Source organism: Ranitomeya imitator, chromosome 1 (assembly GCF_032444005.1).
Source record: "Ranitomeya imitator isolate aRanImi1 chromosome 1, aRanImi1.pri, whole genome shotgun sequence".
Taxonomy (NCBI): Eukaryota; Metazoa; Chordata; class Amphibia; order Anura; family Dendrobatidae; genus Ranitomeya; species Ranitomeya imitator.
The window spans coordinates 31,526,756-31,658,232 of NC_091282.1; the positions used below are offsets into that span (position 1 = coordinate 31,526,756).

Genomic DNA, 131,477 nt, shown 5'->3' on the forward strand with positions numbered 1-131,477 from the left:
CCAATAGCTGCAGAGCAGGGAGTATGTGGGGTGCCACCATAGCCAATAGCTGCAGAGCAGGAAGTCTGTGGGGTGCCACCATAGCCAATAGCTGCAGAGCAGGGAGTATGTAGGGTGCCACCATAGCCAATAGCTGCAGAGCAGGGAGTATGTGGGGTGCCACCATAGCCAAAAGCTACAGAGCAGGGAGCATGTGGGGAGCCACTATAGCCAATAGCTGCAGAGCAGGAAGTCTGTGGGGTGCCACCATAGCCAATAGCTGCAGAGCAGGGAGTATGTGGGGAGCCACTATAGCCAATAACTGCAGAGCAGGGAGTATGTGGAGTGCCGCCATAGCCAATAGCTGCAGAGCAGGGAGTATGTGGGGTGCCACCATAGCCAATAGCTGCAGAGCAGGAAGTCTGTGGGGTGCCACCATAGCCAATAGCTGCAGAGCAGGGAGTATGTAGGGTGCCACCATAGCCAATAGCTGCAGAGCAGGGAGTATGTGGGGTGCCACCATAGCCAATAGCTGCAGAGCAGGGAGTATGTGGAGTGCCACCATAGCCAATAGCTGCAGAGCAGGGAGTATGTGGGGTGCCACCATAGTCAATAGCTGCAGAGCAGGGAGCCTGCGGGGTGCCACCATAGCCAATAGCTGCAGAGCAGGGAGTATGTGGGGTGCCACCATAGCCAATAGCTGCAGAGCAGGGAGTGTGTGGGGTGCCACCATAGCCAATAGCTGCAGAGCAGGGAGTATGTGGGGTGCCACCATAGCCAATAGCTGCAGAGCAGGGAGTATGTGGAGTGCCACCATAGCCAATAGCTGCAGAGCAGGGAGTATGTGGAGCGCCACCATAGCCAATAGCTGCAGAGCAGGGAGTATGTGGGGTGCCACCATAGCCAATAGCTGCAGAGCAGGGAGTGTGTGGGGTGCCACCATAGCCAATAGCTGCAGAGCATGGAGTATGTGGAGTGCCAGCATAGCCAATAGCTGCAGAGCAGGGAGTATGTGGAGTGCCACCATAGCCAAAAGCTGCAGAGCAGGGAGTATGTGGGGTGCCACCATAGCCAATAGCTGCAGAGCAGGGAGTATGTGGGGTGCCACAATAGCCAATAGCTGCAGAGCAGGGAGTGTGTGGGGTGCCACCATAGCCCATAGCTGCAGAGCAGGGAGTATGTGGGGCGCCAGCATAGCCAATAGCTGTAGAGCAGGGAGTATGTGGGGTGCCACTATGAAGGAACATATTAAGAAGGATTCTCCATTTTGTGCTTTTCGACTCCATTTTGTTGTTTTGAATATAAATTTTGTTAGTAGGCTAAAATTTACAGCTGTTATGAGACCTTGATGAGACCTTGATTGTTGCAACCTGGGCAGAACATGAGACTGAGGGTGTATTGTTCTACGAGATTTTGACGTACAGACTGTTCCTGCATTGTTATAGGTTAAGAACCGTGAACGTGTTCTTATGCTGATTGGTTGAAGTATAATTTCTATGACTATGAAAAGTCAGACAATAAACGGGGGGGCCCAGAGATCTGCTTGATCCCCCCAAACAGAGACATTCATCTCCGTCTGGTCATTTTCAGTTGCCGGCAACGCCCTGTAGCTTAATTTGGAAATCCCTGAGTTAACCGTGAAGGATCACTTTAGATCCTCCCTCAACAGTTGGCGCCCAACGTGGGGCCCCAAACAGGAACGCCTCTCCCCCCCGGAGGACAACAAGACAAAGGACCCTCGGACCGGACACAGGCACTGGAAAATTGGGACTGATCATCCCCCACAACAACCATGGTAAGTTGGCAGTTATACTGTCCAGACTGACCGTTTGGTGTGGTTTTCCTGTGTTTGTGCTGCAAAGAGGATCTGAGGTTTGTCCCCGATGGTGGGGTGATTTTTGGGTGGAATCATATAGAGGTGTAGTTCCATTGGGGGCCCAGTGCTCGAACCGTACCTCATAAGGGACGGACACCCCGGATTGACCAGTGATGTAATTCTCTTTATAGTCAAAATATCCTGAATTCCTGATCACTGTTAGAATCAGGCGCGGTGAGGTGATCGAAGATGGGTAGGATGCGTAACTCAGGAATATATAGATATATATGTGTATTTCTAGAGGTATCCGGAGGGAAAGTTTGAAACGCCCTCCTCCTTTCGCTGAGTACCTCGTTTTTGGGTTGTCCCAGAGGGGGACAGGTAAACCTAGTGGAACAAACTAAAACAGTCGCTCTGGTATTGTGCACGACTAAGTAAGGATATTTAGCTCTAAAGTAGAATCAGTTTCTGTGGTAGAAAAAGAAGACTTTGAAGTTGTGTGATGAATCTGATATTGCTAGCCCAAAGACGGGGAAAGAACTCTGTCAGGAATGCAGGAAAATATTGAAAATATTCTCAATCATTGGTTTTTCTAAGGTGTTCTGGCATATGAATTGTGTGAAGGTTTTGTAGAAATTAATTAAGTCTGAGAACTGCTGTATTCCGTTACTCTGTGTGGTTTTCCGAGACACCCGATGGGAGGGGTCAAACCGCTGCGCTATTGCTTTCTTTTGTGTTGAGGAATGCTGTGATGTTCTTATCTGTTCCGTGTTTCTGGTATGGAGGGGGCGAGTCGCTGCCTCCTCTCCTTGTGTAGTAAGAATTATTGTAAATTTAAAGTAAAATATGGTGTCTTGTTTTAGAAGGAACTTGTATGATAGTTTGGTTATCAGTGTAATTAAAAGATTGGTAAAAGATTTATCTGCTTCAAGTTGAGTGGTTGATATATAGCAAATTAAGGATTAACAGAGAAAGTGAATTCGGATTTGTTTTTGTTACGTTGAAAAAGGGAAGCTGTCTACTACTATGACAAAGACTGAGAAAGTGGCTGAATGTTTTGTCGTGCAGGAAGGAATTGAGAAAGTGATTGAGGGTAATGTGTTAGAAAGACAAATAATTAAAAAATAATAATCTGAAACAGGGGGGCTCCCTGTTAGATGATATGGTCCCTCCCCAGGAAATCAAGCCTCTCCTCCCAACTGTAAGCTCCGTGCCCCTCAATCCCAAAGCACCAATATATTCTGGGTTGCCAAAACTCAGTGCGTACCCACCCTATGATCCTGCGGGGTGGATTTGTGATGTATGCGGAGTTACTAATTCTCAGTGGAGACAGGTCTGTTACAATTGTGGAGCGTGGAGACTCGGGGTCATAGCCCCCACCTTTCCCTTGCTAAACGCTGACGGCACCTATTATCGGCCACCGCCAGCACCAGCTCCTGTTATGCCTAGTATTGCGAGTGGTTATGAGTATCCGCCCCCACCTACCTTAGTCACTCGGTCAGAGACAGGATATACAGAGGAGATAGAAGATTTCCAGGAAATGTATTCTAATGTTATTCCTGGACCCCACAGCCATGATGTGCTCTTTAGAATAGGGACAGGGGATCTCACAAGACAACATGTTGGGGCCATAGTAAATGCCGCAAACAATCAACTCCACCATGCTGGAGGACTGGCTGCAATGATTTCACAGAAAGGCGGACCCATGATACAGGAAGAATCTAATTCGTATATACAAACTTATGGCCAGGTAGAAACAGGACAGGTCGCAGCAACCAGAGCAGGACAGCTGCCGTGCCAATATGTGATACATGCAGTGGGACCACGATATAATCCTACCAATATCCCAAGATCCCAACAATTACTTACCGAGGCTGTCCAGAATGCAATCCTGTATGCCTCCTCTGTTCCCCCCGGTACGATGCCTCAACGTACAATGGCCATACCATTAATCTCTGCCGGTATCTTTCAATATCCCAGGAAGGATGCCGCTATGGTCATAGTATCAGCAATAGAGCGCTGTATACAGGAAAACCCCATAAAATTGGAGGAGGTCCGATTTGTTCTCGATAGCCACCTAACGGCCCATCAGGCAATACAATTTGTAACTGTAACAGAGCCTCCTGCCCCGCTTCTGCAGCAGATGCCTCTTGTGCCCGTACTACCGCCACCTCCTCCCGCCCCTGAGTCAGTAATATCAGAGTTTGAAGAAGATGATGTGAAACCTACTCCTGACAGGCCAAAGTATACCCCCTTTTCTCCATCCCAGATAAACACCCTTTGTAACCAGTTACCAGACCCAGAAACCTCCCCCATGGCCTTCTGTAGACAAATAGCAGCGAATCGAGAGATTTATTCCACTCCCCGGAGAGATCTGTTACACTTACTCCAGGTGAAGACTGGGGAGGGATATTTTCCAATTATTGAGGGTGGCATAACCTATAATGTGAATTTGGACGGGGGAACCTATGAGAGTGGTGTTGATTTCTGTAATGCTTTAAAAGTTTGGGCACAAGATAGATTAGCGGACCAAGGGGGAGACTGCCGAGAAGTTTTATGGGCGTCTTATGGTAGTGTTTAAAGATTTGGGATTCTCATTGTATAATAAAGTCCATTCACACCTTTTTGCAGTAGCTTTGACGTCCGAGCCTTAAATCTGAATTGAAAGAGGCAATAATGTCAGTTAGACCTGACATTGAGACTTCCACTCCAGATGATGCATTAAAAATAGTAAAGAGTTTTCAAAAGAACTTAGCCCGTTCTGCATCAGCAGGAAAGGCAAAGGTTAAACCAGTAGCCACAGCGATCTCCACTCCAACTCTAGCCCCCACCCCAGGAACAAGGTCGCAGCTGGTTCCTTATCAGTGGCACACACAACAGACTTCAGCTCCAGTCCTCCCACCTTACACAAATCCAGTCCCATACAACAATATCCATTTTAACCCTATGTCCGGGAATCTCACTCTCCAGCCCCGCCCTGCCAATTCTCGCTTGCAGTGTTGGCGCTGTGGCCGGCCCGGTCACTTTCAGAGAGATTGTCATACCCCTGCTGACAGATGTTACCTTCCAGTTCCCCCTTCTACCCGTAATCTGAATACTGGGAACTCTGGGGGATACTCTGGTTACAGACAGTCTCAAAATCCTGATAATTGCCCATACTGACGGGGTGGCAAACCAGGGTCTGCCATCACAATGTCCTCCACCAAGCCTGGGGCATGCTCATCCGTCACGCTTCCTGTCGGGGACACCCTTGTCAAGTTTATGGTAGACACTGGGGCGGCCAATTCCATAATCAAGTCATCAGATGTACCTACGGATATCCCTATTCAATTCTCAGACCAAGAGCTTGTTTTAATTGGAGTAGATGGCAGACCCAATAAACATACTCTCACAAAACCCATCCCCGTGGGACCTTTCCCTGAAGTTACTGCTCAGTTCGTAATCTCTCCCTCATGTCCGGTAAATTTACTGGGGGCAGATTTATTATCACAGTTCCGCTCCAGAATATAATTCCAAGATGATGGTCAGATGGTATTTACTTATATAACCCCTATGCAGATTAACATAATGAGATGTGTATCCTACACGCCCTTTCCCAATCAGTTTGCAAAAAAAAATATGGGCGAGTGTCTTTAACCCTGGCAGTTAGAATATCCCTATGTCACGCTGCTTCAGTATGTGGGTAACCTTTTGTTGTGTGCATGGACAGAGCAGGAAGCCATTGTTGCCACTGTTTGCCTTCTCAAGTATCTGGCAGATCTGAACTGTCGGGTTTCGGCCTCGAAACTTCAGTTCTGCCTTGGTCAAGTGATATTTTTGGGTCACTGTCTCCTTCAGGGTGTCAGACACCTCACAGAAGAAAGAAAAATAGCCGTCAGCTCCCTTCCTTTTCCAAAAGATGAGACTGCACTCCAGCGTTTTCTTGGACTATGTACTTATTGTGTCAGTGGATACCGGACGCATCCCGCATAATGCAGCCTCTCTACAAAGCCCTGAAAGACTGTTCAAAGTATGATGAGTTTGGCAGATTCCACACTGGATACGCTGTTACTACGGAAGACACTGCAGTGTACGGAGCTGCACTCCCTCCCTGTCAGGATAACAAGCAGAACTTCAGGATCTGTCTACTGCATGTGTTCTGGCCAAAGACAGGCGGGCTAATATATACACGGACTCACAGTATGCATTTGGTATTGCTCATGATTTCGGAGCTCTATGGGCCAATCGAGGGTTTATTACTACCGCCGGGACTCCAGTGAAGAATGCTGAAGCTGTTAAAACCCTCATGGACTCAATCAAATTACCTACCCAGGTGGCCATTATCAAAGTTAAGGAGCACGGTCCTAGGAAGAGTCCACAGACTGTTGGTAACGCCTTTGCGGATATGCAAGCAAAAGCCACTGCTCTCCTACCCGTTGAACAGACCATACCAGCTATGGTGACCACACGCTCTCAGCGTAAACAGTTACAAGAAACACTGACTCTACAGGAACCTGATGATCTATGCCAGACTGAGGTTTTCTGTCGGACCCCGCGAGACCGTTTAATGACGATGCAGAGAATGTCCCCAAAGGAAGAAGTGAAGCAGTGGAAGCTGATGGAGCACGTATGGACATGGTCTCTGGAAAACGGACCTTGTGTGTCTCCCTAAGCGGATGTACCCTGCTATTGCCATGTGGGCACATGGGCCCACACATTGAGGAAAAAACAGGCCCTAGCACAAAAATTCTACTGGACTCCAGGTATTTCTACAGTCCTGACAGCACTCAACCGTGCATGTAATATCTGTCTGCAATCCCGGTCAACTTCAACGTGTACCCCCGAAGCACCTTGCTAAGCCCGACTATCCTTTCCAAAGGCTCCAGGTGGATCTCATCACGTTGCCTAAGTCTGGAAGGTATGAATATTGTCTGGTGGTTGTTGATATGTTCTCCAATTGGCCGGAAGCATTCCCCGTTACCAATATGACTGCAAAAGACCACAGTAAAGAAACTGGTGATGGAAGTTATATGCAGATATGGTGTTCCGGAAGTTGTTGAAAGTGACCAAGGCCCGGCTTTCTCTTCTCATGTGTATCAGGAGGTTCTGACAATGCTTGGATCCACTGTAGCCCTCCATACTCCATACCATCCACAATCTAGTGGGAAAGTTGAGAGGCTGAATGGCACACTGAAGGGACAATTGACCAAAATGATGCAGGAGACTACGGCTCCATGGCCAGAGCTCCTACCCATTGTACTGTACCACATTCGTACTACCCCTATTGCAAAACATGGCCTGTCCCCATATGAGATACTGTTTGGTGCTAGGCCCCCAGTAGCAAATTTCCAGCCTCAGCAGTTGTCAGGAGAAACTGACCGTGCTGTTCAATATGTTATTCAGCTTAGTAAAAATGTTGCTAACACCCATGTTTTAGTTTTTTTTCTTCCTTTCCAGATTAAGCAGAAACCGACACTTGTCACAACTTGAAGCCTGGTGGTTTTATGGTCGTGAAAAGCTGTGTCAGAAAACACGGACTAGAACCCTTGTATGACGGTCCCTACCAAGTCCTCCTCATTACTCCTATGTCAGTAAAGCTGGAAGGAAAGCCGACGTGGATCCACGTATCGCACTGCAAGCTGGTCAAACAGACTAGTAGCAAACAAGGGGACATAATGTTTTGGTTTTTCATATTTCCATATGATAATATTGATAACCGAATGGGACAGCCTAAATTCCCCAACATCCTTGAATAATAAGTTTGTACAATATCATGAAAGATTAGTAGTACAGATGGGTATAGCCAATAAAATTGTCAGTTCTATTTTCATTTACCCTATGATTACACAAATGTGGGATAAATTGCTTAGGGCCACAGATTATCTAGATGATCAAATTTGGGGATATATTGGATATACTTAATACTACTGTTGCTGTCCAAAACCAACTTATCATAGTCACTAATCAACATACTGTAGTACTGGATTACTTAACAGCAGCACAGGGTGGTATGTGTCAGGTTATTGGACCCGCTTGCTGTCATTATATAGATCCCAATAGTACTCTAAAGTTAAAGTTAAAGTTAGAAGATATTCAAAGACTCAGAGATTAATATGATAAAGACAATGACCGTAATAAGGACAGTTGGTGGACAGACACCTTCTCCTTTCTTAATCCAACCAATTGGTTTAAGGGACTTGGGGGCTGGATAGCTGGAATCTTGCAAAGTTTGTTACATGTCGCTGCCTTTATCCTTGTTATGTATGTAATACTAAAACTTGTTCTTTGGTGTATTTCTGTATGTATTAGGAAATTCTGCACTAAGACAACTAATGATGAAACCAAAAGCGTTGCCACCCCTGCTCTTCTCTACACCGATTTCACAAAGTTACCTGATGAAGATGTTGAAGCCAAGCGCATGGCTATCTTCAAAAGATCCCAACCACTGTTATCAATAATTGTTATTCGTAAATTCTAGTATACAGGGGGGACGGGTACGCCGCAACAGCCATGGCTGGTAACATGGCACCAGTCATGTGAAGACCAGTATCCCTTGAGCTTATAGCTTGGGATAGTACCTCTGATGCTGGACATTAGTTAACAAAATTTATCTAGGGGGGAATGTGAAGGAACATATTAAGAAGGATTCTCCATTTTGTGCTTTTCGACTCCATTTTGTTGTTTTGAATATAAATTTTGTTAGTAGGCTAAAATTTACAGCTGTTATGAGACCTTGATTGTTGCAACCTGGGCAGAACATGAGACTGAGGGTGTATTATTTTGACGTACAGACTGTTCCTGCATTCTTATAGGTTAAGAACCGTGAACGTGTTCTTATGCTGATTGGTTGAAGTATAATTTCTATGACTATGAAAAGTCAGACAATAAACGGGGGGGCCCAGAGATCTGCTTGATCCCCCCCAAACAGAGACATTCATCTCCGTCTGGTCATTTTCAGTTGCCGGCAACGCCCTGTAGCTTAATTTGGAAATCACTGAGTTAACCGTGAAGGATCACTTTAGATCCTCCCTCAACACCACCATAGCCAATAGCTGCAGAGCAGGGAGTGTGTGGGGTGCCACCATAGCCAATAGCTGCAGAGCAGGGAGTATGTGGAGTGCCACCATAGCCAATAGCTGCAGAGCAGGGAGTGTGTGGGGTGCCACCATAGCCAATAGCTGCAGAGCAGGGAGTATGTGGGGTGCCACCATAGCCAATAGCTGCAGAGCAGGGAGTTTGTGGGGTGCCACCATAGCCAATAGCTGCAGAGCAGGGAGTATGTGGGGTGCCACCATAGCCAATAGCTGCAGAGCAGGGAGTTTGTGGGGTGCCACCATAGCCAATAGCTGCAGAGCAGGGAGCCTGTGGGGTGCCACTATAGCCAATAGCTGCAGAGCAGGGAGTGTGTGGGGTGCCACCATAGCCAATAGCTGTAGAGCAGAGCAGGGAGTATGTGGGGTGCCACCATAGCCAATAGCTGCAGAGCAGGGAGTTTGTGGGGTGCCACCATAACCAATAGCTGCAGAGCAGGGAGTATGTGGGGTGCCACCATAGCCAATAGCTGCAGAGCAGGGAGTGTGTGGGGTGCCACCATAGCCAATAGCTGCAGAGCAGGGAGTATGTGGGGTGCCACCATAGCCAATAGCTGCGGAGCAGGGAGTTTGTGGGGTGCCACCATAGCCAATAGCTGCAGAGCAGGGAGTATGTGGGGTGCCACCATAGCCAATAGCTGCAGAGCAGGGAGTTTGTGGGGTGCCACCATAGCCAATAGCTGCAGAGCAGGGAGCCTGTGGGGTGCCACCATAGCCAATAACTGCAGAGCAGGGAGTGTGTGGGGTGCCACCATAGCCAATAGCTGTAGAGCAGAGCAGGGAGTATGTGGGGTGCCACCATAGCCAATAGCTGCAGAGCAGGGAGTTTGTGGGGTGCCACCATAACCAATAGCTGCAGAGCAGGGAGTATGTGGGGTGCCATCATGGCCAATATCTACAGAGCAGGGAGTCTGTGGGGTGCTACCATAGCCAATAGCTGCAGAGTAGGGAGTATGTGGGGTGCCACCATAGCCAATAGCTGCAGAGCAGGGAGTTTGTGGGGTGCCACCATAGCCAATAGCTGCAGAGCAGGGAGTATGTGGGGTGCCACCATAGCCAATAGCTGCAGAGCAGGGAGTGTGTGGGGTGCCACAATAGCCAATAGCTGCAGAGCAGGGAGTATGTGGGGTGCCACCATAGCCAATAGCTGCAGAGCAGGGAGTATGTGGGGTGCCACCATAGCCAATAGCTGCAGAGCAGGGAGTATGTGGGATGCCACCATAGCCAATAGCTGCAGAGCAGGGAGTGTGTGGGGTGCCACAATAGCCAATAGCTGCAGAGCAGGGAGTATGTGGGGTGCCACCATAGCCAATAGCTGCAGAGCAGGGAGTATGTGGGATGCCACCATAGCCAATAGCTGTAGAGCAGGGAGTATGTGGGGTGCCACCATAGCCAATAGCTGCAGAGCAGGGAGTATGTGGGGTGCCACTATAGCCAATAGCTGCAGAGCAGGGAGTATGTGGGGTGGCACCATAGCCAATAGCTGCAGAGCAGGGAGCCTGTGAGGTGCCACCAGAGCCAATAGCTGCAGAGCAGAGAGTATGTGGGGTGCCACCATAGCCAATAGCTGCAGAACAGGGAGTATGTGGGGTGCCACCATAGCCAATAGCTGCAGAGCAGGGAGTATGTGGGGTGCCACCATAGCCAATAGCTGCAGAGCAGGGAGTATGTGGGGTGCCACCATAGCCAATAGCTGCAGAGCAGGGAGTATGTGGGGTGCCACCATGGCCAATAGCTGCAGAGCAGGGAGTATGTGGGGTGCCACCATAGCCAATAGCTGCAGAGCAGGGAGTATGTGGGGTGCCACCATAGCCAATAGCTGCAGAGCAGGAAGTGAAGTCAGAGAGGAAGGCGTCATTTCCACACCTTGTGCTGTACAGCCCAGTCACCTGCAGCCATAGTTGTCACAACATCTCGGCATCTTGCTCTTGGAGGACCAGAGTGACAGTGAACGACCATGAAAGGCCCATTTGCTCCTATTTAGTCGTTCTGCCCCGTGACACCACATATTCCTCTGCAGCGCTGCCCGCTGATTCGGATAAGTGTTATAGACGTGGTGAATTCATAAACCAAGCAATTGGGGAACAAATTACCATGTCTGATGCAATATGTAAATGAGTGGAGACACCTGTCAGCTGAGGTCCCGAGGGTCTCTGGAGAAGCCGTCACTGACGAGCGAGATCCTGCACCGGAGCTAGAAAGCAAATATTCCACAACGACTGCACGAAATCCATCTCCAGAGCTCAAATAAGAGTCTATAAAATATCCGATTGCTGCAATTAGATGAAATATAAAGTGGCAGAAATGTTGGCCAGAAATCTGCCACGTGTGAATATACGCTGAACAGGTTTCTCCAGCAGAAAAATCAGATTATAAATGAGGCTGAAATGAGACGTTGCGCAGCGTGACTAACGAGGAATGGGGGGCAGCACTCCGTTTGGCGCAGAACCGGGTTTCTATATCTTTTTGCTTCCTTATTAATCACATTTTTCTGAATATAAAGTCATGTTGGGAAATTACAGAATTTCGGCTAACATAAAGTGAAAATTACTGTAGTATTATATTCATAGACCGCGGTGCAGGTAAAGTGATACAGAAATGACCTCTATGGTCCAGCCTTGCACATTCCACCACCAGCTCCATGTTCTCACAAGACTGGGGTTACATTGATTTGTGCGGCTCCGTCCATTTTCCTTGGGTCTTTGCTAACGACATGGAAATGTACCACTCCAGGTAACTGGTTGTTACAGTGGTATTGCCTTCCTTACGGGGAGGGTGATGCCATGCTTGGAAGCGAGGAAGGATCCCTTTAATAGGTATTCAGCACATGCAACACTGTTCTCACTCCAGGCCAGAAGGGGGAGCTCTGAACCCGGTTTCAGGGGAGCTTCCCTAGATATATATATATATATATATATATATATTCTGGCTGGAGGAAGAGTTGAGAGTTCAGTCTGTCCGAGATACAGAGGAGAGAGGAAGCAGACAGAGAGAATCTGAGAGAGGAAAGCTTGGGCCGTGCAGACGAGTAGTGCTGCAGCTCCTGGAAGGAAGAAAGAGAACCAAAGCAGTCTGTTGGATACTGAGAGGGCAAGAGAAGCAAAGGAGAGTGAAGAGCTGGAGACAAGCTACGACTGAGTTTCCTCCACGCTGAAGCGCAGGAATCGGTGGCCGGAAGACCGAGGCTGTGTGAGACTGTACGCTCCATGGCAGAAACCGGTGGACAGCCGATTGCAAGTCGCCTGTCCACCATTAACACCCGAAGGCACAGTAACAGATAGAGCCCGGAGTCATCTGAGAGACCCCTGTAAAAAGGCTCAAGTTACCTACCAACAAGGGGGACAGAGAGAACGTGAGGACCTTGTGTGAGGCCTAAGGCAGCAAGGGACTACAATACAGTGCGTAGTGGAAGGCTTCCAACCCCACCTGGCTAGGGGGATTCTTGAGTCGCTTCCAAGCCGGCTGGACCTCACCTGCACCTGTGATCCATACCCTGGACTGTGGCTGCCTTACACCAGTAAAGAGGCTGCAACTTTGTGTCCTCCTTTTCTTTCTACACCATTCCTATCTACCACACCAGGAGCCCTGGGGACCCAGCTTCACCTGTGGGAATCCATACAATCCCTGCTGCCATAACATCTCCCCAGTGGTCCCTTTTAAGCAGCGTCGGTCATCCGTGACCGAATACCACAGGTGGCGTCACGAACAAACTTTATTCTTTATTCAACTATCCCTTTAAAGACCAGTCCCCATTAACTTGGACGCCCAGGGCCTCAAACCGGGTCACTGGCAAAGTGACACATCCCTTAAACAACCAGCCTGGGTCCAAGAACCCCATGGCCCTGGCGGGCGCTCCAGAAATCTCTGCTTTCTCCATCTATCACTGTGTCCGCGAGGGCTGCGGAGAGCGCCTGATCTCATCGTTCCTCTGTAAATCAGTTAGTAAGGCCATGTATTATTGGAGCGCCCCCAGACAGAGGGCCACAGGTTACTCGGTACCAGTCCTTTCTGTCTCAGTTCTGGGGTTGTCACGGTGGCCGGACCCGGTCCGTGACCCTGCTAACGCGCGTCCAATGAAAGGTGATGCGAGTCTGTCAAGGTTTCGTGACGCCACCTGTGGTGTTCGGTCAGGGCGACCGACGCTGCTTGGGGTCCGCTGGGGTGATGGAATGGCAGCTGGATGGTATACCTTCCCACAGGTGAAGTGTTTCCCCAGGGCTTCCCAGTAAGATGGATGGTGATGGTGTGAGGTGCAGACAATAACGAGGACACAAGGTTGCAGTCTCTTTACCTCTTTACTGAAGACTTCAGGATCCACAATCCAGGGCACGTTTAACAGGGCTATCTGAGACCGGCCGGTCCGATGGCACATCCAGAGTTCCCTTTGCAGGTGGAAATCCTTGCCCACCACTAGCGCCTGTGTGTTGTAGTGCTACCCTGCTGAGCATTCGGAATAGTCCTCACAACTGCTGTTCTCGTTCGTTCGTTCTTTCTAATTCGTTCCAGTTCTTTCTAGTTCTCCGTCCCCCAGGTATGATATGGCTAGGACGCACCCGTTTGACAGGTAGGCTCGGAGCTCTTCCGGGACCCTAGAGATGCCCCTTTCCACGCGTTGCCCCCTATGTCTGCTTAGATGATGTAAGGTAGACAGCCAACCTATAATTAACTGTCCTGCGGAGTTTGAAGTAAGGCCTGAAGTCAGTTACTTCCTCGGTGTTCCAGCCACCGGCTACGCGCCTCAGTAGGATGTTGCCTCGGTCTCACGGCACGACTCTTACTGGCTCTCCTTTGTGCTTGATCTCGTTTCTCACTGTTCCACAATATCCTTCGCTTCGTGTCTCTTTCTTAGGATACCGCCGCACGGTGTGCAGGCGCGGTTCCGTAACGTTCTGTTCTGTTCGCTAGGTACCTGCCAGGTTCCCACGCCCGACAGGACCCCCCTGAATCTTCTCCCTGCAACACCCCCTGCCACGGGATGTTGCCTGAATCCAACCCAGTCAGCTTCTGCCTAACTTCCTATCCAACCCCTAGTTTTACCAGTGTGAGGAGTGGCCCAATAAATAAAGCCTTTTTCTCCCCCTAGTGGCCGGAGTGTGAAGTGTAATGTGTGCTGGTGATACCTGATCAGAAGAATTCCTTCAGTGCCATCAGATGTACCATCACTCCCCTTAGCGGCAGAGTGTCATACTGCAACGACCAGGTCTCTGGGGCGCTGCATTATTACATGGATTTTTCTAATATCCTTATTTCTGCTCATGCCTCCGATTTTCTGGAAAATCTCTTGCTGTGCACCTTAAATAATTGTCAAAGGATGTAATGAAGGAGGTCACTGATCAGGTAAATCCATCATCCATTAGGGGGCTGTTATGACATGCTACCTTTCTGGCTGTTATGACTTGTTGTCCCTCTGGCTGTTATAACATGCTGTCACTCTGGCTGTTATGACATGCTGCCACTCTGACTGTAATGACCTACTGCCACTCTGGCTGTTATGACATGCTGCCACTCTGGCTGTTGGGACTGGCTGTTATGACATGCTGCCACTCTGCTTGTTATGACATGCTGCCACTCTGGCTGTTATGACCTGCTGTCACTCTGCCTGTTATGACATGCTGTCACTCTGGCTGTTAGGACTTGCTGCCACTCTGCCTGATATGACCTGCTGTCACGCTGGCTGTTATGACATGCTGCCACTCTGCTTGTTATGACCTGCTGTCATTCTGGCTGTTATGACATGCTGTCACTCTGGCTGTTAGGACTTGCTGCCACTCTGCCTGTTATGATATGCTATCACTCTGGCTGTCCGGACTTGCTGCCACTCTGGCTGTTATGACATGCTTCCACTCTGCCTGTTATGATATGCTGTCACTCTGCCTGTTATGATATGCTGTCACTCTGGCTGTTTTGACATGTTGCCACTCTGTAATGACCTACTGCCACTCTGGCTGTTATGATATGCTGCCCCTCTGGCTGTTATGACATGCTGCCACTCTGGCTGTTATGATATGCTGTCACTCTGGCTGTTATGATAAGCTGTCACTCTCGCTGTTATGATATGCTGCCACTCTGGCTGTTATGACCTGCTACAAACATTATGCACAGCCCAAAAAACAGTTTCTGGCAATGTTCCTGAGGAATCTTAGCCTATTCCTCATTGGCAATTGTCTCCAGATCACTAATATTTTGAGGTTTTCGCTTCTTCAGATTCCACCAAAGATTTTCCATGGGGTTCAATTTGGGCAACTGTGACGGCCAGTCCAGAGTCTGCAAACAGCAGAAAGTTAATACATTTTGCTAAGAAACTTGATTTGCAATGGTGAATAATTTTGGCTGCATCGGCATGTATGAGATTGCTGCAACTGGTTGGAAACAAGTGTTCTCGTTCATTGACAGCAAGAATAGAAACATAAAATATATGAGAAGGTTGTAGAACTCTTCATGACGCTATCTGGGAACCGCACAGTCCGTTAGCACTGAGTATAGACCTATCCTAGAATACTCCGCTCCTGCGATGTTCCCTCCAGAGTTACAGCATTCGGTGATCAAACACATTATCATCAGGGCAGAATATCACTTACAGTACCGATACATGGAGGACTGGCCGTTGTCACTGAGTGAATAAGCAGAGCTCCGGGTCCTGATTGTCCATGCAGGAAACATAAGAAACATAATATATTACAAGCCGGGAACCATTGTTCTCCCCATGAATACAGAATTGTAATGTCGGCCATTGTGTCCCAACAATACAGTAAATAAAACATCGTCCACGGCCCTGATGGTAAAGACAGCTCTACAAATATGACCGGTGTCTCCTTTCATTGGTCTCCTGCATGGAAGGAAAAATATAAGGTTAAAAATCAGGGGAATATTAAGATTTGGAAATATTGCAGTTCTCACACTGGCCACTAGGGTACACTATGCTTCCTACCATGCTAACTTGTCAGCTTTGCTGTATAAACTAAGTCAGAATGAGCAGAGTCATCTCAAGATCTTTAGAGGGTGGAGGAGGTAATGACAGCACTATTGTACAGCTGGAGACCCAGATAAGGCAGGATAGTAACACTATATACACACAGGTAAGACTCTGTATACAGCTCCCCGGTCTCTAGGGGAGGACATGTGCTCTGTCACTCCCCGGAGACTGTAATAATCTATGGACCTTTCTCTGTTCCATTACTCCCGTTCATTCCAGCTTTTTGGAGCCATGACTCTTTTTGTAGACGTCTTTCAAAACTGTCTAAGGCTAGGGTCACATTGCGTTAGTGCAACCCGTTTAGCGCTAGCGCTAGCGGGTTGCGCTAACGCAATGTTTTTAATGGGGCCGCGTCCTGGGGTCGCGGTAACGTCCCCGCTCTCGCAGATCCCCGATCTGCGAGAGCGGGGAACGGACCGCGGGCGCGCCTCGGACGCTGCGAGCAGCGTCCGCGGCGCGCCAGGAAACACCGGCGCGTCGCTAGCGCGTGCCGAACATGGCACGCGCTAGTGCTGCGCGTTCCCATTGCCGTGAATGGGCGCGCTAACGGACGCATTGCACGGCGTTAATTTTGCCGTGCAACGCTGTCCGTTAAGCGCGTTCCCATAACGCAATGGGAACCCAGCTTTATTAGGTGCAAAAATGTCTATAAGATGTAATACAAGCATACATATGGCACAAGGCAAGCATGCCAGATCAGGTGCAGATCAATCCAAAATTATGGCGCCTTTAATTTAGTAAATCTCCACCGTTATTTATTTTGTTAGAATCTATTTGAGGAGACTAAAATTATATTTATTATAAAAAAAAAGTGCTGTGCAAAAGTTTTAGGCAGCAATTGAAAAAATATTGTAAAAGTCAGGATAGCAGGGTTAATAGTTTAACAAAATAGATTAACAAAATGCAAAGCGAATGAACAAAAGAGAAATATAAATCCCATCAGTATCTGGGCATCGCCCTTTACCTGCACCAATGCCTCTAGGTACCTGTACAAAGGGAACAGGCAGGAGATGATTAACATTATTTTCATAGGTTGAAACACAGTCATTAACTGAAACAGCTGTGAAGGGAGGCTTAAAACTGGGCAAGGCATAGCCAACCTCAGCTGCAAAGGTGAGGTTGTGGAAGATGGTTTCATATCACAAGTCATACACCATGGCAAGATTGAGCACAACAACAAGACACAAGGTAGTTATACTGCATCAGCAAGGTCTCTCCAGATTTCTATTTAGACTGGGGTTGCATTTTGTGTTTTCAATTAGTGACAAAATGTAACGTATTAATGTTTTAATTTAAAACATATTTTAATTTGTTTTTAATGGGATAAAATAGGAAAAAATAATTTTAAAAGTTTTTTCATATTTTCAAAATTTAAACAGTAGGGGGAGCAGCTGATGAAATTTCCCATGAAAACCCAGTGTACAACTAGATCGCATTACGACTGCAGTTTATGTGGTCGGGGTCTACTCACATGGGTGTGACATCGCTCCTGTCAGGGGTGCGACATTGCTCCTCTCATGAGTGGACATCGCTCTTCTCATGGGTGCGACATCGCTCCTCTCATGGGTGCAACATCGCTCCTCTCAAGGGTGCGACATCGCTCCTCTCATGGGTGTGACATCGCTCCTCTCATGGGTGCGACATCCCTCTTCTCATGGGTGCGACATCGTTCCTCTCATGGGTGCGACATCGCTCCTCTCATGGGTGCGACATCGCTCCTCTCATGGGTGTGATATTGCTCCTCTCATGGCTGTGACATAGCTCGTCTCATAGGTACCACATCGCTCCTCTCATGGGTGTGACATCGCTCCTCTCATGGGTGTGACATCACTCCTCTCATGGGCACCACATCGCTTCTCTCATGGGTGCGACATCGCTCCTCTCATGGGTGCGACATCGCTCCTCTCATGGGTGCGACATCGTTCCTCTCATGGATGCGACATCGCTCCTCTCATGGGTACCACATCGCTCCTTTCATGGGTGTGACATCGCTACTCTCATGGGTGCGACATCTCTCCTTTCATGGATGCGACATCGCTCCTCTCATGGGTGCGACATCACTCCTCTCATGGGTGCGACATCGCTCCTCTCATGGATGCGACATCGCTCCTCTCATGGGTGCGACATCGCTCCTCTCATGGGTGAGACATCGCTCCTCTCATGGGTGCGACATCGCTCCTCTCATGGATGCGACATCACTCCTCTCATGGGTACCACATCGCTCCTCTCATGGGTGTGACATCGCTCCTCTCATGGGTGCGACATCTCTCCTCTCATGGATGCGACATCGCTCCTCTCATGGGTGCGACATCGCTCCTCTCATGGGTGCGACATCACTCCTCTCATGGGTGCGACATCACTCCTCTCATGGGTGCGACATTGCTCCTCTCATGGGTGCGACATCGCTCCTATCATGGGTACCACATCGCTCCTTTCACAGGTGTGATATCGCTCCTCTCATGGGTGTGACATCGCTCCTATCATGGGTACCACATCGCTCCTTTCAAGGGTGTGATATCGCTCCTCTCATGGCTGTGACATCGTTCCTCTCATGGGTGTGACATCGCTCCTCTCATGGGTGTGACATTGCTCCTCTCATGGGTACCACATCGCTCCTCTCATGGGTGTGACATCGCTCCTCTCATGGGTGTGACATCACTCCTCTCATGGGCACCACATCGCTTCTCTCATGGGTGCGACATCGCTCCTCTCATGGGTGCGACATCGCTCCTCTCATGGGTGCGACATCCCTCCTCTCATGGGTGCGACATCGTTCCTCTCATGGATGCGACATCGCTCCTCTCATGGGTACCACATCGCTCCTTTCATGGGTGTGACATCGCTACTCTCATGGGTGCGACATCTCTCCTTTCATGGATGCGACATCGCTCCTCTCATGGGTGCGACATCGCTCCTCTCATGGGTGCGACATTGCTCCTCTCATGGGTGCGACATCGCTCCTCTCATGGATGCGACATCGCTCCTCTCATGGGTGCGACATCGCTCCTCTCATGGGTGTGACATCGCTCCTCTCATGGGTACCACATTGCTCCTCTCATGGGTGTGACATCGCTCCTCTCATGGGTGCGACATCGCTCCTCTCATGGATGCGACATCACTCCTCTCATGGGTACCACATCGCTCCTCTCATGGGTGTGACATCGCTCCTCTCATGGGTGCGACATCTCTCCTCTCATGGATGCGACATCGCTCCTCTCATGGGTGTGACATCGCTCCTCTCATGGGTGCGACATCACTCCTCTCATGGGTGCGACATCACTCCTCTCATGGGTGCGACATGGCTCCTCTCATGGGTGCGACATCGCTCCTATCATGGGTACCACATCGCTCCTTTCACAGGTGTGATATCGCTCCTCTCATGGGTGTGACATCGCTCCTATCATGGGTACCACATCGCTCCTTTCAAGGGTGTGATATCGCTCCTCTCATGGCTGTGACATCGCTCCTCTCATGGGTGTGACATTGCTCCTCTCATGGGTGCTACATCGCTCCTCTCATGGGTGCGACATCGCTCCTCTCATGGGTACCACATTGCTCCTTTCATGGGTGCGACATCGCTCCTCTCATGGGTGTGACATTGCTCCTCTCATGGGTGCGACATTGCTCCTCTCATGGGTGCGACATTGCTCCTCTCAGGGGTGCGACATCTCTCCTCTCATGGGTGCGACATCGCTCCTCTCATGGGTGCGACATCGCTCCTCTCATGGGTATCACATCGCTCCTTTCATGGGTGTGATATCGCTCCTCTCATGGGTGTGACATCGCTCCTATCATGGGTACCACATTGCTCCTCTCATGGGTGTGACATTGCTCCTCTCATGGGTGCGACATCGCTCCTCTCATGGGTGCGACATCGCTCCTCTCATGGGTGCGACATTGCTCCTCTCATGGGTGCGACATCGTTCCTCTCATGGGTGCGACATCGCTCCTCTCATGGGTACCACATTGCTCCTTTCATGGGTGCGACATCGCTCCTCTCATGGGTGTGACATTGCTCCTCTCATGGGTGCGACATTGCTCCTCTCAGGGGGGCGACATCTCTCCTCTCATGGGTGCGACATCGCTCCTCTCATGGGTGCGACATCACTCCTCTCATGGGTATCACATCACTCCTTTCATGGGTGTGATATCGCTCCTCTCATGGGTGCGACATCGCTCCTTTCATGGGTGTGATATTGCTCCTCTCATGGCTGTGACATAGCTCGTCTCATAGGTACCACATCGCTCCTCTCATGGGTGTGACATCGCTCCTCTCATGGGTGTGACATCGCTCCTCTCATGGGCACCACATCGCTTCTCTCATGGGTGCGACATCGCTCCTCTCATGGGTGCGACATCGCTCCTTTCATGAGTGTGACATCGCTCCTGTCATGGGTACTACATTACTCCTTTCATGGGTATGATATCGCTCCTCTCATGGCTGTGACATCGCTCCTCTCATGGGTACCACATCGCTCCTCTCATGGGTGTGATATCGCTCCTCTCATGGATGTGAAATCGCTCCTCTCATGGGTGCGACATTGCTCCTCTCATGGGTACCACATCGCTCCTTTCATGGGTGCGACATCGCTCCTCTCACGGGTGTGATATCGCTCCTCTCATGGATGTGAAATCGCTCCTCTCATGGCTGTGACATCGCTCCTCTCATGGGTACCACATCGCTCCTCTCATGGGTGTGATATCGCTCCTCTCATGGATGTGAAATCGCTCCTCTCATGGGTGTGACATTGCTCCTCTCATGGGTACCACATCGCTCCTTTGATGGGTATGATATCGCTCCTCTCATGGCTGTGACATCGCTCCTCTCATGGGTCTGATATCGCTCCTCTCATGGATGTGACACCGCTCCTCTCATGGGTATCACATCGCTCCCCTCATGGGTGCGACATCGCGTTTTTCATGGGTGCAACATCGCTCCTCTAATGGGTGTCACGTCGCTCCTCTCATGGGTACCACATTGCTCCTCTCATGGGTGCGACATCACTCCTCTCATGGGTATCACATCACTCCTTTCATGGGTGTGATATCGCTGCTCTCATGGGTGCGACATCGCTCCTTTCATGGGTGTGATATTGCTCCTCTCATGGCTGTGACATAGCTCATCTCATAAGTACCACATCGCTCCTCTCATGGGTGTGACATCGCTCCTCTCATGGGTGCGATATCGCTCCTCTCATGGGCACCACATCGCTTCTCTCATGGGTGCGACATCGCTCCTCTCATGGGTGCGACATCGCTCCTTTCATGAGTGTGACATCGCTCCTGTGATGGGTACTACATTACTCCTTTCATGGGTATGATATCGCTCCTCTCATGGCTGTGACATCGCTCCTCTCATGGGTACCACATCGCTCCTCTCATGGGTGTGATATCGCTCCTCTCATGGATGTGAAATCGCTCCTCTCATGGGTGCTACATTGCTCCTCTCATGGGTACCACATCGCTCCTTTCATGGGTGCGACATTGCTCCTCTCACGGGTGTGATATCGCTCCTCTCATGAATGTGAAATCGCTCCTCTCATGGCTGTGACATCGCTCCTCTCATGGGTACCACATCGCTCCTCTCATGGGTCTGATATCGCTCCTCTCATGGATGTGACACCGCTCCTCTCATGGGTATCACATCGCTCCCCTAATGGGTGCGACATCGCGTTTTTCATGGGTGCAACATCGCTCCTCTAATGGGTGTCACGTCGCTCCTCTCATGGGTACCACATTGCTCCTTTCTTGGGTGCGACATCACTTTTCTCATGGGTGCGACATCGCTCCTCTAATGGGTGCGACAACGCTCCTCTCATGGGTACCACATCGCTCCTCTCATGGGTGCGACATCGCTCCTCTCATGGGTACGACATCGCTCCTCTCATAGGTGCGACATCGCTCCTCTCATGGGTGTGACATCACTCCTCTCATGGGTGTGACATTGCTCCTCTCATGGGTACCACATCGCTCCTTTCATGGTGCGACATCACTTTTCTAATGGGTGCGACATCGCTCCTCTCATGGGTACGACATCGCTCCTCTCATAGGTGCGACATCGCTCCTCTCATGGGTGTGACATCGTTCCTCTCATGGGTGTGACATCGTTCCTCTCATGGGTGTGACATCACTCCTCTCATGGGTGTGACATCACTCCTCTCATGGGTACCACATCGCTCCTTTCATGGTGCAACATCACTTTTCTAATGGGTGCGACATCGCTCCTCTCATGGGTACGACATCGCTCCTCTCATAGGTGCGACATCGCTCCTCTCATGGGTGTGACATCGTTCCTCTCATGGGTGTGACATCACTCCTCTCATGGGTGTGACATCACTCCTCTCATGGGTACCACATCGCTCCTTTCATGGTGCGACATCACTTTTCTAATGGGTGCGACATCGCTCCTCTCATGGGTGCGACATTGCTCCTCTCATAGGTTCGACATCGCTCCTCTTATGGCTGTGACATCGCTCGTCTCATGGGTACCACATCTCTCCTCTCATGGGTACCACATCGCTCCTCTCATGGGTACCACATCGCTCCTCTCATGGGTACCACATCGCTCCTCTCATGGGTGTGACATCGCTCCTCTCATGGGTACCACATCGCTCCTCTCATGGGTGCGACATCGCTCCTCTCATAAGTGTGACATCGCTCATCTCATGGGTACCACATCGCTCCTTTCATGGGTGCGATATCGCTCCTCTCATGGATGTGACATTGCTCCTCTCATGGGTACCACATCGCTCCTCTCATGGGTGCGACATCGCTCCTCTCATGGGTACCACATCGCTCCTTTCATGGGTGCGATATCGCTCCTCTCATGAATGTGACATTGCTCCTCTCATGGGTGCGACATCGCTCCTCTCATGGGTGCGACATCGCTCCTCTCATGGGTGCGACATCGCTCCTCTCATGAATGTGACATCGCTCCTCTCATGGGTGCGACATCGCTCCTCTCATGGGTGCGACATTGCTCCTCTCATGGGTGCGACATCGCTCCTCTCATGGGTGCGACATCGCTCCTTTCATGAGTGTGACATCGCTCCTGTCATGGGTACTACATTACTCCTTTCATGGGTATGATATCGCTCCTCTCATGGCTGTGACATCGCTCCTCTCATGGGTACCACATCGCTCCTCTCATGGGTGTGATATCGCTCCTCTCATGGATGTGAAATCGCTCTTCTCATGGGTGCTACATTGCTCCTCTCATGGGTACCACATCGCTCCTTTCATGGGTGCGACATCGCTCCTCTCACGGGTGTGATGTCGCTCCTCTCATGGATGTGAAATCGCTCCTCTCATGGCTGTGACATCGCTCCTCTCATGGGTACCACATCGCTCCTCTCATGGGTCTGATATCGCTCCTCTCATGGATGTGACACCGCTCCTCTCATGGGTATCACATCGCTCCCCTCATGGGTGCGACATCGCGTTTTTCATGGGTGCAACATCGCTCCTCTAATGGGTGTCACGTGGCTCCTCTCATGGGTACCACATTGCTCCTTTCTTGGGTGCGACATCACTTTTCTCATGGGTGCGACATCGCTCCTCTAATGGGTGCAACAACGCTCCTCTCATGGGTACCACATCGCTCCTCTCATGGGTGCGACATCGCTCCTCTCATGGGTACGACATCGCTCCTCTCATAGGTGCGACATCGCTCCTCTCATGGGTGTGACATCACTCCTCTCATGGGTGTGACATTGCTCCTCTCATGGGTACCACATCGCTCCTTTCATGGTGCGACATCACTTTTCTAATGGGTGCGACATCGCTCCTCTCATGGGTACGACATCGCTCCTCTCATAGGTGCGACATCGCTCCTCTCATGGGTGTGACATCACTCCTCTCATGGGTACCACATCGCTCCTCTCATGGGTACCACATCGCTCCTTTCATGGGTGCGATATCGCTCCTCTCATGGATGTGACATTGCTCCTCTCATGGGTACCACATCGCTCCTCTCATGGGTGCGACATCGCTCCTCTCATGGGTACCACATCGCTCCTTTCATGGGTGCGATATCGCTCCTCTCATGAATGTGACATTGCTCCTCTCATGGGTGCGACATCGCTCCTCTCATGGGTGCGACATCGCTCCTCTCATGGGTGCGACATCGCTCCTCTCATGGGTGCGACATCGCTCCTCTCATGGGTGCGACATCGCTCCTCTCATGGGTGCGACATCGCTCCTCTCATGGGTGCGACATCGCTCCTCTCATGGGTGCGACATCGCTCCTCTCATGGCTGTTCGCTTCTATTGGAGCAGTGGTGTAATGATTGAACCTGCTCTGTCCACTTCTATGGAAGTAGTGGTGTAATGAGTGACCCTGCTCCGTCCACTTCAATGGGAGCAGTGGAATAATATGAGACCCCACTCTGTACACTTCTATGAGAGCAGCAAATGCAAATGGCAGCCCCCTGCGGCTGCAGAAATTTTTTTTTTAAATAGTCATAAAACAGTGAATTTAATTTTGTATTAAAAATAATTGATTGTATAATCAATAATTATTCATTCAAAAATAAAAATCGCGGCGCCTTCCCTTTAATGCAGCAGATGACAGAAACATCACGTTACTTCCCTGCAACATAGGAGAATGTCCAGCAGTGCCATCAACTCAGAACTGGCAGCAACCAGAGGGACGAGCTGCACTTCTCTCAGTGGGATGAGCTGCACTTCTCTGCTGCTTGGAGAAGTTCGTCCATATGTGAAATATTGCGCTGTAACAGAAGCATTTTCCCGGAGTCCACCGCATCAGAAAATATGGAAGGTGCGGAGCTCCGGACTTTCAAAAAATGTTAGTGGAGCCCCCGCACCACTGACCACCTCGTTGTACCAGTCTGGGGCCCGCAGCCATAGCCCAACTCCTGCCACTGCCGAATACCCCAGCCTGGAGCTCGAAGCATCTCCTGCCCCCTGCCAGCAGAGACCCTGACACCTGGGACCCCAGTCCATCACTGCTGCCCCCAGGTAAGCTAAAGCAAAAGTGGATTATAACTCGCACCATTTTATTATAAAAACATTTTACTCTATTTTCCTTCCCAAAATTTGGGATGCGTTTTATAATCCGCAAAATTCGGTACTTATCCATCATGTGATACCGTCTGATCGGCTCCAAATTTATTCTACAGCCGGACGACAACCCCCAACATCCAGCAAATGTCATGGAGATGATGGGCGGTCACCAGATACTGATGATGGAGGCAATCTATTATCTATTATGAATCTGGAGCGCCCCCGTGGGCCGTGGGGTACTCGGTACCGGGCCCTTCGGTTCTCAGTGGGGATGTCACGGTGGCTGACCCGGTCCGTGGCCCTCAGGAGGTCCGTTGATGAAATGGGGAAAGGTCTTTAAAGGGATAATGTTTGTGATGCCACCTGTGGTATTTGCATGTAAAGAAGCTGCGGAGACACCATCACGTGTTTCGGGGTTCTGATGAGGGGCAAAAACCCCGAAACAGCTGTCTGTGGATGGATACCATGCTTGGCATAGGTGGCTTTCCTTCATAGGATGCTGCCCTTCCCGTGGTTGTTCCTTCCCGGGGAAAGGCCTGGCTATTCACTGCTTGCGTCGAGAAACACGTGATGGTGTCTCCGCAGCTTCTTTACATGCATCTGCATATTTCCCATAAGGGATGGGGGCAGTGTTCTGGAATCACTGCGTTGAGAAACACGTGATGGTGTCTCCGCGGTGTTGGATGTTTTGGTCTCCCCGAGGCCAATCATCTGTGCCTTTATAACCTGTGGTATTTGGTCAGGGTGACCGACGCTGCTTAGGGGTCCGCTGGGGTGATGTTATGGCAGCTAGATGGTATACCTTCCCACAGGTGAAGTATACCCCCAGGGCTTCCCAGAAGTGTAGATGTTGATGGTGGATGGTGCGAGGCACGGTGAATAACGAGGACACAAGGTTGCAGTCTCTTTACCTTTACTGAAGGCTTCAGCATCCACAGTCCAGGGTAGGGACCACAGGGTAGGTAGAGTCCGGCCGGTCTGAAGGCAAATCCAGAGTCCCCTTATCCAGGTGGAATTCAATAGCCTTCCTCTATCGCCTGAGTATTGTAGTACCTCCCTGCTGAGCAACTCGGTAAGGTCCTCACAACTATTTCAGGTGTTAAGACTCTTCTTCTCTGTCCCCCTGACGGATAAGACAAACCCATATGACTGGTGGCCTGAGGCATTTTTCTGGGACCCTAGAGACGCCCCGGCCCCCACAAGTTGCCACCGTGCCTCCTGGGTATATGGTCGGGCCGCCTACGTGGAATCGACTGTCCTGCCTGTCTCTGAAGTAACGGCATAGAGACCCCTCGGTGTTCTGGCTACCGGTTACTGCGCTTCAGGAGGCAGCCTGCTTCTAGCTGGTCTCCCTCTGATGTTCCTCTCCTGTTGCTATGACTTCGTTTCTCACTCACAGCAACACAATTCCTTTTGTGTCCTTTCTTAGGATGCTGCCGCATGGGATGCAGGCGCAGCTCCGTGTACCTTCATCTTCCACAGGCCGCAGTCTGGAGCTGGCTGGAACCCACTCCAACCAGCCTCTGCCAAACTCGGTCGGGACTCACTGACCATCTCCTACTCCCTCCAGTCAGCTTTTGTCTAACTTCCTAACCAACCCACCAGTTTTACCTAAGTGTGAGGAGTGCCCTAATAGATAGAAGCATGACTCCCCCTGGTGGCCTGGAGTGTGAAGTGTGTTTCGTGGTTGTGATACCTGGACAGAAGATCTCCTTCATTGCCTTCAGACGTAACATCACTCCCCCTGGTGGAAGAATAACATTACTGCAACGACCAGGACTCTGGGGCGCTGCATATCTAGCTATTATCTATTATGTATCTACAGTATCTATCTATTATCTATTATGTATCTACATTATCTATTATCTATCTATCTACTATTATCTATCTATCATCTGTCTTTTATCTATCTATGTATTGTCAAACTATTATCTAAATATTATGTATCATCTATCTGTTATGTAACTATTATCTGTCTATTATATATCTATTATTGCCCGACTATTCCACCTGTCCCCCCGCTATTCCCCGGCTTCTCCCCTCTGTCAAACCCTTCACTGGCTTCCTATCACCCAGAGACTCCAGTTCAAAACCCTAACCATGACATACAAAGCCATCCCCAACCTGTCTCCTCCATACATCTGTGACCTCGTCTCCCGGTACTTTCCTGCACGCAACCTCCGATCCTCACAAGATCTCCTTCTCTACTCCCCTCTTATCTCCTCTTCCCACAATCGTATACAAGATTTCTCCCGTGCTTCCCTTATACTCTGGAACTCTCTACCTCATCTATCTATTATCTATCTATTACATATCTATTATCTATCTATCATCTATCTATCTATTATCTATCTATCTATCTATCTATCATCTATCTATTATCTATCTATTATCTATCATCTATCTATTATCTATCTATCTATCATCGATCTATTATCTATCTATCTATTATCTATCTATTATATATCTATCTATCTATCATCTATCATCGATCTATTATCTATCTATTATATATCTATTATCTATCATCTATCTATCTATCATCTATCTATTATCTATCTATTATCTATCTATTATCTATCTATCATCTATCTATTATCTATCTATTATCTATCTATCATCTATCTATTTATCTATCTATCTATCTATTATCTATCTATCTATTAACTATCTATTATGTATCTATCATTTATCTATTATCTATCTATCTATTATCTATCTATTATATATCTATCTATCTATCTATCTATCTATTATCTATCTATTATCTATCTATTATCTATCATCGATCTATTATCTATCTATCTATTATCTATCTATTATATATCTATTATCTATCATCTATCTATCATCTATCTATTATCTATCTATCTATCTATCTATCATCTATCTATTATCTATCTATCTATTATATATCTATTATCTATCTATCTATCATCTATCTATTATCTATCTATATATCTATCTATCTATTATATATCTATATATCTATCTATCTATCTATCTATCTATCATCTATCATCTATCATCTATCTATTATCTATCTATTATCGATCTATTATATATCTATCATCTATTATCTATCTATTATCTATCTATCATCGATCTATTATATATCTATCATCTATTATCTATCTATCTATTATCGATCTATTATCTATCTATCATCTATTATCTATCTCTATCTATCTATCTATTATCGACCTATTATCTATCTATCATCTATCTATTATCTATCTTCTATCTATTATCTATCATCTATCTATTATCTATCATCTATCTATTATTGATCTTATCTATCTATTATCTATCTATCATCTATCTATTATCTATCTATCTATGTATTATCTATCTATTATTTATCATCTATCTATTCTATCTATCTATTATCTATCTATTATCGATCTATTATCTATCTATCATCTATCTATTATCTATCATCTATCTATCTATCATCTATCTATTATCTATCATCTATCTATTATCTATCTATTATCTATTTATCATCTATCTATTATCTATCATCTATCATCTTGAAACAATAGCTCTAGTAGTGCCCGTGTAGTCAGCATTGATATTAGTAGGGTATACATTGCTCCTCTCAGGGACCCTCCCTTCTCAGGTGAATATTGATCCCTTGATCTCACCCATTATCATATTTGCCAACTTGATTTTTAGTTTTTTTTTCTGGAGAGCTTATCAATCAACCACGGACAGCAAACATTTTTATGGACTCATTGGAAAATCATAATAAATCATTACGATCAGTGATCTGCGTCTACAACCCAGAATTGTGACATGCGACATCAGCTGCTTCACTGGAAACTGAAAAATAATGATCACAACCATAAAAAAAATCAGAAAAAATTATGGACACAAAAAGTGCACTATTTTTACAGACTGTACAGGAATTTCTGGACAATTGAACACTCTGCCCCCCATCATCGTGCACTGCCCGCCATCATCCTACACTGCCCCATCATCCTGCCCTAGTGCAGTCCATAAACACTATGCTGTGTGGAATATCTCCTGAGTCATTGCGCTCTACATCGCCCTCCTGTGGATGCAATTGTTGGTGTTTGACTCTTTACACTTTGGATCTGGCTGATTGTGCCGATTACTGTGACAAGCGCTGTCCTGCTCATAACTGAGGGATTATCACTGGTCATATTTAGGCAGCAATAACAGATCTGAGGCATCTTATCAACAATCTCAACTTCATTTTGATATTTCCTTCACAGAAAATGAATAGCAAGTTAGAAGTGAAAGATTACGGACATTTTTAGATAGAGAGATAGATAGACACATTCATTTCAGGAGACTGTCCGATCTCTTACCGGATATTAGCTCCATGGAGGAGGAGAAACTGTACATATTGCTGGGGAAAGATGAGAGCACAGTGGATAAAACAGCGCAGTATGTGAGCGCATGGCTTAGGCTGCAGAGAACATGGAATATCATAGGCATCTATAGCTCCCACTATGGATGTGCCCCCATCATTCATCTCTACAGTCCTCATGCCTGAGGATAAACCACAGGTTAATCGTGGATTCACTGGGCCTCCCTGTAGTTTCAGGCACAGGCGTATATTTACTAACAGTGGAACATTCTAGATAGAGATCCAAAGTTTTACATACTAGATTCTTCAGACATTTTAAATAAACCTGGAGAGATAATTTTACCACATGAGGTGATACTTGTATCTTTTGATATAGCATCCATATACAAATCAATTGACTACAACAAAGATATAGCATGTATTAGAGATAGATTAAACAAAACAAATCATATGGAGCGTGACATTACTTTTATTCTGGAACTACTTGAACTATGAACTTCTTTAGTGTTTGGTGATAATAATTGATAAATAAGGATGCATGGGACCGCCATGGGTACCAACAGGGTGCTCACGTATGCTAATTAGGTGACAATTCGTGGAGAAGGGTCTTGTTTACATATCCCACTGCTTTTGTAATGTAATGAGGAGGTTGCAGTATATAGATAACATCTATTGTAAATGGTTAGACTTCCAGGCTGCACTCACTGATGTCCATGATTTTGTAAATCATAGATACTGATGATTGAGGTGATGGGCATTCACTAGATACTGAGGATGGAGTTGTGTGAGTCAGAGCAGTGTAAACCATTATGCCAAAATTCGATTTTTATCAACATACAAATTAGTATCAAATGTCTGCCAACTTAATTGCAATGTCATATCTGTTGATATGTCTAATCTATCTCTGATCAATCTCCTATACCTCTATCTGTTTACATTTAGAAATCAACAAGATTCACTGCCCACGAAAAACTTCAACAAACTACCACAAACTTTCTGCTGTTAGCAATAAACCAAAGAAACAAGAACAACATAAATCACTAAACACAGCAAATACCACAAGCGGTTTCTTCAAATTCACCACAAAAGATATATGGAGCATGACATTACTTTTATATGGAGCTACTTGAACTAAGAACTTATTTTATGTTTTGCGTCAATTGATACATAAGGATGCATGGGACCGCCATGGGTACCAACAGGGTGCCCAATGCCCATGTATAATAGGTGGCTAAATTCTTGGAGAAGGGTCTTGCTTATGTATCCCACTACTTTGGTAATGTAATGAGGAGGTTGCAGTATATAGATGACATCTACTATAAATGGTCAGACTCTCACGCTGAACTCACTTTTTTTTAAATACTATGGAGAGTAATTCCTGCTATTGAATATATCACAGAAAGTAAAGTTTAGTAATGTCATGTGAATAGTAGAAAATGGTACACTCCCTTTATTCAAGTCTACTGATAAAATTAAGTATATGAATTTTGAGTCAATATCTCATAAAAATGACCAGCCCACAATCATGCAGTCAGGTTTTTGTTTTTTTTTACTAAAATAAGAGCACAGATGGGGATTTTGATTCTTGCTTTGTCCATCACAAGGGAAACACACAAAGAATAAATTAATAACAAGTGAGGAACACTGTAAGGACCTCCCTGCCCCAATCCAAGAAACAACAGAAGTCAGTGAACGATGTGTAGAATTCCTTTGTGTCCATTTAATGTGATTAAATTGCAGATATTATTCATAGACATTGGTCCACTCTGGGGAAGTATTTAGTATTCTCCTGAATTCCGTAATCTTTACCTTATTTTTCTTTCTGTAAGATATCTAAGAACATCAGAGACAGACTGGTATATTCTGATGTGGGGTCAATTAAATGTAACACAGACTCACCTGACAGGTTCTCATCAGAAAGCTTAAACTCCATATACTGCCCCCTGTTGGTGAAAGGTATTTATTGTGTTTTTTTTTTTCATTTATTACACAGGATAAACTTATAATTATTACCTGACCTGCAACCTGATTATCTGATACATCTCTTACAAAGTCCATGCAGCTTGTGGTAAATCAGTGAAAGCACATGAGACTTTAAGACGCCTATCAATAAGGTGCGTAACATTTTATAGAGAGTCACTTGCCCTTCAATGCACAACACATGATGGACAAGTAAATGGTTCATTTTCTATATATCTTTGTTCTCTATCTATTATCTATTTATCTATTATATATCATCTGTCATCTATCAATCTATTATCTATTTATGATTCACTCTGCTATATTTACTTCTGCATCCAGGAACGTCGTGTTCAGTTTTATAGATGCAGCGAGCACAGTGTAAACCTGATATTATTTGCTTACAATGTTTACATCCTGCAGCCTCCAGCTGAGCGCATCCAGCAGGTAAGTATCCACATGAGACAACCTCCTCATATTTCACTTGACGGAGGCTTAGGCCCCTTTCACACATCAGGTTTTTGCCGTCAGGCGCAATCCGGCAAATTTTGAAAAAACATCCGATGAATGACGCCGCCGGATTCATTTTTTCTCATAGACTTGTATTAGCGCCGGTTTGCCTTAAGTTTCGTCCACTTTTCGGCGAATCCGGCAAAAATTGCCGGTTCGGCGGCTGGACAAAATTGACAGAGGAATGCAGCGCTGTCCGGCTTTTCCTATAATGGAAGCCTATGGCGCCGGAATCCGTCAATGATGGATTCCGGCGACGGATTCCGTTTTTTCAAACTCCACATGCCCAGAATTTGTATTTTCCATTCTGGGGTCTCTCTCCCTCTCTCCTTCCTCCAGTCTCTTGTCGTCAAGGTCCCATCCTCTAGTCACTTCTTAAGCCTCCCATACTCCAGTCTCCACCCTTAAGACTCCATCTTCTAATCACTTCAGCCCAACACACACAGTATGATGCCCCACAGTCACCACTACACAGTGTGAAGCCTCCACAGCCCAACACACACAGTATTGTGCCCCACGGTAACCACTACACAGTTTGAAGCTCCACAGCCCAACACACACAGTATGATGCCCCACAGTCCCCACTACACAGTGGGAAGCTCCACAGCCCAACACACTCAGTATGGTGCCCCACAGTCCCCACTACACAGTGAGAAGCTCCACAGCCCAACACACACAGTATTGTGCCCCACGGTAACCACTACACAGTGTGAAGCTCCACAGCCCAACACACACAGTATGGTGCCACACGGTAACCACTACACAGTTTGAAGCTCCACAGCCCCACACACACAGTATGATGCCCCACAGTCCCCACTACACAGTGGGAAGCTCCACAGCCCAACACACACAGTATGGTGCTCCACAGTCCCCACTACACAGTGTGAAGCCTCCACATCCCAACACACACAGTATGGTGCCCCACAGTCCCCACTACACAGTGTGAAGCTCCACATCCCAACACACACAGTATGATGCCCCACAGTCCCCACTACACAGTGTGAAGCTCCACAGCCCAACACACACAGTATGGTGCCCCACAGTCCCCACTACACAGTGTGAAGCCTCCACATCCCAACACACACACAGTATGGTTCCCCACAGTCCCCACTACACAGTGAGAAGCCTCCACATCCCAACACACACAGTATGATGCCCCACAGTCCCCACTACACAGTGGGAAGCTCCACAGCCCAACACACACAGTATGGTGCCCCACAGTCCCCACTACACAGTGTGAAGCCTCCACATCCCAACACACACAGTATGGTGCCCCACAGTCCCCACTACACAGTGTGAAGCTCCACAGCCCAACACACACAGTATGATGCCCCACAGTCCCCACTACACAGTGTGAAGCTCCACAGCCCAACACACACAGTATGGTGCCCCACAGTCCCCACTACACAGTCTGAAGCCTCCACATCCCAACACACACAGTATGGTGCCCCACAGTCCCCACTACACAGTGTGAAGCCTCCACATCCCAGCACACACAGTATGGTGCCCCACAGTCCCCACTACACAGTGTGAAGCTCCACAGCCTAACACACACAGTATGATGCCCCACAGTCCCCACTACACAGTGTGAAGCTCCACAGCCCAACACACACAGTATGGTGCCCCACAGTCCCCACTACACAGTGTGAAGCCTCCACATGCCAACACACACAGTATGATGCCCCACAGTCCCCACTACACAGTGTGAAGCCTCCACATCCCAACACACACAGTATGATGCCCCACAGTCCCCACTACACAGTGTGAAGCTCCACAGCCCAACACACAGAGTATGATGCCCCACAGTCCCCACTACACAGTTTGAAGCTGGACTTGTGGCCACAAGGGGAGAGGAAGCTGATGCTTCTTCAGAAATGCCGGGATCGCTGACCAGTGCAAACGTACAGACAGTCAGGGTACTGCCAAACCCCCTGATAGGAGAGGTCTGTTGCTCTGGGCTAAAGATCACTAAGGACTAAAAATGGACTACAACACAGGCTCTCTGGACTTTAGAGGGGCCTTCACTGAAGGGGTCTCAGGTGCCCAGGCTCCAGCGGTTGGGTGACTGTGATCCTCGGCTGCTGCGGCCGTTGTGGGTACGACTGCAGCAAATGTCAGGGCGAGAGCAAGAAATCCAGTGATGAAAATTGTCTTTTATGTCCATCCTTCATCCTCTGTTCAATAAAAAGTTACATTTTCCCTGTTGGAATACAGCTGCATCTCTGGACTCGTAATTGCCTGGACTGCTGTGGCCCGAAGAGAGAAGGTAAGTCTGTTTGGGGGAAAGACTGAATCCATCCCAGATTGCATGTACTAAGGGCCAGGGTGTCTACAGTCTGTGTTTAGTGGGTGGGTTCGGTCCGGACTACCACCCCGATGCCCCTTGTTACAACTACACAGTGAAGCCTCCACAGCCCAACACACACAGTATGATGCCCCACTACCACCTATACACAGTATGGTGACCCCATAGACCACCACGCAGTAGGATTTCACCACAGCCTGACAAACGGCATGATGACACCACACTATGATTTCCTCCAAACAGTAGGATAGTTTTAGTCATTAATGTTCAAAGAAGACATAAGTCCATCAAGTTCAACTTATAAAGTAACATGTTTATCCAGAGGAAGGCAAAAATCCAATGAGGCAGATGCTAATTTTCCCATATTTGGGAAAAAAATCCTTCTGGACTCCACATATCGCAATCTGACTAGTTACCGGGATCTGAGTCCCATCACAGAATTTAATCAGAATCACAGAAGAAAATCCAGCTCACCACCTGCAATTCCACACTTCTGGAGCACGGATAGCACCTGGGCAGGGTGCAACATCAAATGAAGAAAGCAGAAAACTCCAGCTCACAGATTAAGTCCAAAAAAGTGCATATTATTTTCCAAGGTACATGAAGCAAAGATTAAAATTGTGTGTTCACGAAAAAGAGAGCACAGGCATCCTTTGAAATGTTTCGTCAAGGACAAAGAGCGCATGTGGCTCGAAACGCGTCAAAGTTAATTTTTCTCTCATTAATGTACACACTCTGTACCCCATCTTGACTAAAAAAACAGAAATGTAGAAATTTATTAAAAACGAAAAACTGAAATATCCCATGGTCATAAGTATTCAGACCCTTTGCTCAGTATGGAGTAGAAGCACCTTTTGAGCTCGTACAGCCATGAGTCTTCTTGGGAATGATGCAATGCGTTTTTCACCCCTGGATTCGGTGATCCTCGGCCATTCTTCCTTGCAGATCCTCTCCAGTTCCGTCAGGTTGGATGGTGAACGTTGGTGGACGGCCATTTTCAGGTCTCTCCAGAGATGCTCAGCTGGGTTTAGGTCAGGGCTCTGGCTGGGCCGGTCAAGAATGGTCCATGTTGAGTGTGATACACACCACATCACCACACAGCACAGTGAGTATCTGTAGCCCTATATACCGGCCACTCACTGATTCCAAAATTGCAGACACCTGTGATGCTTGTTAGTGGATACACCGTGATTTAACATGTCCCTTTTGTCACATTATTTTCAGGGGTGCCATCATTTCTGTCCAGGCCGATTTCATGAGTTTTTTTTTTTTTTTTTAATTCTGTGGAAGTATGGTGGAAAACCAATGTCTGACCTTCATTTGTTCATTTTCATAGATCTTTTATTTATTACTAGATGGTGGCCCGATTCTAATGCATCGGGTATTCTAGAATATGTATTTATGTATGTACGTCGCGCTTAGCACAGCCACGTAGTATATAGCACAGCCATGTAGTATATAACACAGCCACGTAGTATATAACACAGCCACGTAGTATATAACACAGCCACGTAGTATATAACACAGAGAGCCACGTAGTATATAGCACAGCCACGTAGTATATAGCAGCCACATAGTATATAGTGTGACGGTTCCAAACAAAAAGTAAACCCTCTGGACCGTGATGACGAACCCCCCACGGACGAGCTGACCAGATGGACCGCCCCCTATACAGGGAGAGTTAGGGGCAGGCCCGTAAGGGACTATCGCCACAGAAGTTGGAGGACCAGGACAGGAAAAGACCAGGGACAAGCAGGAGGGATGGAGCACGGGATAGGAGGACACTGTAGAAGAACAGAACTGGCGGATATGACGGGGAAAAAAGGACTAAACAGGAACACTGAAGAAACCCATAGACAGACGGAAACACTACAGAGACACAGGGACTGGCGAGCTATAGCAGCGGCACAGGGACCGGGTGGGTATTGCAGCGGCACAGGGACTGGCAAGGCATTGCCGAGGAATAGGAACAGACTAGATATTGCAGCGGCACGGGGACGGACAGGAATACTGCGGAGACTCAGGGACAGCGAGGTACAGTAGAAACACAGCAACTGGCGAGGCACTGCGGAAAACAAAGACAAGCCGAAGTCAGAGGATAGAAACCACACAAAGACCTCGGGCGGCCAAGAGCACTAGTAAGCACAAGTGATCATCAGGCACTGAGGGGCTGCAGGAAGCAGTTTAAATACCTGATACAGTACGGTACTTCTGGGTACAAGTCCTCCTGGAGCATAGAGAGGACGATAAGGAGCGCCGGCCGGAGGTTAGAAGTGCACACGCGCACGCGCAGCTTTGAACCTAGCGTGCGCACGTGCACGAGCAGCAGAGACCGGGAGCAAGCGCTGAGGAGAAGACGCTGAGGAAGGAGAGGAATGCCGGAATGCTGAAGACAGGTAAGTATGACAGGACGAGGAAGACGGCAGTGGCGGTGAGGACGACGGCAGCGGCGGCATGACATATAGCAGCCACATAGTATATAGCACAGCCCACGTAACACAGACAGCCACATAGTATACAGCACAGCCACATAGTATATAGCAGCCACGTAGTATATAGCAGCCACATAGTATATAGCAGCCACCTAGTATATAACACAGCTCACGTAATATATAGCACAGCCCACACAGTATATAATACAGGCCACATAGTATATAACACAGCCCACGCAGTATATAACACTGCCCATGTAGTATATAGCAGCCAAGCAGTATATAACACAGCCCACGTAATATATAGCACAGCCCACGTAGTATATAACACAGCCCACGTAGTATATAATACAGGCCATGCAGTATATAACACTGCCCACGTAGTATATAGCAGCCAAGCAGTATATAACACAGCCCACGTAATATATAGCACAGCCCACGTAATATATAACACAGCCCACGCAGTATATAACACAGCCCACGTAATATATAACACAGCCCACGTAGTATATAGCAAAGCCACGTATTATATAACACGACCCACGCAGTATATAACACAGCCCACGCAGTATATAACACAGCCCACGTAGTATATAGCAGTGTGGGCACCATATCCCTGTTAAAAAAAATTTAAAATATAATTATATACTCACCCTTCGTCCTCTACGGAAGCTATCCTGATGTGCGCGATGCTGCCGCCAGCTTCCATTCCCAGTGATGCATTGTAAAATTACCCAGATGACTTAGCAGTCTCGCGAGACCGCTAAGTCATCTGGGTAATTTCGCAAGGCATGTCTGGGAACGGAAGCTGGCGGCAGCATCGCGTGCAGCGGTGGACGTCGGAAGGTGAGAATAGCACAATTTTTATTTTATTATTTTTAACATTATATTTTTTTACTAATGATGCTGCATAGGCTGCATCAATAGTAAAAATTTGGTCTAGGATGGGGCGACACACTGGCGCTGACTGGAGGGGAGTATGGAGGGGGCACTGACTGGAGGAGAGTAGGGAGTGGCCAATTCACGGCCGGACTAAGCCTGCCGCTGATTAGTCATGGCCGGATGGCTGCGACCAATCAGCGACGCGGGATTTCCGCAACAGACAGACAGACAAACAGACGGAAGTACCCCTTAGACAATTATATAGATAGATTACTTTTGTCAGATTCAAGTAATTTCTGTGACCACTGTAGGGTTTTCTGTCATTAAACGAGGGGCACCAACAATTTTGACCACGTGTTTGTATATATATATAGAGAGAGCTCTAGATTGGATGGATGGCTGGATAGATAGATAGATAATATAGATGATAGGTAGATTGATAGATAATAGATGATAGGTAGATAGATATATGATAGATAATAGATAGATATATGATAGATGATAGATAAATAATATATGATAGATAATAGATAGATTATAGATGATAGATAGATAATAGATAGATAATACAGATATATGATAGCTAGATAGATAGATGATAGATAAGCGATAGATAGATATTAGATAGATATATATTAGAAAGATAATAGATAGATAATAGATATATAGATAACAGATAGCTAGATGATAGATAATAGATAATAGATAGATAGATGATAGATGGATAGATAATAGACAGATAATAGATAGATAATAGCTAGATAATAGACAGATAATGGATAGATAGATGATAGATAGATAGATAGATAGATAGATAGATAGAGAGATAGATAATAGATATATAATAGATAGATAAATAGATAGATGATAGATAGATGATAGATAGATAGATAGATAGATAGATAGATAGATAGATAGATAGATAGATAGATAGATGATAGATAATAGAGAGATAGATAATAGATAGATAGATGATAGGTAGATAATAAATAGATAGATAATAGATAGATAGATAGATAGATAGATAGATAATAGATAGATAGATAGATGATAGATAATAGATAGAGAGATAGATAATAGATAGATATATAATAGATAGATATATAATAGATAGATAGATAATAGATAGATAATAGATGATTGATAGATAGATAGATAATAGATAGATAGATATAGATAATAGATAGATAACTAATAGATGATAAATAGATAATAGATAGATAATAGATAAAGGGAAGGGGCGGACTCACGTTGGTGTGTGTCACACACCTAGTCTTCACTCAGTCGCCTTCTCCCCTGATGATCAAAGCCTAGAGAAACGTGTTGGGAGATATAATGAGGGATGGTGTGAATATGGTCGGGCATAAATCCAACTAATGGGGTATTGTACGGATGTTTGGTGGCCCCCCCTATGAATGTGGATGTGTTTGGGCCCATCGCCCCCCCCCCCCCCCTCTTGTGAAGGAAGGAACTATGTTCGGGTGAGACTGTTCCTTTTATATATCTGGGCAATAAGATTTGAATTGATTGTTTTTTTATGCCAAAAGCTGATGATGTCACGTGCAGATTGCAAGACAATTGTCAAAAGTGCCTAACGGTATATTTTTTTCGGGTGGTGTATACATATATTTGATAAAGGTCCCACCATGCTATATTGATTTGCAGCGCTCTGCAGGAGCCTCCGATTACTATGTGAATTGTCTGTGCTCATTATTTTGGTATTCATGTTGGTATAATTAGGGTCTTTGAGACTTTTTAGTAATATTAAAGGTCATGCTTTACACTAGCTTACAAAGTTTCCTTGCTGTACACACTCTCTATTTGGTTGGTAGACTATCTATTTTCTTTTCATCCATCAAGTTCTACCTTTCTCCACCAGTTATACATTTTGTCACTAATTATCTGGAACCCCAATGTTCCATGTACTGAGGGAATCTTCCAGCCCTTGTATAGAGGCTATTATAAAGTCGGCCATTACTGCCTCTTGTGGTCGGCACTCCACAGTCTGACGGCTCTAACTGTAAAGAACCCTTTCCTATTTAGCTGCCGGAATCTCCTTTACCCCACTCATAATGAGTGCCGTTTGGGTCACGTACCGTCCTCTATTCTGACCACACATATATTTATAAATGTAAATGAGATCTCCCCTGAGGTTTCTTTTTTCTAAGCTAAACAAGACCAACTTTTCATCATACGAGAGGCCACCATCCTGTGTAATATGAGAGGCCTGGCCTCCATCCTTTGTAATATAGGAGAGGCCTCCATCCTTTGTAATATAGGAGAAGCCTCCATCCTGTGTAATATAGTAGAGGCCTACATCCTGTGTAATATAGGAGAGGCTTCTGGAGCTGTGGGGTACTCGGTACAGGGTCCTTCGGTTCACAGGGGGGTGCTACAGTGGCTGACCCAGTCCGTGGCCCTGGGACGTCCGTTTAAAAGGGAAAGGTCTTTAAAGGGATAAAATTTATGTTCGTGACGCCACCTGTGGTATTCAGTCAGGGTGACCAACGCTGCTTTAAGGGGTCCGCTGGGGTGATGTTATGGCAGCTAGATGGTATACCTTCCCACAGGTGAAGTGTGTCCCCAGGGCTTCCCGGTGTGTAGATGGTGGATGGTGAGAGGCGCGGAGAAGAACGAGGACACAAGGTTGCAGTCTCTTTATTTTTTACTGAAGACTTCAGCATCCACAGTCCAGGGTACTAGATCACAGGGCAGGCAGAGTCCGGCCGGTTTGGAGGCAAGTCTAGAGTTCCCTTGTCCAGGTGGAAATCAGTAGCCTTCCCTTGCGCTGCAGTGGTGTAGTCCCTTACTGCCTATGGCTTTACATTAGGGTCTCACAGATGTGATGTTTCGTTCTCTCTGTCCCCCATATAGGATAGGACAAAACCCGTATGACTGGTGACTTGAGCCTGTTTATAGGGTCTCTTAGATAACCCAGCTCGGTAGGTGTCACCGTGCCTCCTGGGTGTAGGGCGGACGGGTAACTTGCAATTAGCTGTCCTGCCGGTCTCTGAAGTAAAGCATAAAGGTCCTTACTCCCTCGGTGTTCCGGCTACTGGGATCCTGCACCTCAGAAGGAGGCAGCCTGTGCAGGGCTGGTCCCCCTCTGGTATCCTCTCCTTTGCTTCCTCTCCTTACACGCTCGCTGCAATACAATTCTGCCTTCAATGTCTCTTTCTGGGAGCTGCAGCTCTGAGGGCATGCACAGCTCCTTTAACCTTCTGTCCAACTCAGACTACTGTCACTCACTAACAGAACTCCTGTCTGGAGCTCTGCCAGGAACTGACTAACTTTCCCTACAGGCTACCAGTTATATATATATGGGGAGTGACCTAATAAATAGGAGCAGAAGCTCCCCCTGGTGGCCTTGAGTGTAAACTGTGTTGCATGTTTGTGATACCTGGATGCAGTTATCCTTCATTGCCTCCAGACGTAGCATCACTCTTCCCGAGAGGAAAGCAATACCACTGCGATGACCAGGACCCTGGGGCGCCGCACTTGCATCCTGTGTAAGGCCTCTTTCACACGTCCAGATAATTCCAGTACCGGAGAAATCGGTACCGGAATTATCCATGTCCGTGTGTCCGTGTGCTCACGTAGCACATCAGTGTGGCACACGTGCAGCAGCCGTGTGCCTCCCGTGTGCCGACTGAGGACCACACGGACTGTGCAGGAGACAGAGCTACAGTAAGCGCTGTCCCCTGCTTTGGGTGCTGAATCCAGAATTCATTCCTTCTTCCCAGCAGCGTTCGCTGGAGAGAAGGAATGAAAAATCTTTTTTTTCTTTTCCCATAAAAATAAAGTTTGTGGCTCCCCTCCCGCCTCCCATGCGCCCCCCTTCCCCTCCCCTCCCCCCCCCCCCCCCCCCCCCGCTTGCCAGGAAATACTCACCCAGCTCCTGCACATATTCCTCACTGTAATGAGCGGTACCACGTGACCGCTCACACAGGACCTGTTGCTGGCGCTGAGAGGAGACATCGCAGGAGCGGGGGGGGGGCGCATGGGAGATGGGAGGCGGGAGGGGAGCCACAAACTTTATTTTTAAGGGAAAAGAAAAAAAAACATTTTTCATTCCTTCTCTCCAGCGAACGCTGCTGGGAAGAAGGAATGAATTCTGGCTTCAGCACCACACAGGGGGGACAGCGCTTACTGTAGCGCTGTCTCCTGCACAGTCCGTGTGGTCCTCAGTCGGCACACGGGAGGCACACGGCTGCTGCACATGTGCCACACTGATGTGCTACGTGAGCACACGGACACACGGACACGGATAATTCCGATACCGATTTCTCCGGTACTGGAATTATCTGGACGTGTGAAAGAGGCCTTACACAGGATGCAAGTGCGGCGCCCTTACTGTAGCGCTGTCTCTCCTGCGGGCGGTATGTGCACACGGAGGAGAGTGCACACTGTTTTCCGTGTGCACGTGTGCGGGACGTATTGCGGTACGTGCTGCCGGCGAAAAACGGACATGTCTCCGTATTTTCAACACGGACACACGGTCCGTGAAAACACGGAGACATGTGTCATTTGAATGGGTCTACGTGTGTCAGTGTCTCCGGTACGTGAGAAAACTGTCAGTACCCGTACCGGAGACACTGACATGTGAAAGAGGCCTAATATAGGAGAGCCCTCCATCCCGTGTAATATATGAGAGGCCTCCATCCCTTGTAATAATCTAGTTGTTGCCTTTGAACTGACTAACTTCTGAATACCCTTTTTAAAATGTGGACCCAAAAACTAAATCCCATATTCTAGATGTTTGCCTCACCAGTGATTTATAAATGGGTAACAATATGTTGGGATTGTGGGATTTTATCTCTTTTTATACATCCTAAAATTTTGTCTGCTTTTGCGGCTGCTGCCTGACATTGAGTGCTGCTGCTCAACTTACTTGTAAACATAATCCCCCTTCCTTCTCTGGTTCTGTGGTCCTATTCTCCCATCTAATGTATATGCAGTGTAGTGCAGCATTATCCACACTGTGCAGTGATGAAGCAGTGACCCAGCAAAGTTCAAAGAAAAATGTGTTTTAGTGTCCAACTCATAGCACATAATTATCCTATGGATTTCAGCCGGGAACCATATCCTCTGGATTGCAGCTGGGAAACACGCCAGTCCACCTACAAGACCGGTTGCCATGGGCGACTGCACCGCCATGTAAGCTGTGGATGCCAGGCCTTTCAGCTCCACTTGCCTGTGTTGCCTCACATGGGTGGAGCTCTACAGAGCCTTCTGCTCTCCACACTTGCAAAACCAAACTGACACACTCAACCCTCTGCTTCAGGGGTCTTTATAAGGAACCTGTGGCCATAGGCCAATTGGAAAATCTGGCCGGGAAGGAAATGGACCGCACTATTACCATCCTGTAGTCCGTTTAAAAAATAAAAGCCCAGAGCAGGTTTTCTTAAATCTGCCTTGGACAAATAGCTTGCCCAAGACCAACACTCACTTTTATTCTGCATTGCAATCACAGATATGCCTGTGACTGCAGTGCACTCCCACGGCCTCAAAACACCTCCGTGCGCATCCTGGGGGAACACATAGCGACCCTTGCGTGTCACACTGGTCACTGCCTCACAGCAGCTATAGGATTACTCCTTCCTAGGTGCATTACTCTATATTTATCCACATTAAACCTCATTTGCTGTGTGTTTGCCCATTCAGTCATGTTATTCAGATTGTTCTGTAATATTGTAATGTCAGGGTCAGGTATTAGTATCCTGCATAGTTTGGTGTCATCAGCAAAGAATAAGAATAAGAACCAGATGGACACTTTATTCTCAATCCATCCACAAGGTCATTAATAAAGAGGTTAAAAAGAATCGGTCACAGAACAGATCCCTGCGGTCTCCACTGCTCCCAGTACAGATCCCTGCGGTCTCCACTGCTCCCAGTACAGATCCCTGCTGTCCCCACTGCTCCCAGTACAGATCCCTGCTGTCCCCACTGCTCCCAGTACAGATCCTTGTGGTCTCCACTGCTCCCAGTACAGATCCCTGCTGTCCCCACTGCTCCAGGTACAGATCCCTACGGTCCCCACTGCTCCCAGTACAGATCCTTGCGGTCTCCAATGCTCCCAGTACAGATCCGTGCGGTGTCCACTGCTCCCAGTACAGATCCCTGCTGTCCCCACTGCTCCCAGTACAGATCCCTGCTGTCTCCACTGCTCCCAGTACAGATCCCTGCTGTCTCCACTGCTCCCAGTACAGATCCTTGCGGTCTCCACTGCTCCCAGTACAGATCCCTGCTGTCCCCACTGCTCCCAGTACAGGTCCCTGCTGTCTCCACTGCTCCCAGTACAGATCCCTGCGGTCCCCACTGCTGACTATATCCCATTTAGAGAACATACCATTTATGACGACTTTGTTTCCTGTCATTTAGCTAATTCCTTACCCATATGCCTATAATTTCCCCCAGTCCTTGCCTCTGTAGCTTCAGTATAAGGCTGTTATGTGGAACTGTATGAAACGCCTTTATAAAGTCCAGATAAATCACATCAGCCGCATTACCAACATCCAGATCTGCACTCACCTCCTCATAGAAACCCAACATGTTGGTTAGACAAAACTTATTCTTCCTGAATCCGCGCTGGTTGTCAGTTATTATATTATTATCTACAATATATTTCTGCAGGTCATCTCTTATAATGCCCTCACAAATGTCACTCATTGCTGATGTCAGACTTGCCAAATATTAGTTGCCTGGATCCACCTTCTTACCTTTCTTATATATCAGTTCCACGTCAACCATCCTCCAATCCTGTGGCACCGACCCTGTTACAAAAGATTCTACGAATATAAGATACAGCGGTCTGTCAATTACTGAACTCAGCTCCCTCAGTATCCATGGATGAATGCCATCTGGGCCAGGGGATTTGTCAATGTTTAATTTGCTCACACGTAGATGTACTTCTTCTTGTGATAAACAAGTTATGTCAGGTTGTGAACTTTGATTTTTACCTTGTGGAAAGAACCCTGGAACAGTCAGTTCATTGGTGAACACTGATCAGCCTTTTCTTTGTCCTCTGTAATGATCTTGTTATTATCGTCTTTTAAGGGGCAGATACCATCTGTTTTTTTCTTTTAGGCATTGATGTATAAAACATTTTTAGATTTATTTTAATGTTGGCGAGATTTATCTCTGTAGATAACTTTGTAGCTTGACTTCTTATTTATATTTCTCTTTGAGATCTTTATAATCCTGAAATACAATTTCTGTATTCTCAGCATTCAAGATTTTGAATGTCCTTTGTTTTAGTCTTATTAAACTTTGTACAATCATATTTATCCATAATGATTTTTTTAAATCCTGGACATTTTATTACCAGAGGGTATAAGTTTTCTGCAGGATTCTTGTAGTATATCCTTAAACATGCCCCATTTACAGTTGGTATCCCCAGTTACCATGCCCTTGTCCCAGTCTACTCGATTAAGCTCATCCCTTAATTTGTTGAAATCAGCTTTCCTAAAGTTCTGGGTTTTGGCATTTCCAATTTTGAATGTTTGATTGAAATTTACTTTGTAACTTACCATGCTATGGTCGCTGGATCCCAAATGCTCTATGACCTGTAGATCTGAAATTGTATCTGGTCTATTTTACAGAACTAGATCCAGCAGATTACCTTCCCTTTTTGGTTCATCTACTAGCTGAGACAGGTAATTGTCCTGATCTGTTGTTCAGAAATCGTAGCTTTTAACACAACCAGAAGATTCTATGTCCCATTGAATGTCTGGATAGTAAAAATCCCCCATAACAAGGACCCTATTATTATTTGCTGCCTTTCTAATTTGTTGCAGCATTTCATCCTCTACCAGTTCAGCTATATTAGCAGCTTTCCATTATTGTTGTCCCCATGTACATTTACCCATACTGACTCAACATTGTTGCAGCTCCCCCAATGTCGTCATTGAGCTCAGCTCTCCCCCAATGTCATCACTGAGCAATGGTCTTAAGTTAGATTTGATAAAAATACACCCCTCCACCTTTTCTGTCTTTCCTGGCCTTTCTAAATGTAGCGTAATCCTCCATGTTTGTCATCCAGTCATGGCTTTCATCCAGCCAGGTCTCCGTAATGCCCATCACATCGTATTCAGTGGCTAACATAAGGGCTCCAGTTCATTCATTTTGTTTGCAAGACTTCTTGCATTTGCCAGTAGACATTTCATACTATTAACACATGTATTACTCCTTACTTTCCTATGTTCCTTGCATGCCCCAGCCCCTCCAAAATTCTCATTGACCCCTACTGTCACACTCTCTCGGTCTACTCTATCTCCTTATCAGCACAACTACCCTCCCTTCCCCCGGATCCTAGTTTAAAAGCTTCTCCATCCCTCTGCCCATTTTTTCCCCAAGCACAGCTGCACCTTCCCCTTTGAGATGCAGCCCGTCCCTACCATAGAGCCTGCAGCTGACAGAGAAGTCGGCCCAGTTCTCCATGAACCCAAACCCTTCCTTCCTGCACCAATTTCTAAGCCACTGATTTATCTCCCTCGGCTCCCACTGTCCTTCTAGTGACGCTCGTGGCACCGGCAGTATTTCTATAAACGCCACCTTGGAGGTCCTGGACTTCAACTTCTCTCCTAGTTCCCTGGAATCGTTTTTAAGGACCTTCCACCTCCAAGGATGGCGGCTGGTGACAGGACACACAAACAGCAGACTGGGCAAACACACCAGAACCAAGAAACCGCAAACGCGACATCTGGACTGAGCAACCACCGGGCAAGCTCTGTCTCCCCGGAGGTGACACCCCACTCATCATGGCCAGTGCAGGATGACGGGTAACCTGCTGGAGAGCTGGAGCCCACCCAGGAGTGTGATGGACCCGTTCAGGTATGGAGCTACCATTCCTGACAGCGGTGAACTCCTTTCACCTCACTGATGTCACCCCGAACGTGAGAAAGTTGTCACACTCGTGGTGCCGTCAGAAAGGTACTGAGAGTTCCCAGCCAATGAACTCAGTTCACCTGTCTGACCTCAGAACGAGCGCCGTTAGAACTTTTCCCGCGGCACTCGCACTGAAGTCAGTGAGTTGAACTGACTTCATTGGCTGTTGTGAACAGGACCTTTCTGCAGAACGTTCTCACGCTTGCAGTGACATCAGTGAGGTGAAAGGAGTTCCCTGCGAGGTGCTGAGCAATCCCGATCTGAGACGAGAAAATAAATGCAGATAAGCTGTGAGTCATAGATTAACATTGGTCAGAGCACAATCACATTTGTTTTATTGGCTCGCAGATGACTATGAGCCCTAATAAGAAAACATGTAAGAAAACATAGATCAGCCAAGAGCACTACAGAGACAGAGCTCAGCATTAGTTCACCTAGAGCAAAGGTTCAGATTATTGCCCCAACCATGAAATACTCTACCCAGAGCAAACCGGTGTGTCAGCAATTCTCTGCCAACAAGAATCTATGAGCACAAACCTCACCACACACTGTGGTATGTCCACAGTGACTGCAACCAGCAGAATAGTGAGTGCAGCTCTGGGGTATAATACAGGATGTAAGTCAGGATCAGTAATGTAATGTATGTCCACAGTGACTGCACCAGCAGAATAGTGAGTGCAGCTCTGGGGTGTAATACAGGATGTAAGTCAGGATCAGTAATGTCATGTATGTACACAGTGACTGCACCAGCAGAATAGTGAGTGAAGCTCTGGGGTATAATACAGGAGGTTACTCAGGATCAGTAATGTAATGTATGTACACAGTGACTGCAACCAGCAGAATAGTGAGTGCAGCTCTGGGGTATAATACAGGATGTAAGTCAGGATCAGTAATGTCATGTATGTACACAGTGACTGCACCAGCAGAATAGTGAGTGCAGCTCTGGAGTATAATACAGGATGTAACTCAGGATCAGTAATGTAATGTATGTACATAGTGACTGCACCAGCAGAATAGTGAGCGCAGCTCTGGAGTATAATACAGGATGTAACTCAGGATCAGTAATGTAATGTATGTACACAGTGACTGCACCAGCAGAATAGTGAGTGCAGCTCTGGGGTATAATACAGGATGTAACTCAGGATCAGTAATGTAATGTATGTCCACAGTGACTGCAACCAGCAGAATAGTGAGTGCAGCTCTGGGGTATAATACAGGATGTAAGTCAGGATCAGTAATGTCATGTATGTACACAGTGACTGCACCAGCAGAATAGTGAGTGAAGCTCTGGGGTATAATACAGGAGGTAACTCAGGATCAGTAATGTAATGTATGTACACAGTGACTGCAACCAGCAGAATAGTGAGTGCAGCTCTGGAGTATAATACAGGAGGTAACTCAGGATCAGTAATATAATGTATGTACACAGTGACTGCACCAGCAGAATAGTGAGTGTAGCTCTGGGGTATAATACAGGATGTAACTCAGGATCAGTAATGTAATGTATGTACACAGTGACTGCACCAGCAGAATAGTGAGTGCAGCTCTAGGGTATAATACAGGAGGTAACTCAGGATCAGTAATGTAATGTATGTACACAGTGACTGCACCAGCAGAATAGTGAGTGCAGCTCTGGAGTATAATACAGGATATAACTCAGGATCAGTAATGTAATGTATGTACACAGTGACTCCACCAGCAGAATAGTGAGTGCAGCTCTGGAGTATAATACAGGATGTAACTCAGGATCAGTAATGTAATGTATGTACACAGTGACTGCACCAGCAGAATAGTGAGTGTAGCTCTGGGGTATAATACAGGATGTAACTCAGGATCAGTAATGTAATGTATGTACACAGTGACTGCACCAGCAGAATAGTGAGTGCAGCTCTGGAGTATAATACAGGATGTAACTCAGGATCAGTAATGTAATGTATGTACACAGTGACTGCACCAGCAGAATAGTGAGTGCAGCTCTGGGGTATAATACAGGATGTAACTCCGGATCAGTAATGTAGTGTATGTACACAGTGACTGCACCAGCAGAATAGTGAGTGCAGATCTGGAGTATAATACAGGATGTAACTCAGGATCAGTAATGCAATGTATGTACACAGTGACTGCACCAGCAGAATAGTTAGTGCAGCTCTGGAGTATAATACAGGATGTAACTCAGGATCAGTAATGTAATGTATGTACACAGTGACTGCACCAGCAGAATAGTGAGTGCAGCTCTGGGGTATAATACAGGATGTAACTCAGGATCAGTAATGTAATGTATGTACACAGTGACTGCACGAGCAGAATAGTGAGTGCAGCTCTGGAGTATAATACAGGATGTAACTCAGGATCAGTAATGTAATGTATGTTCACATTGACTGCCCCAGCATAATAGTGAGTGCAGCTCTGGGGTATAATACAGGATGTAACTCAGGATCAGTAATGTAATGTATGTACACAGTGATTGCACCAGCAGAATAGTGAGTGCAGCTCTGGAGTATAATACAGGAGGTAACTCAGGATCAGTAATGTAATGTATGTACACAGTGACTGCAACCAGCAGAATAGTGAGTGCAGCTCTGGGGTATAATACAGGATGTAAGTCAGGATCAGTAATGTCATGTATGTACACAGTGACTGCACCAGCAGAATAGTGAGTGCAGCTCTGGGGTATAATACAGGATGTACCTCCGGATCAGTAATGTAATGTATATACACAGTGACTGCACCAGCAGAATAGTGAGTGCAGCTCTGGGGTATAATACAGGATGTAACTCAGGATCAGTAGTGTAATGTATGTACACAGTGACTGCACCAGCAGAATAGTGAGTGCAGCTCTGGAGTATAATACAGGATATAACTCAGGATCAGTAATGTAATGTATGTACACAGTGACTGCACCAGCAGAATAGTGAGTGCAGCTCTGGAGTATAATACAGGAGGTAACTCAGGGTCAGTAATATAATGTATGTACACAGTGACTGCACCAGCAGAATAGTGAGTGTAGCTCTGGGGTATAATACAGGATGTAACTCAGGATCAGTAATGTAATGTATGTACACAGTGACTGCACCAGCAGAATAGTGAGTGCAGCTCTGGGGTATAATACAGGAGGTAACTCAGGATCAGTAATGTAATGTATGTACACAGTGACTGCACCAGCAGAATAGTGAGTGCAGCTCTGGAGTATAACACAGGATGTAACTCAGGATCAGTAATGTAATGTATGTACACAGTGACTGCACCAGCAGAATAGTGAGTGTAGCTCTGGGGTATAATACAGGATGTAACTCAGGATCAGTAATGTAATGTATGTACACAGTGACTGCACCAGCAGAATAGTGAGTGCAGCTCTGGAGTATAACACAGGAGGTAACTCAGGATCAGTAATGTAATGTATGTACACAGTGACTGCACCAGCAGAATAGTGAGTGAAGCTCTGGGGTATAATACAGGAGGTTACTCAGGATCAGTAATGTAATGTATGTACACAGTGACTGCAACCAGCAGAATAGTGAGTGCAGCTCTGGGGTATAATACAGGATGTAAGTCAGGATCAGTAATGTAATGTATGTACACAGTGACTGCACCAGCAGAATAGTGAGTGCAGCTCTGGAGTATAATACAGAATGTAACTCAGGATCAGTAATGTAATGTATGTACATAGTGACTGCACCAGCAGAATAGTGAGTGCAGCTCTGGGGTATAATACAGAATGTAACTCAGGATCAGTAATGTAATGTATGTACATAGTGACTGCACCAGCAGAATAGTGAGTGCAGCTCTGGGGTATAATACAGGAGGTAACTCAGGATCAGTAATGTAATGTATGTTCACAGTGACTACATCAGCAGAATAGTGAGTGCAGCTCTGGAGTATAATACAGGAGGTAACTCAGGATCAGTAATGTAATGTATGTACACAGTGACTGCACCAGCAGAATAGTGAGTGCAGCTCTGGGGTGTAATACAGGATGTAAGTCAGGATCAGTAATGTAATGTATGTACACAGTGACTGCACCAGCAGAATAGTGAGTGCAGCTCTGGTGTATAATACAGGATGTAACTCAGGATCAGTAATGTAATGTATGTACACAGTGACTGCACCAGCAGAATAGTGAGTGCAGCTCTGGGGTATAATACAGGATGTAACTCAGGATCAGTAATGTAATGTATGTACACAGTGACTGCACCAGCAGAATAGTGAGTGCAGCTCTGGGGTATAATACAGGATGTAACTCAGGATCAGTAATGTAATGTATGTACACAGTGACTGCACCAGCAGAATAGTGAGTGCAGCTCTGGGGTATAATACAGGATGTAACTCAGGATCAGTAATGTAATGTATGTACACAGTGACTGCACCAGCAGAATAGTGAGTGCAGCTCTGGGGTATAATACAGGATGTAACTCAGGATCAGTAATGTAATGTATGTACACAGTGACTGCACCAGCAGAATAGTGAGTGCAGCTCTGGGGTATAATACAGGATGTAAGTCAGGATCAGTAATGTAATGTATGTACACAGTGACTGCACCAGCAGAATAGTGAGTGCAGCTCTGGAGTATAATACAGAATGTAACTCAGGATCAGTAATGTAATGTATGTACATAGTGACTGCACCAGCAGAATAGTGAGTGCAGCTCTGGGGTATAATACAGAATGTAACTCAGGATCAGTAATGTAATGTATGTACATAGTGACTGCACCAGCAGAATAGTGAGTGCAGCTCTGGGGTATAATACAGGATCAGTAGAGTATATTGATGACTGATAGATATGAGATTAATAGATATAGAGATGGATTATTCCGATGATTCCCGGTGAATGATGTGACGTTCCCTTTCTCGCCTCTTCCACCATCAGATTTGCATCGTGTCCTGAGCCGCAGATCACTGACGCGTCCCGGATCCTGCAGGAAATGACAGGGATTGTCCTGGAAGGTCTGTATGTAAATCTCACACAGCTGAGGATCGGCTTCCAGCCACGATGGCATCTGTGTATAATGCCAGGAGCAGGGGAATGCCCCTGGGGTCGGAGCAGAAGACATGCCACCCTTGGACCATGCTCGCCTGCATTCAGACCTGCATGGTTTTAGAGCCTGACTTCACTCAGCAGATATTTGGAAAACTCTGGAGAGGTCCTGGATGGGCAGAAGGACCAATCAGAGGAGGGCTGGAGGAGAAGTCACACCCAGGGAGCCTATAAATCCATTCCCCCTGCTTCTTGTCTTGGCAAATATTCCCTTTCATGTGTGGAGTGCAGCACATCTGTCCTCCAGCTTGAGGGCATCGTGCAGGTAGAGCCAGTGTCTCCAGCCCAGGACCCTGCAGGATCAGGAGCCTCTTCTTCTTCTTCTTCTTCTTCTTCTTCTTCACCCTGGAAGGAGTTTGCATGGCAGAAGTCATCCATCTCTCCACATTTCCCTTGGATCTTACCCTGGAGGAAGCCTAGAGTCCTGGTGGTGGGCAGGCTCCTCAGCTGGGTGCTTCTCTGGGGGGCAGCTGCTGTTCCAGGAGCCCCCATGTCTTCATCTGACTCCCCACAGTTGTTGATGGTGTGTGATCCTTGGATTCCTCAGCAGGATTGGAGCCTCCACATCTCCTCTCTGCAGAATTGCTGCTGTGTTGTCTTCTCCTACTGATCACTGGACCCAGCAGCTGGTGAACCTGCCCTGCAGCCCACCCTGCCCTGCAGCCCACCCTGCCCTGCAGCCCACCCTGCCCTGCAGCCCACCCTGCCCAGCATTGTGATCTGGTCTTGTTAGGATCCAGCAGGTCACTCATCCTCAGGAGGTCGGATTAATGTCCATCTCAGGGCTAGAGAGGCCAGACAAACGGTAGGTGTCTTGTCAGAGTGCAACAATGTATCGCACTATGAGACCATGTATCAAAATACTATAAACAACCATGTGTCAAAAACTCATAGAAAACAGCAGAACAAGAACATAAACTTACAAGTGACAGCGGGTCAAGCGTGAACACGTAGTAATGTCACGTAGTAATTAACTCTCATGTAAGCGCTGTAATATGCAACAATGTATCAAGTACTAACACGTAACAATGTATCAATCTATAAGCAAGCGATAAACCTAACAACCATTTACGAACCCCGGCAATGTCACAACATTTTATCCTAAAGTCATGTTCACACCATGCGTAAAAAAAAAAAGCAGCAATATTGAAGGTAATTTGGGGAAATTGCGGCTTGAAAAAAACGCAACGCGATTTCCTGTTGGGAACATTAGTCCGACAAGTAACAATGTATCAACTACATTTACTAACCCTGAGATGTGACAATATAGCTGCGCATCGAGAATAAAACCGTGTTCACGCCTTACGTAAAAACGGAGCAAAATGTAGAACATTGCGGCAAAAAAAAAAAAAAAACGCATCACAATATCACGTTGTGAACATTATCCCGACATGTAACAATGTATCAACTACATTTACTAACAATATATGTCGATGTCACAAGCCGTAAAGCCGCGCTCGCACCATGGCGATTTTTCACAGTAAAAACTCAATTTAACTGATTTTGGATCATTATGGCAAAAAAAAAAAAAAAAAAAAAAACAGCACAATTGCATCATGTGAACAAGGCCTAATGTAAGAATGTATCAAATACTCACATACAACCCGACGTATCACAATATCCAAGAAGGGCGACACCATCCAGGCAATAATATATAAAAAAGATACAAGATAATACAATAAAAAAAAGTCTCAAAACATCAAACAAAACTTTTTTTTTATTTTTGTTTAACCAAATTGTTTTTTTGTTTTTTTTTTTTAATTTGATTGGCGGCTGCTGCTGTTATGTATAAAGTAATGGACACATGATAATACTGGTAGTTATAGATGGAGGAAAAATATGGAAAAAAAAGTATAAATCAAATATAACGAAAATAATAATAATAATAATAATAACAATAATAATCTTTATTTATACAGCACCAACATATTCTGCAGCTCTTTACAGTTTAATAGTAAAGTGAGAATAAATAATAGCAGAATAGATCGGTCCCAGGAGGAGACCCCATAAAAGCCATTTCGGCAGGTGATCTTTGGTTTTCCATAAATGCCACATTAAATAATAATAATAATAATAATAATAATAATAATAATAATAATAATAATAATAATAATAATTAATAGTGTTTAGTTCAGACTTTATCTAAATAGGTACAAAACCTAATTCAGTCTGTAGACCCCGAACACGTAAACCAGTGATCTGTGGAATAGTTCACCTGTCAGTGCAATGTAATCTATTTTCCTGCAGTCCTATGTAAAACCTCAGTGCTATCATAAAGAGAGGTCTTATGAGCAATAACTACTTTATTTTGTTTTCTTCCATAAAGACATGTTGAAATCTAATCAAATAAGGCATAAAAACGCCTCCTATAGATATAGGAAAGACTAGAATCAGGAACTTCTGCTCTGGGAATCATTGTCCATTAGGATCAATTGATGCCTGCTGATTCTAATGGACACTATATCAATAAGGAGGGGGGTGACAACGGGTGTCGCGATAACCGCCCCAGACAGAAACAAACCCCCCCCCCCCAAAGCCTGAAATTCAGACTAAATAAGTTCCACAAGGAAGAAGAATTCTCACTATGTGCTGGGGAGAACTTGATCAGAGTAGTAGTCAGTGATGGAAAAATGTTCATTCTCTCCTGCCCTCTAGTGGCCAGACTGTGGTAGTACACTTATCAGATAACTTACACTGCACCATCAATAATAACATAGTAACATAGTAACATAGTTAGTAAGGCCGAAAAAAGACATTTGTCCATCCAGTTCAGCCTATATTCCATCATAATAAATCCCCAGATCTACGTCCTTCTACAGAACCTAATAATTGTATGATACAATATTGATCTGCTCCAGGAAGACATCCAGGCCTCTCTTGAACCCCTCGACTGAGTTCGCCATCACCACCTCCTCAGGCAAGCAATTCCAGATTCTCACTGCCCTAACAGTAAAGAATCCTCTTCTATGTTGGTGGAAAAACCTTCTCTCCTCCAGACGCAAAGAATGCCCCCTTGTGCCCGTCACCTTCCTTGGTATAAACAGATCCTCAGCGAGATATTTGTATTGTCCCCTTATATACTTATACATGGTTATTAGATCGCCCCTCAGTCGTCTTTTTTCTAGACTAAATAATCCTAATTTCGCTAATCTATCTGGGTATTGTAGTTCTCCCATCCCCTTTATTAATTTTGTTGCCCTCCTTTGTACTCTCTCTAGTTCCATTATATCCTTCCTGAGCACCGGTGCCCAAAACTGGACACAGTACTCCATGTGCGGTCTAACTAGGGATTTGTACAGAGGCAGTATAATGCTCTCATCATGTGTATCCAGACCTCTTTTAATGCACCCCATGATCCTGTTTGCCTTGGCAGCTGCTGCCTGGCACTGGCTGCTCCAGGTAAGTTTATCATTAACTAGGATCCCCAAGTCCTTCTCCCTGTCAGATTTACCCAGTGGTTTCCCGTTCAGTGTGTAATGGTGATATTGATTCCTTCTTCCCATGTGTATAACCTTACATTTATCATTGTTAAACCTCATCTGCCACCTTTCAGCCCGAGTTTCCAACTTATCCAGATCCATCTGTAGCAGAATACTATCTTCTCTTGTATTAACTGCTTTACATAGTTTTGTATCATCTGCAAATATCGATATTTTACTGTGTAAACCTTCTACCAGATCATTAATGAATATGTTGAAGAGAACAGGTCCCAATACTGACCCCTGCGGTACCCCACTGGTCACAGCGACCCAGTTAGAGACTATACCATTTATAACCACCCTCTTATAATGTGAAAGATAAATTCAAGTATTGGCCAATTTTGCACCTAGAGGCAAACATTGTGACCCTTTATAGTCTACAAGCCCCCCAAACAACAGAAATAGATTTTTGTGTAACTAAGACTAAGTACCGCACCGTTATAGAGGTAGCAGAGATGAACGCTGTACTTCACTCCTACCTAAACCAGGAGGACTATATAGAGGACATTGGGGGTCCACTACATTATGGAATAGCAGTACAATGGGGAAAAGTTCAGATTTGCTGCAGAAGTTTCATATATCTGAATTAGGTTTGCAATTAAATCCATGACACTTACTGCAGAAACGACGCCATTTACATGTATGAAACAGAAATGGCCTGGTCTGGTAGTTGGAGGGTTAATCGGGGTATGTTTTGTGCCCATGTTTATATGAAGATCAGCTGTTGATCAAGTGATCGCCACCGATCTGGAAACTGCACATTTATCCTGCAGCGGCCACTAGTGGAACAATGGGGTATTACATTATTATTATTATTATTATTTATTATTATAGCGCCATTTATTCCATGGCGCTGTACATGTGAGGAGGGGTATACATAATAAAAACAAGTACAATAATCTTAAACAATACAAGTCAGGACTGGTACAGGAGGAGAGAGGACCCTGCCCGCGAGGGCTCACAGTCTACAATATACATTATATGAACGAGCAAACATGTAATAGAGAGCAGTTTGGGGTCCCTGTGATATTTCTAGGGGGCACACAGGAGGCAATTTAGTAATAATACCTGCAGCACATCCACAAATCACGTGCTGCACAGATGATCTGGGTCCTTCCGCTGTCATCTGTGGGAAGCAGATGCCCGTCTTCTATAGGAACTCCTGCGGTGTAGACTCTATGGTGGCCATATTGGCTGCCACCCAGCTTTCCCAGATACAGACAGATCGAAACGTCTGGATGGATTATTTCTCTCGCAGATTGTATACTGTGTATTGCGTGTAGTGACATAAGCGCAGAGACCGAGACGCGCTTAATCTCATATACAAATATTATATCTTCTTACCGCCAAACCGTGCAACGTAGAGCTGGGAGGAGGAGGCGGCACAAGTGGCTTTCATTAAAGTGTAGGGTTTCAAAACACAAAAATATACACACCCCGCTCTCTGCAGAGCTCGCACACATGGGCTGCATTTACCCCAATAAACAGACACAGATTTGTGGATCAGAAAAAGAATATCGGATAAAAGCGATGGGATGAAGCAGAGCTGAGCTCCGCAGGGTTACACCTCCTGATAACACTCCTGTAAAACCTCCTAAAATGTATCATCGCATCAGATAATATATAAAAAAATGTCACAAAATGCATCAAATTATAGTGGAAGATGGCAAAAATGAAAATATATCAGAAAGGCAAATGCAGAAAACCTGCACTCATGGAAGTATTCTAACCCAGCCCTATGTACTCTGGAGAATTATGGCACATTCTATAGCTTGAGGCTACTGGGATGACACAATCGGTTCTGCTGCTCCTGAGAAACTCAGTTGCAAACTCAGCTCATCTACACCTAACAAAGTTGCAACTCCACCTGGCAAAATCACCTCTGCAATACCTAGAAAACTCGACACTGCTACACCTGGCAAACTCAGTTACAAACTCAGCACTGCTACACCTGAAAAACTCAGTTCTGCAAACTCTGTTGCAAAGTCATCCTTGCTACACCTGACAAACAGACCACTCTATTTCCATGTACATAAGAAGTGTGAGGATTCTCACCTCTGCCTATAGAGTAAACTCTGCAGAGAAATAATCTGATATTTTGGGATTTTCATGTGCCGTCTGCCTCGTGGGTAATTCTTTATTCCTGTGTGACTTTCCGTGGAAGTTCCTTCACTATATATTATAACTTGAGCTTGTGGGCCCCAGTGCGAAATCTCCAGCAGGGCCCCACTATCACAGGTCTTTATCAATAATAATAATAATAATAATAATAATAGTCTTTTCCTATGGGGCAAAGGGAACTTTTGGACCCCCTTAGTCTCCAGGGCCCAGGTGCAATTGCAACCCCTCCACCTATTATAGTTATGCCCCTGTTTCTACAGGATGAGACGCCACTGAAGACATGAACAGGTTTAAGCCTCTTCCTCGTAGCTGGGACCTCTGCACCCCCCATTACTGTACCCCTTGGTTTAAGTTATTCTCAACACTATCAATGCCCAAAACTTCAGTGCTTGAAAGCACTTGTGGGGGATCCAAAATCTAAGCCCCTCTGTCCCCAAAGCCTTGGTCTTCTGCACTAGTAGCCAGGGATACTGGCAGGTTTCCCCATTTTGGTCTTTGCATGTGAGCCTCCTCTCTTCTACACATAGTGGGCACATATGCCCAGAGCTCACTCATCAATGCCCAGTTGTTTCCTGGGGGGTTCAGTTAATTTGAGATTGAGCTCCGGCACATGGTGAAGGGGAAGTAAGACTTGAGGTTTGTGTATGGAGGGCACTGGGGTCATTTGCTTTGGGGTCTTGGTTTGGCGCTGCTCATTTGTCTGCCCGGCGTCCCTCCTGTCATATTGTGGCCACTCTGTTTGATCAGGGCTACATGTCAGCGATGGTGACAAAGTCTCATTAGTCCCCGTGACATTGGAAGCTGAGCGCTGCTGCCAGCTCAGCTAGTCATTAGTCTTACCCCAGTTTAGTAACTATGGGGGTCCCGTCCATCAGTCTGTCCCCCCTGTCTGGGGCAATGCAAACAAAACAGAAAGTTTTCCAACTTTTTAATAAACTCTTGATTCTTTACCATCAGTGAATGAAAACATTCTTCTCCATATTGTGAGGTTGATAACCAATTTTTATCCCATAGTGCTGAAACAGCTGATGTGCTCGTTACAATGTATCAGTCACAAAAACAAATGTCTCCCTTTATCAGTTCCTTGTGCTGCATGTTGCTGTTCTGTTTTTCTTTTCTTTCTACTTAATTGCATGCATTTTCGACTAATACTACATTCTGCACCATTTTCCTTTTATTTCCTCTGTGCTGCACTATTACAGGCTGCAGAATGAGTTAACTGAGAATCCATCAGTGAGCCGGGAACTTTGTAAATCTGTATTTTTCTGAGCTTCTCTGTACTGATCTATGAGCACAAAGCACATCAACCATTGAGGATAGGTGATGAGGTCTAGATCAGTGGGATCTGAATCCCGAGACCCTCAATGATCTCCCACTGGGAGAGTTCTTTCCCCCATTTTATACAGGTTCCACCGCCACTATGTCCATTCTCCAAGTATGGCAGTAATGGCCCTATGCATTCTAACCGGGAAATTCAGAGCCGAGCTCGCCGGATTAATGGGGGTCCTAGCAGTCGGACTGGGTTGCAATAACACACACAGCCTGTGCTCAGGGGGGGCGCTGTTTTCATGACTGTTATAAATCTATATATGATTGGATGCCTCATCCTAGGCTGGGAGGGTCGGACCCCAGCACCCCCAGTTATTCCCTTGGTGTAGTTCCAGTATGGCTCCGCTGGGGATCGTCTCCATGTGTGACATATTCTCAAGGCCTCATACGGTCAATCTCTGTGCAGATATTTTAGGGCTTCGTGCCCCCATTAGTAACATACAAGCTTCTCCCGGGTCACAGAGACTTGGATTTTTCCCAAATTTATACCCCCCATGTATTATATAGACATTTATCCCAATGGGCATGGGTGCAATGCTTCATTTCTCCTGTGGTGGCGCTGTAGGGGGAGATGGATACCTGCTGATGGGTTCTGTATCGCAGATCGCAATGATCAGAAGTTGTCAAACTTTTTTTTTTCTTGGCTAAAAAGTATTTTTGGAAGTACCTTTCATTAAAAAGTTTGGCAGCATTTGCGTTCTACAGCCTCTGTGCTGTTCTGTGTATTGCTGGCTGCAGAAGGAGTTAACTGAGGGTCCATCAGTGAGTCCGACAGTTCTCCAATCTCGTCTCCGCTTACTGTAGGTGAAGAAAGGGTTAAGTCTATTCTTGCTTTGCGTACTACGCCCGGCTCTAGTATTTTCCCAGTGTAAACTTTGCTTTTGCTGCATTCTTCCGGACATGCGATCACTTTGTGAAGCGACTGCTGCAGTTTCCAGCGACCCCCACGTTGTACGCGGCGCTCAGTCACCGGGGGTACACTGCTGGGGAGGGTGCGCAGAAAACAGAATCCGATAAAGCAATTTGCTGTTTTCTGTACACAGCTCCTATGCAGACTAATGTGTTTCCAAGCAGAATCCATTTCTGCAGTCCTTTTCTGTTGGGTCCTACACGTTTTGTCACGTGGTTTTCCATAGGAACGCCTGGAAATACTGATCTCTATGGTGTGATAAAGAAACGGTTCAGCAACAAATTCAGCTCTGCTACAACTTTGCTTTTGTATTTATGAAATAAAAAAACCCTTTTCTTTTAATCCAGAACAATCCATCATGGCTCCCGACCACATTTTATGTAAAGTGTTAGCAGACGGATGTAGCAGGGCTGAGTTGGTCAGATGTAGTAGAGCTGTATCTGTCCAGTGTTTATCTGAAGGGTCATTAAGTAACAAACTCGGCTCTGCTACGTCTATGCAGCAAGTGCATGGCGCGGTCTGATGCTGCTTTTTTATGAATGGCCGCATACAGATGGAATATTGAACATGCTTTTCTTGCCATAAATATGGATATTTTCTTACCCGGTGTGAATGCCGCTGTTCTCCTGAATCCGGCGATGTTTCTCTTTTCTTTCTGCGCCCCTCCGTTCCCGAGATATGGCGCCATCTTCCTTTTAGTGTAAATCTAGTCTTGTTAGGCAAGTGGGAGGAGAGAACAAATCAGTCCCACACCCACTTGGCTAATAAGGCTAGCTAGGCATACCAGAAAGATGGGACCATATCTCAGGAACGGTGAGGCGCAGGAACAAAAGAGAAGCATCGCCGGATTCAGGAGAACAGCGGCTTTTACACCAGATTATATATATTATACGTACAGGTTTCTGATTGGTGGGAGACCAGGATCTTCACAATGATGGGGTGTTGCTGCCCCTTTCATTCTTCCTGCTGTGCATTGGATAGGTGAATTGGTGGGGGAATCAGAGGGCAGACCCCCAAACAGTGGCAATGTTATACCACACCCTGGCGATCTGCTATGACTCTGTCACATGATGCCAAGTCACCGGCCAGGATACATTGTAACTAATGGCCGTTCTCCTTCTTCTCCCGCCAGGTCCCTTTCTTGGAAGCCTTTCTAAGATGAAGTTATGGGCTATCTTGGCTGTCTGCATTTTGCTCTTGAGATCTGCGTCCAACACCCCGTTGCCTTCAGGCTGGTTAGCTGGTAAGAAGAGGTCGAGTCAAGTATCCCTGCCGGAAGACGAGGACACAGCTCCGGGGATGTACCAAGCGGATTCTGAGCGCCCCGATGCCGTGCAGGGCCCGCGGGATGTACAGCATCATTGTAAGTGCCGCACACATCCGCCACCCCGACCTGCAACCTATGATGCCAACCTGCCCTTATCAAAGGCTTCTATAGCAGGGGTGTCAAACTGCATTCCTCGAGGGCTGCAAACAGGTCATGTTTTCAGGATTTCCTTGTACTGCACAGGTGATAATTTAATCACCAACTCATTATTTGTGTAGGTGATTAAATTATCACCTGTGCAGTACAAGGAAATCCTGAAAACATGACCTGTTTGCAGCCCTCGAGGAATGCAGTTTGACACCCCTGTTCTATAGAAATAATGATTATTGTCTGTTCAAATCAAAACCTCTTCCATTTTCTGATGGACATTGTTTCCATTTCTTACAATTTTAAAAATTCCCTTCTGATACCGTTAACCCTGCACATAGCTGGTCCTGCTCTCTGCTGAAATGCGGAAAACAATTGTATCCAATGTAGACAATGCTCTGTGAGCTAAACATTCTGCACTCCGGACTGATACATTTTAACTAACCAGCAGAGAAAGATCTGTGCAGCTGCTGCTGATGTGTTTAGTGTGCAACTAAATCCCATTTAGAGCTAATATTTTGTTAAATCCAGTGTAGACAATGCTCTGTGAGCTAAAGACATCAGCAGCAGTGTCACAGATCTCTGCTGGATTGTTACAATGTATCAGTCTGGAGTCCGGGATGTTTCGCTCACAGAGCATGGTCTGTACTGGATACATTGTATCAGTCTGGAGTCAGAGAGCATTGTCTGCACTGGATACATTGTATCAGTCTGGAGTCACAGAGCATTGTCTGCACTGGATACATTGTATCAGTCTGGAGTCAGAGAGCATTGTCTGCACTGGATACATTGTATCAGTCTGGAGTCACAGAGCATTGTCTGCACTGGATACATTGTATCAGTCTGGAGTCACAGAGCATTGTCTGCACTGGATACATTGTATCAGTCTGGAGTCACAGAGTATTGTCTGCACTGGATACATTGTATCAGTCTGGAGTCACAGAGCATTGTCTGCACTGGATACATTGTATCAGTCTGGAGTCACAGAGCATTGTCTGCACTGGATACATTGTATCAGTCTGGAGTCAGAGAGCATTGTCTGCACTGGATACATTGTATCAGTCTGGAGTCCCAGAGCATTGTCTGCACTGGATACATTGTATCAGTCTGGAGTCACAGAGCATTGTCTGCACTGGATACATTGTATCAGTCTGGAGTCACAGAGCATTGTCTGCACTGGATACATTGTATCAGTCTGGAGTCACAGAGCATTGTCTGCACTGGATACATAGTATCAGTCTGGAGTCACAGAACATTGTCTGCACTGGATACATTGTATCAGTCTGGAGTCACAGAGCATTGTCTGCACTGGATACATTGTATCAGTCTGGAGTCACAGGGCATTGTCTGCACTGGATACATTGTATCAGTCTGGAGTCACAGAACATTGTCTGCACTGGATACATTGTATCAGTCTGGAGTCTCAGAGCATTGTCTGCACTGGATACATTGTATCAGCCTGGAGTCACAGAGCATTGTCTGCACTGGATACATTGCATCAGTCTGGAGTCACAGAGCATTGTCTGCACTGGATACATTGTATCAGTCTGGAGTCACAGAACATTGTCTGCACTGGATACATTGTATCAGTCTGGAGTCACAGAACTGTTATGTTTGCTAATGACAGGTGTTATGAAGGCAATCCAGAAACACAGTGTGCTTAGCGATCAGAGCGCACACAGTGATCTGACAAATACCCAAAAATACAAGAACGAGCTCTGAGACGTGGAAACTCTGTAGACTGCACACCTGATCCTATCCTAAACACAACTAAAAGCGGCTGTGGATTGCGCCTAACAACTACCTAGGCAACTCGGCACAGCCTAAGAAACTAGCTAGCCTGAAGATAGAAAAATAGGCCTGACTTGCCCCAGAGAAATTCCCCAAAGGAAAAGGCAGCCCCCCACATATAATGACTGTGAGTAAGATGAAAAGACAAAACGTAGGGATGAAATAGATTCAGCAAAGTGGGGCCCGATATTCTAGGACAGAGCGAGGACAGTAAAGCGAACTTTGCAGTCTACAAAAAACCCTAAAGCAAAACCACGCAAAGGGGGCAAAAAAAAACCACCGTGCCGAACTAACGGCACGGCGGTACACCCTTTGCGTCTCAGAGCTTCCAGCAAAACAAAAACAAGCTGGACAGAAAAAAAGCAACAAAAAAGCAAAAGGCACTTAGCTATACAGAGCAGCAGGTCACAGGAACAATCAGGAGAAGCTCAGATCCAACACTGAAACATTGACAAGGAGCAAGGATAGCAGCATCAGGCGGAGTTAAGTAATGAAGCAGTTAACGAGCTCACCAGAACACCTGAGGGAGGAAGCTCAGAAGCTGCAGTACCACTTGTGACCACAGGAGTGAATTCAGCCACAGAATTCACAACAGTACCCCCCCCCCTTGAGGAGGGGTCACCGAACCCTCACCAGAGCCCCCAGGCCGACCAGGATGAGCCGCATGAAAGGCACGAACAAGATCGGAAGCATGAACATCAGAGGCAAAAACCCAGGAATTATCTTCCTGAGCATAACCCTTCCATTTAACCAGATACTGGAGTTTCCGTCTAGAAACACGAGAATCCAAAATCTTCTCCACAATATACTCCAATTCCCCCTCCACCAAAACCGGGGCAGGAGGCTCAACAGATGGAACCATAGGTGCCACGTATCTCCGCAACAACGACCTATGGAATACATTATGTATGGAAAAGGAGTCTGGGAGGGTCAAACGAAAAGACACAGGATTGAGAACCTCAGAAATCCTATACGGACCAATAAAACGAGGTTTAAATTTAGGAGAGGAAACCTTCATAGGAATATGACGAGAAGATAACCAAACCAGATCCCCAACACGAAGTCGGGGACCCACACGGCGTCTGCGATTAGCGAAAAGTTGAGCTTTCTCCTGGGACAAGATCAAATTTTCCACTACCTGAGTCCAGATCTGCTGCAACCTATCCACCACAGAATCCACACCAGGACAGTCCGAAGACTCAACCTGTCCTGAAGAGAAACGAGGATGGAACCCAGAATTGCAAAAAAATGGAGAAACCAAGGTAGCCGAGCTGGCCCGATTATTAAGGGCGAACTCAGCCAACGGCAAAAAGGACACCCAGTCATCCTGATCAGCAGAAACAAAACATCTCAGATATGTTTCCAAGGTCTGATTGGTTCGTTCGGTCTGGCCATTAGTCTGAGGATGGAAAGCCGAGGAAAAGGATAGGTCAATGCCCATCCTACCACAAAAGGCTCGCCAAAACCTTGAAACAAACTGGGAACCTCTGTCAGAAACAATATTCTCAGGAATGCCATGCAACCGAACCACATGCTGAAAGAACAAAGGTACCAAATCAGAGGAGGAAGGCAATTTAGCCAAGGGCACCAGATGGACCATTTTAGAAAAGCGATCACAGACCACCCAAATGACTGACATCTTTTGAGAAACGGGAAGGTCAGAAATGAAATCCATCGAAATATGTGTCCAAGGCCTCTTTGGGACCGGCAAGGGCAAAAGCAACCCACTGGCACGTGAACAGCAGGGCTTAGCCCTAGCACAAATTCCACAGGACTGCACAAAAGTACGTACATCCCGTGACAGAGATGGCCACCAGAAGGATCTAGCCACTAACTCTCTGGTACCAAAGATTCCAGGATGACCAGCCAACACCGAACAATGAAGTTCAGAGATAACTTTACTAGTCCACCTATCAGGGACGAACAGTTTCTCTGCCGGACAACGATCAGGTTTATTAGCCTGAAATTTTTGCAGCACCCGCCGCAAATCAGGGGAGATGGCAGACACAATGACTCCTTCCTTGAGGATACCCGCTGGCTCAGATAAACCCGGAGAGTCGGGCACAAAACTCCTAGACAGAGCATCCGCCTTCACATTTTTAGAGCCCGGAAGGTACGAAATCACAAAGTCGAAGCGGGCAAAAAATAACGACCAACGGGCCTGTCTAGGATTCAAGCGCTTGGCAGACTCGAGATAAGTCAAGTTCTTATGATCAGTCAATACCACCACGCGATGCTTAGCTCCTTCAAGCCAATGACGCCACTCCTCGAATGCCCACTTCATGGCCAGCAACTCTCGATTGCCCACATCATAATTACGCTCAGCGGGCGAAAACTTCCTGGAAAAGAAAGCACATGGTTTCATCACTGAGCAATCAGAACCTCTCTGTGACAAAACCGCCCCTGCTCCAATCTCAGAAGCATCAACCTCGACCTGGAACGGAAGAGAAACATCTGGCTGACACAACACAGGGGCAGAACAAAAACGACGCTTCAACTCCTGAAAAGCTTCCACAGCAGCAGAAGACCAATTAACCAAATCAGCACCCTTCTTGGTCAAATCGGTCAATGGTTTGGCAATGCTAGAAAAATTACAGATGAAGCGACGATAAAAATTAGCAAAGCCCAGGAACTTTTGCAGACTTTTCAGAGATGTCGGCTGAATCCAATCCTGGATGGCTTGGACCTTAACTGGATCCATCTCGATAGTAGAAGGGGAAAAGATGAACCCCAAAAATGAAACTTTCTGCACACCGAAGAGACACTTTGATCCCTTCACGAACAAGGAATTAGCACGCAGGACCTGAAAAACCATTCTGACCTGCTTCACATGAGACTCCCAATCATCTGAGAAGATCAAAATGTCATCCAAGTAAACAATCAGGAATTTATCCAGATACTCACGGAAAATGTCATGCATAAAAGACTGAAACACAGATGGAGCATTGGCAAGTCCGAACGGCATCACTAGATACTCAAAATGACCCTCGGGCGTATTGAATGCAGTTTTCCATTCATCTCCTTGCCTGATTCTCACCAGATTATACGCACCACGAAGATCTATCTTAGTGAACCAACTAGCCCCCTTAATCCGAGCAAACAAGTCAGATAACAATGGCAAGGGATACTGAAATTTAACAGTGATCTTATTAAGAAGGCGGTAATCAATACACGGTCTCAGCGAACCATCCTTCTTGGCTACAAAGAAGAACCCTGCTCCCAGTGGTGATGACGATGGGCGAATATGTCCCTTCTCCAGGGACTCCTTCACATAACTGCGCATAGCGGCGTGTTCGGGCACGGATAAATTAAATAATCGACCTTTAGGGAATTTACTACCAGGAATCAAATTGATAGCACAATCACAATCCCTATGCGGAGGTAGAGCATCGGACTTGGGCTCTTCAAATACATCCTGATAATCAGACAAGAACTCTGGGACCTCAGAAGGGGTGGATGACGAAATAGACAAAAATGGAACATCACCATGTACCCCCTGACAACCCCAGCTGGATACCGACATGGAATTCCAATCCAATACTGGATTATGGGTTTGTAGCCATGGCAACCCCAACACGACCACATCATGCAGATTATGCAACACCAGAAAGCGAATAACCTCCTGATGTGCAGGAGCCATGCACATGGTCAGCTGGGCCCAGTATTGAGGTTTATTCTTGGCCAAAGGTGTAGCATCAATTCCTCTCAACGGAATAGGACACCGCAAAGGCTCCAAGAAAAACCCACAACGCTTAGCATAATCCAAATCCATCAGATTCAGGGCAGCGCCTGAATCCACAAACGCCATGACAGAAAACAACGACAAAGAGCATATCAAGGTAATGGACAGAAGGAATTTGGACTGTACAGTACCAATGACGGCAGACCTAGCGGACCGCTTAGTGCGCTTAGGACAATCAGAGATAGCATGAGTGGAATCACCACAGTAGAAACACAGCCCATTCAGACGTCTGTATTCCTGCCGTTCAACTCTAGTCATAGTCCTATCGCACTGCATAGGCTCAGGTTTAACCTCAGGCAGTACCGCCAAATGGTGCACAGATTTACGCTCGCGCAAGCGTCGACCGATCTGAATGGCCAAAGACAAAGACTCATTCAAACCAGCAGGCATAGGAAATCCCACCATGACATCCTTAAGAGCCTCAGAGAGACCCTTTCTGGACAAAGCTGCCAGCGCAGATTCATTCCATTGAGTGAGTACTGACCATTTCCTAAATTTCTGACAATATACTTCTATATCATCCTGACCCTGGCACAAAGCCAGCAAATTTTTCTCAGCCTGATCCACTGAATTAGGCTCATCGTACAGCAATCCGAGCGCCAGGAAAAACGCATCGACACTACTCAATGCAGGGTCTCCTGGCGCAAGAGAAAATGCCCAGTCTTGAGGGTCGCCGCGCAAAAAAGAAATAATAATCAAAACCTGTTGAATAGGATTACCAGAAGAATGAGGTTTCAAGGCCAGAAATAGCTTACAATTATTTTTGAAACTTAGAAACTTAGTTCTATCTCCAAAAAACAAATCAGGAATAGGAATTCTTGGTTCTAACATAGATTTCTGATCAATAGTATCTTGAATTTTTTGTACATTTATAACGAGATTATCCATTGAAGAGCACAGACCCTGAATATCCATGTCCACACCTGTGTCCAGAATCACCCAAATGTGTAGGGGAAAAAAAAAAAGTGAACACAGAGCAGAAAAAAAAAAAAAAAAATGATGTCAGAACTTTTTCTTTCCCTCTATTGAGAATCATTAGTTAGGCTCCTTGTACTGTTATGTTTGCTAATGACAGGTGTTATGAAGGCAATCCAGAAACACAGTGTGCTTAGCGATCAGAGCGCACACAGTGATCTGACAAATACCCAAAAATACAAGAACGAGCTCTGAGACGTGGAAACTCTGTAGACTGCACACCTGATCCTATCCTAAACACAACTAAAAGCGGCTGTGGATTGCGCCTAACAACTACCTAGGCAACTCGGCACAGCCTAAGAAACTAGCTAGCCTGAAGATAGAAAAATAGGCCTGACTTGCCCCAGAGAAATTCCCCAAAGGAAAAGGCAGCCCCCCACATATAATGACTGTGAGTAAGATGAAAAGACAAAACGTAGGGATGAAATAGATTCAGCAAAGTGGGGCCCGATATTCTAGGACAGAGCGAGGACAGTAAAGCGAACTTTGCAGTCTACAAAAAACCCTAAAGCAAAACCACGTAAAGGGGGCAAAAAAAACCCACCGTGCCGAACTAACGGCACGGCGGTACACCCTTTGCGTCTCAGAGCTTCCAGCAAAACAAAAGACAAGCTGGACAGAAAAAAAGCAACAAAAAAGCAAAAGGCACTTAGCTATACAGAGCAGCAGGTCACAGGAACAATCAGGAGAAGCTCAGATCCAACACTGAAACATTGACAAGGAGCAAGGATAGCAGCATCAGGCGGAGTTAAGTAATGAAGCAGTTAACGAGCTCACCAGAACACCTGAGGGAGGAAACTCAGAAGCTGCAGTACCACTTGTGACCACAGGAGTGAATTCAGCCACAGAATTCACAACACAGAACATTGTCTGCACTGGATACATTGTATCAGTCTGGAGTCTCAGAGCATTGTCTGCACTGGATACATTGTATCAGTCTGGAGTCACAGAGCATTGTCTGCATTGGATACATTGTATCAGTCTGGCGTCTCAGAGCATTGTCTGCACTGGATACATTGTATCAGCCTGGAGTCACAGAGCATTGTCTGCACTGGATACATTGTATCAGTCTGGAGTCACAGAGCATTGTCTGCATTGGATACATTGTATCAGTCTGGAGTCACAGAGCATTGTCTGCACTGGATACATTGTATCAGTCTGGAGTCACAGAACATTGTCTGCACTGGATACATTGTATCATTCTGGAGTCACAGAGCATTGTCTGCATTGGATACATTGTATCAGTCTGGCGTCTCAGAGCATTGTCTGCACTGGATACATTGTATCAGCCTGGAGTCACAGAGCATTGTCTGCACTGGATACATTGTATCAGTCTGGAGTCACAGAGCATTGTCTGCACTGGATACATTGTATCAGTCTGGAGTCTCAGAGCATTGTCTGCACTGGATACATTGTATCAGTCTGGCGTCTCAGAGCATTGTCTGCACTGGATACATTGTATCAGTCTGGAGTCTCAGAGCATTGTCTGCACTGGATACATTGTATCAGTCTGGAGTCTCAGAGCATTGTCTGCACTGGATACATTGTATCAGTCTGGAGTCACAGAGCATTGTCTGCACTGGATACATTGTATCAGTCTGGAGACACAGAGCATTGTCTGCACTGGATACAATGTATCAGTCTGGAGTCACAGAGCATTGTCTACACTGGATACATTGTATCAGCTGAGGGCAGGAGCAGCAGTGTACAGGAATCGGTCATGATGTTCTCATTCGCCAACAGCAAGAAGATCACCTGATAGTAATTAAGAACTGAAACATAAAGTATATCAGAAAGTGTTGGAGATTTTTGTGGCTGTGAATGAGCGCAGGGTCGGGGCGCTGTTATTTAATAGGTGTTATGAAGGCAATCCAGAAACACAGTGTGCTTAGCGATCAGAGCGCACACAGTGATCTGACAAATACCCAAAAATACAAGAACGAGCTCTGAGACGTGGAAACTCTGTAGACTGCACACCTGATCCTATCCTAAACACAACTAAAAGCGGCTGTGGATTGCGCCTAACAACTACCTAGGCAACTCGGCACAGCCTAAGAAACTAGCTAGCCTGAAGATAGAAAAATAGGCCTGACTTGCCCCAGAGAAATTCCCCAAAGGAAAAGGCAGCCCCCCACATATAATGACTGTGAGTAAGATGAAAAGACAAAACGTAGGGATGAAATAGATTCAGCAAAGTGGGGCCCGATATTCTAGGACAGAGCGAGGACAGTAAAGCGAACTTTGCAGTCTACAAAAAACCCTAAAGCAAAACCACGCAAAGGGGGCAAAAAAAACCCACCGTGCCGAACTAACGGCACGGCGGTACACCCTTTGCGTCTCAGAGCTTCCAGCAAAACAAAAGACAAGCTGGACAGAAAAAAAGCAACAAAAAAGCAAAAGGCACTTAGCTATACAGAGCAGCAGGTCACAGGAACAATCAGGAGAAGCTCAGATCCAACACTGAAACATTGACAAGGAGCAAGGATAGCAGCATCAGGCGGAGTTAAGTAATGAAGCAGTTAACGAGCTCACCAGAACACCTGAGGGAGGAAGCTCAGAAGCTGCAGTACCACTTGTGACCACAGGAGTGAATTCAGCCACAGAATTCACAACACAGAACATTGTCTGCACTGGATACATTGTATCAGTCTGGAGTCACAGAGCATTGTCTGCATTGGATACATTGTATCAGTCTGGAGTCACAGAGCATTGTCTGCACTGAATACATTGTATCAGTCTGGAGTCACAGAGCATTGTCTGCACTGGATACATTGTATCAGTCTGGCGTCTCAGAGCATTGTCTGCACTGGATACATTGTATCAGCCTGGAGTCACAGAGCATTGTCTGCACTGGATACATTGTATCAGTCTGGAGTCACAGAGCATTGTCTGCATTGGATACATTGTATCAGTCTGGAGTCACAGAGCATTGTCTGCACTGGATACATTGTATCAGTCTGGAGTCACAGAACATTGTCTGCACTGGATACATTGTATCAGTCTGGGGTCACAGAGCATTGTCTGCATTGGATACATTGTATCAGTCTGGAGTCACAGAGCATTGTCTGTACTGGATGCATTGTATCAGTCTGGGGTCACAGAGCATTGTCTGCACTGGATACATTGTATCAGTCTGGAGTCACAGAGCATTGTCTGCACTGGATACATTGTATCAGTCTGGAGTCACAGAACATTGTCTGCACTGGATACATTGTATCAGTCTGGAGTCACAGAGCATTGTCTGCATTGGATACATTGTATCAGTCTGGCATCTCAGAGCATTGTCTGCACTGGATACATTGTATCAGCCTGGAGTCACAGAGCATTGTCTGCACTGGATACATTGTATCAGTCTGGAGTCACAGAGCATTGTCTGCACTGGATACATTGTATCAGTCTGGAGTCACAGAGCATTGTCTGCACTGGATACATTGTATCAGTCTGGAGTCTCAGAGCATTGTCTGCACTGGATACATTGTATCAGTCTGGAGTCACAGAGCATTGTCTGTACTGGATACATTGTATCAGTCTGGAGTCACAGAGCATTGTCTACACTGGATACATTGTATCAGTCTGGAGTCTCAGAGCATTGTCTGCACTGGATACATTGTATCAGTCTGGAGTCACAGAGCCTTGTCTGCACTGGATACAATGTATCAGTCTGGAGTCACAGAGCATTGTCTGCACTGGATACATTGTATCAGTCTGGAGACACAGAGCATTGTCTGCACTGGATACATTGTATCAGTCTGGAGACACAGAGCATTGTCTGCACTGGATACATTGTATCAGTCTGGAGTCTCAGAGCATTGTCTGCACTGGATACATTGTATCAGTCTGGAGTCACAGAGCATTGTCTGCACTGGATACATTGTATCAGTCTGGAGTCTCAGAGCATTGTCTACACTGGATACATTGTATCAGTCTGGAGTCTCAGAGCATGGTCTGCACTGGATACATTGTATCAGCTGAGGGCAGGAGCAGCAGTGTACAGGAATCGGTCATGATGTTCTCATTCGCCAACAGCAAGAAGATCACCTGATAGTAATTAAGAACTGAAACATAAAGTATATCAGAAAGTGTTGGAGATTTTTGTGGCTGTGAATGAGCGCAGGGTCGGGGCGCTGTTATTTAATATGGGGAGAGGTGAGCCGTGTCGGTTTCAGCAGAACTTTAGAGCTGTAGGAAGAAGAATCTTGTGTCTTTTTTTTGCGCTGAAAGAATCAGTGAATGAGCCGGAGAAAGACGTCTTTATGAATCACTAAGAATGGAGCTTTGACCTCGGCACCTTTCATGTCATATTCCCTCACTAATGGAGGGGCTCGGGATTCGCCTCCGGCATGTTCGCCATTATTATGTACGAGGCCTTTGATGCCTGTGTGTAATAAAGCCGTGTATGTGTCTGTATAAATGACGCTGCTGCTCCTGACAACCTGCAAGTGGAGGATTGAAAATAAGAGTTGTCACTTACCATCTGACACCTTAGGGTCATCATTCAATTCATGGCATTTTTGGGATCTTTTTTTTTTTGCCTAATCTATTTGTTTTGCATGTTTGTTTGAGAGTTGGGAGGCAGATTGTGCCAGTGCTTGTCTAATGTCCTAAGACCATAGTTCTGATTAGTTCAACCCCTTGGATGCCGCGGAGAACACAGCAGCCATGGCATCAAAATGGGTAGAAGGGGAGACTTTCTAGCACCCCTACAATGTGACCGTGAGAACCTCATGGGTTGTTTAATGGCAGCCAATGCTACAAATTCAGACCTTTGATATAGGGCCCCTGGATTTCTATGGACACCTGAAAGATGCATAGGTCTGCATAGGAGCTGCGTACACAAAACCAGAACTACGGGCAAAGTTGCGTTCTTTTATATATCAAATGCGTTTGGCCACCAATACTGATTATGTTGTTGCACATATCTTTGAAATGCAGAAAATTAGTTACAGAAGCAATTGAAATCTAGTACATGGCTGGGAAAAGGAAAAGTGACATTTCCTGTGCCCCCCACCGCCCCCCAGCTATCAGCAGGCTGTAGGCCAGAGAGCACAGACAATACCCTCCAACCATATTCTGCTGTTAATGTGGATTATATACTGTAGATTTCAATTCTGGAGGGGAGGACTTTAAAAGAAAAAAAAAAAGTTTTGCAACTCAAAGGTGAAGGTTGTGCACACAGGGCAGATAAGAAGCAGATTTTCCATCAAAATCTGCAGTGCATTAGAGCCCCAGTATTGTGGATGAGATTTTACCAGAAAAAGGGGAGATGAGAATTGTCTCGTGCTTCCATTTGAGATCCACGGAGTGCAACACAAAGGATGGAATCTGCAGCAAATCCGCATTCAATTTTGTATGGTTTAAGAAACAGTGGATTTTTCACTATGGCAGCAGATCGGTCCCATGTGCACATATACTTTATGTTACCAGTTACAATGTGTTTGGGCACCTGATTAACAGGTAGAAGCATCTGGTGGAGGCAGCATCGGCGAGTATTCCTGGTGGATGGATGTAGCAGTGGGGGTCGCTGGCAGAGGTGGCAGATGGTAAAGGCAGCCGAGTGCTGCTGGCGAAGTGTCACTGACACTGGTTTCAGTAGATGGCGTTTGCAATGGCAGCGATAGGTGTTACTGGTGAGGGCAGTGGCTGTCGCTAGCAGTGGTGGTTGTGTGTGTTGCTGGTGAGGGCAGTGGGTATTGCTAGCAGTGGTGGTTGTGTGTGTTGCTGGTGAGGGCAGTGGGTATTGCTAGCAGTGGTGGTTGTGTGTGTTGCTGGTGAGGGCAGTGGGTAGTGCTGGCAGTGGTGCTTGTGGGTGTTGCTGGTGAGGGCAGTGGGTGTCACTGGCAGTGGAGGTTGTGTGTGTTTCTGGTGAGGGCAGTGGGTGTCACAGGCAGTGGTGGTTGTGGGTATTGCTGGTGAGGGCACTGGGTGTCACTGACAGTGAAGGTTGTGTGTTGCTGGCAATGGTGTGTGTTTCTGGTGAGGAGAGTGGGTGTCACTGACAGAGTTGGCAGCAGGTGTTGCTGGTGAGGATAGTGGGTGTCACTGGCAGTGGTGTGTGTTGCTGTTGAGGATAGAGGGTGTCGCTGGCAGTGGTGATTGTGTCTGTTTCTGATGAGGGCAGTGGGTGTCGCTGGCATTGGTGGTTGTGTGTTGCTGGTGAGGATAGTGGGTGTAGCTGGCAGTGGTGTGTGTTGCTGGTGAGGACAGTGGGTGTCACTGGCAGTGGTGATTGTGTGTGTTTCTGGTGAGGACAGTGGATGTCACTGACAGAGGTGGCAGCAGGTGTTGCTGGTGAGGACAGTGGGTGTCACTGGCAGTGGAGGTTGTGGGTATTGCTGGTGAGGGCAGTAGGTGTCACTGGCAGTGGAGGTTGTGTGTGTTGCTGGTGAGGACAGTGGGTGTCGCTGGCAATGGTGTGTGTGGGTGTTCCTGGTGAGGACAGTGGGTGTCGCTGGCAGTGGTGATTGTGTGTGTTTCTGGTGAGGACAGTGGGTGTTGCTGGCAGTGGTGGTTGTGGGTGTTGCTGGTGAGGGCAGTGGGTGTCACTGGCAGTGGTGATTGTGTGTTGCTGGTGAGGACAGTGGGTGTCACTGACAGAGGTGGCAGCGGGTGTTGCTGATGAGGGCAGTGGGTGTTGTTGGCAGTGGTGATTGTGGGTTTCTGGTGTGGACAGTGGGTGTTACTGATGAGGGCAGTGGGTGTCGCTGGCAGTGGTGGTTGTGAGTGTTGTTGGGATGGCAGTAGGTGTCACTGACAGAGGTGGCAGCGGGTGTTGCTGATGAGGGCAGTGGGTGTCACTAGCAGTGGTGGTTGTGAGTGTTGTTGGGATGGCAGTAGGTGTCACTGACAGGTGGCAGCGGGTGTTGCTGATGAAGGCAGTGGGTGTCGCTGGCAGTGGTGATTGTGTGTTTCTGGTGAGGACAGTGGGTGTTGCTGGCAGTGGTGGTTGTGGGTGTGGCTGGTGTGGACAGTGGGTGTCACTGACAGGTGGCAGCGGGTGTTGCTGATGAGGGCAGTGGGTGTCGCTGGCAGTGGTGGTTGTGGGTGTTTCTGGTGTGGACAGTGGGTGTCACTGATAGAGGTGGCAGCGGGTGTTGCTGATGAGGGCAGTGGGTGTCGCTGGCAGTGGTGGTTGTGTGTTTCTAGTGTGGACAGTGGGTGTCACTGATAGAGGTGGCAGCGGGTGTTGCTGATGAGGGCAGTGGTGGTTATGGGTGTTGTTGGGATGGCAGTAGGTGTCACTGACAGAGGTGGCAGCGGGTGTTGCCATGCAGTAGTTTGGGTGAGAGGCCACAATCTGTAGACATGTGCCGCCTCTAAACATCTGCTGAGCTTCGCAGCTGCCGTCCAGATGTTCCCAGCAGTAACAAGGCTCCCACTGAGTGGAGTGCTTGATAGATATTATTGCTGGATGAACTCTGCGCTGTACTGCAGGCAGCACAATACACATTCTTCGGATACATGCACAGGTCACAGGCTTTATTATTACACCATATTCTGCAGATTCTGTACACAGATCGCCGTCTCCACATCACACACAATTATGGCCGCCGCTGCCACTTCAGGGAGATGACTGCATACAGATATCTGCAGGGGTATTCCTTGCTATATTACGGCACATCACCGGGATACAACATCCTGACTGTGAGGGTCTGACCTCCGCCATCATCACCCTAAACTGAGGCAAAACATTACTGGGGCAGATTTATCAAGACTGTCTAAAAGAAACTGTCCTTAGCAACCAATCACAGCGCAGCTTCCATGCTAGCAGAGCTGTCTGAGAAATGAAAGCTGAGGCCTGATTGGTTGCTATGGGCAACAAAGACTGTTTTGCTTCTATACAGTTTCAGTAAATGAGGCCTATGGTTTCTGGGTGATCGTTCACACCGGGATTCCTTCTGTAGAGAAAACTGCAGCAGTGACAGCTCATAAAGTGTGATTTATAGGAAATATCTGAATAAAAACTGTCTTTTTTGGGGGAAAAAAGGCAATACCTTCTTTCAGTAGCAGCTGACATTCACCCATCCATGTTTTTCATAATTATGATTTTGTCCTACAGCATCCAGGTCTGCAGGGGAGTTTTTCTTCCGGGAAGTCTTGTTGGGGGTAGTAGTAGTGTCTTTTCGCTGGCCCATACTCTGCGGCCCTTGCTATTATGTGGATGGAAAGGGGCTCAGAAAAAAATAAGTTTTTAAAAATTTGGTGAAAAAAACCCCCAAACAATTTATCAGATGCAATAATGGCCTGTGGGGGAAGAGGCGATCCCGGCTACTAATATTCGCAGGCCCGAGGCCGCCATTACTCCACCTCCACCCGATGACTCGGCTCAGGATTATGTTACTGCTGGAGAACATCGTTGCTCTATGCCAAATAGTTTGGGTGAAGTTGTTGTGACTCAGATGAGAGTAATAGTCTCTTCGATGTCATCCGGACAGTCGCCATCCCAGTTACAGTACAGGATGAGGCAGATCGTGTAATTACATCAGCCCCATCCCAAATCTCTCCTCTCCGCTGTCTTCAGGAAGGTTCTAGATATAAAAGGGGTTCATTCTGAAGTTTTGGTGAGGGCCATGCACCAATGGAGCTTATGGTTGCTGTACTTTGCTCCGTACGGTGTACACAATAAATAATACTACCAAACAGTGCCCAAGTAGAAACACCGCACACTACGTGTCCCACAGACACTGAATAAATAATCTCATCCAGTGCCGTCACCACTTGCAAAATCACATACTATGCAGATCCTTAGCATAAATGTAACACACCATCTTAGAGTGTGGCAATAATACCGCCATATAGAGACCAAATATCAGCTCTATACATCAAGAGATCAGTTTCTGATCAGATCAGCATCTGATTGCAGCACACCCCCTCATCAAGACCAATGTGAACATAGCCGTCTTGATGAATCGAAGCCTATCCTTACAAATTTGGATTAAAGTGTTACTAAGGAAATATGTTAGACCTGATGTTACCGGTATACTTAGTATGTAATTCCATGTACAATCCTAGTAGTATGGTGAGTCCAGCTAAATGCTGCCGTTTTTTTGTGCAAAGAAAATACGCAGCACCAAACTGTCATCACGGGAAGTTAGACAAAGCATGAGAACGCTCAGAAGACAGATCCTGACTGACAGGTGCAGCTTGTAATAAGCATCGATAGATCTCAGAAGCAGGGACTGGGGGGATGGATATGGATTACCTGTCAATAAGGCTAGGAGGGAGAAGTTTTAGCAGTAGCAGGGAGGGACGACACTGTTGAACTGTCAGCAGAGATTCAACAGCAGCAGGGAGGAGGGACACTGAGGATCTGTCAGTCAAGACTGTGTTTGAAAATTCAGCAGCAGCAGGGAGGAGGGACACTGAGGATCTGTCCATCAGACTGGGTGTTTGGAAATTCAGCAGCAGCAGGGAGGAGGGACACTGATGAGCTGTCAGTCAAGACTTTGTGTTTGGAAATTCAGCAGCAGCAGGGAGGAGGGACACTGATGATCTGTCAGTCAGACTGTGTGTTTGAAAATTCAGCAGCAGCAGGGAGGAGGGACACTGATGATCTGTCAGTCATACTGTGTGTTTGGAAATTCAGCAGCAGCAGCAGGGAGGAGGGACACTGATGATCTGTCAGTCAGACTGTGTGTTTGGAAATTCAGCAGCAGCAGGGAGGAGGGACACTGATGATCAGTCAGTCTGTGTGTTTGGAAATTCAGCAGCAGCAGGGAGGAGGGACACTGATGACCTGTCAGTCAAGACTTTGCGTTTGGAAATTCAGCAGCAGCAGGGAGGAGGGACACTGATCTGTCAGTCAGTCTGTGTGTTTGGAAATTCAGCAGCAGCAGGGAGGAGGGACACTGAGGATCTGTCAGTCAGACTGTGTGTTTGGAAATTCAGCAGCAGCAGGGAGGAGGGACACTGAGGAACTGTCAATGAGGCTTGGTGAGAAGAGACTGAGCTCAAAGTTTTGCAAAGTACGGTATAGCCAATCTATCCTTACTATGCTTTTCTTAGTAAGTACATCAGCATCATCAGGGCTATTTCAAAATGCATACTATCTCTATTGTGAAATATATTGACAAATCTGCTTTAAGGCACTATAGACACCCTGTGAGTCACTGTGTGGTTACTCCGCAAGGCACTATGATCTTCACTACAAGTAATGATTATACCTGCATAATAATGACAGCATATGATGGAACAAGCAAAAGTAAAATTGGGGGCATGTACGGACCACTATGGACTACTGGCAGAGGACTGCAGCTCCCTACAACAGTGATCAGTAAGACCGCCAATTAATATTATCACTGAGGTCGGACTCTGAACATTGAGGGTCAATTCTAGCCCTCATCTTTGCTTTAGTCAAGGACGACCCCTTTAAGGGGCAATACGGAAAAGGGGGTTGCCTAAATTATCTGTAATAAATCATAGCTTGAAGCCTAATCGCAGAAAATAGAGGTAAAAATCTAGAAGATTATGGGACTGTATCCCCAATATTCTCAGGACCCAGAGATTTATGACCCCTGTACATTATAATCTCGAGGCTTTAAATAGTGGAGATCTGTGCTGCGGAGGCTTCTGTATGAATGTTAGCAGGTGCATCCCCTCCCCCATCTCACGCACATAGAGATGTATATTTGCTCAGGCACGGTCTGTTTAGCTAAATGATTGGGCGGCGATCATTAGTCAAATGTCAGAATTTGAATTTTACAAACCCAAAATTGAAATGAATGAATGATTGGACAATCATGGCAGAATGGCAATACAATGGCATGGAACTGACCCATGGGTTGGGCATGGAACACAATTTGGTAGACCTAATATTTGGGCAAATAGATCCCGTAACTGTGTATGTACCTACATATACAAGAATATAACTACTATAATACTGTCCCTATGTACAAGAATATAACTACTATAATACTGTCCCTATGTACAAGAATATAACTACTATAATACTGCCCCTATGTAGAAGAATATAACTACTATAATACTGCCTCTATGTACAAGAATATAACTACTATAATACTGCCCCTATGTACAAGAATATAACTACTATAATACTGTCCCTATGTATAAGAATATAACTACTATAATACTGCCCCTATGTACAAGAATATAACTACTATAATACTGCCCCTATGTACAAGAATATAACTACTATAATACTGCTCCTATGTAGAAGAATATAACTACTATAATACTGCCTCTATGTACAAGAATATAACTACTATAATACTGCCCCTATGTACAAGAATATAACTACTATAATACTGTCCCTATGTATAAGAATATAACTACTATAATACTGCCCCTATGTACAAGAATATAACTACTATAATACTGCCCCTATGTATAAGAATATAACTACTATAATACTGCCCCTATGTACAAGAATATAACTACTATAATACTGCCCCTATGTACAAGAATATAACTACTATAATACTGCTCCTATGTATAAGAATATAACTACTATAATACTGCCCCCTATGTACAAGACTATAACTACTATAATACTGCCCCTATATACAAGAATATAACTACTATAATACTGCCCCTATGTACAAGAATATAACTACTATAATACTGCCCCTATATACAAGAATATAACTACTATAATACTGCTCCTATGTATAAGAATATAACTACTATAATACTGCTCCTATGTACAAGAATATAACTACTATAATACTGCCCCTATGTACAAGAATATATCTACTATAATACTGCCACTATGTACAAGAATATAACTACTATAATACTGCCCCTATGTACAAGAATATAACTACTATAATACTGCCCCTATGTACAAGAATATAACTACTATAATACTGCTCCTATATACAAGAATATAAGTACTATAATACTACTCCTATGTACAAGAATATAACTACTATAATACTGCTCCCTATGTACAATAATATAACTACTATAATACTGCCCCCTATGTATAAGAATATAACTACTATATTACTGCTCCTATGTATAAGAATATAACTACTATAATACTGCTCCTATGTACAAGAATATAACTACTATAATACTGCTCCTATGTACAAGAATATAACTACTATAATACTGCTCCTATATACAAGAATATAACTACTATAATACTGCCCCCTATATACAAGAATATAACTACTATAATACTGCCCCTATGTACAAGAATTTATCTACTATAATACTGCCCCTATGTACAAGAATATAACTACTATAATACTGCTCCTATGTATAAGAATATAACTACTATAATACTGCTCCTATGTATAAGAATATAACTACTATAATACTGCTCCTATGTACAAGAATATAACTACTATAATACTGCCCCTATGTACAAGAATATAACTACTATAATATTGCTCCTATGTACAAGAATATAACTACTATAATACTGCTCCTATGTACAAGAATATAACTACTATAATACTGCCCCTATGTACAAGAATATAACTACTATAATACTGCTCCTATATACAAGAATATAACTACTATAATACTGCCCCTATGTACAAGAATATAACTACTATAATATTGCCCCTGTGTACAAGAATATAACTACTATAATACTGCTCCTATGTACAAGAATATAACTACTATAATACTGCTCCTATGTACAAGAATATAACTACTATAATACTGCTCCTATATACAAGAATATAACTACTATAATACTGCCCCCTATATACAAGAATATAACTACTATAATACTGCCCCTATGTACAAGAATTTATCTACTATAATACTGCCCCTATGTACAAGAATATAACTACTATAATACTGCTCCTATGTATAAGAATATAACTACTATAATACTGCTCCTATGTATAAGAATATAACTACTATAATACTGCTCCTATGTACAAGAATATAACTACTATAATACTGCCCCTATGTACAAGAATATAACTACTATAATATTGCTCCTATGTACAAGAATATAACTACTATAATACTGCTCCTATGTACAAGAATATAACTACTATAATACTGCCCCTATGTACAAGAATATAACTACTATAATACTGCTCCTATATACAAGAATATAACTACTATAATACTGCCCCTATGTACAAGAATATAACTACTATAATATTGCCCCTGTGTACAAGAATATAACTACTATAATACTGCTCCTATGTACAAGAATATAACTACTATAATACTGCTCCTATGTACAAGAATATAACTACTATAATACTGCCACTATGTACAAGAATATAACTACTATAATACTGCTCCTATGTACAAGAATATAACTACTATAATACTGCCACTATGTACAAGAATATAACTACTATAATACTGCTCCTATGTACAAGAATATAACTACTATAATACTGCTCCTATGTACAAGAATATAACTACTATAATACTGCCACTATGTACAAGAATATAACTACTATAATACTGCCCCTATGTACAAGAATATAACTACTATAATACTGCCCCTATGTACAAGAATATAACTACTATAATACTGCTCCTATGTACAAGAATATAAGTACTATAATACTACTCCTATGTACAAGAATATAACTACTATAATACTGCTCCCTATGTACAATAATATAACTACTATAATACTGCCCCCTATGTATAAGAATATAACTACTATATTACTGCTCCTATCTATAAGAATATAACTACTATAATACTGCTCCTATGTACAAGAATATAACTACTATAATACTGCTCCTATGTACAAGAATATAACTACTATAATACTGCTCCTATATACAAGAATATAACTACTATAATACTGCCCCCTATATACAAGAATATAACTACTATAATACTGCCCCCTATATACAAGAATTTATCTACTATAATACTGCCCCTATGTACAAGAATATAACTACTATAATACTGCTCCTATGTACAAGAATATAACTACTATAATACTGCTCCTATGTACAAGAATATAACTACTATAATACTGCTCCTATGTACAAGAATACAGTTAGGTCCATATATATTTGGACAGAGACAACATTTTTATAATTTTGGTTATAGACATTACCACAACGAATTTTAAACAAAACAATTCAGATACAGTTGAAGTTCAGACTTTCAGCTTTCATTTGAGGGTATCCACATTAAAATTGGATGAAGGGTTTAGGAGTTTCAGCTCCTTAACATGTGCCACCCTGTTTTTAAAGGGACCAAAAGTAATTGGACAGATTAAATAATTTTAAATAAAATGTTCATTTTTAGTACTTGGCTGAAAACCCTTTGTTGGCAATGACTGCCTGAAGTCTTGAGCTCATGGACATCACCAGACGCTGTGTTTCCTCCTTTTTGATGCTCTGCCAGGCCTTCACTGTGGTGGTTTTCAGTTGCTGTTTGTTTGTCGGCCTTTCTGTCTGAAGATTAGTCTTTAACAAGTGAAATGCTGCTCAATTGGGTTGAGATCAGGTGACTGACTTGGCCATTCAAGAATATTCCACTTATTTGCTTTAATAAACTCCTGGGTTGCTTTGGCTTTATGTTTTGGGTCATTGTCCATCTGTAGTATGAAACGACGACCAATCAGTTTTGCTGCATTTGGCTGGATCTGAGCACACAGTATGGCGGCTCTGAAGACCTCAGAATTCATTCCTGTGTCACATCATCCATAAACACTAGTGACCCAGTGCCACTGGCAGCCATGCATGCCCGCGCCATCACACCGCCTCCGCCGTGTTTTACAGACGATGTGGTATGCTTTGGATCATGAGCTGGACCACGCCTTCACCATACTTTTCTCTTTCCATCATTCTGGTAGAGGTTGATGTTGGTTTCATCTGTCCAAAGAATGTTCTTCCAGAACTGTGCGGCTTTTTTAGATGTTTTTTAGCCTTTTTATTCTTGATGCTTATGAGTGGCTGCACCGTGCAGTGAACCCTCTGTATTTACTTTCATGCAGTCTTCTCTTTATGGTAGATTTGGATATTGATACGCCGACCTCCTGGAGAGTGTTGGTCACTTGGTTGGCTGTTGTGAAGGGGTTTCTCTTCACCATGGAGATTATTCTGCGATCATCCACCACTGTTGCTTCCGTGGGCGCACAGGTCTTTTTGCATTGATGAGTTCCCCAGTGCTTTCTTTCTTTCTCAGGATGGACCAAACTGTAGATTTTGCCACTCCTAATATTGTAGCAATTTCTCGGATGGGTTTTTTCGGTTTTCGCAGCTTAAGGATGGCTTGTTTCACCTGCATGGAGAGCTCCTTTACCACATGTTTACTTCACAGCAAAACCTTCCAAATGCAAGGACCACCCCTCAAATCAACTCCAGGCCTTTTATCTGCTTAATTGAGAATGACATAATGAAGGGATTGCCCACACCTGTCCATGAAATAGCCTTGGAGTCAATTGTCCAATTACTTTTGGTCCCTTTAAAAACAGGGTGGCACTTGTTAAGGAGCTGAAACTCCTAAACCCTTCATCCAATTTTAATGTGGATACCCTCAAATGAAAGCTGAAAGTCTGATCTTCAACTGCAACTGAATTGTTTTGTTTAAAATTCATTGTGGTAATGTCTATAACCAAAATGAAAAAAATGTTGTTTCTGTCCAAATATATATGGACCTAACTGTATATGTATTAAATTAGTACTTTTGACATCTCGGACAGGTTTATCCCTATTTTAGGGTCGGACACCTCTTTTAAACCCAGAAATAATATAGTTAGACTAGGGTCACATTGCGTTAGTGCAACCCGTTTAGCGCTAGCGCTAGAGGGTTGCGCTAACGCAATGTTTTTAATGGGGCCGCGTCCTGGGGTCTCTGTAACGTCCCCGCTCTCGCAGATCCCCGATCTGTGAGAGCGGGGAACGGACCGCGGGCACGCCTCGGACGCTGCAAGCAGCGTCCGCGACGCGCCAGGAAACACCGGCGCGTCGCTAGCGCGTGCCGAACGTGGTACGCGCTAGTGCTGCGCGTTCCCATTGCCGTGAATGGGCGCGCTAACGGATGCCTTGCACGGCGTTAATTTCGCCGTGCAACGCTGTCCGTTAAGCGCGTTCCCATAACGCAATGGGAACCCAGCCTTAATGAAAAGATAATTTTGTGTTTGTTTTGTGCTTATTTTTACCATTTTGCACAAGTCTCCTTGAAACATAGAATACCAAGTCAGCAACTATGAGTGCAGATTTAACCAAAGTCTATATGATTTTTCAAGAGAGAGCAATGGATAAGGTTAAAAGGGTTGTCCATCTTTATGGATATCTTTTTGCATTATTTTAGCTTAAATTGCAAAATAATTTTACCGTTAGGATTTTCTTAAAGATGTTACATCGTTTTCCTGTTACCCGCTCACATTCAACTTTTGATATGGTCTGTGGTGATAAACCAGCTGAGAGAAATTCATAAAGACTGAGTTACAAACTACCTGCTAGCCCGCCATAGTGCGATCACTGACCGATTCTCAGTTAGCTCATTCTGCAGCTAGCAATAGTGAAACACAGAGGCTGTAGAAGGAAAATGGTGCAAAATTGATGATAAAACCCAATTGCAAAAAAAAAAGACTTTTAGCCCTAGCTATATGCATGGATCAGTAAGAAAAAAAATGTCCCCAAAAGAGGACAAACCCCTTTAACATGATGGATTTACTATTTCAAATGTTACAGACAAAACATTTTCCGCCGCGCATTCCTCACATTGTGCATGTTACCTCTAGATCACATATGGTATTGGGAAACTGATGAACGTGTTTCTCATTTGCAAACAGTTTATTGTTTACAAAATGATGAACTTATTATAGTATTCATGCAGCTCGGTAACGTTTATCGACCTCAAAAAAAGCCATCGAGCCTTTGATGATGTAGCTTAATGTAATGGAATTCTCAGAACAACTACAATGTTGTAAACTCCAATTTATTTAAAGGGGTTGTCCAGGAGAAGACAAACATTTCAAAAACAGCGCCATATCTTTCCACTGGTTGTGTCTGATATTGCACCAAAAAAATGTAAATATTGGACAAAGGTAACACAAGTAATCACAAAATGCAGTTTATAAATGAAGGTCTTTATAATTAAGGGAAAAAGAAATCAAAACTTGTGAAAAAGTGATTCCCCCTTTTTAACATAAATAAACTTTGCTTTATCAGTTATCACATATTTGGTAAACAGGGTTCCAATTCCCTAGCCACACCCAGGCCTGATTACTGCCACACCTGCTCTCAATCAAGAAATCACTTAAATAGGACCTGCCTGACAACGTAAAGTTCCTGAAAAGCTAGACATCATGCCGTGATCCAAAGAAATTCTGGAACAAATGAGAAACAAAGTAATTGAGAGCTATCAGTCTGGAAAAGGTTATAAAGCAATATATAAAGCTTTGGGACTCCAGCGAACCACTGTGAAAGCCAGGTTCCATGTTTTCGCCATTTGTGAATAATGGCTCTCCCTGTGGTTCACTGGAATCCGAAAGCTTGAGACATGGCTTTATAACCTTGTCCAGACTGATAGACCTCAATTACTTTGTTTCTCATTTCTTCCTGAATTTCTTTGGATCGCAGCATGATGTCTAGCTTTTGAGGAACTTTTGAGGTACTTCACTTTGTCAGGCAGGTCCTATGTAAGTGATTTCTTGATTGAGAACAGGTGTGAAAGTAGTCAGGCCTGTGTGTGGCTATGGAAATTGAACTCAGATTCCAAAAGATGTGATATATCACAGTTAATTTATGCGAAAAGGGGGCGCAATAACTTTTTCACACAGGATCCCGTAGGTTTGGATTTCTTTTTTCCCTTAATAATAAAAGACCTTCATTTATAAAATGCATTTTGTGATTACTTGAGTTCTTTGTCTAATATTTACATTTGTTTAGTGATCTGAAACATTTAAGTGTGACAAACATGCAAAAGAATAGGAAATCGGGAAGGGGGCAAACACTTTTCACACAACTGTAGATGTTTTCCTAATACTACACAAACTGGCTGTTTTTTTTTTGTTGTTGTTCAAGAGTAACAATAGGTTTTTGCCTAAAATGGATAAACATGGAATATCTTTTCCTTCCTTTTGCACCAGAAAATTTGACTGCAGAAAATGAACAAGTTATTACAATTTTTGGGTGATTGAAAGAACTGTTAACATTTTTTTTTTTTATATAAAGTAGGGTCCGGGTGAGTAATAAAAGTATGCTCCTCCTCTTTTAGACAGTTTTCTGATAATTTCACCGCACATAGTACCGCCATATATTATCAAAGTATTAATTCTTAGATACAGCACACACAATTTAAAGTGCTCAGGTCAAATTATATAGTATTCACCTATGCGTAAGGAATCCACATATTACTGCTACATAATCCACACGTAACATTGCCACATGGTACCCACATAATATTGAATTCCTAAATAATACTGCTACCATACAATAGTATATTGGGTCATTTTAATTTTTATTTCTGTTCTTTGGATGTTCCCAAATACACAAATTGTACTGGAAAATGGGGGAGAAAGACATGCCAAGTGCAGTGAAATTGTGACAAAAAACCCGCAATTCTGATATTGTTTTTTGGTAACTGTTAACGGTTTACATTTTGCGGTAAGAATCACCTCGCAACATGATTCTCCTCATCAAAACAATGACTGCGACACCAAACATGTCCGTATTTGAATTATTGAAAATCACAAGTTTGCAAAAACGTTTTTGGATTGTGTCGCCATTTTCTGACACCCGTAACATTTCCATTTTTCGGTTGATGGAGCTGTGTGATGGATTATCTTTTGCGGGTGAGACAACTATTTATCAATGCTATTTTGGGATATCTGTAACTTTTTGATCTGTTGTTGCAGAATTTTTTGTGCAATTGTGGAGACCAAAAAAAAAACATAATTTTGGTGTTCTTGAATTTTTTATGTTTACGGTGTTAACTGTTTTTATATTTTGATGATCGGACTTTTCTGAACATGTGTGGTTTTTGTTTTTAATATCTTTATTTTCAATGGGGTATACGGGATGATTTGAACTTTTTTTTTCTCCATATTGTTTAAAACATTCTTTTTTACTTTTCACTATTATTCCATGAAGATGTGATCGTCCGATCGATGGTGCTGTATACAGTGATGTCTTCTTTGAAGTCCGGCCACATGTAAGATTTCACAGGAGCTCCATAATGACAGGCATGGGGGTCATCAGCTGGCATGACAGCCCACCGGCGATTCGCGATCACGTCTTAACCCGTTGTATTCCATGGGGTGGTATCTGCAAATTAGGGGTTTCCACGTCTTTCGTAAAGGCAAAATTTTTCCCTATTTGTAGAACATCCACGACTTGAAACTTGAGTTCTGAACTTTTACTTTTAGCACTACGTGTGATTTTTTTTATTTTGGGGTTTGGCAGCGGTGGCTTGTTTTTATGGTCATCCCCTCGTCTTTGGTGTTAGGTGGCCTTTTATAAGGTTGTATAATATTTGGTTTCTCTCTATTCCTCTTCTGCTGTTCATGTGACATACACTTGGTCTACGGCAGACAGATTTACAGCGTCGCACATGTATCTCGTATTCTAGACTGATACGTGATCACATTTTTTTTTTCTGTCTGGATCAGACAACTTCTGTTTCTCTACAAATCAAGAAAGTATCAGAAGATCAGAAGGAGAAATGGGGCCCAACGTGGACCGTCAACTGAGGTGGTTGGAATATGTGTCCATACACATTCAATTACCATTAATACTTTTTGGTGAACAGTATGGTTTCTTGGGTGGAATGGGTCAAGGAAACAACATGGAATGTCTTATCTATAGGAATTAAGAACTGTTGGCATCGGTTCTATCTTCTTGGGTGGAATGGGTCAAGGAGACAACATGGAATGCCTTATCTAGAGGAATTAAGAACAGTTGGCATCAGTTCTATCTTCTTGAGTGGAATGGGTCAAGTAAACAACATGGAATGCCTTATCTAGAGGAATTAAGAACTGTTGGCATCAGTTCTATCTTCTTGGGTGGAATGGGTCAAGGAGACAACATGGAATGTCTTATCTAGAGGAATTAAGAACAGTTGGCATCAGTTCTATCTTCTTGGGTGGAATGGGTCAAGGAGACAACATGGAATGCCTTATCTAGAGGAATTAAGAACTGTTGGCATCAGTTCTATCTTCTTGGGTGGAATGGGTCAAGGAGACAACATGGAATGTCTTATCTAGAGGAATTAAGAACAGTTGGCATCAGTTCTATCTTCTTGGGTGGAATGGGTCAAGGAGACAACATGGAATGTCTTATCTAGAGGAATTAAGAACAGTTGGCATCAGTTCTATCTTCTTGGGTGGAATGGGTCAAGGAGACATGGAATGTCTTATCTAGAGGAATTAAGAATAGTTGGCATCAGTTCTATCATTGAGAACAAATGGTCTTAAGTTGTCATCGGTGGTGTCCACGTGTCGGGAGCCCAGATAGTCTACTTGGCCTTTCGAAACCATCTTCTACTTGAGTTATTATTATCCATGTCTTGTAACTAGAGGCCAATGAGGAATGCCTCGTCCCTGTTGTAGCCATTGATGGCGGTCCCACTATCCAGACCACACCAATACGATTATCTGATAAGCCTTTATGACTTTCTGGTAACCTCTTTAAAGGGAAGCCATCATCAGAAAATGTCCTAGTGCCTAAATCAGGATTTTGTGTTACATTATTATTTTTTTTTACATTAACGTTACATTTACACAAAATGAATGATCCTGTAATTGTAATACAGGCCACTGGTCTCATACTTTCCATATTTTCAGGATGAGATTTCAGCAGGCGATCTCATCTTTGAGCAGGTTATATTATCAGAGGACAAATTACAGTGACATATAACACCCCCATATACAGCTGATAAAGGATCATTATCATAGGTGATGTCACAGCTCACCTCCTCCTCCTCATGTACAATGACTGACATCTCTATATACAGTAGATAACACAGGATCCACCATTCACAAGAAGTGATGTCACAGCTCACCTCCTCCTCCTGTACAATGACTGATAACACCTCTATACACAGTAGATAACACAGGACCCACCATTCACAATAGGTGATGTCACAGCTCACCTCCTCCTTCTGTACAATGACTGATAACATCTCTATATACAGTAGATAACACAGGATCCACCATTCACAATAGGTGATGTCACAGCTCACCTCCTCCTCCTGTACAATGACTGATAACACCTCTATATACGGTAGATAACACAGGTTCCACCATTCATAATAGGTGATGTCACACCTCACCTCCTCCTCCTGTACAATGACTGATGACACCTCTATATACAGTAGATAACACAGGATCCACCATTCACAATAGGTGATGTCACAGCTCACCTCCTCCTCCTGTACAATGACTGATAACACCTCTATATACAGTAGATAACACAGGATCCACCATTCACAATAGGTGATGTCACAGCTCACCTCCTCCTGTACAATGACTGATAACACCTCTATATACGGTAGATAACACAGGTTCCACCATTCATAATGTGATGTCACAGCTCACCTCCTCCTCCTCCTGTACAATGACTGATAACACCTCTATATACAGTAGATAACACAGGATCCACCATTCACAATAGGTGATGTCACAGCTCACCTCCTCCTCCTGTACAATGACTGATAACACCTCTATATACAGTAGATAACACAGGATCCACCATTGACAATAGGTGATGTCACACCTCACCTCCTCCTCCCGTACAATGACTGATAACATCTCTATATACAGTAGATAACACAGGTTCCACCATTCATAATATGTGATGTCACACCTCACCTCCTCCTCCTGTACAATGACTGATAACATCTCTATATACAGTAGATAACACAGGATCCACCATTCACAATAGGTGATGTCACAGCTCACCTCCTCCTGTACAATGACTGATAACACCTCTATATACGGTAGATAACACAGGTTCCACCATTCATAATGTGATGTCACAGCTCACCTCCTCCTCCTGTACAATGACTGATAACACCTCTGCATACAGTAGATAACACAAGATCCACGACTCACAATAAGTGATGTCACAGCTCACCTCCTCCCTTGTCCTTCGCACATGCTCATTATATACTTCACTACAAAAGTCCGAAAGTATTGAATCTAAAAAAGTTTGTCTAAATAAGGCTCCTTTCACACTAGCGTCGGAATTTCCCCGTCGCAATGCGTGGGGGAGAGATTCCAACGCTAGCGTTTGCTGCATTGCACAATGGGTGCAGCGGATGCATTTTTCCGGCGCATCCGCTGCCCCATTGTAAGGTGCGGGGAGGTGGGGGCGGAGTTCCGGCCGCGCATGCACGGTCGGAAAAAGCGGTCCGTCAGGAGAAAAAAATGTTACATGTAGGGTTTTTTTCTCCCAACGGTCCGCCAAAGCACGACGCATCCGTCGCAAGACGGATGCGAAGTGTGGCAATCCGTCGCAAATGCGTTGTCAATAGAAGTCTATGGGGAAAAAACGCATCCTGCAAGCACTTTTGCAGGATGCGTTTTTTCTGCAAAACGACGCATTGTGACGGATTTAAAAAAACGCTAGTGTGAAAGTAGCCTAAGCCCCAGTGGTCTGTTAAAATTACAAGATTTTATACTTTTAATACAGATTCTGAAATGTAAATAAAAACATTGCCAAAAACATCTAAAAAATAAACTTAACCCAAAAGATTAAACAATAGGTCATTTTCTGATAATCATTTCCCTTACTTTTCATCATTTCATCCTCCTCCCAATATATTTCAGTCATCATATTATACAGCACTGTGCACTTACAATTACTCATATTGCCTTTCTACCCAGCTAATTCTTCTCTTTTCCATTAGGTCTATGATATCACGTGATTAATAACTGACAAGTTAAATCCTTCCAAGCTTTATGTAGAAACAGGAGGTCAATTTTCCAGCTATGAGTCATAAGTCCCTTCAAAAGTCAATGGCAGAGGGGGGGGAAAGAGCAGCTGGGTCAGGGGTTGAAGTGGGGGATGATAAATGCAAGGACAAGAGACTTCCTGCTTCTACATAGAGCAGAGAAAAGAGACAAATTAGCCAGGTACAAAGGCAAAATGAGCAATTGTAAGTGCACAGTGCTGTATAATATGATGACTGCAATATATTAAGAGAATATAAAAGTATAAAAGTTTTGATGGAGCGCTTCTTTAACCCCTTAATGATCAGGCAAATTTTCTTTTTTTTTTATCTGACCACTGTCACTTTATGAGGTTATAACTCTGGAATCCTTCAGTATATCCGACTGATTCTGAGATTGTTTTTTTTGTGTGTCACATTGTACTTTGTTATTGGTAAATTTAGGTCGATATGTTTTGTGTTTATTTACGAAAGAAAAAATCAGAATCTTGACACATTTCAAAAACTTAGCAATTTTTAAACTTTAAATGATTATCCCTTTAATCCAGATATTCACATCACACAAAAACATTAATAAATAACATTTCCCTCATGTCTGCTTTACATCAGCACCATTTGTAAAATGTTATTTTATTTTGTTAGTATTCTATAAAGCTTAAAAATGTAGCAGAAATTTTTCATTTTTTTCAAGGAAATTTACATTTATTTTTTTTAGGGACCTGTTCAGTTTTGAAGTGACTTTGAGGGTCTTATGTATTGGATACCCCCAAAATGACACAATTTTAAAAGCCCTATCAGTCAACATATTAAAAAATGCTGCCAGTTAGTTTATTAACCCTTCAGGTGCATTTCAGCAATTAATGGAAAGTGGCATAACAGGAATGAAAAAAATAATAATTTTACCACCTAAATGCCTCTAACTCCTGAACAGGTTACAACAGCCGTCAGACTCTATGGCCACTTTTTGGCTGTGAATTGCCATGGCTAACATCAGGACCACACAATCACGATGGGGTTAAAGGGGAAGCCCCCACATTCTGTTAACCATCTAGATGCTGTAGTCACTATTGACATCTAAGGGGTTAAACTGATATGGACGATGCTAATGCTGATCGTGGCTGTAACTGTAAAGCGCTCTGGAATATGTTAGTGCTATAGAAAACAAAATAAGGGAGCAACACATGTGAACTAAAAGTGCAAACAGGGAAGGTATCAACACTAAAACAAGCGCATCAGCGGTCAGTGTGCTAAACTCAAGGCATTTCCCCTTTTAATAGGTTAATCAGGAGTACAAGGTTGTTAAGCACTATACTTCACTGCAGAGATGTAGGCGTGCTGTTTTGATAAAGCACCGCATGGCACATGGAGATGATAGCCACCAAAATTGCCTGCGTAGGCTGTGGAGTGTGCCCAGCTAATATATTCACATACCGCAAACGAGAACGGAGTGCGCGCTCTCCAATGTGCGCTCCATTGAAAGGCGGGGATCGATTGTGCAGGACCTGGAAATGGTTATGCGTTCCAACCTGCGCTTCACCATAACCGCATGCGTGGATGTCATAAATAAGTCTGCGTCTGATAATATTCCATTATTGACGTCACAACATAACAGAACAATGAATATTTAAAAGCCGTCGTCGCAAATATAAATCCTGTTATACCATCCTCCCGGTCAATCTCATTGTGTATGATGCCACTCATGTTAAATATGATCTAATTACAAAGCTAATAAACAGACATCCTACAGTAAAGACCACAATATGCAATCTGAAACTTTTAGTGGGATTACATAGATATGGAACCAATGCAGAAGGTAAAAAAAGAACAAGAGACAAAATTCTAACTTACAAAAAAACAACCAAAATGTAACTGTTCATTTGGACCCTTAGGGTCAATTTGGTCTCCTTTTGTAACATTCTTTATCCCAATTACCCCCTCTAGGTGAGGGTTTGACAACTTCAATTACAATAAATCAAAAATATTTAAGGTCCCCACTATGTATCTCTCTAACATGCCTTGAAATTGGGGTATCATTGGCATGTCTGATATCTCCTAGGTGATCTCCAATTCTCTTCAGTATTTAAAGAGATAAACTACATCGGCAGTTTTTCAATTCGTAAAATGCTTGATTTTATAAACACGTCCTATCGTGGCACTGTCATTGGAATTGCCAATGTATTGACAGTATAAACAGCCACCACATCTAAAAGGCACCAAGATTTTTTTTTTGGTCCAACCAAGTACCCGTCCATTTTGGAGGTGTATAAGTACTATGGATCAATTGGTTCCTGATTGATCTGCCCTTCCTAAATGTAATAGTTGGTATAAGAGGAGAAAGGTTGAAATGACCGGGCCTTCTTTGAGAATGTTCCAATATTTGGTAAAAACATCCCTAACCCCAGTGGCTTGATCAGCAAATGTACCAATATTTCTCAGTATAGGGTCATTCCTGCCAGTTTTTGTGTTAGGCCTAAGTAGCATGGATCTTCCCTTTAAAATTGTCATTCAGGAATTCATCATTAAGGACTTTCTCAAGGAACCGATTTCTCAGTTGTCGCTCCTGAGTGTAAGACGTTGTAGAGGAGGAGTAATTGCATTTAACCCGCAGGTATTGTCCCTTCAAGATACAGTTTCTCAGGCTTAGAGGGTGATGACTATTCCACTGAAGAAAATTGTTGGTGGAAGTGTTTTCCTACAAATTCTTGTTTTGTACACTTTCTCCCATATCCTTTTCAAAGGTAATATCAAGGCAGTAAATTGATCTTGGATTAATCTCAGAAGTAAACCTCAGACTTAGTGTATTTACGTCTAAATCTTGTACAAATCTATTGAAAGAATTGGTATCATCGGCCCACAGTATCTGGACATCATCTATATATCGTTCCCAAAGGTTTCGAATGTCCACTAAAAGGCATATGTTTAACTGAAAACTAGAGTATCTTCCCACCACACCAAGTAAAGATTGGCTTAAGTGGGGGTACACGCGGTCCCCATGGCAGTGCCTCTGATTTGATGATAAAATTTTAAATTTGCTGTTCAATGAAAAGTAGTCATGGATTAAAATTAAATTAAGCAATTTACAGACAAATTCATGTAGTTTGAATTGAATTTCTGCATTATTTGATGCATTTTTTGTGCTGATGTGAATCCGTGTTTGTAATATGTTTTTTTATAGTACAGAAAATCTTTGATTCTGCACTTAAAAATGCAGCAACGTTTTCTACATGTGTTCTTTTCAGGCTCCACAAGGGAAAAAAATTGACCAAAACCGCACAGTTCAGCAGCGTCTCTAGACCACAGGGGACGCTGTTTTCATAAAATCACATCCACATTGCTTGTACAGTTAAACAGATTTTCTGTGCAAAACAGATCAGCAGAAAAATTGCAGCATTTACTTGAAATCTCTGCCCTCTGTGTCTAACGATGCTGCTGAACCCTGCAATTGTGGTGCATTATTTCCTCTATAAGCTGTTATGTGGAGCCTGGAAAAAAAACGCATTTAAAAAAAATGTTGTCGCATTTTTAAACACAGAATCAAAAGCCTTTCTGTAATATTAAAGAGCCTTAAATGCGGCTGTATGGAGGCGGCCATATTGGAGCACACACTTCCCTCCTGTATTGTCTGTATAGAGGCGGCCATATTGGAGCACACACTTCCCTCCTGTATTATCTGTATAGAGGAGGCCATGTTGGAGCACACACTTCCCTCCTGTATTGTCTGTATAGAGGAGGCCATATTGGAGCACACACTTCCCTCCTGTATTGTCTGTATAGAGGCGGCTATATTGGAGCACACACTTCCCTCCTGTATTGTCTGTATAGAGGAGGCCATATTGGAGCACACACTTCCCTCCTATATTGTCTGTATAGAGGAGGCCATATTGGAGCACACACTTCCCTCCTGTATTGTCTGTATAGAGGAGGCCATATTGGAGCACACACTTCCCTCCTGTATTGTCTGTATAGAGGAGGCCATATTGGAGCACACACTTCCCTCCTATATTGTCTGTATAGAGGAGGCCATATTGGAGCACACACTTCCCTCCTGTATTGTCTGTATAGAGGAGGCCATATTGGAGCACACACTTCTCTCCTGTATTGTCTGTATAGAGGTGGCCATATTGGAGCACACACTTCCTGTACTGTCTGTATAGAGGCGGCCATATTGGAGCACACACTTCCCTCCTGTATTGTCTGTATAGAGGAGGCCATATTGGAGCACACACTTCCCTCCTGTATTGTCTGTATAGAGGAGGCCATATTGGAGCACACACTTCCCTCCTATATTGTCTGTATAGAGGAGGCCATATTGGAGCACACACTTCCCTCCTGTATTTTCTGTTTAGAGGCGGCCATATAGGAGCACACACGTCCCTCCTGTATTGTCTGTATAGAGGAGGCCATATTGGAGCACACACTTCCCTCCTGCATTGTCTGTATAGAGGAGGCCATATTGGAGCACACACTTCCCTCCTGTATTGTCTGTATAGAGGCGGCCATATTGGAGCACACACTTCCCTCCTGTATTGTCTGTATAGAGGAAGCCATATTGGAGCGCCCGCTTCCCTCCTGTATTGTCTGTATAGAGGGGGCCATAATGGAGCACACTCTTCCTTCCTGTATTGTCTGTATAGAGGCCATATTGGAACACACACTTCCCTCCTGTATTGTCTGTATAGAGGCGGCCATATTGGAGCCCACACTTCCTGTATTGTCTGTATAGAGGCGGCCATATTGGAGCACACACTTCCCTCCTGTATTGTCTGTATAGAGGCGGCCATATTGGAGCACACACTTCCCTCCTGTATTGTCTGTATAGAGGCGGCCATATTGGAGCACACACTTCCCTCCTGTATTGTCTGTATAGGGGCGGGCATATAGGAGCCCACACTTCCCTCCTGTATTGTCTGTATAGAGGCGGCCATATTGGAGCACACACTTCCCTCCTGTATTGTCTGTATAGAGGCGGCCATATTGGAGCACACACTTCCCTCCTGTATTGTCTGTATAGAGGAGGCCATATTGGAGCACACACTTCCCTCCTGTATTGTCTGTATAGCGGCGGCCATATTGGAGCACACACTTCCCTCCTGCATTGTCTGTATAGAGGAGGCCATATTGGAGCACACACTTCCTGTACTGTCTGTATAGAGGAGGCCATATTGGAGCACACAGTTCCTGTACTGTCTGTATAGAGGAGGCCATATTGGAGCACACACTTCCTGTACTGTCTGTATAGAGGAGGCCATATTGGAGCACACACTTCCTGTACTGTCTGTATAGAGGAGGCCATATTGGAGCACACCCTTCCTTCCTGTATTGTCTGTATGGAGGCGGCCATATTAGAACACACACTTCCCTCCTGTATTTTCTGTTTAGAGGAGGCCATATTGGAGCACACACGTCCCTCCTGTATTGTCTGTATAGAGGTGGCCATATTGGAGCACTCACTTCCCTCCTGTATTGTCTGTATAGAGGAGGCCATATTGGAGCACACACTTCCCTCCTGTATTGTCTGTATAGGGGAGGCCATATTGGAGCACACTCTTCCTTCCTGTATTGTCTGTATGGAGGAGGCCATATTGGAGCACACACTTCCCTCCTGTATTGTCTGTATAGAGGAGGCCATATTGGAGCACACACTTCCCTCCTGTATTGTCTGTATAGAGGAGGCCATATTGGAGCACACACTTCCCTCCTATATTGTCTGTATAGAGGAGGCCATATTGGAGCACACACTTCCCTCCTGTATTGTCTGTATAGAGGAGGCCATATTGGAGCACACACTTCTCTCCTGTATTGTCTGTATAGAGGCGGCCATATTGGAGCACACACTTCCTGTACTGTCTGTATAGAGGCGGCCATATTGGAGCACACACTTCCCTCCTGTATTGTCTGTATAGAGGAGGCCATATTGGAGCAGACACTTCCCTCCTGTATTGTCTGTATAGAGGAGGCCATATTGGAGCACACACTTCCCTCCTATATTGTCTGTATAGAGGAGGCCATATTGGAGCACACACTTCCCTCCTGTATTTTCTGTTTAGAGGCGGCCATATAGGAGCACACACGTCCCTCCTGTATTGTCTGTATAGAGGAGGCCATATTGGAGCACACACTTCCCTCCTGCATTGTCTGTATAGAGGAGGCCATATTGGAGCACACACTTCCCTCCTGTATTGTCTGTATAGAGGCGGCCATATTGGAGCACACACTTCCCTCCTGTATTGTCTGTATAGAGGAAGCCATATTGGAGCGCCCGCTTCCCTCCTGTATTGTCTGTATAGAGGGGGCCATAATGGAGCACACACTTCCTGTATTGTCTGTATAGAGGCGGCCATATTGGAGCACACATTTCCCTCCTGTATTGTCTGTATAGAGGAGGCCATATTGGAGCACACACTTCCTGTATTGTCTGTATAGAGGCGGCCATATTGGAGCACACATTTCCCTCCTGTATTGTCTGTATAGAGGCGGCCATATTGGAGCCCACACTTCCTGTATTGTCTGTATAGAGGCGGCCATATTGGAGCACACACTTCCCTCCTGTATTGTCTGTATAGAGGCGGCCATATTGGAGCACACACTTCCCTCCTGTATTGTCTGTATAGAGGCGGCCATATTGGAGCACACACTTCCCTCCTGTATTGTCTGTATAGAGGCGGGCATATAGGAGCCCACACTTCCCTCCTGTATTGTCTGTATAGAGGCGGCCATATTGGAGCACACACTTCCCTCCTGTATTGTCTGTATAGAGGCGGCCATATTGGAGCACACACTTCCCTCCTGTATTGTCTGTATAGAGGAGGCCATATTGGAGCACACACTTCCCTCCTGTATTGTCTGTATAGCGGCGGCCATATTGGAGCACACACTTCCCTCCTGCATTGTCTGTATAGAGGAGGCCATATTGGAGCACACACTTCCTGTACTGTCTGTATAGAGGAGGCCATATTGGAGCACACACTTCCTGTACTGTCTGTATAGAGGAGGCCATATTGGAGCACACACTTCCTGTACTGTCTGTATAGAGGAGGCCATATTGGAGCACACCCTTCCTTCCTGTATTGTCTGTATGGAGGCGGCCATATTAGAACACACACTTCCCTCCTGTATTTTCTGTTTAGAGGAGGCCATATTGGAGCACACACGTCCCTCCTGTATTGTCTGTATAGAGGTGGCCATATTGGAGCACTCACTTCCCTCCTGTATTGTCTGTATAGAGGAGGCCATATTGGAGCACACACTTCCCTCCTGTATTGTCTGTATAGGGGAGGCCATATTGGAGCACACTCTTCCTTCCTGTATTGTCTGTATGGAGGAGGCCATATTGGAGCACACACTTCCCTCCTGTATTGTCTGTATAGAGGAGGCCATATTGGAGCACACACTTCCCTCCTGTATTGTCTGTATAGAGGCGGCCATATTGGAGCACACACTTCCCTCCTGTATTGTCTGTATAGAGGAGGCCATATAGGAGCCCACACTTCCTGTATTGTCTGTATAGAGGCGGGCATATTGGAGCAGACACTTCCCTCCTGTATTGTCTGTATAGCGGCGGTTTAGGCCACGCCTCTGACCACACCCATTCACTAGTCACAGACATATCCACGTCTCAACCACACCCATTTAGCACTGCTGATCACACTGTTCATAAAGAATAATTATAAACAAAAAAATATGGCCACACAGTGCTCCATACTGTATAATGGCCACACAGTGCTCCATACTGTATAATGGCCACACAGTGCTCCATACTGTATAATGACCGCACATGATGCTCCATACTGTATAATGGTCACACATGATGCTCTATACTGTATAATGGCCACACATGATGCTCCATACTGTATAATGGCCACACATGATGCTCAATACTGTATAATGGTCACACATGATGCTCCATACTGTATAATGGCCACACATGATGCTCCATACTGTATAATGGCCACACATGATGCTCAATACTGTATAATGGTCACACATGATGCTCCATACTGTATAATGGCCACACAGTGCTCCATACTGTATAATAACCACACAGTGCTCCATACTGTATAACAACCCCACATGATGCTCAATACTGTATAATGGCCACACATGATGCTCCATACTGTATAATGGCCACACAGTGCTCCATACTGTATAACGACCCCACATGATGCTCAATACTGTATAATGGCGCACATGATGCTCCATACTGTATAATGGCCGCACATGATGCTCGACCAATCAGCAACGGGCACAGCGACGATGATGTCATAAAGGACGTAGAAATCCCGCGTCTGATTGGTCGAGGCCGCCAGGCCTCGACCAATAAGCAACGGGTACAGCGACGATGATGTCATAAAGGATGTAGACATCCCGCGTCTCTGATTGGTCGAGGCCGCCAGGCCTCGACCAATCAGCAACGGGCACAGCGACAATGATGTCATAATGGTTGCCATGGCGACGATGATGTCATAAAGGTTGCCTCGACCAAGCAGCGATGCGCACAGTCTGCCGCGAATTCTGGAATCATCATTGTCCATATACTACGGGGACATGCATATTCTAGAATACCCGATGCGTTAGAATCGGGCCACAGTCTAGTACTGTATAATGGCCACACATGATGCTCCATACTGTATAATGACCGCACATGATACTACATACTGTATAATGGTCACATGATGCTCCATACTGTATAACGACCCCACATGATGCTCAATACTGTATAATGGCCACACATGATGCTCCATACTGTATAATGGCCGCACATGATGCTCCATACTGTATAATGACCGCACATGATGCTCAATACTGTATAATGGCCACACATGATGCTCCATACTGTATAATGACCGCACATGATGCTCTATACTGTATAATGGCCACACATGATGCTCCATACTGTATAATGGCCACACATGATGCTCCATACTGTATAATGACCGCACATGATGCTCCATACTGTATAATGACCGCACATGATGCTCCATACTGTATAATGACCGCACATGATGCTCCATACTGTATAATAGCCGCACATGATGCTCCATACTGTATAATGACTGCACATGATGCTCAATACTGTATAATGTCTGCACATGATGCTCCATACTGTATAATAGCCGCACATGATGCTCCATACTGTATAATGACTGCACATGATGCTCCATACTGTATAATGACCGCACATGATGCTCCATACTGTATAATGACCGCACATGATGCTCCATACTGTATAATAGCCGCACATGATGCTCCATACTGTATAATGACTGCACATGATGCTCAATACTGTATAATGTCTGCACATGATGCTTCATACTGTATAATGGCCACACATGATGCTCAATACTGTATAATAGCCACACATGATGCTCCATACTGTATATTGGCCGCACATGATACTTCGTACCGTATAATGGCCACACATAGCTACTCCTACACACGCGGCTGCGCTCCGTACACTTTGCATACACGGCTCCGCTCCGTACACAAGGCTCCACTCCATACATCTCATACACACGGCTCCGCTCCGTACACCTCGTACACATTCAGCTCCGCTCCATACACCTCATACACAGCTCCGCTCCATACACCTCATACACACACCTCCGCTCCATACATCTCGTACACACGGCACTACTCCGTACACCTCATACACACACCGCTCCGCTCCATACACATTGCACAAGCTGCTCCACTCCATATACCTTGCACACACACGGCTCCGCTGCGTACACCTCATACACATATGGATCCTCTCCATACATCTTGTACACACACGGCTCCGCTCCATACATCTCGTACACACACGGCACTACTCCGTACACCTCGTACACACACGGCTCCGCTCTATACACATTGCACACGCTGCTCCGCTCCGTATACGTTGTACACACATGGCTCTGCTCCGCACACCTCGTACACACGTGGCTCTGCTCTGTACACCTCGTACACACGTGGCTCCACTCCATACACCTTTCACACTCTGCTCTCATCCGCACACCTCTTACATACACGACTCCGCTCCATACACCTTTCACATGCTGCTCCGCTCCGTACACCTCATACACATGCGGTTGTGCTCCGTACATCTCGTACACACGACTCCGCTTCGTACACCTTTCACATGCTGCTCCGCTCCGTACACCTCATACACACGCGGTTGTGCTCCGTACACCTCGTACACACGCGGCTGTGCTCCGTACACCTCGTACACACACTGCTGCGCTCCATACACCTCGTACACACATGGCTCCGCTCCGTACACCTCTTACACACACGACTCCGCTCCGTACACCTCGTACACACGCGGCTGCGCTCCGTACACCTCATGCACACAGCACCACTCCATAGACCTTTCACACGCTGCTCTGATCCATACACCTCGTACACACACGGCTCTGCTACATCCACCCTGTAAACACCTCCTGACCTCACACATACGCTGCCTTACCCTCCTCCGGCGCCAAGGCAACCAGCAGAGTCCTGTACACGGAGGTCCTCCTCCCGATCATGTGACCCCTGACTCCTCCCATCCTGTGACCTCATCACAGGTCCTGAGCAGCCATTATGTGGTGTGCTGCTGTGCGGGCCTGGTGTAGGGACTCGGAGCTCTCAGCTGACCAGGTGATATCACATACCTCCCAACCAGTGCGGGACAATTAATGTCCCGCCCGGGATCGCGGGGCTGACTGTCAAAATCAGGACAGTCCCGCTGGATCCGGGACAGTTGGGAGGTATGTGTATAGAGGTGGCCATATTGGAGCACACACTTCCTGTATTGTCTGTATAGAGGCGGCCATATTGGAGCACACACTTCCCTCCTGTATTGTCTGTATAGAGGAGGCCATATTGGAGCACACACTTCCCTCCTGTATTGTCTGTATAGAGGAGGCCATATTGGAGCACACACTTCCCTCCTGTATTGTCTGTATAGAGGAGGCCATATTGGAGCACACACTTCCCTCCTGTATTGTCTGTATAGAGGAGACCATATTGGAGCACACACTTCCCTCCTGTATTGTCTGTATAGGGGAGGCCATATTGGAGCACAAACTTCCCTCCTGTATTGTCTGTATAGAGGAGGACATATTGGAGCACACACTTCCCTCCTGTATTGTCTGTATAGAGGAGGCCATATTGGAGCACACACTTCCCTCCTGTATTGTCTGTATAGAGGAGGCCATATTGGAGCACACACTTCCCTCCTGTATTGTCTGTATAGAGGAGGCCATATTGGAGCACACACTTCCCTCCTGTATTGTCTGTATAGAGGAGGCCATATTGGAGCACACACTTCCCCCCTGTATTGTCTGTATAGAGGAGGCCATATTGGAGCACACACTTCCCTCCTGTATTGTCTGTATAGAGGAGGCCATATTGGAGCACACACTTCCTGTATTGTCTGTATAGAGGAGGCCATATTGGAGCACACACTTCCCTCCTGTTTAGTCTGTATAGAGGAGGCCATATTGGAGCACACACTTCCCTCCTGTATTGTCTGTATAGAGGAGGCCATATTGGAGCACACACTTCCCTCCCGTATTGTCTGTATAGAGGAGGCCATATTGGAGCACACACTTCCCTCCCGTATTGTCTGTATAGGGGAGGCCATATTGGAGCACACACTTCCTTCCTGTATTGTCTGTATAGAGGAGGCCATATTGGAGCACACGCTTCCTTCCTGTATTGTCTGTATAGAGGAGGCCATATTGGAGCACACACTTCTCTCCTGTATTGTCTGTATAGAGGAGGCCATATTGGAGCACACACTTCTCTCCTGTATTGTCTGTATAGAGGCCATATTGGAGCACACACTTCCCTCCTGTATTGTCTGTATAGAGGAGGCCATATTGGAGCACACACTTCCCTCCTGTATTGTCTGTAGAGAGGAGGCCATATTGGAGCACACACTTCCCTCCTGTATTGTCTGTATAGAGGAGGCCATATTGGAGCACACACTTCCCTCCTGTATTGTCTGTATAGAGGAGGCCATATTGGAGCACACACTTCCCTCCTGTATTGTCTGTATAGAGGAGGCCATATTGGAGCACACACTTCTCTCCTGTATTGTCTGTATAGAGGAGGCCATATTGGAACACACACTTCCTGTATTGTCTGTATAGACGAGGCCATATTGGAGCACACACTTCCTTCCTGTATTGTCTGTATAGAGGAGGCCATATTGGAGCACACACTTCCCTCCTGTATTGTCTGTATAGAGGAGGCCATATTGGAGCACACACTTCTCTCCTGTATTGTCTGTATAGAGGAGGCCATATTGGAACACACACTTCCTGTATTGTCTGTATAGACGAGGCCATATTGGAGCACACACTTCCTTCCTGTATTGTCTGTATAGAGGAGGCCATATTGGAGCACACACTTCCCTCCTGTATTGTCTGTATAGAGGAGGCCATATTGGAGCACACACTTCTCTCCTGTATTGTCTGTATAGAGGAGGCCATATTGGAACACACACTTCCTGTATTGTCTGTATAGACGAGGCCATATTGGAGCACACACTTCCTTCCTGTATTGTCTGTATAGAGGAGGCCATATTGGAGCACACACTTCCCTCCTGTATTGTCTGTATAGAGGAGGCCATATTGGAGCACACACTTCCCTCCTGTATTGTCTGTAGAGAGGAGGCCATATTGGAGCACACACTTCCCTCCTGTATTGTCTGTATAGAGGAGGCCATATTGGAGCACACACTTCCCTCCTGTATTGTCTGTGGAGAGGAGGCCATATTGGAGCACACACTTCCCTCCTGTATTGTCTGTATAGAGGAGGCCATATTGGAGCACACACTTCCTCCTGTATTGTCTGTATAGAGGAGGCCATATTGGAGCACACACTTCCCTCCTGTATTGTCTGTATAGAGGAGGCCATATTGGAGCGCACACTTCTCTCCTGTATTGTCTGTATAGAGGAGGCCATATTGGAGCACACACTTCCCTCCTGTATTGTCTGTAGAGAGGAGGCCATATTGGAGCACACACTTCTCTCCTGTATTGTCTGTATAGAGGAGGCCATATTGGAACACACACTTCCTGTATTGTCTGTATAGACGAGGCCATATTGGAGCACACACTTCCTGTATTGTCTGTATAGAGGAGGCCATATTGGAGCACACACTTCCCTCCTGTATTGTCTGTAGAGAGGAGGCCATATTGGAGCACACACTTCTCTCCTGTATTGTCTGTAGAGAGGAGGCCATATTGGAGCACACACTTCTCTCCTGTATTGTCTGTATAGAGGAGGCCATATTGGAGCACACACTTCTCTCCTGTATTGTCTGTATAAAGGAGGCCATATTGGAGCACACACTTCCCTCCTGTATTGTCTGTATAGAGGAGGCCATATTGGAGCACACACTTCCCTCCTGTATTGTCTGTATAGAGGAGGCCATATTGGAGCACACACTTCCCTCCTGTATTGTCTGTATAGAGGAGGCCATATTGGAGCACACACTTCCCTCCTGTACTGTCTGTATAGAGGAGGCCATATTGGAGCACACACTTCCCTCCTGTATTGTCTGTATAGAGGAGGCCATATTGGAGCACACACTTCCCTCCTGTATTGTCTGTATAGAGGAGGCCATATTGGAGCACACACTTCCCCCCTGTATTGTCTGTATAGAGGAGGCCATATTGGAGCACACACTTCCTGTATTGTCTGTATAGAGGCGGCCATATTGGAGCACACACTTCATAACATATATAGTGTTACTATCCTGCCTCATCTAGGTCTCGTTCAGCTGCATACAAATACATGCAGCTGCACACTCCGGTCCCGAGTGGCGGCGGCAGTGCCGGGTATTGATGCAAGAGACTCGCGCAAGTTTCTCGCACTGCACTCGCAAGAGTGACCCCGACCTAAGATATTTTTTTTTCATCCTATAAAATTACTAAAACATAATTAAAAAAAAAGTTATTTTTAATTTAATGTTTTTTTTTTAAATAATGAACATTGCAAATCTGCAAATAACAAGAACATATTTGGTGTCGCTGTATCCGTAATGACCCGCCCATTGCAGCGACAAAATCATTTACGGAAGTCGGTAAAGGACGTAAAAAAAAAAATGGCGTGATTGATATTTCACTATGAAACCTTAATAAAATGTAATAAGACTGTAATGCTGAGGCCGTGTTCACACAAATGCTGCGTTCTGTAGTTTATTTTCTGCATGTGTCCTCGCCACACAACGCAATAATAATCTTGATACCGTATTAGCGGGCGAATTCCGTAATAACCGCCATTCATGTTAGCGTGGCAGCAGAACACAATGCCGATTCCGGAGCTCCGGGTCCGCGGTGTAGAAGGCACCTGTACTGACGCAGCCTGTGAAGCAAAAATTTGCATAATCAAATAGAATATTCATCAAAGCAAGAACGCGTAATCAAGCAAACAAGACGTCATGAATGTCAATGGAACAAGGGAATAACTTGATCCACATTTGTATGCAGCTTATACACAGGAAAGCTCCTAGTATTTGTACTATCAGCGAGCCGTCTTTTGACTTGCAAACTTCACATCTGGTGATTATACTTGTCTCCACGGGTGTCTGCGATTTAAAGAGATTGTGCAATATTAGGAAAACATGGCTGCTTTCTTTCAGGAACAGCGCCACACCTGTTCACTGGTTGTGTGCGGTATTGCAGTTCATGCACATTGAAATAAACATCACTGAGCTACAATGTTTATGGAGGTTGGCATCCATTAAAGCTACCCAACTGGCTGGTTTCCAGGGTGGTATGATTTACTACGGGAACATGGACATGACACCCATCGCCCTCCACAGATGTTTGTGGTGCCGTCTTGCATGTAGGGGCCTGGTCGTGGTATGAGACCACCTGTTCTGTCATTTCTCTCAGTGACAGCCTTAATGGAGCGACATGACAGGGTGTAATCCCTGAGGGTGGTGAAGTGACCTAAGCACCAGGATATGTACAGTAATATTAGGCATTTAGGAAGGGATGGTCAGTACGACTACAGCTATAAAAAAAAACTGACCAGCACCTCTTCACATAAAGCAAGTGTGAACAGGTGCAGGATTGCATTATATACACACCAGAGAGCGCAGCAGCCCGCGTGTCAACATAAAAAATATAAGTCACATCTATTTTTCTCTTATCTACTGCTGGTGGAATCCTCTACTGTTTATCACTTACATCCTGTATTATACTCCAGAGCAGCACGCACTATTCTGCTGGTGCAGTCACTGTGTACATACATTACATTACTGATCCTGAGTTACATCCTGTATTATACCCCAGAGCAGCACTCACTATTCTGCTGGTGCAGACACTGTGTACATACATTACTGATCCTGGGTTACAGCCTGTATTATACTCCAGAGCAGCACGCACTATTCTGCTGGTGCAGTCACTGTGCACATACATTACATTACTGATCCTGAGTTACATCCTGTATTATACCCCAGAGCTGCACTCACTACTCTGCTGGTGCAGTCTCTGTGTACATACATTACTGATCCTGAGTTACATCCTGTATTATACTCCAGAGCTGCACTCACTATTCTGCTGGTGCAGTCACTGTGTACATACATACATTACTGATCCTGAGTTACATCCTGTATTATACCCCAGAGCTCCACTCACTATTCTGCTGGTGCAGTCACTGTGTACATACATTACATTACTGATCCTGAGTTACATCCTGTATTATACTCCAGAGCTGCACTCACTATTCTGCTGGTGCAGTCACTGTGTACATACATTACATTACTTATCCTGAGTTACATCCTGTATTATACCCCAGAGCTCCACTCACTATTCTGCTGGTGCAGTCACTATGTACATACATTACATTACTGATCCTGAGTTACATCCTGTATTATACTCCAGAGCTGCACTCACTATTCTGCTGGTGCAGTCACTGTGTACATACATTACATTACTGATCCTGAGTTACATCCTGTATTATACTCCAGAGCTGCACTCACTATTCTGCTGGTGCAGTCACTGTGTACATACATTACATTACTGATCCTGAGTTACATCCTGTATTATACTCCAGAGCTGCACTCACTATTCTGCTGGTGCAGTCACTGTGTACATACATTACATTACTGATCCTGAGTTACATCCTGTATTATACTCCAGAGCTACACTCACTATTCTGCTGGTGCAGTCACTGTGTACATACATTACATTACTGATCCTGAGTTACATCCTGTATTATACCCCAGGGCTGCACTCACTATTCTGCTGGTGCAGTCAATGTGTACATACATTACATTACTTATCCTGAGTTACATCCTGTATTATACCCCAGGGCTGCACTCAGTATTCTGCTGGTGCAGTCACTGTGTACATACATTACTGATCCTGAGTTACATCCTGTATTATACCCCAGAGCTGCACTCACTATTCTGCTGGTGCAGTCACTGTGTACATACATTACATTACTGATCCTGGGTTACATCCTGTATTATACTCCAGAGCTGCACTCACTATTCTGCTGGTGCAGTCACTGTGCACATACATTACTGATCCTGAGTTACATCCTGTATTATACTCCAGAGCTGCACTCACTATTCTGCTGGTGCAGTCACTGTGCACATACATTACATTACTGATCCTGAGTTACCTCCTGTATTATACTCCAGAGCTGCACTCACTATTCTGCTGGTGCAGTCACTGTGCACATACATTACATTACTGATCCTGAGTTACATCCTGTATTATACTCCAGAGCTGCACTCACTATTCTGCTGGTGCAGTCACTGTGCACATACATTACATTACTGATCCTGAGTTACCTCCTGTATTATACTCCAGAGCTGCACTCACTATTCTGCTGGTGCAGTCACTGTGCACATACATTACATTACTGATCCTGAGTTACATCCTGTATTATACTCCAGAGCTGCACTCACTATTCTGCTGGTGCAGTCACTGTGTACATACATTACATTACTGATCCTGGGTTACATCCTGTATCATACTCCAGAGCTGCACTCACTATTCTGCTGGTGCAGTCACTGTGTACATACATTACATTACTGATCCTGGGTTACATCCTGTATCATACTCCAGAGCTGCAGTCACTTTCCTGCTAGTGGCATTACTTACATTAACATTCTAAGATTCCTTTATTTCTCATAGTTTAGAACATAAATTGACTAATTAGGTTCCCATTAATCAAAGTGACTATGCCAAAAGACGTAGAACATGTTAAAAAGTCACAAAATGTTAAGTTTGCACAAACTTTTTTTCAACTTTTGGCGTTTTTACAACCGTTTCAGTGAGCTCCATCAAAATAGGTGGAGCTGCGGAGGAGCCAGGTGGGACTCGACTTGGCTACACCTGCCCATCAAATTCATTAAACGTGATGGCATTTCTTACTCCAGAAATGATCTTCCAGTTAAACCCTGGAGGACCATTTCTGGCGAGGCGCACAGAGGCATATAAAACGCCAGTCTTAATGCATTACCATTCTTTATCACAGAGGGGTGTGTCCCTACTGTCAGCTCTGATTGGACAGCTTCACATTGTGTATGGATACACCCCTAGCTTTTGACGCCCATTTGTCCAAATTGTGACATTTATTAATACTCCTGTTACTTAGACATTGTGTCAGATTCCCTATAATACAAATTTCTGTGCAACGCCACAAGGGTCTGAGCCTGTATCAGTACCTCTTGTTTTGGAAATCTGTAGTGGTTCAAGATCACTTTTTTTTTTTTTTTTTTTACGATTGTTTAGCTAGATTTTACTTTTAAGTAGTTTATGTCCTGTGTATTAAGACTATAATTTTCTAAATTAAATATAAAACTCCCTTTTCCTTGTATCTAAAAAGTTTTTCTTGACTATTGGTGCAGAGGTTTGATATTAGTATAGATATTATGAGAGATTTGAGATTTACCATTAATCGTATAGATCTACATTTAAACATATGTATGTGGTCTGAGTTACATAGTTTGGAACCAGCACAGATCTTTTTGATAAACCAGCCTGTCCTACCTTGTATATATTACAATATACACATAGGGTTGTATTATCTCCCTCCCGCAAAAATTCCTCCCACCCCCTCCCCATAATGTGAAGCACTACAACTATGAACACTTCTGTGCAATTACCCAGAAGGTTGTCTGAAATGATAACAATTTTACCTTGTGTATACTGAAAATATAAATTAAGCCTTAGAATAATATACAGGTCCTTCTCAAAAAATTAGCATATAGTGTTAAATTTCATTATTTACCATAATGTAATGATTACAATTAAACTTTCATATATTATAGATTCATTATCCACCAACTGAAATTTGTCAGGTCTTTTATTGTTTTAATACTGATGATTTTGGCATACAACTCCTGATAACCCAAAAAACCTGTCTCAATAAATTAGCATATTTCACCCATCCAATCAAATAAAAGTGTTTTTTAATAACAAACAAAAAAAACAACAAATAATAATGTTCAGTTATGCACTCAATACTTGGTCGGGAATCCTTTGGCAGAAATGACTGCTTCAATGCGGCGTGGCATGGAGGCAATCAGCCTGTGACATGCTGAGATGTTATGGAGGCCCAGGATGCTTCAATAGCGGCCTTAAGCTCATCCAGAGTGTTGGGTCTTGCGTCTCTCAACTTTCTCTTCACAATATCCCACAGATTCTCTATGGGGTTCAGGTCAGGAGAGTTGGCAGGCCAATTGAGCACAGTAATACCATGGTCAGTAAACCATTTACCAGTGGTTTTGGCACTGTGAGCAGGTGCCAGGTCGTGCTGAAAAATGAAATCTTCAACTCCATAAAGCATTTCAGCCGATGGAAGCATGAAGTGCTCCAAAATCTCCTGATAGCTAGCTGCATTGACCCTGCCCTTGATGAAACACAGTGGACCAACACCAGCAGCTGACATGGCACCCCACACCATCACTGACTGTCGGTACTTGACACTGGACTTCAGGCATTTTGGCATTTCCTTCTCCCCAGTCTTCCTCCAGACTCTGGCACCTTGATTTCCGAATGACATGCAAAATTTGCTTTCATCAGAAAAAAGTACTTGGGACCACTTAGCAACAGTCCAGTGCTGCTTCTCTGTAGCTCAAAAGTGGCTTTACCTGGGGAATGCGGCACCTGTAGCCCATTTCCTGCACACGCCTGTGCACGGTGGCTCTGGATGTTTCCACACCAGACTCAGTCCACTGCTTCCTCAGGTTCCCCAAGGTCTGGAATCGGTCCTTCTCCACAATCTTCCTCAGGGTCCGGTCTCCTCTTCTCGTTGTACAGCGTTTTCTGCCACATTGTTTCCTTCCAACAGACTTACCATTGAGGTGCCTTGATACAGCACTCTGGGCACAGCCTATTTGTTTAGAAATTTCTTTCTGGGTCTTACCCTCTTGCTTGAGGGTGTCAATGATGGCCTTCTTGACATCTGTCAGGTCGCTAGTCTTACCCATGATGAGGGTTTTGAGTAATGAACCAGGCAGGGAGTTTATAAAAGCCTCAGGTATCTTTTGCATGTGTTTAGAGTTAATTAGTTGATTCAAAAGATTAGGGTAATAGGTCGTTTAGAGAACCTTTTCTTGATATGCTAATTTATTGAGACAGGTTTTTTGGGTTATCAGGAGTTGTATGCCAAAATCATCAGTATTAAAACAATAAAAGACCTGACAAATTTCAGTTGGTGGATAATGAATCTATAATATATGAAAGTTTAATTGTAATCATTACATTATGGTAAATAATGAAATTTAACACTATATGCTAATTTTTTGAGAAGGACCTGTAGGTATCTTTTGTGATAAAATTTGGGAACCGCAATGGGTGCAGCAGTAACCCAAAGACATATCTTAACCAAATGTCAGTTCTTTGATACATATACACAATTATACTAAAAATTTGATGATGAAAAGGGTAAACTGTACTATGCTTTTTAGCCAATATTACAAGATATTTAATTGTTTTATAGTAAGAAATCTTATAATTAATCTTGTTTGGATCAAGTCTTAATTAGCTACAAGAGAGGCTACTCTGACACTCAGGTTATGTATTAGTCAGCCATTAAGTAATACTTACTTCGATTGGTGCAATCCAATTTACAAAATTATTGTGTTTGTGTAATTAGCTGGCAATGTATTTGTTTTCACATATTTTGGGCTATTCACAATTTTATTATTATGCATGCTCATAAAAACATTACACAACATCCACATGGACACATTTTTCCAATATGATGAATCTTTTATTAAGAAATGTGAAATCTGTGTTTACTCTTCAGTCACAAAAAAAATCTTCATTTACATATGTAAAAAGAAGCCAATAATTTTAGGAGCTGTTGCTACATGATATTTTTAAAATTGCTCATAAGCTGTTATAACATGATATTCTAATATTTCTTTTTTTTTTTCCATCCTTGAAAATGCAGCTGAAGTACCCGAAGACTATCCAGATCAGTTTGATGATGTGTTGGAGTTTATTCAGGACACGATAAAAAGACTTCGGAGGTCATCTAACAAGCAATCCCTTCCCAGACGAGACCGAGGGAGGCTCGCTGCTTCAACAGACACTCAGAATTCCAGTAAAAAGTCGAGCAAGGATACTAGAAAAAGGAGAAACAAGGGATGTGTTCTTAGGGAGATACACTTGAATGTGACGGACTTGGGATTGGGCTATGAAGCCAAGGAAGAACTAAAGTTCCGGTACTGCAGTGGGTCTTGTAATAACCCAGAGACAACTTACGACCAAATTCTAAAAAACTTAACGATCAAGAAAAAGTTGGTTAATGACAAGGTGAAGCAAGCGTGTTGCAGGCCTATTGCCTTTGATGACGATGTTTCATTCTTGGATGACAATTTAGTTTACCATACCTTGAGGCAACATTCCGCTAAGAAATGTGGATGTGTATGATTTTATTTTTGGATAGCCATGCGGCAGTGTGTATTGCATTCCTGAAATAAGGCAAAGAAAGGGATCAAGATTCCCCCCGTAGCGGTCTCCCGGACGACAGAAAATGGAGAAGAGGACCAAGCATGGTTGGGCATGGAGCTATCATGGAAACCTGTTGAGGCATTTATCCAGTGAGTGCCAGGATAAAAATGTTAAAAGAAATCCCTCCACATGAGAGATGTAGACAGCTGACACTACTCTTACGAGGGGAACGTCATTTTGCCGATTTTTCTATACGTGACTCACCAGCAGTGTTGACTGGAAAGGTCGATATCCAGCTTTTTAAGCACCGGCATTTATACATCATGCATGTCAGTTTTTTTTTTCCCTGTATATCTTTTTGTTACGTCAGAAAACAAGTGTATTACATAATCCGATAGTTGTGTATTTTGGGGTTTAATTAAAATTTTTGCTACTTTAGTACATAGTACTTTAGTCCATTGACATACTTTACCACGATCCACAGGTTATTGTAATTTATGACATCACTTACATTTCATGTTTGTTTTTTAATTTTAGTTTATTACTCCAAAATTATGGTAAAGTAGGACACTTCTAGGCCCTTATAAAGTGCCCAGTAGAATAGATCATGTCGGAAATAATCTTGGCTTCACCATGGAAGGTCAGATGAGTCATACCCCTGGCCAAGAATGATAAGATCTGTTAACGCTGACCATATAAGGGTCATTTTCGACCCTTAGTACAATGGATGGGGGGGTGTAAGACCAGGCAAAATATGTTGGCCGAGTATCTCGTTTTGTCTAAATTTGATTCCAGCTCACCCAGTTGCTCTATGCTCATCCACCTGGGGCTCAGACTCCGGCCTCATATCAAGAAAAATAGAAAAATATTGGAGTCCGGCTCAACAGGACTGGATTTTCTTTTTCAAAAGAAAATATAGGGCATACAAAAGAAAAAAATTACATGGTCTACATGACCGACTGGGTTATGTCAACCATGTAAATTTTTTTCTTTTGTATGCACTATATTTTCTTTTGAAAAAGAAAATTAAAATCCAGTCCTGTTGAGCCGGACTCCAATATTTTTCTATTATCTCGTTTCGTATTTGACCTTTTTGGATCATGTGGGTCACAGCCATCACCACTGATCTAGCAGAATTAGGTAATATATGGAGTAGGGCCCAGGGGTATGACTGTATATTGCATGTACAGGTCCTTCTCAAAAAATTAGCATATAGTGTTAAATTTCATTATTTACCATAATGTAATGATTACAATTAAACTTTCATATATTATAGATTCATTATCCACCAACTGAAATTTGTCAGGTCTTTTATTGTTTTAATACTGATGATTTTGGCATACAACTCCTGATAACCCAAAAAACCTGTCTCAATAAATTAGCATATCAAGAAAAGGTTCTCTAAACGACCTATTACCCTAATCTTTTGAATCAACTAATTAACTCTAAACACATGCAAAAGATACCTGAGGCTTTTATAAACTCCCTGCCTGGTTCATTACTCAAAACCCTCATCATGGGTAAGACTAGCGACCTGACAGATGTCAAGAAGGCCATCATTGACACCCTCAAGCAAGAGGGTAAGACCCAGAAAGAAATTTCTCAACAAATAGGCTGTTCCCAGAGTGCTGTATCAAGGCACCTCAATGGTAAGTCTGTTGGAAGGAAACAATGTGGCAGAAAACGCTGTACAACGAGAAGAGGAGACCGGACCCTGAGGAAGATTGTGGAGAAGGACCGATTCCAGACCTTGGGGAACCTGAGGAAGCAGTGGACTGAGTCTGGTGTGGAAACATCCAGAGCCACCGTGCACAGGCGTGTGCAGGAAATGGGCTACAGGTGCCGCATTCCCCAGGTAAAGCCACTTTTGAGCTACAGAGAAGCAGCACTGGACTGTTGCTAAGTGGTCCCAAGTACTTTTTTCTGATGAAAGCAAATTTTGCATGTCATTCGGAAATCAAGGTGCCAGAGTCTGGAGGAAGACTGGGGAGAAGGAAATGCCAAAATGCCTGAAGTCCAGTGTCAAGTACCGACAGTCAGTGATGGTGTGGGGTGCCATGTCAGCTGCTGGTGTTGGTCCACTGTGTTTCATCAAGGGCAGGGTCAATGCAGCTAGCTATCAGGAGATTTTGGAGCACTTCATGCTTCCATCGGCTGAAATGCTTTATGGAGATGAAGATTTCATTTTTCAGCACGACCTGGCACCTGCTCACAGTGCCAAAACCACTGGTAAATGGTTTACTGACCATGGTATTACTGTGCTCAATTGGCCTGCCAACTCTCCTGACCTGAACCCCATAGAGAATCTGTGGGATATTGTGAAGAGAAAGTTGAGAGACGCAAGACCCAACACTCTGGATGAGCTTAAGGCCGCTATTGAAGCATCCTGGGCCTCCATAACATCTCAGCATGTCACAGGCTGATTGCCTCCATGCCACGCCGCATTGAAGCAGTCATTTCTGCCAAAGGATTCCCGACCAAGTATTGAGTGCATAACTGAACATTATTATTTGTTGTTTTTTTTGTTTGTTATTAAAAAACACTTTTATTTGATTGGATGGGTGAAATATGCTAATTTATTGAGACAGGTTTTTTGGGTTATCAGGAGTTGTATGCCAAAATCATCAGTATTAAAACAATAAAAGACCTGACAAATTTCAGTTGGTGGATAATGAATCTATAATATATGAAAGTTTAATTGTAATCATTACATTATGGTAAATAATGAAATTTAACACTATATGCTAATTTTTTGAGAAGGACCTGTAAAAGACGGGATAAGATGCTATCCAATCAGATCTGGGAAGCCTTTCCAAAGGATCGATTCCAGTAATTGGCCCCTATATATATGGCCATAGCCCAATGTGTATGGAATCCAATGTAGAAAAGAATGGCCATTGGTTCTTGTCCATACGGGTCCCTGAGTAGTAGTCATAGGCTATGTCAGAAAGGAGGATGCCTTCAGATTTTCCTACTCCAGCCTTCGGGGAACCTGAAGAACCCACCAAATGGCTAGATCAGCTGAGGACAACTACTTTAGCCAAATGTGGCCCACCATGAAGGTCTTTATTGGGAGCTGCATTAATGTCATCTACAACACAGCTGTATACAGAACTTGTTTTGGGCTATATATATATTTTTTTGACAGTACGTTGGTAATTGGTCCAAGAGACCGAGCAGACTACTTGATGCCATGCATCCACTCAGATACATGAAGATATAGAATATATTTATTGATTATTAAGTTATTGCTATTTATTACAGTCCAGTTATGAATGTTTCTTTTTTTTTTCTCCCTATTTATTGCAATTTCCTCATTGATGGTGCCAAAGCGAAGCACGTTCTCACGACTACGGTGAGACGAATGCAATCAAGTGTATGTTGGTAGATGTAGAATCACAGACTTTACCCTTTTTTTGTCTTCTGTTTTTGGCTTGTATTTCAAAAATCATAGCTACCTTATAAAAAACAAACAAACAAACAAAAAAAAAAAACAGCGCCATCCCTGTCCATAGGTTGTATGTGGTATTGCAGCTCAGTCCTGTTCATTATAATAAAAGTGCAATACAACATGCAACCTGCAGACAGGAGTGGCACTGTTTAGAGAAACACGGCTTTATTTGTTTTTTGTAAAATCTCAGACAATCTCTTTTGAAATGATCATCCTTAAAAGTCTAAATGCCCAACGCAGCCTTGCACAACAATGACAATGCTTACATCTTACAAAAATGCTTTTATTTTTTCTGTGTCCATTAATGATAATAAAATAGTAATCGATTCCAAAGTTAGAGAAGAAATCATCTATATATCTATCTATCTATCTATCTATCTATCTATCTATCTATCTATCTATCTATCTATCTATCTATATATATATATATATATATATATTTCACATTGTGATCCCAGCAATCAGCATTGATATGTGGGGGAACAGTGTTCAATATCCCTGCAGCACTCCCGCAGGAGAAATGAAGTATAGCAAGTGCAAGCCCTCCAGAGCTCTTTGCTATAGATTATAAAAGGATGTAAAAAATTTGAGAACCCCCCCTCTATTAATTCCCTAGTACGGCATGTACAAATAGGTTTTCCAAAGTAGACTGCCCCTTCAACAAAAAAAAGGGTAGGAAATTATTTGCAGAAAGGTAAAGTCTATGTAACAATTGCAAACATTTTTACTGCTTCGGTGCATCTAAAATAAAGCGTTGACCAACGTAGCAAATAGTTTTGATCACAAAAGAAACCTCCAGCCGTTTCATGTCCACAGCTCCTATACATACCAATTTGTTTCTATGGTTACAGACTACAAGCATACCACATGTTGTCTGATCCGTCAGTCATATTATAATACTTTCCAATGTTTTTGGCAACCTTAATCTCTCGTAGCCCAGTATCAATCGGGGCTTCATCTAAAATTCTTCTGTTTTTTTTTATTTCATATTTCACGCCCACCTCACCTCCCTTGCTCGTTCAGTGTCTTGTCAAGAGTAGGCATTGCGGATTGCAAATTTGGGAGATGGCAAACTTAAAGGGGTCAATCATTACTTTAAATGTTGACTTTAGTAGCCCCAAGGTGGTGCATGAAATTAAAAAAATAAAAATTTTACCTACCAGATTGTCGTCAATTCTCCTCTGCATTTGGCACTTTGTGCCCTGCAGGTCTCCTTGCATCAATATCCATTGGAGGCATCATGTGACCGATGATTGGCTGCAGCAGTCATGTGACGCTCCCTTCAGGAGACTGGTGGGGCACACGGTGCCAGGAATAGGGGAGTCAACTTTTTTTTTTAAATTTCTTAAACCACCTTGAACCCATTAAAATTAACTTTTAAGTTGTGGACAACCCTTTTAATCCATGTCTGCTTTAACAATTCTGTTGATTTGCGCACTGGAAGATGAAGGTCTTAAAGCAGATCTCCATTTCCAATTCTGCTGGAAACTGTCAGCAAGTTGTTTGGCATTCACTCCCCTAACTTCTCAGCTGAGCTCCCATAATGCAATTCTATACAGTTTGTACTTCCTGTATCATACGACTGTCCTGTGGCCGGTATGTAGACGACATTTTCCAGAATGTAAAACATCAGAAAAAGCATTGTGCAGACTCTGAACAAGCAGGGGATGCCGGGAGATTTCCACTTTGCAGTTTTTTTTGCTATTTATGATTGAAAAAAAGGGGTAAAGTCTGTGATATTCGTATATATTCTTCCCGGACGGTATGAAGCTATAACTATTTGCTTTTCTGAAGGTTTAAATTTCACCTGAGTTCTGTTTTGTTAATTTGTGTTACTCAACCAAAGTTCTCTACAAACTTTATTTTTGTACAATATTCATTTTTTTAACTTTTTACAAAATAAAACTCATTTCTATCATCCTATGTGGTTTGGGTTTTGCCTGTTATCATTATCAAACTTATATTGGAAGGGTTGTAATTCTAGGAGTAACAGTCATCCGTGGTCTTGTCCCGAAAGAGTCAAAATGTGCCTGGGGCCCCAAGATCTTCGTGGTACCCATCAGTTTGTGTTTGGATATATTCATCTTATAATCGTCACATACAGGATTAAGATGAAAGGTAACACTGAAAAATAGAAATGAGGGAATGGATGTGAGGGTCCTGGTCTGGTGGCCCACTACCATCCAGCAGCCATGGAATACTGACCCAGCCACTACCCCACGGCTCTGAAAATATATAATCTCTAACCGCAGAGAATGTCTCTTCCCCCTTCCCGCACAACGACAGAGCATGCTCACCGCACTCTACTGTATAACGTTATAGTGATGCACACAACTCACCTATTCCTGTCTGTATTAAACCATTAAGCATGGCCACAACACTCTCCTGTAGAACTATATACAGTGGGGAAAATAAATATTTGATACACTGCAGATTTTGCAAGTTTTCCCACCTACAAAGAATGGAGAGGTCTGTAATTGTTATCGTAGGTACACTTTGACTGAGAGACAGAATCTTTAAAAAAAAAATAAAAATGAAAAAGAAAAATCACATTGTATGAATTACACATAATTAATTTGCATTTTATTGCATGAAATAAGTTTTTAATACAATAGAATATTTGGTCCAGAAACCTTTGTTTGCAATTACAGAGGTCAGACGTTTCCTGTCATTCTTGACTAAGTTTGCACACACTGCAGCGGGGATTTTGGCCCCCTCCTCCATAGAGGTTTTCTCCAGATCATTGAGGTTTCGCGGCTGTCGCTGGGCAACACTGAATGTCAACTCCCTCCAAAGATTTTCTATTAGGTTCAGGTCTGGAGACCGGCTAGGCCACTGCAGGACCTTGAAATGCTTCTTATGGAGCCACTCCTTAGTGGCCCTGGCTGTGAGTTTCAGGCCATTGTCATGCTGGAAGACACAGCCACGACCCATCTTTAATGCTCTTTCTGAAGGAAGGAGGTTGTTGGCCAAAATCTCGCGATACATGACCCATCCATCCTCCCTTCAATACGCTGAAGTCATCATGTCCCCTTTGCCGAAAAGCACCCCCAAGGTATAATGTTTCTCCCGCCATGCTTCACAGTTGGGATAGTGTTCTTGAGGTGGTACTCACCCTTCTTCCTCCAAACACGGCGAGCGGAGTTTATACCAAAAAATTGTATTTTGGTCTCATCTGACCACATGACCTTTTCCCGTGTCTCCTCTGGATCATCCAGATGGTCATTATTGAACCTTAAACAGACCTGGACCTTGCAGGATTTTAATCAACCACAGAGTAGTGTGTTACGGTAATGTTTGAGATTGTGATCCCAATGCTCTTCAGGTCATTGACCAGTTCCTCCCGTGTAGTTCTGGGTTGATTCCTGACCTTTCTTAAAATCATCCTTACCCCTGAGGCGAGATCTTGCATGGAGCCCTAGACTGAGGAAGGTTGAGTCATCTTGTGGTTCTTCCGTTTTCTAATAATTGTGCCAGCAGTTGTTGCCTTCTCACCAAGCTGTTTGCCTATTGTCCTGTAGCCCATCCCAGCCTTGTGCAGGTCTACAATTTTGTCCCTGGTGTCCTTAGACAGCTCTTTGGTATTGACCATGGTGGAGAGGTTGGAGTGTGATTGAGTGTGTGGACACGTGTCTTTTATACAGGTAACTAGATCGAACAGGTGCAATTAATACAGGTAGAGAAAAATTAACAGGTCTATGAGAGCCAGAATTCTTGCTGGTTGGTGGGTGATCAAATACTTATTTCATGCAATAAAATGATCATTAATTATGTAAAGATCCTACAATGTGATTCTTTTTTTTTTAAATTTTAGATTCTGTCTCTCAGAGGTGGTGTACCTACAATAAAAAATACCGACCTCTCCATTCTCTGTAGGTGCGAAAACTTGCAAAATTGCAGTGTATCGCATACTTATTCTCCCTACTGTAGGTGATGGTCACAGCTGACTTTCTCCTCCCTCTCTGTCTGTACACTGAACTATATAGGTGATGGTCACAGCTCAATTTTGCCTCCCTCTTTTTCTGCACAACCACAGAGCGTGCACCCCTCATGGTCCTCCATACAATATAATGCACCCTCATGGTCCTCCATACAATATAATGCACCCCCCATGGTCCTCCATACAATATAATGCACCCCCCATGGTCCTCCATACAATATAATGCACCCCCCATAAGTCCTCCATACAATATAATTTACCCCCTTATGGTCCTCCATACAATATAATGCACCCTCATGGTCCTCCGTACAATATAATGCACCCCCCATAGTCCTCCATACAATATAATGCACCCCCATGGTCCTCCATATAATATAATGCATCCCCCATGGTCCTCCATACAATATAATGCACCCCATGGTCCCCCATATACTATAATGCACCCTCCATGGTCCTCAATACAATATAATGCACCCCCATGGTCCTCCATACAATATACTGCACTCCCCATGGTCCTCCATATAATATAATGCACCCCCATGGTCCTCCATACAATATAATGCACCCCATGGTCCCCCATATACTATAATGCACCCTCCATGGTCCTCCATACAATATACTGCACTCCCCATGGTCCTCCATACAATATACTGCACTCCCCATGGTCCTCCATACAATATAATGCACCCTCCATGGTCCGCCATACAATATAATGCACCCCTATGGCCCTACATACTATATTATGGTCACTGGTCACTGACAAAAAAACAATACTCCCTCCTCCTTGTTCCATTTGATGCTCTGGTCTCCTGAGCGAGTGATGTAAAGCGCCGCTCACCTCAGTACAGCGGGTGGGCTGTAATAATGTAATCGATCCCGCTGCACTGAGACGTCGGACTCCAAAGAAGAACGATGTGGGAGGAAGCGTCAGCTGATGCTCCCTCCTCCATCATCATCCTTGCTCGCGATGATGGTGCGGGCGCTGGGCCCCCATGGCTCACGGACCCCATAGAAGTCACGTGGCCTGCTGTCACTGACGGTATGCCACTGCTTTCCATGTGAAGTCTGAGATCCAAGGAGATGTCTTCACACCAGGAGTTAATAGGAGTTATTGTCACCTATGGGGCAGAGCACCAGGACCATTGACCCCACCTGGCTTAAACCCAGCCGAACGAGGCCGTCCTCCATCATGACCTCCTCTACCAGTCAGGTCATTATGCTCATGGATGGCTCAGCTTATTATTATGTCCAACTCTTGCCATTTGTTTTAGCTACCAATTAAGACTGGACTGAGGTTGATGGCGGCCTCTAGGCATCTCTCTATAAGTTACATTTTAGCCGCCAGGCTAAAGGCTGAAGGGGATTGGAGGCCTCTCTATAGTCCTCCCACCAATGCAATCATCTTTGACTTTGTAAGAGGTGGCACTTTCCATGTATGACCACCACTGCATTGACACAAGACCCCAATAATCATGATTATGGTAAGTGTATCTGTAACCCATCCTCCTAGGAGACTGTAATACTAGGGCTGCCACCGCTGGATTCCCCTCCCCCACCCTAGAGAGCTCGCCGGATGCAGAAAGATGTATTCCAAAGACGTCTCCGTGTCTCCTCGCAGATATTGACGTCTGTATAAACACGATGATAGAGGACAGGGACGTTTGGATTAACTCTCTGGGCTGAGACGCCTGCGGGATGGGTTTGTTCTCCCTCCATATTCCACCTTCTTACAAGGACTCTTGCTAAAGTTTATTGATGAGTAAGAAGCAGCAGAGCTGAGTTTACGATTTTGCGTAATTTGCAGTTTTAAATGGGATCGCTGAAAAGCTGCAAAATTAACGTTTTCCAAAAACTCCCCAAAAAAATCACAGAAATATGTTTTCTAGTTCAGTTCTTGGAAAAGGGAACTGAATCTTGAAGACACAATCAGAGGCAGAATCTATACCAGGATCCGACCTACCAGGAGTCTTAGGTTCCCAACTGCTATAGCCGACTGATACGTACACACATGCAGCAGACACTGTGTGCGCCACCGTGCGTGCAGACATTGGAGAGAAGACTTTCCTCCTGCATTGCTGCCTTATAGACTGTAGTTATTCCCATGGTATTCGTATAGTCTGTATGGCAGCAATGCAGGAGAAGTCTCATGTATGCAGTGTGTGCGCAGATCTGCACACCCTGTGCTTCGCATTTGCTTCGTTCTGTTAGGAGGGACTGGATGGTTTGTTGCTTTTATTTGCACAGACAAATATGGCGCCATTAGACAAGTGAACGAGCGTTTGTAAGAATGCTCGCTCCCGACGATTGACCCATCAAATTAGGCCAGAAAATCCTGAAGACCGAGCTTAAAGTAATCGTCAACCACAGCACACCTGTCCGTATAAACAGGAGAACAATGAGTATAAACAGGAGAACAATGATAACATTACTATTAACAATCGTAGAATGTCCAATGAGCCGTCTACACAGCTTGTACGTAAGTGACCGGCGGTCATGAAACAGGTGAATCAATACATATAAATACTACAGATGGATACATACACTGTACTATGGATGGATACATACAGTGGGGGAAATAAGTATTTGATCCCTTGCTAATTTTGAAAGTTTGCCCACTGACAAAGACCTGAACAGTCTATAATTCTAAGGGTCGGTTAATTTTAACATTGAGAGATAGAATATCAAAAAGAAAATCCAGAAAATCACATTGTATAAATTATATACATTTATTTGCATTTTGCAATGAGAAAGAAGTATTTGATCCTTCTGGCAAACAAGAATACTTAGTGGTAAAACCCTTGTTGGCAAGCTCAGCAGTCAGATATTTTTTTTTTGTAGCTGATGATGAGGTTTGCGTACATGTCAGGAGGAATTTTGCTCCACTCCTCTTTGCAGATCATCTCTAAATCATTAAGATTTGGAGGCTGTCGCTTGGCAACTCGGAGCTTCAACTCCCTCCATAAGTTTTCTATGGGATTAAGGTCTGGAGACTGGATAGGCCACTCCATGACCTTAACGTGCTTCTTTTTTAGCCACTCCTTTGTTGCCTTGGCTGTATGTTTTGGGTCATTATCTTACTGTAAGACCCAGCCATGAACTATTTTTAGTGTCCTGGAGGAGGGTAGGAGGTTGTCACTCCGGATTTTATGGTACATGGCTCCATCCATTCTCCCATTGATGTGGTGAAGTAGTCCTGTGCCCTTAGCAGAGAAACACCCCCAAAACATAATGTTTCCACCTCCATGCCTGACAGTAGGGACTGTGTTCTTTGGGTCATTAGGCAGCATTTCTCTTCCTCCAAACATGGCCAGTTGAATTAATGCCAAAGACCTCAATTTTTGTCTCATCTGACCCCAGCACCTTCTCCCAATCAATCACAGAATCATCCAGGTGTTCATAGGCAAACTTCAGACAGGCCGCACATATGCCTTCTGGAGCAGGGGGACCTTGCGGCACTGCAGGATTTTACACCTTTACGGCATAATGTGTTACCAATAGTTTTCTTGGTGACTGTGGTCCCAGCTGCCTTGAGATCATTAACAAGTTCCCCCTGTGTAGTTTTAGGCCGATCTCTCACCTTCCTCATGGTCAAGATACCCCACGAGGTGAGATTTTGCATGGTGCCCCAGATCGATGTCGATTGACAGTTATTTTGTATTTCTTCCATTTTCTTACTATTGCACCAACAGTTGTCTCCTTCTCACCCAGCGTCTTACTGATGATCTAAGATTTTGTCCCAGACATCCTAATAAAGCTCTTTGGTCTTGCCCATGTTGTAGAGGTTAGAGTCTGACTGATTGAGTCTGTGGACAGGAGTCTTTTATAAAGGTGACTACGTAAGACAGCTGTCTTTAATGCAGGTAACGAGTTGATTAGGAGCGTCTAATGGGTCTGCAGGAGCCAGAACTCTGAATGGTTGGTAGGGGATCAAATGCTTATTTCTCACTGCAAAATGCAAATACATTTATATAATTTATACAATGTGATTTTCTGGATTTTATTTTTGATATTCTATCTCTCAATGTTAAAATTAACCTACCCTTAAAATTATAGACTGTTCAGGTCTTTGTCAGTGGGCAAACTTACAAAATCAGCAAGGGATCAAATACTTATTTGCCCCACTGTATACTATACTATAGAAGGATACATATTGTACTATAGACGGATATATGACTTCGTTTTTATACTTCGATAAAGGAGACGGTCAGGAGCAGAAACGCGTTGGTATTAATAAAATATATAACATATAGATAATAGAGAATAGATAGATGATACATAGATAAGATAGATAATAGATCGATGATAGATAATATATAGATCATAGATAGAAAATAGAAAGATAATAGATGATATACAGATAACAGATAGATAATAGATATATGATACATAAGAGAAAGATGATAGATAACAAATAATAGATAAATAATAGATATACCGGTATATAGATAATAGATGGATGATAGATACGGTAGATAATATACAGATAGAGCATTGCCCTTTATTATTTTACCTGCTGCTGTATTTTTTAGGAATGTGACTGTCAGACTTGTATCTTCACCTTATTTTTAGATGTGACGATACCCAGGACAGCGTTTTGCTTTTAGATTTGTCGTTACACAATTGCTGCATTAAAGTTGTCAGGTGCCATAAATAGATCAGCGGCGCTCCGAGTCCACACATCATAAATGACATGGGAGTTTAATATCCGGTGTGGGGAGATCTGAGAGCCGTCAGTGACATTTACTGCACTCAGCAAAAGTAGAAAAATATACAAACCCCCCCCCCCCAAAACTTTGTAAGGTCGTAATTAGTGATGAGTGAATATACTCGTTACTCGAGATTTCCCGAGCATGCCCGGGTGACCTCCGAGTATTTTTTAGTGCTCGGAGATTTAGTTTTCATTGCCGCAGCTGAATGATTTACATCTGTTAGCCAGCTTGATAACATGTGGGGATTCCCTAGCAACCAGGCAACCCCCACATGTACTTATGCTGGCTAACAGATGTAAATCATTCAGCTGCGGCAAGAAAAACTAAATCTCCGAGGACTAAAAATTACTCGGAGGTCACCCGAGCGTGCTCGGGAAATCTCGAGTAACGAGTATATTCGCTCATCGCTAGTCGTAATCAGAATAACTGAAATAGGTGATATCTTGCGGATTGCCAGGACCACCAGAGATACAGAGAATGGGGCTCTAAAATGCCCACCTAAAATGTTCTAAAATGTTCCACCTATCACTGGGTGGGGTCTGTTTGGTCACACCTTCCCGTTTCACCAAAGTCTCCACCTGTTTTCTTTCATCAAGCTGCACTGGGCGAAGCCTTCTTTTTCCACTTTGCCCTTTTAGTGTGGGCACCTCGAACTGTGGGCTGGCACTTGCAGGATCCTCTGGAGGCCTGGACGGTTCTTTGCACCTTTTCATGTCTTCTATGCCTATGATGGTTGGGACCTCCTTATTGTACTGCGCCACTAACCGCCATGTTAACGTTTGTACTCTACGCCATTCTCCATACAACCCAAGTCTTCCCCACATCCCTTGGTTCTTCCTGGTACAAAACTTTATCCTGCTGACTACACTGTCATAATGTGGCGTGGGGTCGCAGCCATAGCCGAGGTACATGTCTTCCATGCCCCGGCACGCTACTTGAAGATGGGAGTCCTGGCAAGCTGTGTGGGCTTTGTCTGCACGCTTGCAAGGCCGTATCATGCCAGTGACTTCAGCTGGCCGGGACCAGATGGTGTAAAGTTCAATGAGGGAGACCACCAACCAGTCTTTTACTGAAGTGGGAACACTATTCACAACAGATAACGACTACATAACATCATGCGCGTATCACCGCTGCAGCCACTCACTGAGCTCAGTGTCTCATGCTGTACACAGTACCACCGAGTCTGCTGATTGGCTGCAGCAGTGCAGTTTGATGTGACATCCCTGGAGACTAAACAAGACCTGAGCAGTGACGGGGAACTGGTGCTGAAACCAGGGAGGGTCTATACCTGCTGCATTTTTATTTTAGGTATATGAGCATTTTGGCTCAAATATCTTTAAAGTGGAAAATACATTTAAGAGCCCTATAGATCGGAGGGGTCCACACCATGAGGTCCCAACCAGAAGGTATGAGTTGGGAGATTCAAAAGAGCTGAGAGGTGGACAAAGGTTTGAGACCACCCTTGTAAAGTAGGACAGTTCCTTTAGCAGGAGGTTAGAACGAGTAGAGTCCTTATCTCTGAAGTTATGTTGTATGTTTATGCAACACAGACATGGGATCTACTGGAACAAGTGTGATGTAAAGTGCGGGAAAAGTAGGCAAAATCTTATCAGGAGACATCGGTGAATTCCGGGAAGAGACGGAGATCTGGAGATAAAGACGAGGAACGTACAGAGCTCAAGATGATGCAATGTACACAGAACAGTATCAGCATTATTGGGGAAAAGCTTCAAAAGATTATACAAGGTCACCTTGAATCCCAAATTATATGGATCTGTGCGGTGACTGGTTGCCATGACTTTAGTTATTATCAATTTACCCCACTTTAAAGTTTTTAGGGACATAGCACGACCCCGGACCCTTTAGTATTGGATCCCTGGGTTGTGCTTCACCCTCTCAGTCACTGAACTTCACATAACACATGATCAACTTTAGCAAGATTGTTATTTTTCTCTTTATGGACACAGATCATTTCGCCCTTCAGACATTGAGATTATTTTTCATATTTGCTTGACTGCATTCTGAAAGCCATGAGTTTTTATTTTTTTTTTGCAAGAGGATCCCGCCCGGGAGAAACCCAGACTCCAGAAGACAGAGGGGTGAGGACCATTTCCTATTCTGTAAAATAAGAGTACCTAACTTGCCCATGTCATCTCTACTTTCCCACCCATGGAGGGGTTGTAATTGGGATGCAATAAAATATAGCCCTGGATCAGGAATAGCCAGGCCAACCCTGATCCTTATCACGTTGAAGAGTTTGTAGTTTTATTCAGACATGCTGTTTACGCTATATACGGTATTATTGGACTGATTGAGGATGCCCCGTTATAAATAAAAAGCAGCATATCAACTGCATAGAGACTCACTCACTCCTCTATTTCTCCACATTTAAACCCAATAAAATTATCAACTCTCTTAGGCGACACGCCGAGGGTTCAATGGCCGGGACAAAGTGAAACAGCGACAACGGACATCCCTGTCTAGTGCCCCTCTGTAACAGAGATTTGTCCATTCACTCGAATTTTAGCTACTGGGGAATGGTATAACAGCAAAGTTAAAGCAATGTAGTAAGGACCCAAAATATTTTATTTATTCTTTTTCTTTTACTATTTGCTTTAATATTTTTCTTTCAATTGTTTCAAAGGGAAACTTTACGTGTGTATTGCAATGTATTATAGCCTGTGCATGAAAAATTCACAAGCATTTTCTATGTACAAGACAAGGGGCGGAGGCAGAACAGTTTTGCAACTTGTGTAGACACTCGGGCTCAAGAGGTAAGAGGGACCACTACCACCTCCGATTACTCCACTACCACTCCCGATTACTCCACTGCCACCTCCCATAACTTCCACTACCACCCCCGATTACTCAACTGCCACCTCCGATTATTCCACTACCACCTCCGATTACTCCACTGCCACCTCCGATTACTCCACTGCCACCTCCCATAACTCCACTACCACCTCCCATAACTCCACTACCACCTCCCATAACTTCCACTACCACCCCCGATTACTCAACTGCCACCTCCGATTATTCCACTGCCACCTCCGATTACTCCACTACCACCCCCGATTACTCAACTGCCACCTCCGATTATTCCACTACCACCTCCGATTACTCCACTGCCACCTCCGATTACTCCACTGCCACCTCCGATTACTCCACTGCCACCTCCGATTACTCCACTGCCACCTCCCATAACTCCACTGTCACCTCCGATTACTCCACTACCACCCCCGATTACTCAACTGCCACCTCCGATTATTCCACTGCCACCTCCGATTACTCCACTGCCACCTCCGATTACTCCACTGCCACCTCCGATTACTCCACTGCCACCTCCCATAACTCCACTACCAACCCCGGTTACTCCACTACCACCTCCGATTACTCCACTGTCACCTCCGATTACTCCACTGTCACCTCCGATTGCTCCACTGCCACCTCCCATAACTCCACTACCAACCCCGGTTACTCCACTATCACCTCCAATAACTCTACTACCACTTCCCATAAATCCACTACCACCTCCCACAAATCCACTACCACCTCCAACAACTACACTAACACTTCCATATTTCGTGATGAATACTGGACTTCAAAGGGGGCTCTTCTGTCTGTGTCCACCCATGCACAAGACATAATGCCCCACTGCAAACACTATCACAGGACAGCGCTGGGGGACTTTATAAGGCTCAGGACTGGCCCATACACTTCTCTCCTGCGGCCATTGTCATTCATTGTCATATCTTTAGGATTAATTCATTGGGGGAAGAGTTTACTCAGATGCCTGCCAAGAAACGTAGCGTTTCTATTCAAAGAGAAGTAACCTGACACAGACATAGGCAATTCTGCCTATTACTGTAGGGTGCCTCCTTGCAATTGCAGAGTTAAAACAAGCAAACCTTCAGATATAGCCAACACAATAATTCCGTAATGCAATGATGGATATGTGTAATGTCTGTTTTGTTGTTTTCACCATTTCTATCAGATTCCTATGGAGACGTTACATCGATGACATCCCCAATACAAAACTATGGAGAATGAGTCTTTAGACGTTTCCACAGAACAAGATGTTATAGAAAGGGAACGGTAAATCGAAAACATCCAGACACAGAATCTATAAAATGTGGACTCCGTTGTTTTCAGGATCCTGTCCGAATGATCAAAGCTGATGAGGGAATGAAGTTGAGCTTAAAGATGCCACTTTCAGCCGACCAATGTTACTGTGCATGTGGAACACAGATCTGGGTCATTTCTATAAGCCTATTTGTTATTGCCACATATGTAAAAATTCTATCTTTTGAAATATAAAATAGTTTATCCTGTACTGTGAATGTCAAAGGAAAAAGCGAAACAGTCTTCGTAACAAAAAAGGATCAAAATGGCGTATATACCCCAAAATGGTACCTGCAAAAATCATCAAGCTCTCCTTCAGCACCATGATTGGAAAAACCAAAAGTTACAAGTCTTACATGCTTTGACTATTGGACGACGGGGGAGAAATGCAAAAACTAAAACTGTCTGTAAAAAAAAGGGATTCATTAAGTCTGGTCTCGGTTCCCCGGGAAGAACAGACTGTAAATATGGCCCCAAGTACAGCACATCGCAGGAGGAGGCCATTATGCAGAACATTTAGGCTTTGGATTTTTCTTGCGGTGACTCATTTTCTAAACAATTTACAGTAAAATCTTTGTTGTTAATCTTCTTGAAACCAACAGCCATTTAGCAGAGGCTTTCCTCAAGTGGTTGGTTAACCCGTTCTCTGTTGACCTTTTTATTGAGGGATACGAAGGCAAAGATGAGCTGGTATCAAAAGACCCCACTTGTGCAAAAGCCGAGGGGCAGCTTTCACATAAGATTTGTTGAGATGCATATAGTTTGGGGAGAAAACCACAATATGGGTCCTACTGGTCCACTCTGAAATTTGATAAGAACGTTCTATAGAAGCGCTGGAATCCAGGGTTCAAATCCTACCAAATCCAACATCTGTATGGCGTTTGCATGTTTGAGGTTTTATTTCCAAATTCCAAACATATCCTGATGGGTAAATTGCATAAGAAACTTTTTAGCAGGTAGGCCTCCAGAAGAGTTGGCAAAACTCCAAGGTCAGCCACCAAAGTAGGTCTATCAGAAGGTTTCTTGTATGTGATTCCAGGATGCTTGGTCATCAACCAAAGCCATGGCGCCCAAATGCTTGGGGCGGGCAAAGCCTCCAGTACAGGCTGTCATTGGGAAATTTTCATCTACGTACCAGGCTACTCACAAGTGTCCCTCTACTCCACAAAAGATGGCATGTACTGCACAACATAAACAATTGGAAACTCAACAGACTCGTTAGTTGTTAATTATAGGGGATGTCCAGTTAATTCATTTTTTGTTTTAAAAAGGCAGAAAAAAGACAAAAAGGAAGCAATACATACCTCCACCGATCCCCACCACTCAAGGTCTGATGCTCTCCTTTGGTCAATCTGAAGACCCAGGAAAGTACATGCTACTCTTCATAAATTCTGAATAGGTCTAACAAAGATTTTCTTTAACATGTATATATCTTTTGGAAGATTTTTGAGGAAACTTAGCAAATACTGGATTTAACCTATGCACGGCGTGGGACTATCTCTTTTGGTACCGTATCCGCAGTTCCAGGAATCTACTCTCACATGGTGGAAGTATGTGTGTGTTCACAGTAACCGTAAGCACAGTTTCCCCTTAAATCAGACTATTTCCTCCAGTTATAACGGGCTCAGATACAATAATTCACTTGTTTTTCAGATACATGGGATTATGTAACGTTGTAGATGGAGTATAAATATCGTGGTGGTTTATATATAGCACCACAGTCTTAAAAATAAGGATGAGCCATAAGATGGTCAGAGAGAACTTGTCACCCGGCAGAGAAGTCTTGGACAAAGTGATATTATTAACCATGACTCCTGCACAAGAAGAACATTCTTTGTTCCCTGCGGAGGCAAAACTCATCTGTGATGTCACCGGTGTGTAGAGTGTCCATGACTAAGCCTACTACAAACCACAGTGAGATCTTAAAACGTATGACTAGTTATAAAATATATGTTCTCTGAATACTGCACGTTATGACTAATTAAAGGGGGTCCACAGAGACGAATCCTGAAACTCTATTTATACTGCTGGCATCTGAAGCGCCTTCGGGACCCCATCAGGCACAAGGAGCCGCTACCTCCACACTCCCTATAGCGGCACTGAGATACGAGTGATGCTGATGTTGTTGCATCAGATGTCTGCCAAGAAACGTAGCGTTTCTATTCAAAGAGAAGTAATTTGACACAGACATAGGCCTGTGCTGACGTATGTAGCACACGTGCAAGAATGCTCAAGATGGCTCCTCGTTATGGTGCCAGGTTTGGCCACCCAAATCAGAAAGACTTTGGTGTTTTCCTTCCTTCTCAAATACCCAGGTAAAGTCACCAGAATCCTATTCGCAATATAGTTATCAGTAGAGTGGGTTCTGGTGCAGAATATACCCACTTAATAGCACCAGATTATAAGATCAACCATGGCAGGAACCTAACCTCGAGGGTCCCTATCGAAGCCAGATAGTCTGCCCTCATATTACGTATGCCACTGAGCTTTGTTTCCTTCAAGGTCCTTCTTCTCCCACCTGAAGAAGAGCTCCATTTGAGGGATAGTCCTTGGACAACCACTTTTGTGGGGTGCTGGTTCTTTTTAAAGAGATGAGTTATGCAAGTAGTCTTATCGGCAATGTTCCATGGGGAAAAACATGACAATTATTTTTCGCCCCATCTCCAATAGCTGTCATTAGCAAGAGTTTTCTTCTCTTTGGAAGAGAGATAATTGACACCAGTGCCTTACACCATTGTTGGCTCTGTTTGTATGTGGTCATTTAACACGCTCTCTGTATTTTTCTTTACTCTCCAGGATAGTGATTCCATTTTACCCCCTCTCTACTCTTAGGTAATAATTCATCAACAATTTTCACACAAACATTGACTATCCACACAAGCAAACGTTTGATAGAACTTCACATAATTTGCAAAAAAAAGTCTGGTCAAATGGAGGACCCAACTCAATCACCACACCAAACTCTACTGGCTGGGCTATGCGGTCTTTCCTTGGCTAGGCCCCCAGGAAAACAATTAGTTCTGACCAATTGATGTCAGCCTAGGACTGGATTCTTGCTAGTATCACCCCACTGGAGAGTATGCCCAGTCATCAATCTTGTTCCCTGCCTGCCATATGCAATCTGTTAATTGACCTACTGCATACCATGAAATGCGGAGTAGGAATCAGTCTTAAAACCAAAAAAGGACAACAGGAAAGGTGTAACAGAGTGTGTAGCCCAGGACTTGAATCATGAACATGGACACAACCTTAAAGCATACACATTACACAGCTGATCGTACAGATCACAGCCATATGGGCCGGCTTTCACATAGACAGGAAGACTTCCTCTTCCGAGCGCTCCTGTGTCCTCTGAGAGCCACCGATGGTCATATCTGGTGGTGGCTTATATTTAGGAGAACAAAAGGGCTGACACTACGAAATCGGACAAACCGGATTCTTAACTCCCCAATCAATCATCTGGGGCCACCACACACAACTGACAGCCAAATCCGTTGATATCAACAGGTCCGGAAGATATTAATCTAATGTGTATGGGAGCTTTACCCCACAGGTGTTTAAAGTCTATATTCACACCTCTGGATCCTACTTGGGTGCCATCTAATCCATTTCTGGACCTAGTTCACCAACCTGGAGGTGCCATGTGGTCAGCATAATTTTCCTCCAGTCAGCCCCCACTTAGCCTACTCTGTTCCTGATCGCCTCCATTCAAGCCCTCTGGGACTTCAAAAACCCTATTTGTCTCTTGAAGACCTTAGGGGCTACAACACAGAAGTTTCTCGGAGTGTGGTCCCCACCGTAAAGGCGGATTATCTAAAACAATGAGAATTTTGACTGTAGAAAAAAATACTGTACATGGACCCTGGGAAGCTCCACCATGAGCTGCCTGCCTCCCTGGAGCTACAAATTCCTGTCCTCATTATATGCAGAGTAGCTTCCATTCAGCACCTTGACACCAGATGGGAGATCTGGCAGGCGGCTCCTTCCCCTTGTGTAATCCTAACCAGCGCCTCATTTCACAGATATGCTCAAATTCTGCTGGCTCTTACTCAGACTTCTGATCTACCACTCAGCCGCCCCGCAAGATCCAGCCATATCCCTGGCACAAGTTGTAATCTTTCTGTTCCTAAAAGGAAGCCAATTGCTGGAACAAAGCAGAACGAGGAATTTCTGGACAATATAATCATCATTCCAGGGTAATGGCAATTCTGAGCCTTCCAGGGTGGCAGTGGTGTAGTCTGTGAATTTAAGTGTTCATGTAATCAATGAGATATCCAAATAACTAACTGGTAATTCTGGCTCTAGGAATATGTGGGAACATTGCATCTGCCAATTTGTTTGGTACTGATGCCAGACCTGCAGATTGGTAGGTAGAATTCAATCACTTTTGGAGCTGCCATCTTGCAATTGCCAAGGTTGTCTATTGCCCCAGGTGATCCACTAAGTTCAACCGATCCACCAATTTACTACCTCATCAATAGGAGGTGCAATCCCAAGCATGTCATATAGTTCAGGATGATGGTCGCAAATAGCAGAATCAGAAGAAAAATCGGTTTACACATTCCAAAGACATACTGATCGGAA

General features: G+C 44.6%; 1 protein-coding gene across 1 annotated transcript; it reads left to right on the plus strand.

Moving 5' to 3' along the window:
- The first annotated feature begins 51,425 nt into the window (after nt 1-51,425).
- Nucleotides 51,426-111,584, plus strand: GDNF (glial cell derived neurotrophic factor). Its single transcript, XM_069745935.1, has 3 exons — nt 51,426-52,012; nt 60,179-60,409; nt 110,169-111,584. Exons 2-3 carry the CDS (start codon nt 60,205-60,207, stop codon nt 110,648-110,650), a joined length of 687 nt encoding a protein of 228 aa, XP_069602036.1. The 5' UTR covers nt 51,426-52,012; nt 60,179-60,204; the 3' UTR covers nt 110,651-111,584.
- Nucleotides 111,585-131,477: the final 19,893 nt, after the last annotated feature.

Bases quoted from the DNA above. Each gene is read 5' to 3' on its own strand.
- GDNF (XM_069745935.1), top strand. From the start codon at position 60,205: ATGAAGTTATGGGCTATCTTGGCTGTCTGCATTTTGCTCTTGAGATCT. The intron at 60,410-110,168 runs GTAAGTGCCGCA...TTGAAAATGCAG, and splicing joins GCGGGATGTACAGCATCATT to CTGAAGTACCCGAAGACTAT.